This window comes from Dermacentor andersoni, chromosome 11, assembly GCF_023375885.2.
Source record: "Dermacentor andersoni chromosome 11, qqDerAnde1_hic_scaffold, whole genome shotgun sequence".
Taxonomy (NCBI): Eukaryota; Metazoa; Arthropoda; class Arachnida; order Ixodida; family Ixodidae; genus Dermacentor; species Dermacentor andersoni.
Window position 1 is genome coordinate 23,228,051 of NC_092824.1, and position 144,179 is coordinate 23,372,229.

At 46.7% G+C, this 144,179-nt stretch overlaps 1 protein-coding gene, 6 long non-coding RNA genes and 1 other non-coding gene across 9 annotated transcripts; all 8 read right to left on the bottom strand.

The window, feature by feature from the left end:
• Positions 1-1,698: 1,698 nt before the first annotated feature.
• LOC129381706 (uncharacterized) lies at positions 1,699-6,914 on the bottom strand. The gene is made up of 2 exons (XR_011890883.1): positions 6,696-6,914; positions 1,699-2,317 (listed from the first exon to the last, which is right to left on the bottom strand). It is a non-coding gene; the product is annotated as an uncharacterized lncRNA (long non-coding RNA).
• Positions 6,915-17,102: 10,188 nt separating this feature from the next.
• Positions 17,103-20,884, bottom strand: LOC140212803 (uncharacterized). Its single transcript, XR_011890923.1, has 2 exons — positions 20,652-20,884; positions 17,103-17,739 (listed from the first exon to the last, which is right to left on the bottom strand). It is a non-coding gene; the product is annotated as an uncharacterized lncRNA (long non-coding RNA).
• A 14,499-nt stretch (positions 20,885-35,383) lies between these two features.
• On the bottom strand, positions 35,384-40,785 carry LOC129381393 (uncharacterized). Its single transcript, XR_011890924.1, has 2 exons — positions 40,511-40,785; positions 35,384-36,020 (listed from the first exon to the last, which is right to left on the bottom strand). It is a non-coding gene; the product is annotated as an uncharacterized lncRNA (long non-coding RNA).
• A 2,482-nt stretch (positions 40,786-43,267) lies between these two features.
• On the bottom strand, positions 43,268-46,853 carry LOC129381392 (uncharacterized). Its single transcript, XR_008609581.2, has 2 exons — positions 46,593-46,853; positions 43,268-44,361 (listed from the first exon to the last, which is right to left on the bottom strand). It is a non-coding gene; the product is annotated as an uncharacterized lncRNA (long non-coding RNA).
• A 2,788-nt stretch (positions 46,854-49,641) lies between these two features.
• TRNAS-GGA (transfer RNA serine (anticodon GGA)) lies at positions 49,642-49,716 on the bottom strand. The gene has a single exon. It is a non-coding gene; the product is annotated as a tRNA-Ser (tRNA).
• A 7,239-nt stretch (positions 49,717-56,955) lies between these two features.
• On the bottom strand, positions 56,956-61,374 carry LOC126517457 (uncharacterized). The gene is made up of 2 exons (XR_011890952.1): positions 61,146-61,374; positions 56,956-57,590 (listed from the first exon to the last, which is right to left on the bottom strand). It is a non-coding gene; the product is annotated as an uncharacterized lncRNA (long non-coding RNA).
• A 25,066-nt stretch (positions 61,375-86,440) lies between these two features.
• Positions 86,441-92,363, bottom strand: LOC126517748 (uncharacterized). Its single transcript, XR_011890902.1, has 2 exons — positions 92,089-92,363; positions 86,441-87,543 (listed from the first exon to the last, which is right to left on the bottom strand). It is a non-coding gene; the product is annotated as an uncharacterized lncRNA (long non-coding RNA).
• Positions 92,364-97,790: 5,427 nt separating this feature from the next.
• Positions 97,791-114,568, bottom strand: LOC126517456 (uncharacterized). 2 transcript variants are annotated; one of them, XM_055064792.2, is made up of 3 exons: positions 114,355-114,568; positions 110,956-111,122; positions 97,791-98,423 (listed from the first exon to the last, which is right to left on the bottom strand). In XM_055064792.2, the coding sequence occupies exons 1-3, from the start codon at positions 114,456-114,458 to the stop codon at positions 98,329-98,331; spliced, it is 366 nt and encodes a 121-aa protein (XP_054920767.1). In that variant the 5' UTR covers positions 114,459-114,568; the 3' UTR covers positions 97,791-98,328. The 2 variants fall into 2 exon arrangements, 1 of the variants encoding a protein (XP_054920767.1); XR_011890901.1 differs by lacking the exon at positions 97,791-98,423 and adding an exon at positions 110,486-110,851 and having other exon boundaries at positions 114,355-114,564.
• Between the last annotated feature and the right edge of the window lie 29,611 nt (positions 114,569-144,179).

Below are 144,179 nucleotides of genomic sequence, written 5' to 3' on the forward strand. Positions count from 1 at the left end.
GACGTTAATGGGCAGGCGCTTCTACAAGCGGTTGTGAGAGAGATTGTGGGAGGTCTTTTGCTCCTTGACTATCAGACTTGCCCTTGGTACTACAGAGGAGAGATATCTTTGATCCTTTTGTATGCGTTTGTCCATTAGGCGTGCTGGCATTTCGGTGTGAGGTTGTGCGTGCGTGTGTGTGCGTCGTCGACACGTTTTACCCGTGCTCCTTGGGTGTTGATGGTAAGTTTTTTGCGTTTCTTATCGCTAGCAGAACATAGAAATGGCGTGATAGTCGCGAGGGGATCACTGAACCCTTGATTTGATCAAATCAATGAACCGACTAAATCGATGGCACTATATCATTTTTAGGTCGATAAGCGGCCGTTATGTGTGCAGGTCTTATAGGCAAATGTAGATTATATATATATTTACGTGGAACCGACATGTGATCTCCTGAAGTACTTTTTCAGTCAGCATAGAAAGTTTATGAAAGCTCACTCCTTTATTTGTTTCTTTATTTTTCTTGAAATACTGCAATTCAATGATTTGGCTCAGTAGGAGGGCGTCGTGTAATATAGACAGGTATCCAATCAAACATCGCAAGAGTCGGCATGTGTTAGACAATGGTCGTAAGCTAAGCAATGTTTACCGTTCGTGCTAATTTTATAAGTTTTATTGAGCGCTGATATTACCTTCGTATATCAATTCACAAATATACTCGCCGAGATAGTCACTGACCGAGCGCACAGCAGAGGACCAACTAAGCAAAATCCGGGTGTGTACGCAAAGGAAGCTTCTCTTCAATCATGCGCGCCACCTATACCATCGTCAAATTGATTATGACCTTTAAGTAAGGTATGCCAAATATTCAACTATTTTCAGTTAATTTGTAAAAATTCATTTCATGTTATTTTTTTTCAGGAAGATCGATATAGCGCCATACTAAAGCTTTACGCTAATGCGGAGCTTATGATGAAAATGACGGCAAAAGGTAAAAATTGCTTCGTTTGTGACCCATGTGCACAAAATGAATTTGCCGAAAAATAATACAAATCAACCAAAAAGTTAGGATGGCAGAAACGAAAGGAACGAGAACACCGCTATCACCAAAATGTATCTGAATGCAAACAGGACGCGAAGAATGCTATTAGTGATGGGGAGGATGTTTCTTAACATCTCCTCTGCAACGGGCTGCCGACAAATTCTCACCTAGTCTGCTTTATTTGTACGGGTTTTATTACATTCATCAGCATCTACCCTTCCGGCTCCTTGATCTCGACCTTCCTTTCGTATTTAAAGCCTCTATCGCCATATGATATCGATATATAACTACTTTCAATGATTTCGATCCCCTCAATTTCTTCGCTTCTTTTTATTTCTACAATACATATTTACTTAACGAGCTGCTATTAAACGGTGTCGACGAAGTTGCCAATGCCTGCCATTCACGGTCATATTTTACAAGCCATCCGGGTTGTTTTAGAATTCTTTATTAACAGCCTAGATTCGAGACTGAAAGAGCCCTATGGACACAAACCACTATAAATACACGATTCATCGCACCTTACTGTACATATTCTCATCATCAATACTTATACCATTCTTCTTTTCTTTTCTCCGGTTCACTCGCTTGTGAGCAGAGTAGAAGGCCAAAGAACATCACCTCAGCTCAATCTCTGTTTGTAGAGAATCACTCTGTTGTAGAGAATCTCTCTGTTTGCAGAGATAACCACTGTAAGAACTTTATTCGCAGGCATTCTTCAGCCGTAGTCAGAAGGAATAAGATTAGCCCAGTTTTGTTTGTCAAAAAGTTAGCGCACAGCTAAAACATTCGAGGCCCAGACAGCAAGTTCTACCAAGGCACACGACACGTCTTGGCGCCAGGGTGACATCAAGAAAGGTCACTCCTCCCGGGCGAACTTCCGGCCGCACCGATGCCGAATCCACCGCCAGCTGCAACGGTGCTTCCCGACGGACACGACCAATTTCGTGTTAAGGAGACCCTTCGACGGCTTCTCGGTCCTGTGCCCCTATGCGGCATGAACGCATGTGCCTCCTGCAGGTACCTTTGGTATGATACTTTTTGCCGCACACGTCACACTCAAAGGACGGTTCGCCGTGCGTACCTGAATGCCTCGTGAGCTGGTAATTCTGCATAAACAGTTTACCACACTTGGAGCAGTGGTGGTTTTTCCCAAGCGAGTGGTCAGCGGCGTGCTTTTGAAAGGCCTCCGCGTCGGTGAAACCGAACAGACACACGTGGCACTTATGGATTCTGTTGGCAGCCTGGTTCTCTCGCTGCTGCCACGCTGCTTCTCTGGTTTCTTCGGGGACTCTGCGAGAGAACAGGTCGGGAGGGCACTTCATTAGTGAAACGTTTCTGTAAGGAGCCCAAATTTGAGATCGTACAGTTGGTTCCAGGAAAAACGTGCTCCTCTCGACTGCTACCGCCTCTGCAACGGACACTTTTATTCGACAGTCCCTGCGCTTTCTGATGGTGGATTTGGCGCCAAGGCACAATCGTTTTGTTCACCGAAACATAAGAATCGTGAAAGTTTCAAAACCGCTATCTATCATTGCTAAGAAGCAATGAGGCGAGAGAAACCCGGTGATATGCGTGTAAACAGTTGAGACGTGCGTGCTGCACGATACCAGAAATTGCAAAGCCTCGCAATTCACCTTATTTTGTGTTGGATAGACGGTGATGGAAGAGGCCGGTGCGCACATCAGCCAGCCACAAAACTTACTCTTCATGATTTGAATCGGAAAAGTGAAAGAAAGGAATCGAAATTGAAGGAATCGCGAAAGTTTTATAACCGTGTTCTAGCTTGGAGCCATCGAGCCGTGTTGAAGGATGCTGAAAAGCACAGAGGCGAAAGAAACCCAATGGTAAGGCTGCAAGACGTTGTCTGCGCTGCACGATACCAGAAATTGAAAAGCCCCGTAATTTACCTTATTGTCATCTGTTTCCTTGGCGGTGATATCCCGTACCTGTACCCACAATAAAAGTTAGGGACGTGAACACGCATAGATCGTCGAAATGCGGTGTCTTGGTCAAGCGCGTCGGCTATTTATGCAGGGGCATGATTCATGAAAGGGTGCACTGAAATCGTTGGTGCTCGCGCACCTTCAAGAATTCGTGTCAGCATGCAGCCAGAACACACATTAAAAATATTTTATTATATATATATATATATATATATATATATATATATATATATATATATATATATATATATATATATATATATAGGTTGATCCATCATTTACACAGACCCAACGATCACATTCGAAAAGCCCCCATGCATATGCAGGGGCTCCTCGCGGGATGATCGACACCCTTAGGTGGTTAGTGGGACGGATAGCATCGCATAAGGCATAAACTGGCGATAAAGAGCGCGTGCGTTTCGATGCAGTGCTATGTCATCTTTTTGTACCGGCGATCTGAGACTATACGTTGAGCGAGTTCTACAACTTTCCTTTGCCATCAATACCTCAGCCTCGCGCTCTTCCGGCAAAAGAGGTGCCACTGAAGCCTAGGCGGAGTAAATAGATACACGGTGTTTTTTTTTGGAAGTCTGGCCAGGATTTCTGGAAATATAGCGTGCTCAAGATCAGTACGCTTTTTTAGGAAACAGGTGTACTGGCAACGGCACACGTCGGGAAACAGCTTACGTGTTTTTTTTTTTTTCTTTGACTAATTCAGTAAAACAAAAAAATATTGCTTTCATCAGAACAGTTATGCTGCTACTGACAGTGACATTTCTAGGTACTGGCGGCGTGATCTCTTCTCAGCCTAAAATTGCAAGAAACATCCTTCTAGATCATGCCGCACGAGATACTGTCATGTTTTTGCTAGGAACGACGTGCGCATAAAACGTCAGCTGTTTCCGTCTTCTCGCATCTGCGCTTATTATATTCTGTGGTGATTTGGCGCTAAAACGATGGTATGATTATGGGCCACGCCCGTAGTTGGGAACTCCGGATTAATTTTGACAGCTTGGAGTTCTTGGCCCTGTAAACAGCGCACGGGCGTTTTTCTATTACGCCTTCGTCGAAGTGTGGCCGCCACCACCGGTATTCGAACCCGAGTCCTCGCGTGTATCGGCGCAACGCCAAAGCCAGCCGCAGAAGACATATGCGTTTCCTAAATTTGCACACACCTGTACATATGAGGCTCAAGAAAAAGTTGTTTTGAAGCAAAGCGGCTGGAACACACGCGCCGCACACGTCTAGACCTTTAACGAGATACTGACAAGATCTTTTCGACAATTCATTTTCTTGCTTTGAAGGTCCTAGAACTCGAAACATTTGAAAACAGTCTTGTCAGAGCTCTACGAAATAGCCTTGTCACCATTTGTACTAGGATTTGGACGTCTAGCATTTACATTCAGCGCAATAAATACAAACTCAAAATGTCATGTCAGAACCCCTTTAGCAAATATCCACAGGCATCATACATTCGTCATCAAATCATAAATTTTGCCTTTGTTGCTTTCATGAACGTAGCTAAACCAGAAACGTAACATGGGGCTGCAGATGTGCGGATGCTGCCCTTGTAAGCATTCTGCAGCAATCGAACAAGCCTCAGCCTATAACTTTACCTTTGACTTCGGTGCTCATTAAAACTGCACAGGCATTCTGTTTACAAAGCTCAAAGAGACAAACTTGGTTTGTATTCATATACAGGCGAAAATCTTTCGCCCGCTGCGTTGTCATTGGCAGACCAAGCTATGCTAGAAATTATCCGGAAGAATTTAGCCGCATGCTCAGATGAAGACCGATAAAAAGTGCGACAATCACAAGCTGCTGTTCTAAAGATTTCTAAGCCTACCATGTACCACCTGTCTTTTTTAAATCGCATATTTTTTTAAAGAATCACTTATCTCAAATAGCATAGCTTTATTCATTAAGCTCGGTTACTCCTATAGGCAAACATTACTTGAATGAGAAATAAAAATGTACGTATGACTTGTTAAGAAAAAAGTTGTAATTAACTTCTTAATTGTTTGACGACACATATTGCAATACACGAATTCTATCCGGTGAGCTGTCAAGATCTGTCAACTTCGAGCGAATTTTCAGACTCTCACAAGATCCGAGATAATAATTTGCGAAATTGCCGATCAAATACGTTTTCGTCCCAGGTACGTGTGTGCTTCTCTGACTAACAACAACCTTCCTTAGAAAGTTAAACGGAACAGCAGTGCCTTCTTACAGCATGTTTGCCGCCGTATACCGCAATTGCAGTGCTATGTGTGGTGTGTCATCACATATTAGAACGGCCATCTTGCCGCTTTATGTATTCAAATAAGCTGAACTGAGAGCCATATTTGCAATTCAGAAACAATTCCATGTAGTTTCGCCCCCAGAATATTTTGTCCGCCCGCGTGGATGCGCATGTATGAGGTGTAAAATAAGGACTGGGCATTTTTCTATTTAAGAAAAAAATGAATAGAGCACCAGGGAGCTTTTCCAAGCATATATGAAGCTAAGCTTTCACGACGCGGCAATAAAACTTCATCTTCTGAAGAGCTCACTGCAGCATAACATTTGTGCACCTGCTTGACAAAATCAGCCAGCACGACACGGACACCCAAACCACAAGACACGTACACCCGTGAGCAAAAGTATACGGACCACGGGAGCGCGTGGCAAACTGCATCGACGCGCCGTCTACTGACGCTGTGCCTGCTGTCGAGAGGGCCGCTAGTGCAGCGGTGCGCATGCGCGTCCCATCATATCTGCTGGCCTGACGTGTAGCCTTGCCTGACGTGGTTATCGTGTTCGTAGACTAAACGCCCACTGGGCGTCGTTTTCTCTGCGCCGTCGCGTCTGGGCCATTGTTAACGCAGCGGCTGCGGCTGTGCTGGCACGCGCGTCCGCCGCGCTTGGCTTTCATTCTTTCTTTGGGGGGATTATCGCGCGCCGCATTGCCTTCTCTGCCGCCTTCAGATGACTCGCGCAAAATGGCTTTCTGCGGCGTCGCATTATCTCGAACTGTTCCAACGTTTGCTGCCGCAGGTAGAAGCATGGTTTTGCAGTCGGTGTCCGCCGTCGCGGTAAGACGTAGAACTGAGTTGCCGACGCTACTATGCTCCGCAAGCAGCAGGATGCTAAAAAGAGAAATTAGCGGCACCGTACTGCCTTTATTTCTTCAAACCCTTCAACAAGTCTTGAACAAGAAATGCACCCGAGGGTGTCACTACAGACAGCTGCGGCCACGCTAACACATGCGCGAGAATATAAAATCAGGTGCAGCTGTGTGGTGCCCGCTGCCGTGAAGTTTAGGTTTAGTATAGCCCTACCTGCAGGACTGGCCCACCATACTTTGCAATATATTGACCGGGTGAGCGCATCAAACCCTGAGGCGTAGAAAGCTTCGCTTTATTAAAGGAATAAGACACTGTGGAGCCTACACTTTATTCGTATAGAATATTAGGTAGGGCGCGTTCGTTGACAGTAATTTCGTAGGCGCTAAACCCGGTATAAAGGCCAGTGTGCTGGGGCTACGTGCAAGCCAATTGAACATTGCAAATGTCTCTTTTTTGAGCCGTATTCACCAAGACAACAGCAGCATCCACGGCGAACAAAGCACATAAGAGCTCGCCTAGAAAGGTTTACCGTGAAATAAGCTAAATGTTTGGCAGTCTCCATGTAACATATTCTCTAGGTTTGACATTATTCGAAGTAAACGTTCAATGGAAGCTCACCTGCCAAAGTCCAGATCAGTGGCTGCACTGCTTGCCCCCTGGTCCACGTCACAGCTGCCGCCGGACATCGTCAAGTAGGGTCGAACTGTTTCTTTCCCAGCCATAGTCGCCCGTCCCGTACGGACCGTGGAGGGGGTGACTTCCTAGGAAAGGATAGTGCAGGCGCGGTCAATTTTGACGCAATCTACGAGGGCGTTCCAAGGCAAATTCCTGCGCCCTCTGCACAAACTTGCGCCTGGTGTCCAGACATGTACTGCGCATGCGCGTCCTTTCTATGTGGCGCGCCTAACAAGACAAGCGTCTCGCTTTATCAGAAGGTGATAAAAACGGAGTTTGGCCCGTGTTCGCATATCCCACAAAATTTCCATCACGACCTGTATACCCATAATTCATAGTGCTCGAGCGTAGCATGCAGTGGTGTCTGAAGAGACCTCGTGTACAAGCTGCACCTTTTTGTCACATCATGAATACTCAAATCCAACGCACATGCTCGAATTAAAGTGAAACGAAGCATATTGAAAGCGGTTAATAAATACTCTACACCTAACCGCGATGCCTACGCTTTTGCTTTCTTTCGTGCTCTGCAACGTGTTATATATGCAGTACTTATGCTTCTCCGCCACAAAAGGTTACCGCATCATTGTCTAGCAATTTCTTTGTGTGTGCACCACACCGCCCGCAAGCTCTGCCTAAATACAAACTCCGAATAAGGCCGATGCCGAGTGCGAGACGTCGCAGTGATGCCACGATGACGAAGGCAATGTATAATACTTGTCGAGAAGAGAATGGTTAGGACACGTGTATGCACCGAAAATACTACGCGTATTACTACGTTGCCACAAGGTTTGGTGTGCCAGTTGTTTTCTCGGCACCACGCAAGTTGGCTGGACTGTGTCCGCGCATAAGCCGCGTTGACAAAACGTCAGGATGCCAGAAAATGCACACTAGACAGCACGTGAAATGTGCGACGGGCGTTATATACGAAATGTCGCTAAAATGTGCGAAATCCTACGTTGGACAAACGGGGAGATGTGTTAATGACCGGGCCCGGGAGCATGAACGTTCTCTAATCAACAAAGGTAACGCGCATTTACCTGCGCACTGCACGGTTTGCCTAAAAGGAACATGCCAGCCACTACTGCGTGAGATAAAGATACTTGGCAGGAGTGCTGATACGTTGGCAAGAGAACTTTTGGAGGCATATCACATAAAAGTAAGAGGCCCGAGTTGTATTAGTGACATGTCTGTTTTTCTGTTTGAAAGCGAGTTGCAAATGTTGAAAAACGTCACTATAATCGCTCTAGACAACACTGATGTACGCATGCGTATTTGTTCATTCTGCCTGCCCTGCTGTAAAAATAAAATCAGTTTAGGTTCAGCGCTCATTCTGTCGTTTCGTACTCTTCCTTTCCAAGTCTTTATTTTCCTTTTTTTGGCGCAACAATGTATTCGTTAGTATCATTCAACGTTTAACTAATCTGCACCTCTTGTGTTTCGACAGCTGGTGGGCGCTGAGGGTATTTTCCATAAACAGGCATTCACCCAGTGGCTAAAATTACGAAATTATAGTATATCAATGATTCTATTCACTCTAATACACTTCTATATTAACAGGTCCGTGTCCTATATACATGCTTGTGAGGCGACATATACAGGGTGTTCCACATAAGTTGAGCCAGGAATTTAAAAATGAGAGGCCCGTCGTAAGTGAATTGAACCGAACGCATACTATTAGCAATAGCCTATAGCAACTCAGACAATTTTTCCGTATAACTTGTTAATTAGGTTAAATAACCCAACTTTTTAAATTATTTGCTCAGGACCCCTAGTATGATACGTAGATTTGTAGAGAACCTTAAAAAGCCACCGATCGAGCTGTTTCGTTTATTACGCGTCTCACGTAGTCCTTTTTTCCGGGTTGCAATGAAAGCCCACGAACTATGCAAAAAGCCACGTGACGGAGCGCTTAAGGAGTGGTATCGTGCCCCTCTCAAGCCAACGTTTGGTGAATATTTCGGGGGTAAGGCAGAAGGCCCGCCGCAAGGCATAAAAAATCCCCCAACACTCGCTGCAGAACGCCGTGAAGCCGATAAACACCAACGCCGAATAAATTGTGAGCGATGACATTGATGTTTTCGTGGACGGGCAGCCGGCGACAGCGTTAGTCGACACTGGTGCCGACTTCTCTGTAATGATTGAGGAACTCGTCCTCCTCATGAAAAAGTAAAAACTCCATGGACTCGCATAAGGACTGCAGGCGGATAATTGCTTATGCTTACTCGAAGATCTACTGCTAGAATTAACAACGGGAATTCTTCTTCCACGGCCGCTCTCATCGTTCTTCCGGCGTCCTACGAAAATTTGATTATTGGAATTGATTTCCTAAAAGAATATGACACCGTAATTATCATATCGGAGCGCATGGGGACGTTTTACAAAAGCCCTGGTAGTCCTTTGCTTGTCGCCGCAACACAACTCCTTTCGTCTAACAGAAAACGACGTCGTCATCCCAGCTCGATCATGTACCCTTGTTTCGGCAGCATGTCACGTACCATTTCATTAGGAAGGAGTTGCCGACCAAGTAACCACGTTGTTGTTTACTCACGGTATCCCAGTCGCACGAGGGATCCTCAATGTCGCCAACAGGCACATAAACCTGTTGCTAAAAAACGTTAGCACAGAGTGACGGCACCGTGCACAGGGCACGGTTGTGGCTTATTTTCATGGTGTTGGGGATGTTTATACATTCATGGCTGCGGCCGCGAATGTCTAATATGTGTATATGCATGTTATACGTATTATGTATAATTCATAATATATGAATATACATTCATATATTTTCACGGCTTCTGTTCACTACTCGAAGAAGCACCTACGCAAGACTGAGACCCTGCACTTGACGTCAGTTCTGCTTTGTCGCAGCATGAAAGAGGACGGATTCTTGCTCTACTGGCCTAGTTCAATGACTGCTTTGCATCGACGTCCAGCGTCGGTCGGACGCCTTCAACAAAGCACCGAATACTCAAGGAGCATACGACTAGACCAATTCACCAAAATTCTCATCGTGTGGCTCTCAGAGAACATGAACCCATACAACAGCAAGTGACAACAATGTTTCACGACGAACTGATCCAACTATCAACGAGTCCCTGGACATTTCATGTAGTTCTCGTCAAGAAAAAAGACGGCAGCTTGCGTTTCTAAGGGGACTATCGAAAACAAAATCACGTGACAAAGAAAGTCGTGTACCTGCTTCCCCGTATAGACGATTCGCTCGACAGGCTTCGAGACGCACGTTACATCTCTTCAATGGACTTGAACAGCGGATATTGGCGAATGGAAGTAGACCCAAGGTACCTCGAATACCTGTTTCGTAATGCCAGATGGCCTATACAAACTTAAGGTCTTCCCTAACGGCTTGTGCTCTGCCCCTGCTACGTTCCAACGCCTCATGACTGTGCTTCCGGGTCTCAAGTGGGAAAGCTGATTAGCGCACCCCGATGACGTCATCGTGTTCTCCCCTACGTTTGAGGGACACCTCAAACGGCTCGAAGCGGTCCTGCACTCTATACGCTCCGTCGGCCTCCCCATGAAGCCGGAGGAGTGCCGCTTTGGCTTCGTGGAACTACAGCGTGTTGGTCACGTCGTCAGCCACGCAGGTGTCCGCCAGGATCCTGAAAAAATTGTCGCAGTCGCACATTTTCCCGTACCATCCGATAAAAAGGGTGTCAGGCGCTTCCTCGGTATCTGTGCATATTACCGCGGTTTATAGCTGACTTTGCTCGCATCGCGTCGCCGTTAAGTGGCCTCACGAGAGACGAGGTTGCTTGTGTACGGGGTGACGAAGAGCAAGGTGCAATCAGCGAATTGCGGCAATGTCTCCACACACTGATGTCGGCAATGTTTGCTTGGGAGCGGCACTTGTGCAGCGGCAGAAGGACATATAAAGGGTGCTTGCCTATGCAAGTAGAATACTCTCACGCAGAGAGGCTAATTACTCCACAACTGAGAAAGAATGCCTCGCCGTGGTATCGGCGGTTATGAAATTTCGCCCACATTTGTATGGCCGCCAATTCGGAGATATTAGCGACCACCATTCTGTCTGTTGGTTGACAAACCTTAAAGATCCTTGTGGACGATTAGCGCGTTAGAGGCTACAAGAGTTTGACCTGACGGTCATGTAAGAGTCGAGGAAATGACATACGCATGCTGGCTGACTGTCCCGATTGCCGATAGTGTCGCCTGCTCCACCCGAACAAGACTCAGCATTTCTTTGCGTTTTGGACATCTCCGCCCTCGCGCAACAACAACGGGACGACCCTAATTTGATTGACCGAACCAATTACTTGGAGGGAATATATGCGAAGCCGCCTAAGGTTATCGCAAGGGTACTGTCGTAGTTTTGTTTACAGGTGGAAGTTCATTAAAAGAGAAATTTTTCTTCGGCTTGGTTCCCCTATATGCCCGTCATTCCTGCAGCTCTTCGTACGGAAGTACTTCAAGCCTGTCACAATGAAGTGACTTCTGGTTATTTAGGCTAGACACGAACATTGGCCAGAGTGCAGTAAAGGTACTACCGGCCATCAGTAACACCACCGTGAAACATCACGTTCGCACTTGTCTCCGCTGCCGCAGGCATAAGTCACCTACGAGGAAACCAGCCAGCATTCTACAGCCGTCCAGGTTCCTCGAAGACCATTTCATGAAACCGGAATGGACATTTTCGGCCCACTTCCCACTTCTCCTGCAGGGAATCGCTGATCACTGAATAACTGAATCACGCTGAAACAAAGGCAATCAGAGAAGCACAGCAGCCGAGGTGGCGCGCTTTTTCATTGAGCACGTTCTGTTGCGACACGAAGCACCAACCGTCGTAATAACAGACCAAGTAACCGCATTCACGGCTGCACTTTTAGATCACGTCTTGCTGCTAAGCAGAACTACTAATCAGAAGTCAGACGCCTACCATCCACAAACCAACCAATTAACAGAGTGCCTGAACAAAATTGAAGGCATGCTCTCCGTGTACTTGGATATTAAACATAAAAATTGGGACAACGACATCCTACTTGTCATCTCTACGCATAACACGGCCAAACAAGAAACAAAAACAAGAGAGGACGCGCAGGACTGCGTCCGCCCTTGTTCACGGACGGGATGTACGAAAGATGTGAGATGCGATATGTCCACCGGAATTTGACGGCACTGACACGGGCGTAGATGTGTTCACGCAACGGGCAGAAGAGGCTCGGCACCTCACGCGCTTGATGATCTGCCAGCAGCAGGACTACGACGCAGGCCGCTATGATCTTCACCTTAGAATATTCACCTATAAAGTCGGCTACAGAAAGTGGGTCTGGACACGCATACAGAAACGAGGCCTCTCCGAGAAGCTGTTAAGGCGATACTTCGGACCATATCGAGTATTGCGGCGACTCAAGGATGTCACGCACGAGCTCATTGCCGATTGCCCAAATGCGGCACCGCACGCACCATCCTCAACTTGGGCACGTTGTCCGCATGAAGCCGAATGTGAGCAAATGCAAGAGTTCCTTTCTTGCTCAGGTAAGATTTCTGGCCTCTTATCGGGGCGATGCTCTTTTAGGGACGGATAAATGACGCGTGTATTCTACGCAAACGACAATGACGACGGGGATATTTAAGGACTCCGTCTAGGGTGTCAGTAAGGTTGGGCGAGGATGAACAGGACGTTTCCCTGTTCTGTTTGTTTATGAAAAGGCTGTCCTCCTGTTCTTGAAGAACGTCTCCCTGTCGTCTGTCCGCGTTGTACCGCGACAATGAATTACAATAATATATACACATTGACACGTGTTTATTGGGCGACCACGTTTCGCCGCCTAACAAATATTATCGCACAGCGCGGGACGCACCTGCATGTATCCGAAGTTTCTGGAAAGTTATCGATGCTTCTATCCGCTCTCTGTTGTCGCCGAACCTTGTGTTATCTGATTTCATCGGGTGACGCGAATGGCGTAGAACTTTGTGGAAGGCACGCGGGTCCCAACGATCAGTCTGGAACATTCGAAGACTACTGTATAAAAGCCGACGCGCTGGACCCGCTGATCAGATTTTCGACGATCGCCGACCGTGTTCGCCACTATCGTTGGGCTAAAAGTGCAGCCTCTTTTTGTGGTCACAGATTCGCCCAATAAAAGTTAGTTTAGTCCTTCACAGTATTGCTGCTGTGTTCTTCAATGTCACCACCACGTGACATCTGGTGGAGGTGCCTTTTGTTCATGTACTGGACGCCCCCGACAAGCCGTGATCCAAGTCCGGACCGCAAAGAGACAGCCAACGTAGTCCCGGACCATCTAGCAAGCCGCCGTCTTCAACAGCTGCCCCCGGAGCATGGACTTCTACCGGAGAAGACGAAGACGACTGTCACCAAGGCTACCCCAATGGCAGCCCCAGTGTCCCCCATCGTGCTGCAGCAGTCCAGGAAACCAGCGATGCGTTTGTCCTCTCGGATTCTGTCGCATCTACCCGACGACCGAAGTTCCCGAGCCAGACTTCGACATAAATCCAAGTCTCCCCGTGATTAAGCAGCAACAGCTCAGAAGTCTGCTTCGACGATACAAAGACTGCTTTTCGACGTCATCGAGGATTCGACAAATACCAGTCGCAAACCACTGCATAATAACCGAAGAGTGCGCTCGACCACTCCGCCAGAGCCCTTACAGAGTTTCGACGCGAGAACGTGAAGCTATTAGGCAACAAGTCGACGAAATGCTGCGCGACGACGTCACCCAGCCATCGAAAAGCCCGTGGGCGTCTCCAGTTGTTTTAGTGAAGAAAAAGACGGAACCTTACGCTTCTAACACATCTAACGAAATGTGATGTCGAGTTCAAGTGGGAAACGCCGCAGGCCAAGGCATTTCAAGAACTCAAACGACGCATAAAGTCGCCGCCGGTACTTGCACACGTCGACGAGGACGCCGATACTGAAATTCACACTCACGCCAGTAGCCTAGGCCTCGGTGCCATCCTAGTCCAGAGGAAAGACGGACTTGAACGGGTGATATCTTATGCTGGCCGGTCGCTGTCAAAAGCGTAAGGCAATTATTCTACGACTGAAAAAGAATGCCTCGCCATCATTTGGGCTACAGCAAAATTCCGCCCTTACTTCTATGGCAGGCCATTCAAAGTCGTCAGCGACCATAACGCGTTGTGTTGGCTAGCTAACTTAAAAGGCCCTTCAGGACGGCTGGTGCGGTGGAGCCTCAGACTGCAAGATTATGACGTCACCGTAATATACAAGTCCGGAAGAAAACACTCTGACGCCGACTACTTATCACGCGCCCCCATCAATCCCCCGCCGCAAGACGACGAGGACGACGACGCCTTCCTTGGGATAATAAGCGCGGGAGACTTCACTAAACAGCAGCGAGCAGACTCGGAGCTAAAAGGCCTCGTCGAGTACTTGGAAGGGAACGCTGACGTTGTCCCTCGGGCATTTAAGCGCAGGTTGTCCTCGTTCGCGCTACAAAACAACCTGCTCGTGAAGAAGAACTTCTCACCAGTCCGCGCCAGCTACCTTGTTGTACCGCCAGCGCTGCGTCCAGAAGTCCTGCGCGCCCTACACGACGATCCCACCACTGGGCACCTCGGATTCTCCCGTACGCTGTCGAGGATACAGGAAAGGTATTACTGGCCGCGTCTGACCGCCGACGTCGCCCGTTACGTCAAGACATGCCGAGACTGTCAGCGACGCAAGACACCACCGACAAGGCCAGCAGGATTACTACAGCCGATCGAACCTCCTCGTGGACCATTCCAGCAGATCGGGATGGATTTGTTGGGGCCGTTTCCGACGTCAACATCCGGGAATAAGTGGATCGTCGTGGTGACGGACTACCTCACCCGCTTCGCTGAAACTAAAGCTCTACCAAAAGGCAGCGCAGACGAATTGGCGAAATTTTTCGAGAGCACATTCTGTTCAGACATGGTGCCCCAGAAATCCTCATCACCGGCAGAGGAACAGCTTTTACAGCAGAACTCACCCAAGCCATTCTGCAATACAGCCAGACAAGCCACAGGAGGACAACTGCCTACCACCCGCAGACAAATGGTCTCACGGAGCGCCTGAACAAGACCCCCGCCGACATGATAGCAATGTACGTCGACGTCGAACACAAGACCTGGGATGCCGTCCTGCCGTACGTAACATTCGTTTACAACACGGCGGTGCAAGAAACAACACAGATCACGCCGTTTGAGCTGGTTTACGGCAGGAACCCGACGACGACGCTCGACGCCATGCTGCCGCACGTCACTGACGAAGGGGATCTTGACGTCGCTACCTATCTCCAGCGCGCCGAAGAAGCCCGACAGCTCGTCCGCCTGCGAATAAAGAACCAGCAGGGGACCGACAGCCGGCACCAGAGCCTCCGACGACGCTTCGTCGAGTACCAGCCCGGCGACCGTGTTTGGGTATGGACCCCGATGCGCCGACGAGGACTCAATGAGAAACTACTGCGACGCTATTTCGGACCCTACAAGGTCATCCGACGTATTGGCGCACTGGACTATGAGGTCGTGCCAGACGGCATTTCGCATTCACAGCGCCGCCGCGCACCATCTGAAGTGGTCCACGTGGTGCGTTTTACGGACGCTGACAAACTTCCTTATTTTGTTTTCTTTGCTACGAGTGCTTTTCTTTATTACTTTCGTTTGTTTGCAGCATCGGGTCGATGCTTGTGCAAAAGGAGGGTATTGACACGTGTACTTTATCAGGCGAGCACGCTTCGCCGCCCAACAAATGTTATCGCACAGCGCGGGACGGGCCTGCATGTATCCGAAGTTTCCGGAAAGTTAGCGATGCTCCTATCCGCTGTTTGTTGTCGCTGAACGTTGTGTTACCTGATTTCATCCCGTGACGCGAATGGTGTAGAACTTTGTGGAAAGCACGCGAGTCCCAACGATTAATCTGGAACATTCGATGACTACTGTATAAAAGCCGACGCGCTTGACCCGCTGATCAGATTTGCGACGATCGCCGACCGTGTTCGCCGCTATCGTTGTGCTATAACTGTAGCCTGTTTTTGTGGGCACAGGTTCGCCCAATAAAAGGTAGTTTTGTACTTCACAATATTGCTACTATGTTCAACGTCACCACCACGTGACTGTATATATATATATATATATATATATATATATATATATATACACACACACCAACGAGGATAGGTTATCGGAACTACTTTATCATTCAGCATAGAACTATATAGGCCGCATCATTTATTTTTTGTATTTATTTATCTTGCAATACTGCACATCAATGATTTGGCTTGAGCTGGAGGGGCTACGGGTAATATAGACAAGTATAGAACGCAACAGTGCGAGATTCGACACCTGGCAAACAGTGGTCGCAAACTAAGCAATGTCAACTTTTCGTGGTCGTTTTAACCCTTGGCAGTTTTATTGGGCGCTCATATAACCTTCGTATATCTGTTCACAAGTATACTCGCCTACATAGTCGCCGACCGAGTAGACGACAAAGAAGCAAGTAAGCCTAACCCGGGTTTGCACGCAAAGGAAGCTTCACTTCAATCAAAGATGCCAATGCGCTCCATTGATGGTCACATTTTACAAGCCATCAGGGCTCTTTTATAATTGTTTGTTAACACAGCCTACATTCTAAACTCTGAAAGGGCCCTATGGGCAAGAACTTGCATACATCCATAATCGCATCTTACTGTACCTATTCTCATAATCATTACTTATACCCTTCTTGGTCTTTTCTCCGGTTCAATCGCTTTGGAGCAGAGTAGAAGGCTAAAGAATATTACCTCAGGTCAAACTCTTCCTGCTTATTGAAAATATTTTCCACACTCGCCCGGTATTTCTTTCTTTTCAGAAATACTCGGACGTGCCTGTGCACGTTCAGTATGGTTGTATCGATGGATGGATGGATGGATGCTATGAGCGTGCGTTCGAAATGGAGGGCGGGGGGGGGGGGGGGTAATGCATCGTCATTATTGTCCATTAATTAGCAACTGCAATGTTTTATTTGATCATTAGTTACATGCCTGAGCTAAGCCAACTATTGTAGCTGTTCTTCAGCTGTGAGTATCACCTTTCACCGGGCAGAGCCTTGAATTTCCACCATTGAACGAATATGGATCAGTTGTAGCAATTTTGTTTGTACAATGCAGGGCACTAAAACTATTGATAACGTTACCAGCAAGGAGCAAAAATTTTAGGGTGGCACTTTACTCAACTACACTATTAAGAACTCTACTATAAATATCCTTACTACTATATTTTCTAAGAAAAATATCTCCCTATTTTGTTCAATCCAGGAGACAAACTTATTTTAACCATGGCTAGACGACTTGGAAGAACGGGTGCATTCCTCCAAGAAAACCACAGAGCTGGCGGACAGTATTTCTCGAGATAACCACTGTAAAAAGTTTATTCGCAGGCCTTCTTCAGCCCTAATCAGAAGGAATAAGATTAGCCCATTTTTGTTTGTCAAGAAGTTAGCGCACAGCTAGAACAGTTGAAGCTCAGACGACAAGCTCTTCGGCAAAGGCACACGACACGTCTTGGCGCCAGGGTGACATCCAGAGAAGTCGCTCCTCCCGGGTGAATATCCGGCTACACCGATGCCGATGCCACCATCAGGTGAGACGGTGCTTCCCGACGTGCTCGTCAAATCTCGTAGCGCGTGGTGCCGTGTTAAAGGGACCCGTCGAAGGCTTCTCAGTCCTGTGCGCCTACGCGGCATGCAACCATGTGGTTCTTGCAGCTATCTTTGCTATAAAATTTCTGGCCGCACACACTGCACTCAAAGGATCGTTCGGCGTGCGTGCGTAAATGCCTCGTGAGGTTCCCTGAGGTCATATACAGTTTACCAAACTCGGAGCAGTTGTGGGTTTTCCCGAGCATGTGGTCAGCGGTGTGCTTTTCGAAGGCCTCCGCGTCGGTGAAAGCGAACCGGCAAACGCGGCACTCTTGGATTCTCTCGGCTGCCTGGTTCTCTCGCTGGTGCCACGCTGCTTCTCTGGTTTCTTCGGGAACTCTGCGATAGAACAGATCGGGAGGGCACTTAATTAGTAAAAGTTTGCCGTAAGGAACGCAAATTTTGGATCGTGCATTTGGTTCTAAGAAAAGCTGCTGCTCCCGCGTGCTAAAGCCTTTGCAACGGACACTTTTATTTTAGTGCCGGCGCTTTCCGATGATGGATTTGGCGCCAAGGAACAATCGCCTTGTTCGCCGAAACTTAAGAATCGATAAAGTTTCAAAACAGCGTTCTCGCTTTGATCAGTATGTGTTCCTTTCGTTTCGCTTATTACGGTAAAACAATAAATGATCCGTTTAAGCAAAGCAGTTAGGCTGCTACTGCCAGTGAAATTTCTAGGTACTGTTCGGCGTGATCTCTTCTCAGTCTAAAATTACAAGAAATACCCTTCTCCTATATCATGCCGCACGATGTAGTGTCATGTTTTTGCTAGGAAGCTGAAACTTTGCTCCTGATGAGCAAGAAACGACGTGCGCATCAAACGTCAGCTGTTTCAGTCGTCTCGCGTCTAGCGTTCAATAAATTCTTTGTTCTTTAACCTGGAGTTTTTTACCGTATACCCGATGCACGGGCGTTTTCCTATTACGCCTCCGTCGAAGTGTTGCCGCCACGGCCGGTATTCGAACCCGAGTCCTCGCGCTTAGCGGCGCAACGCCAAAGACAGCAGGACAAGACATCTGTGTTTCCGATATTTCCACTCACCTGTACATACGAGGTTCAAGAAAGAAGTTGTTTTGAATCAAAGCGTCTAGAACATCAGCGCGTTACACGTCTAGACCTTTAACGAGGTAGTCACAAGATCTTTGCGACAATTCATTTTCTTGCTTTGAAGGCCCTAGATCTTGAGACCTTTGAAAACCGTCTCCTCAGAGATCTAGAAAATAGCCTTCTCACCATATTTACTAGCATTAAAAAGCCTAGCATTTTCATTCAGGGCAACAAATACACACTCAAAAATGTCGTGTCGGTACCCCTTTAACACAAATGTCATCGACGGCTATTAAATATTCGTCATCAAATCATAAAGTTAGCCTTTGTTTCCTTCACGGATGCAGCTAAACCAGAAACGTAACATGGGGCACTAGATGTGTCGATGGTGCCCTTTTAAGCATTCTGCAGCAATCCAACAAGCCACAGCTATCACTTTACGTTTCGCTTCGGTGCTCATTAAAACTGCACAGGCATTCTGCTTGCAAAGCTTAAAGAGACAAACTTGGTTTGTGTTTATATACAGGCGGAAACGTTTCGCCCGTTGCGTAGTCATTGAAAGACTAATCTATGCTAGAAATTATCCGAAACAATTCTGCTGCATGCTCAGGTGAAGACCCGTAAAAAGTGAAACGCTCGCCAGCTGCTGTTCTAAAGATTTCTAAGCCTGCCATGTACCGCCGGTCTTCTTCTATATCACCTAATTTAAAAAAAAATCACCTATGTCGTGAAGCATAGGTTTATTCACTAGGCTGGGCTACGTCCAGAAGCAAACGTCACCTCCACGAGGAATCAAAATGTAGATGTGACTTATTAGAAGAAAGTTGTAATTACCTTCCTAATTATTTGACGCCACATATTGCAATGCACGAATTCTATCCGGTGAGTTCTCAAGGCGCATCAACTTCGAGCGAATTTTCAGACTGCCACCAGGTCCGAGATAATGATTTGCCAAATTGGCGATCAAATACATCATCGTCCCAGTTACGTATGTGCTTCATTGACTAACAATCTTCCTCAGAAAAGTAAACGGAACAAACGTGCATTTTTACCGCAAGTTTGACGCTGCATACCTGGAATACTGTGCTATATGTGATGTCTGATGAAATATTAGAACGACCGTCTTCGCGCTTTATGTAATCAAATAACCTGGAACTGAGAGCCATTCTTCCAATCCAGACAAACTTCTGTTGAACGTCGCACTCAGAAGAGCGTAAGCAAATTGACGCCTATGAGTGCGAACATCTTGTCGGCCCGTGTGGGCGCACCCGTATTGGGTGGCAAATAACGACTAGGCCTTTCTTCTAATAAAAAAAAATGCACAGAGAACCAGCGAGCTTGTTGAATCCTTTATGAGGCTAAGCTTTCACGACGCGGCAATAAAAGGTCTTCTGCAAAGCTTCTAGCAGCACAACAATTATGCCACTCCATGACAATATCAGCAAGACACGGACAGCACGACCACACGACTACAGATTACATTGTAACAGAGATTGGCGAAGTTTACGACACGCCTTTCCCGCTATCTGACAAAGTTAATATTGCTCGTCGTTGCGGCGTCGTGAATTTGATGATGCGCTGCTAAGTCAGAAGTTGCGTGATAAAATACCGGCTGTTGCAGCCGCATTTCGGTGGGGACCTGATTAAGACCCCCTGTTCCACGGGTTGCACGTTAAGAAGTCCCGGTGATCCAAAGTGATCCGGAGTCCGCCACAACGACATGCCTGATAAAGAAACCGTGGTTTTGGCGCGTAAACGCCCAGAATTTAACGTAACTTTAGGTTTAGTATTGACCTACTCGCACGACTAACCCACCATAATTTGCAACAAATTGACCGGGTAGGCGCATAGAACGCTAAGGTGTAGAAAGCTTCCTTCTAATTAAAGAATGAGACACTGTTGAGCTTGCGCTTGATCCCTGGCGGATATTAGGGAGTGCGTGTTCGTTGACTGAGTAATTTCGTTGGTGCTAGAGCCGGTATAAGGGCCGATGCGCTGGGGCTACGTGCAAGCTAATTCCATATTACAAACGTCTCTTGCGTGAGCCCCGTTCACCAAGACAGCAGCAGCAGCTACGGTGAGCAAATCCATCAAAACTCAACTAGAAAGGTTCACCGTAAGAGAACCTAAATATTCGGCAGTCTGCATGTGACGGAATGTCTAGGTTTGACATAATTAGAACTAAATGTTCAACTCAAGCTCACCTGCTATTGTCCCGATCAGAGGCTTCACTGCTTGCAGCCTGGTCCACCTTGCAACTGCCACCCGACATCGTAAAGTAGGGTCGTGCTGGTTCTTTCCCGGCCATAGTCACCCGTTCTGTACGGACCGTGCAGCCGGTTATTTCCCAGGGCAGGATACTGCAGGGGTGGTCATACTTCACGCATTCTACAAGGGCGTTCCATGGCAAATTCCTGCACCCTCGGCCCAAACTGGTGTCGAGATACGGCACTGCGCATGCGCGTCCTTTGCAGCTAGCGCGCATAACAATACAAGTCTCTTGCTTTATCAGAAGGTGATAAAGCGCAGTATGGCACGTGCTCGCAGATCCCGGGAAATTTTCATCGCGACCTCTATGCGTATATTTCATAGTGCTCGAGCGTAGCAGGCTGTGGTGGCTGATAAAAGGCTAAGAGACCTCGTGTACACGCTGTACCTTTCTTCACATAATAATTGTGCAAATCTAACACACATGATCAAATTAAAGTGAAGCGAAGCATCTTGAAAGCGGTTAATGAATAGTTTATAACTAACCGCGATGCGTGCACTTTTGCTTTCTTTCGTCCTCTGCAATGTGTTATTTATGCAGTATTTACGCTTCTCCGCCCCAGGGGTTACCGCTTCATTCTCCAGCAATTTCTCTATTTATGCATCACACCGCTCCAAGCTATCCCGAAATGAAAACTCCGAATAAGGCCGATGCCAACTGCGAGACGTCTGCGAGAAGCCCGCGTTTTACCAGCGAGTTCTCGCGGTCATCGAGCGAGATGTGTTCATGTTTGCACGTGGATGCGTGACACCAAATTCGTAGTTTAGTTAGTGTGCCTATGTGTACAAGTTCAAACTAAAATCCTTACTTCGTATAGCCGTCCACTTATTTGCTATCCCAATGGATGCTTGACTATCGCTCAGAACTGCTGGTAATTTTTCATTCATTTGAACGATTGGTTTGAGCTAGATGTGTCCAGCCATGTGTTTTCCCGAAAATACGGTTTTCGGTCGAACCATGGATTTCATTCCACTACTGCCCTGATAGCGCCCCGGGGGTATATAAACCCGTTCACTGGTACTGCTGTGCGGTGCAAATATAAGCGTGAACTTATATATATATATATATATATATATATATATATAAAGGAATGAAGAAACTAACGAAGAAACGTCACAACGGCTAAGGTCAATAGATCATTTAAAATATGCCTGGCTGTCGAAGCTAATCGAGGCGAAGAATGTCAGCGATATTCGAAATTGTCCCGTGGGAAAAAAATTAGGAAGCTTTAAAAGGTTTGCTGCAATACCATATCACTGAGAAGAGAACTTGGCAAGAACAGGGCAAGATGCATGCAGTGAAAGACGACCAGGGTTCTCCATCGAACAATTTTGATGACATAGTAAGAGCAACAGAAAAACTATAGTAACCTTCCCAGTTCCCAGAGCAGCACACAACTTTAATTGAAGGAAATGGTGAAAACCTTATAGAGCCTCCTTCAACAACTGTCGATGAAGTTATAAAAGCCTGGCAGGACTTGCCTCGAAATGGAAGGTGAACATTGGATACCCATCAATTTATTCAAAAACAGAGGAAATCAAGCAGTTGAAAAGCTTACGGCTGTTTATACGCAATGTCTAACAGCTGCTAGCGTATATACCAAAGACCTCCAAAAATGCTGATATTATACTGAAGCGCAAGACTTTAAATAATTGAAGAATAATACGCCCGTTACCTAGCTTTCAATAATGCGTCAAATATTCGCCAAAGTAACATCTAACAGGATCGTGGCAACACTTTACTTAAGTCAACCAAGAGAGCAGGCTTGCTTCCGGAAGGTGCATCCTGCCATGGATCACATCTCTGTCATTAATCAGATCATTGAAAAATCTGCGGAGTAGAAGTAGGCTCTCTATATGGCTGTCATAGAATAAGAGATAAGACAATAAAATAAGATAGCAGTGATAGATAGTAGAGAATAAGATAGCAGAGATACCAGCACCAATGGAGGCATTTCGTTTTGTTGAAGCATATTAACGCATCTTCACTGCGTACACGTAGCTTCGACCTGGTGAGTTTCTGTCGTTTTGTGACGTCCTGCGACAGGCAGGATAACTAGGCGTGATCGAAAAAGCTAGCGTTTCTGCTTGAGTTCCTTGGCCATATCTGGCCATTGCTACATTAAGCCCCACACATCGTCATCATCACCAGAAGATGTTTTCCAGTGACCTAACGTAAGCCTCACACAAACCGGTCCGAATGAAACCAACTATACTCTTCAATCTACATACGCAGGGTATTTCTCTTCAGCCTCGTTTCCTGCTTGGTTGAGGTGTGATCTCTGCAACCATGGTGGCGGGGCACTTCAGCAGGCCAGCGTGCAGTGCAATATAATTTACACATACTAAAAAGAGAATACACTATTAATTGTGAATAAAGGCGCACTGGCATTCCTTACACCCAGAAAAGGTGCGATTTAGGCTGACTGGAATATCTTACTCAATTATAAGGGGGTAACTTATTTTAGATTGGATACCAAGCTGCACTGTCGAGGCCCCTTAGGCAAGCGTAGTGGGATGGCTAATAGCTGCCAGGGTGGTGTTTATTGGACTCAGATGCATTTTCACGTGTCTAGTCGTGCCACAATGATGCCCCCGTATATTTATTGAATACTCTGTGAGGAATGTCATGGCACCGCCAAAATCATTCATACACGTCCTATCTTTCACCTTTCGGAATAAACTGCCCAAAGTATTCGGACAACTGTGTCGTCTAGCGCAGCTCCAGCTTAATGTTTCTTGTTAAAAACAGTTCCAATTATCTCAAAATATAAGACTGAATTTTCTTTTAATGGAATGGATAAAATTTGTGCCTTGGTTGTTAAGGGCGCCTGCGCGAACTCCCCAATATGCCCCCGGTGCGCGGAGTCACACACGGTAGACGTCTGCCGTGCCACAAACTTTAGGTGTGGCAACTGTGAAGGCACCCATGAAGCGACGTCTAAAGAATGCCCAAGAATCAAAAAAGAGTTCGAAGTTCTCAAGCAAACTCAACCCATAGAAAAGCCTCAGAAAAGATCCGGCGTCGACGTCGTCATCGACGGAAACGCTCAAGACAGGGTGGAGCTCGTGCGCCGCTTGCGCCAACGCCATCATCTTCATATAGAACGCCCGAGAGCACAAGGAGGCCTCAGACGGGAAATGCTGCCCCCGTGGAAGAGCGGCCGGCGCTTGCAAGCTCTCAGTCTTCTAAGGAGCCTCCACGCTTGATGCTCCCATCGAAGCCCGCTTCTGTCGGTGAGGCTTCAACAGTCGACTGCCAAATGATCCCGGTGCTGCGATCCATTGTGAATGTCATCAGGGCCATGCTGACAAGCCTTGACACTCCATCTGCTCGTAGTGGACTACAAGTGCTCGACGCGCTGAGCCCCGTCCTAGCAAGCCTTGAGTGAAGCCATGACTGACAATCACAAGTCATTTCGTAAGGAGGTCAGAGAAGCGTCGATCCTTCAGTGGAACGCGAGAGGTCTAAGATCTCGCATCGCCGATTTTCGTCAATTTGTTCTCACTAACCGCTTTCCAATCATTGTCATCTGTGAACCAAGATTATCCCATCCAATGAGACTATCCGGCTACGAGACAATATTCTCATCAAGCGACATCAAAAGTAGCAAGGTGGTCGTGTTTATTCGCCGTGAACTCACTTACGTCGTCCAACCGGTGCAACCTCATGACGACAATCAGTATGTGTGCATGACTGTTAAAAATAGGAAAGTCACCTTTGCACTCTTGGGGGTGTATCTGTCGCCATCAATTTTTTTTGACACCGAAAGACTAGAAGACATCTTGAAAACAAAACCTGGTCCATGGATTATCACCGGGGATTTCAACGCTCACCATACCATTTGGGGAAGCTGAAAGGTTAACGCAACGGGAAGACGACTAGCTTCATTAGCTTCCAACAATGGTCTCTACCTGCTGAATGACGCGAGTCCAACATTTCTGCGGGGAATAACGTACAGCAGCTGCCTCGATTTGACTTTCGTCTCCCACCGCCTCGCCACACATGTTAAGTGGTTTTTGGACATTGAAACGCACGGAAGTGACCACATCCCCACTTACCTCAAGATCAAGGGAATGTCCAACACGTATACGTTCACCACGATACGAAGAATAGATTGGTCTGTCTTTAAATCCCAGATTGAGGACGCTTGTCACAAAGGCCTCTCTTGTGGACTTCAACAAGCTATTAAGAAAACGGCACAGACGGCCACGCGCACACTTACGTGTTCTCCAAGGCATTCTGAATTCGACCTGGAATTGGAGCGGCTTCGTGCGATTCGCCGTCATGCCGAAAGGAGATATCGACACACTAAGTCAATTCAGGATCTCAGAACAGCCAGGCGAATGCAAAAGAAGATACAACGCCGCATGGATAAACTTGAGGCTCAGCGTTGGTCGAAATTTTGTGCGTCGCTAGATCCACGCAAACCGCTATCTCAAATATGGAGAACTGTGCGAGGTCTACGTTCTGTTCCGGAACAGCGTTTCCCGTTTAAGGCCCTAGCACTATTCCAGCGCCGACAAGACATTGACGTGGCAGAAGACTTCTGTGCTATGATTGCGGGCCAGCCAACTCGTACAGGTTTGCTTACATTGAACCGTATTCCAGATTCACGCGATTCACGCATGGATCTGCCTTTCACGACGCAAGAGCTTGACGCGGCGCTCGCCCTATGTAATCGGTCGTCGTCGACTTGTCCGGATGACATATCTTACCGCATGCTATGTCACCTTGGTGAACGGGCACGAAGTGCACTCCTTCATATCTATAACGAGTCCTGGCAAGAGGGCAAAGTTGCTCAAGATTGGAAGCTCAGCCGCCTGGTACCGCTTCTTAAGCCTGGCAAGTCTCCCTTAGAGATTACTTCATACCGACCAATTGCGCTGGCAAGTTGCGTTGGGAAGGTAATGGAGCGAATGATCCTCGCCAGACTTGAGTGGTATCTTGAACATTACGAAATCTACCCGGACGCCATGGCTGGTTTTCGACGTCACCGATGTTCTATCGACAACGTTATCGATCTGGTAACCTATGTTCAACACCAAAAGACGTGTAAGAGGTTATCTGTCGCAATGTTCTTAGATATAAAGGGAGCCTACGACAACGTTCTTCATGACGCCATACTTGAAGCATTGGAATCAGTGGGCCTAGGCGGTCCATTATATCGTTGGACTCGCAGTTATTTACATAGGCGGTCTCTATTTCTTAACACTGAAGCTTGCCCAACCTCGCAATATTATACGCACCATGGAGTTCCACAAGGTGGTGTCTTGAGTCCCACGCTTTTCAACCTTGTACTCATTGGTCTCGTGGAACGACTTCCGAACACAGTTAAAATTTCAATGTATGCCGATGACATCTGCGTGTGGGCATCTGGTGTGACACGGCCGCAAGTACGCGCCAGGCTTCAAAAAGCTGCCATGTCAACATCGGCCTACTTAAATGAACAAGGCCTCAAGATCTCGCCAGAAAAATGCGCATTGGTCGCGTTTAGCCGAAAGCCAATGCGATCATACGATGTCTCTTTCGACGGTCAAAACATTCCTTATGTCAGGACGCACCGATTCTTAGGAGTAATCATTGATCGCGACCTCTGCTGGAGTCCTCATGTGGCCTACCTAAAGAAGCGCCTGACGGATATCTCTAATGTGTTTAAGTTTCTTGGAGGAAATGTCTGGGGTGCTTCAGTTCATGCAATGATGCAACTGTACAGGACGCTCTTTCTTGGGTATTTGCGATACAGCTTGCCTGTGCTGACCAACACCTGCAGAAGTAATATCCGTACACTCGAAAGCGTCCAGGCCCAGGCGCTTAGAGTGTGTCTTGGATTGCCGCGGTGTTCGTCAACGGCTGCAACCATTGCGATTGCACACGATTTCCCAGCCAAGACCCATATAGTCATGGAAGCACTCAGAGCACACATAAGACACCTTCCTCGAGCCCCTGCCCATCATCTAGCAACACTACCAGAGGATCGACCACGTGCTTCCTTTTGTGAAACTGTCCTGCCCTACCGTGCATACATTCCATAAGGTTATACAGCTCCAGCGAAAGTTCCGTTTCCACCATGGTGCTTGGCTCAAGCAAAGGTTCTACTTATCGTACCAGGCATACGAACAAAAGCCCAACTCTCGTCTCCAGCACTCAAGCAGCTTTCACTGCTCTTGCTGTACGAGACGTACAACGATCATCATCATCTGTATACTGACGCTTCAACCACGGTGAATGGGTCTGCAGGATCGGTGATCTTTCCTGCAAAACCTTCCACCATAAAGATTCGACTCTCTCACCAGACTACATCGACTGCCGCGGAGCTTGCTGCTATTCGTTGTGCACTTCGTGTAATTTCTGAAGAAATACCCAAGAAATGGAGCGTGTTCACTGACTCCAAGGCTGCACTTCATTGTTTGGTTTCTGCCTTACGCCGAGGACCCCACGAACAACTAGTTCTAGAAATCAGACTGCTGCTTCACCACCTCGTCGAGCAAGGACACGACATCACGTTGCGGTGGATTCCAAGCCTCTGTGGCATAATGGGCAATGAACTTGCCGACGCAGCAGCACGATCTGCACATGAGGAGGGCTTGCAAGACTCCATTCCATTCTCAAGAACAGACGCTGCAACGAAAATTCTTGTGCTTGCAAATGAAGCCATCAAAACTTTATGGAACACACCAAGCTTAAGGCATACACGTCTACACAGACTGGACCCATCCCTTCGACTTCGACCCCCATCTGGACTCTCTCGACTAGAAACAGCAGTACTTTGCCGCCTGTGGCTTGGTGTCGCCTAAACAAGATCCTTCGCCTTCCGAGTCGGTATGGAACACAGCGCGGCTTGCAGACACTGCGGCGGCGAGGAGACCATCGAACACGCGCTCTGCCACTGTCCTCAATACAGCGCGCACCGGCTGTCACTAGCGACCACATTGGCCCGCCTTGACGACAGGCCACTTTCAGAACAGTCAGTTTTGGAATGCCGACGTGAACTGTCGTCGCAGCAAAAGTCGGTCAAGGCTTTGTTGACTTTTCTACGTGACAGTGGCCTATTAGAAAGACTATAATGACCCCATTTCATCCCTTTTCATATTTTTTTTTCTCACGCTTTTATTTTTGTCACGCTCTTCTTTCCGTCTTTACTTCCCCTTTCCCTCCCCCTAGTGCAGGGTAGCAAACCGGAGGTTTTAAGTCTGGTTAACCTCCCTGCCTTTCTCTCATTTGCATCTCTCTCCTCTCTCTCTCTGACCATCTGATGAGACTGCCTACCAAAATTGAAAATTGCTTGTATTGCTGATATCGTGCAAGCGCCGATTTGCTGGTTAAAAAAAATGCTTGAATCTGTGCACAAAGGCTGAATTTTTTGCTGTATAGCTCGAGGCAAGGCATTCCCCAATTCGAGGGCTTTACATGCCAGAACAATCATTTGATTATCTGCCACTGCATACTTCCACCATCATTTTCACCCCCAAGGCTTTTTACCGCGCAGCTCACTCTACGTAGTACACAAGCCTTGTTTGCATTCCGCATTCCTCTCAATGCCATCGCCTTGGTCGAGATAGCACCCACGTAATCGAGGTCCGCAACACCACAGTTGCTGATCTGCGTAAGTGCATGAAGAGGCTGCGGTAATAACAGTTGGGTACGACATGTTGTAGTGACGCTGCACATGAGACAGCTGCTGCTGCAGTGCAGAAGGATTGCTTTAACCGCTTGGGTTCTTTAACGCACACCCGATGCAAGGGACAAGGGCATTTTTACATCGAAGCTGCATACCTCTGCACTCCAAAGAAATGTTCGATTCGTAAGCAAAAAACTCGCCATACGTGGGCCGATTACGGATATAGTGCAATACTGGCCCGACTCGTGGTGGAGGTGAAGCAGGCGTCAACCACTCCCCATATGTGGGCCGATCCCGAACATAGTGCAATGCCGGGCCCACCCACTGCGGAAGAGAACCAGGTGCTAAGCACTCCCACACGTAGGCTGATCCCGAAGATACTGCAATACCGGCCCGACCCGTGGCCGAGGTGAAGCAGGCGTAAGCACTCCCCATACGTGGTCCGATCCCAAATATAGTGCAATACCGGCCCGACCCACGGCGGAAATGAAACAGGCATAAGCGCTTCCCACATGTAGTCCGATCCCGAAGATAGAGCAATACCGGTCCGACGCGCGGCTGAGGTAAAGCACGCGTAAGCACTTTCCATACGTCGGCCGATCCCAAATATAGTGCGATACAGGCCCGACCCGTGGCGGAGGTGAAGCAGTCGCTAAGCACTCCCCATACGTGGGCTGATCCCAAAGATAGCGAAATACCGGCCCGACCCGTGGCGGATGTGTAGTTTGTCATTAAGGGTCCCACATATACAGCTTCGCCGGTCATCTTTCTTTGCAGAGCGGAAGTGCACTAAGCTTTTTGCATTTCACCGGGGCAGGGATTTGATCCCGCGGCCTTGCGCTTAGCAGCACTACCTAGCAGTACTACCATAGCAGCACTAGCTACCAAGCAACCACACCGGGGGAAGGTTTCTGCTGAGCTGCTGTTTGTATGCACCGCACTGAGCAGAACGGAGAGTAAGTATGAAGCTAAAACATTTCAAACAAGAGAAACGTTCCCAGGAAGTTGGATGCACCAGGCGATGTAAAGTAGTCTCCCAAGTAGTGTGGCTTCTGGAAACCATTCGGCAAGTAGATTTGCTTTAGACCTGGCTGTAACTTACAATGAAAATCTCACTTGATGAAACGTTCGCTCCAGGTGCATACCTTGTTCGACTACACGACAATTCGACGTATCGTTATGCATTATTTACAGTCGCGCTTCGCAGATGCAAACGTTTCCCGTCGATCTCATCTCGTTCACCATCGAGGTTGTTACGGCTCAAGGCACCAGAGGAAATTTCTTTGGCCTTTGCCACGAGGCACCCACCACCCACCACCACACCCCTTTCATCAGCGTCCTTCCAGACGTCGTCGCAGCCTGACGCAGACCGTTGACGGGACAACAACAAAACTCTCCCCAAGAAGACAGCGACCACCGGATGTTGCAGAAGAGTTAAAAATCAGGAAGGGCAGTTGCAAGCTGATCGTCACTGAAAGCCTACAAACTGTTCAAGAGGCCCAACGTCGAGGACTACCATGGGAACTGCGTGGACTCGAGTTTCCCAGATTATGACGCGATCGCCTCCTATGCGGAGGCGATGTTGCAGCACAGGAGACGAGGTCTGGGGGAACGGTGCGACAACATGGGAGAGAGATTGCGTTCGATTCGACAATTGTGATTGGCCACCATGCAGCCATCGGATTCCCTAGTACAGTGTCCTAGGGAAGACGACTGTTTTAAAAGGGGGGAAGTCTGGTGCAGCGGATTGGCCTCACGTGTCCTGATGTGAGCTCAGACATTTATTGTGCTCCTACATTGACTACGTTGGCTTCCGCATCTGGAGCCAGAGTTGATAGTATAAAATAGACCTTTTCATTCACTCCTGCTCCCGGATGCACTCATCCCTGTGGCTCAAGGAGTCCTGGCCTATACCCTACTTCGAGCCGCCACAAGGTGCATCGCCTGCTGGAACACCACGCGAGACGGCCATTTCAGGAATTGCCTGACGCTTGTGCGCAAGCGTATTACAAGCGGATGCGAGAGAGATAGTGGGAGGGCATTTGCTCCTTCACTGACTTCCCCTTGGTACTACGGAGGATAGATTTCTTTGATCCTTTTCTATGCGTTTGTGCTTAGACGTGCTGGCATTTCGGTGCGTGAGAGTGCGTGTGTGCGTGCGCGTGTGCGTGTGCGCGTGTGCTCTTGCGCGCATGGTGCCTTGCGTCGCCGATGCGTTTTACTCGTGCTCCTTGGATGTTGATGATAAGTTTGTTGAGTTCGTTTATCGCAAGTAGAACATAGAAATCGCGTGATAGTCGCGAGGGGATCGTTGTACCCGTGCGATATGCGATAAATGGTATCAATATATGTGCGAACGATTCATCTAATCAGTGAACCCCCTAAATAAATTTCTCCATTTATTTAATAGATGGTTAAGCCGCCACTATGTGTACAGGTTTTAAGCAGGCAAAGATATATATATATATATATATATATATATATATATATATATACACGCACACGCGGAACAGAGATTTGCTTGCCTGAACTACTTTGTCAGTCAGCATAGGACGTTATTCATTTTTCTTGAAATAATGCAAGTCCCTGATGTGGCTCGTGTAGGAGGCGCGTCGTGTAAGATAGAGAAGTACAGAATCAAACACCGCAAGGGTCGCCAGTTGTTAGGCTGGTCGTAAGCTGAGCAATATTTAACTTTCGTGGTTATTTTATTCCTTGGCAGTTTCATTGGCGCGGATATTACCTTCGTATAACAATGCACAAATATGCTTACCGAGATAGTCACTGAACGACCGGACAACAGAGAAGCAACTAAGCCTAACCCTGGTGTGCACGCAAAGGAAGCTTCTCTTCAATCATGCGCGCCACCTATACCATCGTCAAACTGGCTATGTGCATTAAGTAAGGCATGCCAAATATTCAAATGTTTTCAATTATTCGTAGTTATTTATTTCTTCTTATTTTTTATTGAGAACGATTGATATATCGCCATACTAAACGTTACGCTAACGCTTAGCTTCTGATGAAAACGACCACGGAAAGAAAAATTGCTTCGTTTGTGACCACTGTGTACCAAGTGAATTCTTCGAAAAACTCAAACTTTCTGAGCGCTGTGCCATAGCTTTAGCGTAATATTAATGGCAAGAAATACAAACCAACCAAAAAATTTGGATCACAGAAGAGAAAGGAATGCATAAGCGCTGGTATTAACGGTTTCGGGAATGGTGCTGAAATTGTCCTATTAGGGGACATGAATGCCCACATACAGGATTTAGATGGCTATACCGACAATAACGGGAAGTCAATGCTAGACCTTTGTGAGCAACATAACCTCTTTATCGTGAATACAGGGCCTAAGTGTGAATGAGAAATCACGTGCGAAGTAGGAAACCGGCAATCGACCATTGATTACTGTCTGATGACAGAAAGAATTCATGATAAGTTGAGAGAAATGGTCATCGATGAGGAAAGGTTTACCTGCATAGGGAGTGACCATAAACGCATCATTTCGAAAATGGGATATGTAGTTGGGAAAGAGCACGGAGAGCAAAATGGCCAGTCCGAATTTGAATGCCGAACAAATAGCACATATAGTCACCAGAGTTGAGGAAGAACTTGGCAAATCGCTAAGTAAAGAGTGGGAATATCGTGAGCTTCTAAGTGTAATAACGACAGAAATACGGAAAGAGAAACATGTTCGTTGGAAAAGAAAAGAGAAACCGAAAAGCTGGTGGAACAAGGAGATACGAGAAACGATCGCCGAACGACAGAAAGCATCTCGAGAGCACAGGCCGACAAAGAAGGCGCAGTTGCCGCAGGATGAAGTAAGCAGAAAATGGGAAATATACCGGGAGAAAAAGTGGTGCAAGCAAAATTAAAAAGTGAAAGTTGGTTATCAGAAATACGTGAGGAAAATAAGGCCGCACCTAGAATATTTTGGAACCACATAAAATTATTAGGCAGGAAGTCAACAACAATACAACATCATATCCTAGACGAAGATGAAAACAGACTGGAAGGGGAAGCGGCAATAAAGTACATCCGAAATGTAACAGCCGAATCTTTGCAAGGCAATGACAAAGTTGTATTTGAAGACAAAAAGAGCATAAAAGAGACCTAAGTGGAAAAGGAGCTGCTGCTGACAAATTTAAACTGAAAAAAAGCGGAAGAGGAAATTCCTAAGCGCACAGCCATAGGGCTAGACGAGGTTCCCGTTAGGCTGATAAATGAACTAGGACCAAAAAGTAAGGAAGCTCTTGTGAAAGCAGTGGAAAAAAAACTTTAAAAGATAGACGAATCCCAGACAGTTGGCAACAAAGTAGAATGAATTTAATTTATAAAGGTAAGGGGGAGAAAGACAATTCACTCGTATAGACCATTGACCATTATATCGGCGATATACAGGCTAGCAATGCAGGCAATCAAATTAAAGCTTCAAGCATGGGCAGAGAATAATGGCATATTGGGAGAGCTTCAGAATGGCATCAGAATAGGTAGGCGTTTGGATGATAACTTGCTTGTCCTTACTCAGTGTATTTAAATTTCAAAAGCAGAAAGCAGACCATTGTATGTGGCCTTTTTAGACATTACAGGGGCCTACGACAACGTAGACAGCAACATCTTGCGGGATATTCTGGAAGGGGAAGGCTTAGGTGATGATTGTCTACCCCTTTTGAAAGAGATCTACCTAGAAAATACCATTTGCGTCGAATGGGAAGAGATGAGGAGGGAGGAGAAAGTTCATATCAACAAGGGAGTGAGTCAGGGGTGCCCTTTATCCCCGCTGCTGTTTATGATGTACATGGTGAGGATAGAGAAGGCGCTAGAAGGAAGTAATATCGGGTTTAATTTCTCATACAAACAGGCGGGTAAAGTAGTAGAGCAGCAGCTCCCAGGTTTATTGTATGCGGACGACGTTGTGTTGCTAGCTAACAAGCAAAGTGATTTGCAACGTCTGACTAATATCTGTGGACAGGAAGGCAACAATTTAGGCTTGAAATTTAGTGTTCGAAAATCAGGTGTTATGGTATTCAATGAAAACAGTGAACATACAGTAGAGATACAGGGCCAAGAAATACCTCGGGTAAAAGAATCTAAATACCTTGGTATATGGATAAACGAAGGCAATAGATGTATGGAAACACAGGAAAAAACCATAACAGTAAGGGGGAAGAGAAATGTAGCTATAATGAAGCACAGAGCGCTATGGCAATACAATAGGCACGAGGTCCTCCGAGGTATGTGGAAAGGTGTAATGGTTCCAGGACTTACTTTTGGAAATTCGATTGTTTGCTTTAAATCAGGGGTACAATCAGGACTCGACGGGAACCAAAGGTCAGGGGGTCGCCTCGCATTGGGCGCTCAAGGGAAGACTATAAATGAAGCTGTGCAGGGTGATATGGGCTGGACTAGTTTTGAAGTGACGGAAGTTCGCAGTAAAATTGAATATGACGAACGGCTAAGGAATATGGAAGAAAGTGAATTGGTTGGGAGAGTGTGCAGGTATGTGTACAGAAAAACATTGATTCACAGTGGAGGAAAAGGACAAGGAAGCTGACCAGCAAGTATGCGGCCTGTAGGGTGGACAACAAAGAACCAAAGAAGGTCAAGGAGAAAGTGAGAGAGGCTGAAATAATCTCATGGGTGGATCAATGGAAAAGAAACCTACCATGAGTAACTACTTAAGAGGAAAAAGCAAAATCAGGAAAGAAACCATTTAGGATAACTCAAAGGGAAGCTCATTACTTTTCGAAGCGAAATCTGGATGCCTTAGAACACGCACCTATAAAGCAAGATATAAGGAAGAAAATTAAATTATGGGGTTTTACGTGTCAAAACCACTTTCCGATTATGAGGCACGCCGTAGTGGAGGACTCCGGAAATTTTGACCACCTGGGGTTCTTTAACGTGCACCTAAATCTAAATACACGGCTGTTGTCGCATTTCGCCTCCATCAAAATACGGCCGCCGTGGCAGTGATTCGATCCTGCGACCAGACGCATAGCAGCTCAACACCATAGCCACTAAGCTACCACGGCGGCAAAAGAGAGAAACAGAGGCAGCGAATTGGCTGTAAAGAATGAAAACAAAAAGACCAGGGAGAATTACAGGAATGGTAACAATGAAATTTGGAAGAAAAACCTTTTGGATAACACAAGGGCTCGAGCTGTGTTTGAGGCTCAAGCTGGTTGCCTTGGGGCAAAAACATGCCGGAGCAAATATTCGTAACATGATGAGACATGTGAATGCTGCAGCATAATTTCAGAGACCACTCGGCACTTCCCAATGGCATCCGAAAGGCTTTAACCAATGAGACCTGGAGGTAACATAAACCTTCCAAAAGCGCTTCAACTTAGAATGGCTGGGAGCAATAACAGCTCAGGAATCCCGATAACCAAGAGACATTAAGAGTATTGGTGTAAGCAGAAAAGAAATTGATACGACCTGATTCATTGCATGTCTACGTTGCGATACAAGGCAGATGGAGAAGCTTTGACAAAAAGAATGATTATCGATATTTATACAAAAACACCTGAATGAAAGCATCTACAGTACACCTGATCAAATCAAGCACGCTTGGTGACTGTCTCCACGACGTTATTAAGGGGATGCGAGTAAAGAATCATCATTAATGTCCAATAATTAGCCACTGCAATGTTTTATTTGATCAGCAGTTACATGCTCGAGCTAAGCCAACTAGAGCAGTAGTTCTTCCGCTTTGAGCATCACGTTTTTCCAGGCAGAGTCTGGAGCTTCCGCCATTGAACAAATGTGTACCATTTTTTAGCTGCTTTGTTTGTACAATACAAGGTGATAAAAGTATTCATAACGTTACCAGCAAAGCTCGACAATATTAGGGTGGCACGTGTCACTCAACTTCACTATTAAAACTCTGCTATAAATATCCTTGCTACAATTTCTTCCAAGAAACACATCTCGCTATATTGTTCAATCCAGGAGACTTGCAAATTTATTTTAACCATGGCTAAAGGATGGCGAAGAACGGCTGCGCTCTTCTGAGAAAGCCTCAAAGCTGGCGCGCAGCATTCCTCGAGATAACCACTGTAAGAACTTTATTGGCAGGCATTTGTCAGCCGTAGTCAGAATTAATAAGATTAGCCCAGTTTTGTTTGTCAAAAAATTAGCTCACAGCTAGAACAGTTGAACCCCAGACCGCAAGTTCTTCTGCGAAAACACACGACGGATTTTGGCGCCAGGGTGACATCCCGAGAAGTCACTCCTCCAGGGCGAACTTCCGGCTCTAGCGATGCCGATGCCACCGTCACGTGCGACAGTGCTCCATGACGTTCTCGACCAATTTCGTGGCGCGTGCTGCTGTGCTAAGAAGACCCTTCGACGCCTTCTCAGTCCTGTGAACCGACGTGCCATGCAAGCATGTGGCTCTTGAGGCCATCTTTTCTATAAAAATTTGGGCTGCACAAGCCGCACTCAAAGGGTGGTTCGCCGTGCGAAAGTAAATGCCTGGTGAGGAGCCAAGACGTCATAAACGATTTGCCACGCTCGGGACAGTTTTTGCTTTTCCCAAGCGAGTGGTCAGCGGCGTGCTTTTCGAAGGCCTCCATGTTGGTGAAAAGGCACCGGCAAACGTGGCACTTATGAATTCTGTTGGCAGCCGGGTTCTCTCGCTGGTGCCACGCTGCTTCCCTGGTTTCTTCGGGGACTCTGCGAGAGAACAAATCGGGAAGGCACTTCATTAGTGAAACTTTGCCGTAAAGAGCCGATGTTTGGGACCGTGGAGTTGTTTCCAGAAAAACATACTGCTCTCGAGTGCTACCGCTTTTGCAACGGACACTTATTTGACAGTGCCGATGCTTGCCGATGATGGGTTTGGCGCCAAGGAACAATCACCTTGTTCACCGAATTTTAAGAATAGAGAACGTTTCAAAAGCGCGTTCTCGCATGGAGCCATTTTCAAGTATGCTAAAAAGCAACGAGGCGAAAGAAAGCCAATGGTATGGCTGTAAGCCATTCATTGTGCGTGCTACACGACAGTTGAAATTGCAAAGCCCCGTAATTTACCTTATCGTTGTTTTGCCTTGACAGTGAAGAAAGAGACCCGAGCGCACATCGACCAGCTCCAAAACTGAGTCTTTATGATGTGAACCTGTGCCCATAATATAGGGTTAGGGACGTGAACACGCATGGATCTTTGAAATCTGGTGTCGTGGTCAAGCGCGTCGGCTATATATGCATGTGCATGAGTCACGGAGGGGTCTACCGAAATCTTTGGTGCTCGCGTACTATCCAGAATTTGTGTCGCGCAAGAAATTAGAATACACACACCCATATTAAATATATATATATATATATATATATATATATATATATATATATATATATATATATATATATATATATATATACACACACACAGACAGAGTCAACGATAATATTCGAGAAAGTCCCCATGCATGCAGGCGCGCTTTACGCTGAGCGATACCCTTAAGTTTTAGGGGGGCGGAAAGCGTCGCCCGAAAAAGGCATAAAGAGGCAATAAAGTGTGTGCTTTTCAATACAGTGCTTTCCCATGTTTCTGTACCTGCGAAGGGGGAGTATGCGTAAAGCCAGTTCTACAACTTTCCTTTTCGCGCAAAACGGGAGCCACTAAGGTCCACACGGAGAAAATAGATACACGGGGTTTTTTGGAAGCCTGCCAAAAATTTCTGGAAAGATGACGTGCTCAAGATCCGTGCGAGTTTCAATAAAGAGATCCACCGGCAATGGTAGACGTTGTGAAGCAGGTAATGTGTTTCTTTTTGCTTCGCTAATTCGGTAAAACAATAAATAATCGGTTGAATCAAAGCAGTTACGCTGCTACTGACAATGAAATTTCTTGCCGCTTGCTCCGCCATCTCCTCTCAGTTGAAAATCGCAAGAAAAATCCATCCACTGCATCAAGCCGGAAGAGATGGTCTCGAGTTATTGCTAGGAAACTGAGACTTGGCTTCTGATGACTAAGAAAACACGCGCGTAAGAAACGCCAGCTGTTCAGTCTTCTCGCGTCTGCGTTTATTAAAACTCTGAGGGGTTTACGAGCCAAAACGACAATGTGATAATGGGCCACGCCGTAGTGGGGGGCTTAGGATTAATTTTGACAACCTGGAGTTCTTGAACGTGCACTCATTGCAGGAGCGTTTTTCCATTGGGCCTCCATCGAAACGTGGTCACCGCTGAAGGTATTCGATCCCTCGTCCTCTAGCTTAGTGACCGAAAGTCAAAGCCAACAGTAGTAGACGTCTGGGCTTCCGATATATTTAGTTCCCTGTATATATAAGGTTTAAAAAAAGATCGTTTTGAAGCAAAGCGTCTAAAACACAACCGCCCTACACATTTATACCTTTAACGGGGTACTGACAAGATCTTAGACGATTCATTTTCTTGCTTTTGAGGTCCTAGAGTGAAACGTTCAAAAACATTCTTGAAAATCTCAGAGAACAGGCTTGTAATCATTTTATTAGGATTTAGAGGAACAGCATTTTGATTTAGCGCACGAAATAAGCGCTCAAAAATATCATGTCAGTACTACTTTCAAGCAAGTATCATCGATGGCCGTCATACATTCGTCATCAAATCACACCTTTAGCCTTTTTTTCACGAGTGTAGCTGAACCATAAACAAACCGTGGCGTAGCAAATGTGCGGTGGCTGCCCTTTTAAGCAAACTTTAACAATCGAACAAGCCACAGCCTGTAAACTTTTGCTTCGGTGCCCAAAAAAGCTGCACAGGCATTGTTCTTGCAAAGCTTAATGTGCTAAAATTGATTTGTGCTTATATAGAAGAGGAAATCTTTCGCCCGCTGCGTACTTATACACAAACCAAGCTTTGCTAGACATTATCGGGAACACGTTTGCCGCACGCTCAGAGAAAGACAGGTAAGAAGGGCAATGATACCGAACTGCGCTTCCTAAGATTACTAAGCCCCCCCCCCCCCCCCCCATTTACCGTGTCTTTCTTTTAATGACTGAGTTCTAAAATTACTTATGTCACATAGCACAGCTTTATTCATTGAGCTGGTTTACTCCCAGACGCAAGCGTCAATTTCACGAGCCGACATCGAGAGCCGATGCAGCGAAAAAACGTTCCGCACTTGCGCGTGAATTGACATTAGCTCAATGTAATTCATTCGAATTTCCAAGTGCACGCCTTCATAATCTGGACCCTAATTTAGAGCTCCGTATTCCGCCTGAGCTTCCACGACGTATCTGCACCCTTCAAATCCGTCTATGGCTTGGAGTAGCATTTTGAAAGGCGTACTCCTTTCTTATGGCGATGGCCAACAGCCCACTTTGTGAATTCGGTGGGAGAAATGGCACAATCGCACACCTTCTTTGGAACTGCCCCCATTTCGACCCCCCAAGATCAGCCCCCTAAGCCACCATACACCAACTGGAGAAGCGCCCACTAATGGAAGACATGCTTGGAAATTGGCCTAAGGCAAGATCATTGCGATCTGCCATAAACGCGCTGCTTAGTTGCCTAAAATACGCGGGACTTTGCGACAAATTGTGACTGTACACTTTGTGACGTAGGATTGGACGGCGACACTGCGTAACAATAGGAACGCCTTCTCAAACTCCGTTACTGTGCCTAAAGAAACAATTCTGTGTCGTATGTATGTGGGTGTTTTTTTTAATTCTTTTTCTCGCTCTTACTTATGGCATCCTTATGCCGCTCCCCCGACACAGGGCAGCCTACCGAATATAATCTCTGATTAACCTCCCCGTCTTTCCTTGGCCTTTCTCAGTCTCTGCAGAAGCGATCAAAATGTATGTATGGCAATTTAACAAAAAGTTCCAATTATTATTAATTAATACTTGACGGCACATATTGCAATGCGAAAATTGCATCCGGTGCGTTATCAAGGCGAATCTACTTCGAACGAACATTCAGGATGTCACCAGATCCAATATATTGATCCGCGAGATTGTCGATGAAATACATTTTCCCCCCAGTTATGTTTGTGCTTCATCGACTAAGAATATTCCTAAGAAAAGTAAATAGAAAAGCAGTGCGTTTTTACCGCAACTTTGACGCTGCATACCTCGCATGCAGTGCAATTTGGGATGTGTCATCACATATTAGAACGGCAATCTTACCGCTTTATGTAATCAAATAACCTGGAACAGAGCCATTTTTCCAATCCATATAAATTTCTATCTAACGTCGCACCAAGATTAGCGTAGGCAAATTGACGCTCATGGGCACGAACATTTTGTCGCCTCGCGTGGATGCGCATATATGAGGTGGAAAATAACAGGGCCTTTATCTATGCAAGCAAATATGCACAGAGCATGAGCGACCTTTTTGAAGCCTATATGAAGGTAATCTTGCACGGCGGGGCTATAAGACATCTTCTGCAAAGCTCGTAGCAGCGCAAGAATTATGCTCGACAAAATCACAAAGACACGGAACCCCCAACCACACGACACGTAGATTACTTTGTAACCGACATTGGCCAAGTTCACTGCACGACTATTCCGCGATCAGACAAAGTTAATATTTCTCCTCTTGGCGGCTTCGGGAATTTGGCGCTGCGCGGCTAAGCCAGAGGTGGCGTGATCAAAAACGGGCTGCTGCGGCCGCATTTCGATTGGGGCCTGATAAAACCCGTGTTCCGTGGGGTTCACATTAAGAACACCGTGTTGTCGAAAGTGATCCCAAGCCGCCCACTACGACGAGCCTGATAATCACATCGTGCTTTCGGCGCATAAAGCCCCAAACTTTAACTGAAGTGTAGGTTTAGTATTGGCGTAAGTGCAGAAGTGGATAACCATACGTGTCAATAAATTAACCGGGTAAGCGCACGAAACCCTAAAGCGTAGAAATCTTCGTTTCGCCAAAAGAATAAGACAATCTACAGCCTGCGCTTTATTCGTAGAGGATATTAGGTAGGGCGTGTTCGTTGACTGAGTAATTTCTTAGGCGCTAGCTCCGCTATAACTGCCGATGTGCTAGGGCTACGTGCAAGCCAATTCCACATTGCAAATGTGAGCCGTATTCACCAAGACAGCAGCAGCAGCCACGTTCGGCAAAACCCATGAGAGCTCGGCTACAAATGCTTACCGTAAAAGAAGCTAGATGTTTGGCAATCTGCGTGTAACAACTTCTCTAGGTTTGACACTATTCGATGTAAATGTTCAATGGAAGCTCACCTGCCATGGTTTAGATCAGTGGCTGCAGTGCTTGTACCCTGGTCCGCGCTGCAACTGCCACTCGACATCGTAATGTGGGGTCCAGCTATTTCTTTCCCAGCCATGGTCGCCCGTCCAGTACGGTAAGTGCAACCGGTTATTTCCCAGGACAGGACAGCGCAGAGGCGGTCATACTTCACGCAATCTGCGAGGGCGTGCCATGGCGCATTACTAAACCCTCTTCCCAAACCATCACCTGGTGTCGAGACATGGCACTGCGCATGCGCATCCTTTGTAGCGTGCGTGCTTGACAACACGTAGCTCTGGCCTTATCAAAAGGCGATAAAGCGCAGTTCGGCGCGTGTTCGCAGATCCCACCAAATTTTCATCACGACCTGTATGCCCATATTTCGCATTGCTCGAACGTAGCACGCAGTGGTGGCTTATGAAAGGCGAAGAGACCTCGTGTACAAACTGCACCTTTTGTCACATAATGAATATGCAAATACAACACACATGATCGAATAAAAGTGAAAGGAAGCATTTTGAAAGCGGGTACTAAATACTTCTTAACTAACCGCGATGCGTAAACTTTTGTTTTCCTTCGTCTTCTGCAACATGCTATTTATGGAGTATTTATGCTTATCCGCCGCAGAGCTTACCGCATTATTCTCTAGCAATTTCTGTGTTTATGCACCGCAACGCTCCCAAGCAATGCCGAAATTCAAACAGCGAATAAGGCCGATCCAGAGAGCGAGACGTCGCAGTGATTTTGCGGTGACGAAGGTGATGTATAATGCGTGTCGAGAGGAGAATTGGTATGATGTTTAGGTAATCTGCGCCTCTTGGGTCCCGATTGCAGATAACCATTCTGCAGGATTCGTCATAAACAGGCATACGCCCAGTGGTTAAACCTATGAAATAATGTATATCATGGCATGTGTTCACCCTAATCCACTTCTATATTAACATATTGGCGCGCTATATAGACGTTTATGAGCCTAAATACATACTAATTTGATATATATATATATATATATGTATAATGTGACCGGGAACGGCAGGCATTGGCGACGCCCATGCCTACCGTTTACGGTCACATTTTACGAGCCATCAGGGCTGTTTTATAATTTTTTATTAACACAGCCTATATTCAAATATGAAAGGGCCCCACGGACATGACCTTATATACTCGCATAACCGCACATTTCTGTACGTATTGTCAACATCATTATTTATACCCTTTTTGTTATTTTTTGTGGTTCGCTCACCTTTGAGCAGAGTAGAAGGCTAAAGAATATTACCTCAGGTCAAACTCTCTCTTTTTGTTGAAAAAATTCTAAACTTTCACCCGGTATTTCTTTCTTTCAGAAATGCTCAGATGTGCCTCTGCACGTTTAGTATGACTAAATCGATGGATGGATGCTATGAGTGTGCGCTTTAAAACGGGTGGGGGGGGTGGGGGTAAATTGCGCCACTAAGTTCATTTTCTGATTTTTTCGAGTGTCTTACCTACCTATTTTTTTTAATGCAAAGCTCTCTTCTTTGCCTCCTCGCCTGGTTTCGTGACCCTCGGCTGCAGCCTGGCTATTCCCTTTCCCAACGGGCCGACCAATCACGACGCCTCCAGATGGCGCTCGCTTCTGAGCATCCGCGGAGTGCGCTGTAAAAGTATGCGCAACTATCTGTACCCGATATGCGTGGATACAGAATGGAGAAAGAGGTTGAGAAAGTTGGGAACGAAGTAACGGGTAATTTAAAGTGTAAACAAACGAGCGGGAGTCATGAGAAAGAAAGAAAAAAATCATTGAAAAATATAATAATGAGGATTTACGTGCCAAAACCACTATCTGATTATGAGACACTCCGTATTGAGAGACTCTGAAAAATGAGACCACCTGTATTTTCCTAACGTGCACCCAAATCTAAATACACGCGTGTTGTTGCATTTCGGCTCCATCAAAATACGGCAGCCATGGCCGGGATTCGATCCCGCAACCTGACGCCTAGCAGCTCAACACGATAGCCACTAATCAACCACGGCGGATAATGAGAGAAGCAGAGACACTGAATTGGCTTTAAAGAATGAAAAAAAAAACAGCAGGGACATTTACCAGAACCGGAAGAATAAAATTTGGAAGAAAGAGCGGTTGGACAACACAAAGGGGAGTGGCTTGCTATATTTGAGGCTAAAGCTGGTTGCCTCGGAACAAAAACATACCAGAGCAAATATTCGCAACAATGTAAGGCATATTAATGCTGCAGCATAATTTCAGAAACCACTCGGCACCTCCTAAAATTATGCGACAGGATTCAGTGAGACCCGGAGGTAACATAACCCTTCCAAAAGCTCTTGAATTTAAAGTGGCTGGAAGCATCAACCACTCAGCAACCGCGACGAGCAAGGGACGTAAAGAGCATCGGTGTAAGAAAAGCAGGAAAAAAAATAGATACGACGTGATTCGTCACATGTCTACGTAGCGATACAAGGCAGACAGAGAAGCTTTCAGAAAAAAAAAGTATTTTCGAGATTTATACAGAAACACTGGAATTAAAGCACGTGCAGTACACCTGATCAGATCACGCAGGCTACGTAGCTGTCTCCGCGCCGTATCATAGAGGGTGCCAATACCGCATCATCATTAAAGTCCGTTATAAACACGAAGCAAAGTTATAATCTATCATTAATAACACGTACCGGCCAAGCTCAGTGGTAAAGCTAATGTGGCTGGTAAAGCAAAGAATGAGTGCATTCATCAAAGAAACTAACCACAGAGCTCAAGATAACCGCTAAGAATTTTATTCGCAGGCATTTTTCAGGGGATTACAGCAAAGCATCATCATTAAAGTCCCTTATTTAGCGGCAGCAATGTTTTATGTGATAATTAGTTACAACAGTTAAGCCGACTCGTGCAGCTGTTATTCCACTATGACCATCACACTTTTCCGGGCACAGTCTTGAGCGGCCTCAATTGAACAAATGTGTAGGAAATTGAACAGTTTAGTTTGTGCAGTGAAGGGCACTAAAACTATTGCGAACCTCACCAGCAAGACTAGAGAATATTAGGGCGGCACTTCCTCGACTTCACAATTAAGAACTACTATAAATATCCTTACTACTATTTTTTTAAGGAAGGATATCTCGCTATCTTATTCAATCCAGGACGCAAGTAAATTTATTTTAACCATGGCTAGAGGATTGCGACAAACAGGTTTCGTTTTTCGAAGAAAACCACACAGTTGGCGGCAGCATTCCTTGAGATAACCCCTGTAAGAACTTTATTCGCAGGCATTTTTCAGCCGTAGTCAGAGGGAATAAGATTAGCCCAATTTCGTTTGTCAAGAAGTTAGTTCACAGATACAACAGTTGAGGCCCAGACGGCAAATTCTTCTACCAAGGCACACGACACATCTTGACGCCAGGGTGACTTCCAGGGAGTACTTCCGGCTACGCCGATGCAGATGCCCCCGTCAGGTGCGACGGCGCTTCACGACGTGCTCGTGCAACTTCGTGGCGCGTGCTGCCGTGTTAAGGAGACCCTTCGACGGCTTCTCACTGGTGTGAACTGACGTGCCATGCATACATGTGCTGCCTTCGGCTATCTTTGGTATGAAATTTTTCGCCGCACATGCTGCACGCAAAGGCCGGTTCGCCGTGCGTACCTAAATGCCTCGTGAGGTGCGAAGGCCACATAAACAGTTTACCACACTCCGAGCAGTTGTGGTTTTTCCCAAGCCAGTGGTCAGCGACGTGCTTTTGGAAGGCCTCCGCGTCGGTGAAACCGAACCGACACACGTGGCACTCTTGGATTGTGTTGGTAGAATGGTTCTCTCGCTGTTCCCCCATTGCTTCTCTGGTTTCTCCGGGAACTCTGCGAGAAAAGAGATTGGGAGAGCACTTCGTTAGTTAAACTTATCTGTAATGAGCCCTAATTTTGGATGGTGGAGCTGGTGGCAGGAAAAACCTACTCCTCTCGAATGCTACCACCTTTGTAACGGACACTTTTTTTGCAACGGCGATGTCCGCCGCCAAGGTCTGTCAAGGTCGCCAATGTCTTTTCGACAATTCATTTTCTTGCTTTGAAGGTCCTAGAGCTAGAAACCTTTGAAAACAGTCTTGTCAGAGCTCTATGAAATAGCCTTGTCACAATATTTACTAGGATTTACATGTTTAGCATTTTCATTCCGCCCAACAAACACACGCTGAGAAATGAAGTGTCATATACCCCTTTAGTGCAGATATCATCGATGGCAATCATACATCCTCATCAAATCATAAATTTAGCCTTCGGTTCTTTCATGAATGTAGCTCAACCAAAAACGTAACATGGGGCTGCAGATGTGCGGATGCTGCCCCTATAAGCATTCCGCAGCAATTGAACAAGCCACCGCCTATGACTTTACCTCTGACTTCGGTACTCATTAAAACTGCACAGGCATTCTGCTTGCAAAGCTTAAAGACAAAAACTTGGCTTGTATTCATATACAGGCGGCAATCTTTCGCCCGCTGCGTAGTCATTGACACACCCCCAAGCTTGCTAGCAATAATCTCAAACACTTTTGCCGCATGCTCAGAGGAAGACCGTTAAACACTGCAACAATCACAAACTGCTGTTCTGAAGATTTCTAAGCCTGCAATGTACCGTCTTTCTTTTTGAAATCACATAATTAAAGAATCACTTATGTCACATAGCATAGATTTATTCATGAAGCTCGGTTACTCCTAGAGGCAAACATTATTCGCACGAAAAATAATAATTATATGACTTATTAAGAAAAACTTCTAATTAACTTTAATTACTTGACGGCACTTATTGCAATCCACGAACTCTATCCGGTGAGTTATCAAGGCGTATCTACTTCAAGCGAATTTTCAGGCTTTCACCAGGTCTGAGATAGTGATTTGAGAAATTGGCGATGAAATACGTTTTCGTCCCAGTTACGTTTGTGATTCACTGACTAACAATCTTCGCTAGAAAAGTAAATGGAACAGCAGTGCGTTTCTGCCGCATGTTTGACGCTCCATACCTCGAATGCAGTGCAATGTGTGACGTGTCATCACACAATATAACGACCGCCTTGCCGCTTTATGTAAATAAATAACCTGGAACTGAGAGCGCTTTCTTAAGTACAGATAAATTTATGTTAACGTCGCTTCCAGAACAGCGTAAGCAAATTTTTATGAGCACGAACATTTTGTCGGCCCACGTGGGTGCCCATGTATGACGTGGAAAATAAGGACTGAGCAAAAAATGCGAAAATGCATAGACCACGAGGGAGTTTCTCTAAGGCTACAGGAAAGTAATCTTTCACGACGGTGCTATAAAACCTCTTCTGCAAAGCTTCTAGCAGAACAACCATTATGCACCTCCTTGACAAAATCAGCAGGACACGCACACACCAACGATACGACACGTAAATTACATTGAAACTGAAATTCACCAACTTTACAGCACTCCTTTCCCGCGATCAGACAAATGTAATATCGCTCGCCGTGGAGGCCTATTGAATTTCGTGCTGTGCTGCTGGGAGGGCCTGATTCAAACCTGTGTTCCGTGGGGTTCACGTTAAGAAACTCTTGTGGTCAAAGGTGATCCGGAATCCGCCATAACGACGTGCCTGGCAATCACGTCGTGGTTTTCTCAAGTAAACGAACAGAATTTAACTGAACTTTACATTTAGCATTGCCCTACCCGCAGGACTGACCTACCATAGTTTGCAATAGATTGACAGGCTAAAGGCATAAAGCCCTAAGGTGTAGATAGCTTCGTTTTATTAAAGGAACAAGACACTCTAGAGCCTGCGCTTTATCTGTAGAGGATATTAGGCAGGGCGTGCTGGTTGACCGAGTAATTTCGTAGGCGCTAGAGCTGGTGTACCGGCCCATGTGCTTCGTCTACGTGCAAGCCACTTCCCCATTGCAAATGTCTCTTGTGTGAGCCGTATTCGCCAAGACAGCAGCAGCAGCACCCACTATATGCAAAGTGCAAAAGAGCTCATCTAGAAATGTTCACCGGAAAAGAACGTAAATGTTTCTCAAGCTACATGTAACAGTGTGTCTCGGTTTGACAGTATTCAAAGTAAATGTTCAATGGAAGCTCACCCGCTTTTGTCCAGATCGGTGGCTGCACTACTTGTACCCTCGGCGATGTTGCAGCTGCCGCCCGACATCGTCAAGTAGGGTCGAGCTGTTTCTTTCCCAGCCATAGTCGCCCGTCCTGTACGGACAGTGGAGCGGGTGACTTCCTAGGACACGGTAATGCAGGTGCGGTCCTATTTCACGCTGTCTACGAGGGCATGCCAAAGCGAATTCCTGCACCTTCTGCCCAAACTAGCGCCTGGTGTCGAGACATGGCACTGCGCATGCGCATCCTTTCTAGCTCTCATTCCTAACTATACAAGTCTCTTGCTTTATCAGAAGGTGACAAAAGGCAGTTTGGCACGTGTTCGCAGATCCCGTCTTATCTATATGACGACTTGTACACCCACATTTCATAGCGCTCGAGCGTAGGACGCAGTGGAGTCTTGTCACTTTTACCAAACCACACGCAACTGATGAAGGAATAAGAGCCCTCCTGGGCCAGTTGTACTTTTTGTCGCATAATAAATATATAAATTCAAAGCACAGGTTCGAATGAAAGTGAAACGAAGCACTACGAAAGCGGTTAATATGACTATATAACTAACGGCAATCCAGCAAGCCGCAGTGGAGAACTCCGGAAATTTCGACCACCCGGGGTTCTTTTTGACGTCCACCTAAATCTAAGTAGATGGCTGATTTCGCCCCCAAAGAATTGCGACCGCCGTGGTCGGAATTCGATCCCGGGACCTCGTGCAGCAACCACGGCGGGTAACATTTATGCTTGTCCATCACAAAGGTTACAGCATTATTATTTAGCAAATTCTTTGTTTATTCACCACAGCAATCACAAGCTCTGCCAAAACATAAACTCCGAATCAGGCCGAGACCCAGTGCGAGACGTCCCAGTGACGTCACGATGACGAAGGTGCTGTATAATACTTATCGAGAGGCGAATGGTTGTTACACGTGTATGCACAGAATGGTACCACGCGTATCATTCAATGTTCAAGTTATCTGCACCTCTTGTGTCGCGAGAACAAAGGCCATTCTGGAGGATTTGCCATGAACCGGCAGACATCCAGTGGTTAAACCCATGAAAATAATGTATATCATAGCATCTGTTCACTGCAGTCTACTTGTATCTTAACAGACAGGCGCCCCTTATAGGTACTTGTGAGCCCAAATACATACTAATTTGATTTGATATACAGAGGTAGCTGCGTTCAATAGCATTGCGACTGCTACTTAAATTTGCACTGTTCAGTTGCCCTACACGCAAGCTAAGGCACGCAATGTTTAACGTGCAAAGACTAGCTCGCAAAAGAGAAGTTCCCGGGTGCGTTGTACAGGATTCCTTGCGCTGGTTTTGAACACGTGTACATAGGTGAAACGGGCAATTTAAAAAAAAATGTAGAACAACACAACTATGATGTCAGCATCAAGCATATAGCAACAAACGCGTTGGTGGAACACTCAGTGTGCATGGGCCGTGGCATCGACTGGGATAGCGCGACAATGATTTCAAAAGAACAGAACAAGGTGGCAAGGCTTTAGCTAAATCCATTCATATACGGCACAAACGCTCAATCGCAACTCAGGCGATCTGCCCCCGATATGCACCGGATGCTCTCGTCACATTATGAAGCTTACACAACCAAACTTGACATCAATCCCTTCATGGTGAAGGAGGCTCCCGTAGTGGGGCTGAAATGCCTCTATTGCGATAGCAAAAATCATGAATACTTCAAGCGCATTCTCTGTCCCGACGTGGGAGTGGCCCACTGCGTGGTAGTGCGTGCCCTAAATGACCCTAATAAAGTTTTTCATCCATCCATTCATCCATCCAAGCGCATTTCAGCCGTCGGTGTCGCCGTCGTCGTGAGGTCCTGTATAAAGTCCAAGGGAGATAATGCCGTCGCCGCGCCCCCTACGCTGTATGCGTGAGTGAAAGCGCACGAGGGGAGCAGACGATTACGGCTCAACATCGCCCGCGAAAGAACAGACGCAAGCGGGCAGCAGCAGTCGTGCGCGAGGCACCCAGTGTTGCGATGCCCTGGACGAAAGGGAGGGAGAGGGAGGCGGTCGCAACGTGGGCTGCGTTGTACTCCGGCTGCAACGGCGCATGTCGAGGCTGCACGCGGCCGCAGGCCATATCTAGAGGGGTAGTTACCTGGGGGCAGAGTCTACAGGTGCGTCGGTGGTTTGTAGCTTTGTGCGTGCTGTGTACTCGGAGCTCACTTTTCGTTGAAGCGACAGACAGCACAAATGTCAGTTTTCTCACCGCTGCTGCCGCGTTTCCTCAAGCCAGCGTTTTAACATCGAGTTACCGCGGTCATCGAGCGACATGTGTTCATGTTTGCTTGTGCGCGCGTAACACCATATTTGGTATGTTAGGTAGTGTGCCTATGTTTAGAAATCTTTACGGCCACTAAAACCATAAATCCTCACATTGTATAGCTGTCCACTAATTTGCTATCGCAGTCGTTGCTTGGCCTTTCGGTCAAAACTCCCACTTTTTTTTGTTTTTGATTTCTACGATTGGTCGGTGCTCGATATTTAAAGCCATGAGATTCCCCGACCAGACGGTTTTCCGTCGAACCATGCATTTCATTTCAGCACACCGGGGTTATACATACCCGCTCGCTGCATATATAAACATAACGTTCCCCTATATATATATATATATATATATATATATATATATATATATATATATGTGGTAACATACTGAGGCTCCTTCAATAACTGTCGGCGGGGTTGGAAAAGCCTTGCAAGACATGTCCCGTTGTGGAAGGTGAATACTGAGTAACAGTCGAGTCATTGAAAAATGCAGGAAATAAAGCGCTTCAAAAGCAAGCGGCCCTTTATACGCAACTCCTCCCAACTGCGACTGTATATCAGAGAGCTAGAAGAATACTGATAATATACTAAAGCGGGAGACGATAAATAATTGAAACAATATAAGCATATGAATAAAGGGAAATCAGACATCCACCCGTTCGTTGCGATTGCTACAAAGGGAACCCATACGGGTTCCTCGAAAGGAAAGCCTCATAGTTGAAGAAAAATTCGTCCTGGTCCGGGACTCGAACCCGGGACCACCGCCTTTCCGGGGCAGCCGCTCTACCATCTGAGCTAACCAGGCGGCTAGCAAATGGCAGGGCGAAGTCGAATTTGTCGACAACACGAAGCATAGGCAAGTGTTTGACGTAGTAGTTCTGCGGAAACCCGCAAGGTGGAGAGAAGTAATGAATAAAGGGAAATCAGACATCCACCCGTTCGTAGCGATTGCTAGAAAGGGAACCCATACGGGTTCCTCGAAAGGAAAGCCTCATAGTTGAAGAAAGATTCGTCCTGGTCCGGGACTCGAACCCGGGACCACCGCCTTTCCGTAGCAGCCGCTCTACCATCTGAGCTAGGTTACAGTATTGCGTAAACTATAGAACACGATAATTTCAAACAGAATCGTGGCGACACTTGGCTTCAATTAACCAAGAGAGCAGGATTGCTTCAGGAAGAGACATTCCATCACGGATCCTGTCATTGCTCAGGTAATTGAGAAACCTGCGGAGTCCAATTAGTCTCTCTGTGTCGCTGTCATAAATTACGGAAAGGCATTTCATATAGTAGAGATAGCAGCAGTAATGAAAGCAATGTGGTTTCCTTAGCATATTAACGCATTGTCACTGCGTACACATCGCTTCGACCTGGTGAGTTTTAATGCTTTTGTGACGTCGTGCGACTCACAGGATAACTAGGCGTGCTCCAAGAAACTGGCGTTTCTACTTGCCCCCTTTGACCGTATCTGGCCATTGCGACATTAAAGCCCGACACATCTTCATCATTACCAGAAGATCTTTGGAAAGATTGCTACATAAATAGGTCTGAGTGAAACGGAAAATACTCTTCAATCTACATACGCAGGAGGATTTCATTTCAGTCTCAAGCCCTGCTTGATTGAGGTGGGATGTCTGCAAACACGCTCCTCAGCAGGCCAGTGTGTAGAGGTAAATAATTTACAGATAATTAAAAGAGAATACACTCCTTATTGCGAATATAGGTGTTGCTGGCATCCTTACACACAGAAAAGGTACGAGTTAAACTGACTTGCACCCTTACTCAATTTAAAAGGTGTAATGTATTTTGCAATGGACACGAAGCTGCACTGTCGAGGCACCTTAGGCCAGCGTAGTGGGAGTGCTAATAGCTGCGAGGGTAGTGATTATTCGGCTCAGCTGCATTTTCACGTGTCTAGTCGTGCCATAACGATGCCCCCGTATATTTATTGAATACTCTGTGAGGAGCGTCATGGCACCGCTAGAATCATTCATACACGTCCTATCTTTCACCTTTCGGAATAAACTGCCCAAAGTGTTCGGACAACTGTGTCGTTTAATGTTTATAAGCTTAGTGTTTCTTGTCAAAAACAGTTTCCAATTATCTCAAAATATAAGAATGAATTTTCTTTTAGTGGAATGGATAGAATTTGTGCCTTGGTTAAGCTGACCATCTGATCAGACTGCCTACCAAAATTTCTTGGATTGCTGATATCAGGCAAGCGCCGATTTCCTGGTTTAAAAGAATGCTTGAAGCTGTGGACAAAGACTGAGTTTTGTGCTGTACAGCTCGCGGAAGGGCATTCCTCAGTTCGAGGGGTTTACGTGCCAGAACAATGATTTGATTATCTGCCACGGCATTCTTCCAGCATAATTTTCACCACCAAGGCTTTCTAGCATGCAGCTTAGTATTCGTACTACACAAGCCTTTATTGCATTCGGAATTCCGCTCAATGCGGTCGCCTTGGTCGAGATAGCACCCGCGTAATCGACGTCCGCAAAACCAAAGTTGTTGATCTGCGTCAGTGCCTGTAGACGATGTGGTAATAACAGGTGCGTATCACATGTTGTAGTTACGCTGCACGTGAGGCAGCTGCTGCTGCACAGCACAACGAGTGCGTTGACCGCCTGGGGCTCTTTAACGCCCACCCGATGCACGGGACAAGGGCATTTTTACATTGAAGCTGCATACCTCTACACTCCAAGGAAATGTTCGATTCGTAAGCAAAAGCAAAGGGGATTACGCGGGCCGATCCCGCATATACTGCAATACCGGCCCGACCCGCGGCGGAGGTGTAGCAGGCGTTAAGCACTCCCCATACGTGGCCCGATCCCGAATATAGTGCCCTGCTGGGCCGACCAGCGGCGGAGGTGAAGTAGGCGTTGAGCACTCCCCATACGTGGACTAGTCCCGAAGACAGTTCAATAACGGCCCGACCTGTGGCGGACGTGAAGCAGGCGTTAAGCCCTTCCCGTGCGTTGGCACATCCCAAATATAGTGCGATGCCGGTCCGACCCGCGGCGGAGGTGAAGCAGGCGTTAAGCACTCCCCATACGAGATCCGATCCCGAAGACATTGCAATTCTAGGCCGACACGTGGCGGAGAGAGAGAGAGAGGAAAAGGGAAAGGTAGAGAGGTTAATTAAAGAGGAAGATCCGGTTCGCTACCCTACGCTGGATAGAGAGGGTAGGGGGAGGCAAAGTGATAAAAAAGTAGAGATGAAGAAACAAAGGAGCATAGACATACAATCACAGTCGGTCACTGTCGCCGCATACTGTCAACGCACAGCACAGTAGCACTTGCAGCACTATAAACAGCTGTTTGGCTACAGCCGCTTGTCCAATTATGTTGCCTTTAAAAACTGCAACAGTGCCCTCGTCGCCCTCCGCTGCGATGGCTTGGCATGGTGGCATTTTAAAATAATTTCCTCATTTAGAGGTCTTCGTCGAAAGCGCGCTATCGCGATTGCGAGTGATCGTCTCTGTAAATAGTAGTGAGGACAGTCACGGAGAAGGTGTTGAAGAGTCTCCTCGTTACCACAGTCATCAAACGAGGCGTCGTCGGCCCATCCGATTCGGAAAGCGAAATACCTGCTGAAGGCCACCCCTAGCCATATTTGACAAAGCACGTAGCTTGGCGATGGCAGAGTCCAGCTGGAATTGCAAAGGCATAGAGAGAAGTCTGGGTTGTGCAACCCGTGGTTTTGAAAAATTCCTGCGATCCACCAGTAGAACGTGATATCATGGCTGAGCATTCGAAATTTTCTAGCGGCATCTGTCCTTGATAATAGTGTCGGCTCCTCTTCGTCGCCCTGAAGTGCCTACCGGGCAACGTTATCAGCGTGTTCGTTCCCTATGACGCCGCAGTGACTTGGAAACCACTGAAATGTCGCGTAGTGTCCTTCCTCAGTCAAGGTATGGATTACTTCTCTAATCTCGAATAGCAGCTGTTAGTGTGGTCCACGCCGCAGGGCTTACAGCAACGACAGCAGTGCGGCATTCGAGTCACTGAATATTGATCACCTTCGAGGTAGTTCGTTGCTGACGGGACGAAATGCAGAGCGAAGAGCTGCAACTACGGCAGCCATCGGTGTCGTTGGGTGACATGTCTTGAAACTGATGGTGGTGACTTTCGCTGGGAAAACTATGGCTCCAGAGGAACGCTGGAGAGCTGCCGATCCGTCAGTATAAATACGTGCGTGGTCGGCGTACCTCTTGTGTAAAAGGAGCAGAGTTAGTTGTTTAAGAGCAGGTGATGATAGCTCAGATTTTTTCCTGATTCCTTGTACGGTGAGGTGCACTGCAGGATGAGCCATACACCATGCAGGAATACATAGCTTAGTTGCGGAGGTGAAGCCTGATGGAAGCCAGGTGTAATAATCCGAAATCGAAGTACAAAATGATGCCTGTGGCCTTTCTGACGGTATTGTAGCCAGGTGGTGGGAACGGGCGCAATCAAAGTGCCTAATGTGCACTATCAACACTGCCACCGCAATGTGTGTTTGTATGGGTTGGTGCCGGGCGAACGCAATAGTCGCTACTGTCGATTTACATTTAGGCAAACCAAGACAACCCCTGAGAGCCCGAGTTTTAGTAGCCTGTAGAGCACGAAGATTTGTCTGGAAAGTGTTGGAAAGTACGGGCAAACTGTACCTCAAGAAGCCCAGATAAAAGGACCCTGTACAATTCCAACATTGCATGCACTGACATTTCCCAACTCTTTCCGCCCAGAAACTTGAAAAGCTGGGAGATTGCTGTAGGTCACAGCAGGTCAAGTAGGTCCCGTGCGGGCTCCATGCGGGATCTCTATCAATGATTATGCCAAGAACTCTGTGCGTCTTCTCATAAGAAATTATGTAGCCATTTATTGAGATGGCGTAGGGTGTCATTGGTTTGCGAGTGAAAGCCATCAGTGCACAGTTGTCTGACGAGATTTCAAGACCTTGGTTGCGGACGCACGCTGCATCATGCACGCTGCATGATACTCATGCAGCGTGCATGAGTATAAGCTTTTTGAAGTCTTGCACCTATCTGAGGACATGTGACACCTGAAGTCCATATACATATGTCGTTTGCATACATTGATATCTTGATTGCTGCTGGCAGATGATCAACGAGACCAATGAGTGTGAGGTTGAATGCGGTAAGGCTTAGTAATCCGCCTTGAGTAACACCTCGGTAGGTGTAAAAGGTAATGGGAAATCCATTGGAAAACTCGACCAGCTAGGCCAACCATCTCAAGAGCACCGAGGATAGCCTCGTGAGATATGTTATCATACGCCCCCTTGACAGGGATTGCCAATACCACATAATCCTTAAAGGGAAGTTGAAAGCTTTTCCAGAAAAAAATGAGTGAGGAGTAGACCCCTCTGAATTCGAATATCGCATCGAAATTGAGCGAAAGAAAGCGCAAAACTATTTTATTGTGACGAAACATGCAGCAGCAGACACGCCCAGCTCGAGCGCCTCGTTTACGCCTGTGATTGGTCGGGTGCCTCGTGACGTCAACAATGGTGTTCGTCCGGACCGACTGCTGCCGCTACACACGAAGCACGGTGAAAAATAGTTTGGTGGTGCTTTGCTGAGACGGTCATGGAAATTTTCGAGAGCTTGCGTTTCTCTGAGGAGCTTGGCGTTAAGTCCAAACTCTACGAGAGCGATTTTGCGCGCGACGGTGACGGGTTACAGCTTCCAGCTACAAAACGGGCCGTCGCTTGAGCAAATAGCTCGGTGTTGTCGCTCGATCGCTTGTTTCTAGAAATCTAGAACTCGTCGCTCGTCGCCCGGAAATGCTATGAGCGACGAGCCAATTGTGCGAAGCCGAAACTGGATGTACATAACTCAAATACGACTGTTTGTCGCACGGAACGAGCAAACTACTGAATTTTACACGTGCAAGAATAAGAACCTAGTGCCAGACTTCAGAAATACTTTGTGCTCCTTCTTCAGTAAAATACATCAACTTAAATTGATAAAGCATGCGTCACGCCAGTTTCGGCGCATACATTGCTATCCTCATACCGGGAAGTCGTCGCTCAAAGCCGTCGCTCGCGTGGCGTTCGGCTTGCTGACGACGAGTGAACGCGACAGCCATCGCCTCGCTTGTAGCGCTGTCGCTGTCGCGTGCGAGATCACTTGTAAGGGGTTTATACTTGTACATACTACACGTACGTACATACTTCTATATACTACATGCACGAGCCGATTGCGAAGAGCCGGCCTCTCCAAGAAGCAAAATATGCTGGTGCAAGCACTGTTTTCCACGCGAACGAAGGCGAAGTGTTAGCATCTCCTTGTGTTGGAAATGTTCTTTTGTGAGTATGATTTTTGCTAAGCTGCATTCAGCGTTCCAGTGAGTACGTTTCCGGGCAAACAACTGTAGTGTTATGTTCCTGCATGCCTCCTGGTAGAACGTAAGCGGTGATGCGATCTTCAGCATTTGTGCGCTGCTCCAAAGCTGTCGGCAATCTACACAGGCGGTTTAAACGCGGGAAAAGTTTACCGGCTGCTGTAGCACGTGTAGAATAGAACCTTCATCAACGCGCCATTCGCATGCTACTCGTAACCGTCGAATTTCGCCGGCTGCGTGAGATGGTCGGTTTCTTATGTGTGTAAGAGAAGGGGGGAGCGCAGCGTCTTGGCGTGAGCAGGCTTTCCAACCCATGCAAACTTTACGCTTGCACTGCGTTATGGTAGCTGCATGCAGGCTGTTTCACAACACACGTGCGAATAGAAAATTCGCGGCGCTTGGCGATGAAACCTGCGTCAAGGGTGGGCGATAAACATGCACCTTCCGTTCAGCGTGCTAACACGAAGGGGAACCCAAAGCACGTATTATTGATAAACTCCGGTAGTAATCGTCAAGGAAGTGGTTAGAGCGCAACACTGTTGTTCTTGAGCGCTTCAAGTTCTTTCGCTTCACAGCAGCCTCCCACTTAGCTGAAAGCTTCTTGTCTTGCAGGAACTAATGGAACATCGGAACATCGTCGCGGCCCCTGGTGTTCGTGCAAGCGTAGGCGGCACAGAACGCCGGCATGATTGCCCTACAAGTTCAATTGATGCTGCGCACGTCAACTACCACTCCTATATACACAGAAATAAACGAATGTAGGGTCGAGCAAAGCAGATTAGGACGGCACACACGCAGAAATAAGCCCGGTCAGGCACGGTCGCGGAGACTGAAGGAGCGGAACACCAGTGTTGACGTCACTAAGCCGCGGTTTCCGGTCTCCACTCGCGTCGTCAGCGTCAGCAGCAGCGCGCGGCGCTCGACGGGGGGCGGAGCTGCAGCGCAATTTTAACCGACGATTGCCTCGCTCCTAAGTGAAAAATCCCCCCCCAAATTTTACCTTCATGGTTTAAAAGGTTCCCGCATCCGTATATGAGCGTCTTATTGAATTCGACAGACTCTCCAGCTTGCCTTTAAAGTCCATTACATATACGAAGCACAATTGAAATTCATTAATACCATGCACCAGCCAAGCCGACTGGCAAAGCTGGTGCGACTGGTAAAGCGAAGAACGGGTGCGTTCTTCAAAGAAACCAACCACAGAGCTGCCATACAGTGTTCCTCGAGATAACCACTTTAAGAATTTTATTCGCAGGCATTCTCCACGGGATGCCAATTAGGCATCATCATCATTAAAGTCAATTAATTAGCCGAAGCAATGTTTTATTTGATCATTTGTTAGATTCACCAGCTAAGCCGACGTGTGTAGCTGGTGTTCCGCTATAACCATCACGTTTTTCCAGGCAGAGCCTTGAGCTTCCACCATTGAACAAATGTGTACCATTTTTAACAACTTTTTTTTTACAGTGGAGGGCCCTAAAACTATTGATAACGTCACAGGCAGGGCTCAAGAATATTAGGGCGGCACTTTACTCAACTTCACTATTAAGAACTGTACTATCAATATCGATACTACTATTTTTCGAAAAAGGTATCTCGCTACCTTGTTCAATCCAGGAGGCACATTAACCTATTTTAACCATGGCTACAATATTGCGAAGAATGGGTGCGTTCTTCGAAAAAAACAACAGAGCTTGCGTACAGTGTTCCTCGAGATAATCACTAAGAATTTTATTCGCAGGCATTCTTCAGCCGTAGTCAGAAAGAATAAGATTAGCCCCCTTTGGTTTGTCAAGTCAGCGCACAGCTAGAACAGTTGAGGCCCAGATCGCAAGTTTCTCTCCGAAGGCACACGACACGTCTTGGCGCCAGGGTGACATCCAGAGAAGTCGCTCCTCGCGGGTGAACATCCGGCTACACCGACGCAGATGCGAGACCTGCGACTGTGCTTCCCGACGTGCTGGACCAATTTCGTGGTGTGTGCTGCCGTGTTAAGCAGACCCTTCGACGGCTTCTCAATCCTGTGCGCCTACGTGGAATAGAAACATGTGAGTCTCGTGGCCATCTTTGGTATGAAATGTTTTGCCGCACACGCCGCACTCAAGGGATTGTTCGCGGTGCGTACGTGAATGCATCGCGAGGCCCCAAGGTGTCTTAAACAGTTTCCCACAATCGGAGCAGTTGTGGGTTTTCTCAAGGGAGTGGTCACAGGCGTGGTTTTTGAAGGCCTCCATGTCGGTGAAAGCGAAACGGCAACCATGGCACTGTAGGATTCTGTTGGCAGCCTGGTTCTCTCGCTGCTGCCACGCTGCTTCTCTGGTTTCTTCGGGAACTCTGCGAGAGAACAGATAGGGAGGGCACTTCATTAGTAAAACTTTGCTGTAAAGAGCCCAAATTCTGGATCGTGAAGTTGGTTGCAGGAAAAACCTACTCCTCTCGAGTGCTACCGCCTTTTCAACGGACACTTGTATTTGACAGTGCCGACGCTTTCCGATCATGGATTTGGCACCAAGGAACAATCGGCTTCTTTTCGAAAATTACGAATCGTGAATGTTTCAAAACCGTGTTCTAGCTTGGAGCCCAATGGTAAGGCTGTAAGCCGTTCATTGTCTGCGCTGCACGATACCAGAAATTGAAAAAAAAAGCCTCTTAATTTACCTTATTGTCGTCTGTTTCTTTCGCGGTGATGACCTGTACCTGTACCCACAATAAAAATTAGGGACATGAACACGCATAGATCGTCGAAAACTGGAGTCATGGTCAAGCGCGTCGGCTATTCATGCAGGTGCTTGACTCATGGAAGGGTGCACCGAAAACGAGAGCTCGCGAGCCTTCTACAATTCGTGTCACGCACGAAATTAGAATACACACACACATATTATATGTATATACCGGGTGAAACGTAGTCTACGGTGAGTCAACGATAAGGGCGCATCGAGGGATGAGCTACACCCTTAGGTGGTTAGTGGGGTGGAAAGCGTCGCCCGGAAAAGGCATAAACTAGCGATAAAGAGTGTGTGCGTTCGCGTACAGTGCTATCTCGTCTTTTCGTACCTGCGATTTGAGAGTATACGTTGTGCGAGTTCTACAACTTTCCTTTGCCACCAACAAGTCAGCCTCGCACCCTCCCCGTGAAAGAGCGGCCACTGAAGCCAACACGAAGGAAATTCATACGCAGTGCCTTTTGGAACTCTGGCCAAAATTGCTGGGCATGTAGCGTGCTCAAGATCAGTACAAATTTTGAGAAACAGATGTACTGGAAACGCGGATGTCGGAAAACAGGTTATATGTTCCTTTTGGTTCGCTAATTCGGTAAAACAATAAATAGCCGGTTTAATCAGATCACTTATGCTGCTACTGAGTGAAATTTCTAGCTACTGGTGGTGTCATCTCTCCTCAGCCATAAATCACAAGAAAAATCCTTCTCGTGCATCATGCCGCACGAGATACTGTCGCGTTTTTGCTAGGAAACTGAAACTTGGCTGATGAGCAAGAAACTACGTGCGCATGAAACGGTCAGTTGTTTCCGTCTTCTCGCATCTGCGTGTATTAAAATTCTGTGGTGTTTTTGTGATAAAACGGCGATATAATTATGGGCTACGCCGAAGAGGAAAAATTTGGGCAACCTGGCGTTCTTTACCGTACAGTCAGAGCACGGGAGTTTTTCCATTACGCCTCCGGCGAAGTGTGGCCGCGCACACCGATATTCGAACCCGAGTCCTCGCGCTTATCGGCGCATCGCCAAAGCCAGCAGTACAAGACATCTACGTTTCCGACATTTCCACACCCCTGTAGTTACAAGGTTCAAGAAAAAGTGGTTTTGAAGCAAAGTCTCCAGAACACCAGCGCGGTACGCGTCTAGACCTTTAAAGAGGTACTGACAACATCTTTTTGACAATTTATTTTCTTGCTCTCAAGGTCCGAGGGCTTGAAACCTTTGAAAACAGTCTTTTCAGAGCTCTAGAAAATAGCCTTGTCGCCGTTTTTATTAAGATTGAGAGGCCTAATATTTTCATTCAGCGCAACAAATACACTCAAAACTGTCGTGTCACTACGCCTTTAGCAAATATCATCGATAGGCATGATACATTCATCATGAAATCGTAAATTTAGCCTATGTTTCTTTGATGAATGTAGCGGATGCTGCCCACATAAGTATTCTGCAGCAATCGAACAAGCCACCGCCTATGATTTTACCTTGACTTCGGGGCTCATTAAAACTGTACAGGCATTCAGCTTGCAAAGCTTAAAGACAAAAACTTGGCTTGTATTTATATAGAGGCGGAAATCTTTCCCCCGTTGCGTAGTAATTGAAAGACTAATCTATGCTAGAAATTATCCGGAACAAATTTGCCGCACGCTCAGAGGAAGACCAGTAAAAAGTGCAACAATCACAAACTGCTGTTCTAAAGATTTCTAAGCCTGCAATGTACCGCCTGTCTTTTCGTAATCACATAATTAAAATATCACTTATGTCACATAGCATAGCTTCATTCATTAAGCTCGGTTACTCCTAGAGGTAAACATCACTTGCACGAGACATCAATAGGTATATATGACTTATTAAGAAAAAGTTCTAATTAACTTCTTAATTATGTGACGGCACATATTGCAATGCACGAAATCTAGCCGGTGAGTTGTCAAGGGGTACCAACTTTGACCGAATTTTCAGGCTGTCACCAGATCCGAGATAATCATTTGCGAAATTGGCGAATAAATACGTTTTTGTCCCAGTTATGTTTGTGTTTCATTGACTAACAATCTTCCGAAGAAAAGTAAATGGAACAGCAGGGCATTTTTACCGCAACTTTGACGCTGCATACCTCGAATGCAGTGCAATGTTTGATGTGTCATCACATATTAGAGCAGCCATCTTGCCACTTTATGTAATCAAATAACCTGGAACTGAGAGCCATTTTTCCAATTGTGATAAATTACCATCTAACGTCGCATCGAGAACAGCGGAAGCAAATCGACGCTTATGAGCGCGAACATTTTGTCAGCCCGCGTGGATGCGCATGTATGAGGTGAAAAATAACCACTGGGCAAAAATGCAAAAATGCATAGAGCACCATGCGAGTTTTTCCAAGCTTATATGAAGGTAAGCTTTCACGGCGGGCTATAAGACATCTACTGCAAAGCTTCAAGCAGCACAACAATTATGCACCTTCTTGACAAAATCAGTAGGACACGAACACCCCAACCACAAGACACTTCGATTACATTGTAACCGAAAGTGGCCAACTTTACGGCACACCTTTCCCGCGATCAGACAAATGTGATATCGCTCGCCGTGAAGGCCTAGTGACTTTGGTGCTGCGTTGCTAAGCCAGAGGTGGCGTGATCAAATAACGGCTGCTAACGCGTGTTCATGGGGTTCACCCGTTCATCCAATAACCCTTGTTCCATGGGGTTCACATTAATAACCCCTTGTTGTCAAAAGTGATCCTGAATCTCCCACTACAACGTGCCTGATAATAACTTCGTGGTTTTGGCACGTAAATAACCAGAGTTTAACTCAAGTGTAGGTTTAGTATTGTCCTACCTGCTGGACTGGCCCATCATACTTGTCAATAAATTGACCGGAAGCGCATGAAACCATAACGCGTAGAAAGCTTTGTTTCATTAAAAGAATTGGGTACGGCGCGTTCGTTGCCTGAGTAATTTCGTAGGCGCTAAACCCGGTATAAAGACCAGTGTGCTGGGGCTACGTGCAAGCCAATTGTACATTGCAAATCTCTATATTGTGAGCCGTATTCAATAAGACTCCAGCAGCATCCACGGCCAGTAAAGCACATAAGAGCTCGCCTAGGAAGGTTTACCGTAACAGCATGTAACAGATTCTCTAGGTTTGACATTATTCGAAGTAAATGTTCAATGGACGCCCACCTGCCAAAGTCCAGATCAGGCGCTGCACTGCTTGCACCCTGGTCCACGGTGCAGCTGCCGCCCGACATCGTCAAGTAGGGTCGAGCCGTTTCTTTGCCGGCCATAGTCGCCCGTCGCGTGCGGACCCTGCAGCGGATGAGTTCCTAGGGCACGGATGGGCAGGCGTGGTCAAATTTGACGCAATCTACGAGGGGCGTTGCAAGACAAATTCCTGCACCCTCTGCCCAAACTTCCGCCTGGTGTTGAGACATGTACTGCGCATGCGCGTCCTTTCCGTCTTTTGCGCCTAACAAGACAAGTGTCTTGTCGTATCAGAAGGTGATAAAACGCAGCTTGGCACGTGTTCGCAGATTTCACCAAGTTTTCATCACGACCTGTGTAGCCATGTTTCATAGTGCTCGAGCGAAGCATGCAGGGGTGGCTGATGAAAGGCTAAGAGACCTCGTGTACAAGCTGCGCCTATTTGTGACATAATAAATATTCAAATCCAAAGCACATGTTCGAGTTAAAGGGAAACGAAGCATTTTCAAAGCGGTTAGTGAATACTCTATAACTCACCGTGATAACTACACATTTGCTTTCTTTCGGGCTCTGCAACGTGTTATTTACGCAGTATGTATGCTTGTCCGCCACAATGGTTACCACTTTATTCTATAGCAATTTCTTTGTTTATGCACTACACCTCTCCCAAGCTATGCCGAAATACAAACTCCGAATCAAGCCGATGCCGAGTGCGTGACGTCGCAGTGATGTCACGATGACGAAAGTAACGTATAATACTTGTCGAGAGGAGAATGGTTATGACACGGGTGTGCACCGAATAGTACGACGCATATCATTCAACGTTTGAGTAATCTGCACCTCTTTTGTCCCGATTGCAGATAGCCGTTCTGGAAGATTTGCCATAAACAGGCGTAAACAGCCAGTGGCTAAACCTACGAAATTAACGTGTATCAAACAATCTGTTTACTCTAATCTACTTCTACATTAACAGAAGGCTACCCCATATATATGCTTGTGTGTTGACACATACAGGGTGTCCCACATAAGTTGAGACAGGAATATAAAAATGAAAGGCGCGTCGTAACCGAATTGAACCGAACGCATACTATTAGCAATAGCCTATAGTAACTCAGATAATTTTTCCCCATAGCTCATTAATTAGGTTGTATCACCCAACTTTTAATTGCACGCTGAAGACACCAATTATCATAAGGAGATATATAGAGCATCTTCAGAAACCACTGATGGAATTGGTTCCTGTGTGATGCGTCTCACGTAGTCCTTTTGATCGGGTTGCAAAGAAAGCCCATGAAATATGAGAAAAGCCGCGGGACGGAGAGTTGAGAGGCTTTAGAATATAATTTATTGATAGGAAAGGCCGAGAGGTCGACATGAGCTAGTGCACTCTAGTTTGCTACTTTGCACTGGGGAAGAGGGAAGGGGAGTGAAAGTACTGCGATGGATGATGATGATAAGAGAAGTGGTGAATGCTTATGTACAAGAGACAGTTGCCTTGCTAGAGCCGCTCATCGAGCTCGTTGTCCTGCAGAAACTTCAACACTTTAGTAGCACGCATTGAAGTTGCAGCGTCAGGCCAGTGGCCGAGCATAGCTTCCTCCGACAGTGCTTGCCTGCCAACGCTGGCTAGAATACTTCCTAACGTCCTTCGCTCCAGCATATATGCTGGGCAATCGCAAAGTACGTGTTCCAGTGTTTCAGGCATCTGGCATTGTTGACTAGCAGGGCTGTTCGATTGGCCAATGGCATGTGCGTAGCGATGGGTGAAAGCAACGCCGAGCCGAATCCCGTGTAGCAATGACGTTTTGCTTCTTCGAAGCTTCGGGGGCAAACAGAATTTACCGTCTTGGTCGCTCATATGTAGGCGTCTGTGAATGTTGTCATCGTGGGCTTTGTATGCCTTTGTGAGGTCCTGCATGAGGGCCTTCATCATGGAGTTGGTGTCAGGTCGCGAGTAGGCAATCCGTACTTCTTCAGAGGAAGAGAAGGCCAATCTTTCCTCACTGTCTGCGAGTTTATTGCCAATCACACCCCAATGAGTAGGCACCCATTGAAAGGTGATATCGTGGCCGCCTCACTCGGCACTGTGAGGAAGTTCAGCGATTTCCAGCACAATCAGGTAGTATGGTCATTTGTTTATAAAGCATCTTAGCATCTGTAGCGCTAATTTAGCGTAGCACAATATCGTCCATTTATGAGGTGTCTGCGTTATCAAAAAACGGACAACCTCCCGTATTCCCGCAAGTTCCGGAGCCATAGCTGTAAATTTGTGGTCTCATCGAAATCGTCGAGCAATTCCAAGTTGTGGAATGACAAATGCGGCCGTTGTGGCAGACGGCGTGACCAAACAATAGGTATACACTTGTACAGTCCCACTATATCATGTAAATATATGGGACAGGGTGAGCTGTTTCAACCCAATGGAGGAAACTTGGGATTTCTTCATAATTCCGGGTATCTGAAGCCTCACTAGTGGCCTTGGCAATGTCCATGGTGGTGTCTCAGGTATGTTGGTGGCCTGGAAACTTGCAGGTGTAATGCTTGCGCGACATGCAATTGCTTTAGAAAAACCACAGTCAAGGTTGGTGCTTGGCAGTGTTCACGGGACAGAGCGCTTGCGCAGTGACATCGTGCTGCTCTAAAGCGTGCTTTCGGTGAACAATTCGGGGGTAAGGTTGAAGGCCCGCCGCAAGGCAGTAAAATGCCCCCAACACTCACGCTGCAGAACGCCGCGAAGCCGATAAACACCGACACCCAAGCAATTGTGGGGGCCGACATTAATGTTTTCGTGGATGGGCAGCCGATGAAAGCGTTAGTCGACACTGGTGTCGACTTCTGTATAATGATTGAGGAACTCGACCTCCGCCTCAAACAAGGAAAGACTCCATGGACTCACATAAGGACGGCAAGCGGCCAATTACATACGCCTACTGGAATATCTACTTCAAGAATTAACATCGGGCCTTCTTCTTTCACGGCGCCTTTCATCGTTCTTCCTGTGTCCTGTAAAGATTTGATTATTGGAATTGATTTCCTAAAAGTATATGCCACCGTAATTATCATCCCGGACCACATGGTGACGTTTTACACGAGCCCTGGTAGTCCATTGGTTATCGCCGAAACAAAACTCCTTTCGTCTAACAGAAGACGACGTCGTCATCCCAGCTCGATTATGCACATCTTTCGGCAGCATGTAAAACACCGTTTTATTGCGAAGGAGTTGCCGACCAATACCCACGTCATTTGCTCGCGGTATCCCAGTCGTTATCCCAGTCGCATGAGGAATCGTGAATGTCACCAACAGGCGCATGAACCTGTTGCTAAGAAACTTTAGCACAGATTAACGGCACTGCGCATAGGGCACGGCTGTGGCTTGTATTGAGGGTGTTGGGGATGTTTATACATTCAAGGCAGCTGCAGCGAATGTACAACGGCTGCTATTCACTACTCAACAAGCGCCTACGCAAGGCCCAGCTCCTGTACTTGACGTCAGCACTGCATTATGGTGACTGCCTGTCACCATGAACGATAACGGATTCTTACGGTATCGGCCAAGTCCAACGACTTCTTTGCGCCGACGTCTAGCGTCGGTCGGACGCCTCCAACAAAGCACCGAATACTAACATAGCATACGGCTAGACCAATTCGCCAAATCCTTATCGTGTGGCTCGCAGAGAACGTCAAGCCATACAACAAGTAACAACAATGTTTCAAGACGAAGTGATCCAACCATCAACGAGTTTCAGGGCATCTCCTGTAGTTCTAGTCAAGAAAAAAGACGGGAGCCTGCGTTTCTGTGTGGACTACCGAAAACAAAATCAAGTGACCAAAGAAGGACGTGCACCTGCTTCCATGTATAGATGATTCACAAGACAGGCTTCGGCACGCATGTTACTTCTCTTCAATGGACTTGAAAAGCGGATATTCGAAAATGGAAGTAGATCGGAGAGACCTTGAAAAAACTTTTTTCTGATGCCAGACGGCCTACACAAGTTTAAGGTCTTGCCTTTCGGCTTGTGTTCTGTCCTTGATACGTTCCAACGCCTCATTACTGTGCTTTCAGGTCTGAAATGAAAAAACTGCTTACCCCTGAATGCAGAGATCTAACTTGGATCGGGCTTGGACTTGACTTGACGAAGTGGGCCCGAAGCAAGAGGCGGAATTCAAAACGCCCAAGTCAGCTTTCGCGTTTCATAGACGCTCAAGCTGACTTGCTTCGTCAAGTCAAGACTGTGCTTCAATGCCAAAGCAGGTTGCTCGTCTGTGTTCGAGGTTAACAATAAATTTATTAGCGTAAGGCACGTTGTACAGCAAAAAAGTATGTATCTTTCCAAATTTCCACCTGGGCATAAGTGCTGAAGTATAGTTAGCGTAAACTTATTCCATCTTGCTACGTCCGCTGCTGCGATGGGCAGTGTTGCTTGCGGAAAGCGCGCGTTCCCGGCGGATTTAAGTGGTCTTCAAGCGTCGGTGTTTTGGCGCGCTTCTTGAGTTGCAGGTTTCACCATCTTTTCAAGTCGCCGCTACACTTTTAGGCGACAGTGTATTTGAGTGCAAATCAATTTTATCGTCACATTTATTTTGGTTTTAGCTTATCTTAAACTCAGAGGTCTTGTTGCATGTTTGTATAACTGGCCGTAGAGAAGCGAACGAAATGGTTGGTTCGTATGGTAGTCTTTAAACGGCTTTTGTTCTCGATTGCCGTAAGGCGTTCATGCGCCGTCTGGGCCGGCAACCGGATACAAGAGGCCGAGACGAGGCATACGGTCGGTTTCTGAGGGAGCTCGCGCGTCCCTTTTCGCCTATAGGCACTCCAGGAGGAAGGCGACGGCCCGTGTTCTGCTCGGGCTACGTGACCCTTTGAAGAAAAGATTCGAACGTACTAGGCCGGAGTCACAAACAAGAAAAAAATTGCAACATGTGCTGCGAACGAAGAGTACCGAGCGCCGTAGAGTCCCCTGCCCGGGCCCATATGGTTGACAACACCCGAAAAAAACAAAATAAATAAATAAAATGACACGTGCAAACGATTTGTCTACTTCGCATGGAGGGTTTGTCGAGAACAACGAGAGGGAGAGTGTGGCACAGTCGTAGACATCGCAAATTGGCAGTGCGTGACGTCTGCTAGGAAAGTGTCGTCTGTTAGGAAAACAAGTTGTGGGGCTCGCGCGACGGCCGCGCGCCGCATTTGGTACGAAATTGCTGTTCTGTCAACTGGCTTTGACGCTGAAATGTCGCACTGACGTACGGTCTCCTCCCAAGAGAATGCACCGCAACGCAAGACGGCACCCCGTTTTACAGAAGACGAAAAGAGCCTGCTGACGACACTCGTGAACGACTACAAGCATATTGTGGAATGCAAGAAAACTGATGTCGCGTCGTTGACCAAGAAGAATCAGACATGGAAAGAAATAGCAAAACATTAGAATGCCAACCACGGGATTACGCGGCGCGATCACCTGCAACTGAAAAAATGCTGGACCAACCTGAAGCAAAAGCGGAAAGAGGAAGCTGCGGAAAAAAAGGGAAAGCGCCACAAAACTGGTAAGCGCGCATGTTCTCCATGACTGACTTATTTGGGCTACTTTTTATTATGTGTAGTCACAGGAGATGAGAAAATACGCTCGCAATCAATCTTTCCGCGACTGCGGGAAGCGCACCAGCATTGGGCGCGGGTGCTTCGCGATGAGCAGAGTCACCTTTCCAACTGCGCGGCACACTGTTGACTGAGGAATGCGGACCGGACCTCCGGTGACTGTTTGAAACGTGCCAGCGCCGTAAAACATCACAGCCATCAGCAACTGCAGCATGGGAGGCACACAGGCGGTCCTCTGTTGTCCCCGCTTACCCGGATAGGCAACATAGCGAGAAGTCGCACGGCGTTCTTCGTGAATCTGTAGCGACCGAGGAATTGTTCGTCGTCGTACAGCTCCATCGGATTCCCTCGGTCACGTAGAATGGATCGCGGAATTTTCGGCAAGGGCTGCGCCTCTGAAAATGCTGTATCCATGGCGTAGCAAGCAAACTCGAAAGCAGCTAACCTCCGCGCGACGTCCGTTCGGGAGGCTGCCATGTTGGAATAACTCACGAAGTCAGTTTCAAGCTAGCCCGGGAGCAGACTTGAAACTTGAGCGGATTTCGACGCAGCCAAGTCGTTCGCAAGTCGTCCGCAAGATCAAGCACGATTTACGACGCGCGGCGAAGCTGTCTTGAGACTGCCAGAAGTCAAGTTCGAGCCAAGTTAGATCTCTGCATTCGGGGGTTAGTGTACATCGAAGTAGTCATCGTGTTCTCCGCTACGTTTGAAGAACACCACGAACTGCTTGAAGTGGTTCTGCAGTCCATGCGGACCACCGGCCTCACCACGAAGCCGGAGAAGTGCCGCTTTGGCTTCGTGGAACTACAGCGTGTTGGTCGCGTCGTCAGCCACGCAGGTGTCCGCCAGGATCCTGGGAAAATTGCCGCCATCGCAGAGTTTCCCACACCATCCGATAAAAAGGCTGTGAGGCGCTGCGTCGGCCTCTGTGCCTATTACCGTGGTTTAGTGCAGACTTTCCTTGCATTGCGTCGCCGTTACCTCGCCTCACGAAAGACGAGATTACTTTTGTATGGGGAGACGAAGAGCAAGGTGCAATCAACGAATTGCGGCAATGTCTCCAGACACCTCGAGTGCTTGCTCCATTTGATGAGGCCACTCTTACATTGATCCACACTGATGTCAGCAATGTTTGCTTGGGAGCGGCACTTGTGCAGCGGCAGGAGCACAAATAAAGTGTGCTTCTCTATGCAAGTAGAACACTCTCACGCACAGAGGCTAATTACTACACAACTGAGAAAGAATGCCTCGTCGTGGTGTCGGTGGTTATGAAATTTCGCCCATAACTGCATGACCGCCACTTCAGAGTTATTAGCGACCGCCATTGAGTCTGTTGGTTGACAACCCTAAAGATCCTTCTGGACAATTAGCGGGTTCCAGCCTACAAGAGTTTGTCCTGACTGTCATCTAAGAGTCGGGGAAACGACATACGTACGCTGACTGCCTGTCTCGATCGCCGATAGAGTCGCCTGCTCCACCCGAAGAAGACTCAGCATTTCTTGGGGTTCTGGACACATCCACCCTCGAGCTACAACAACGGGCGACCCTGAGTTGATTGAACTAATCAATCACTTGGAGAGATCTGCGAAACCACGTAGAGTTTTCGCAAGAGGACTGGTAGAGTTGTTTACGGGCTGAAGTCCTCTCTAAAAGAAACTTTTCTTCGGCTGGGTCCCCCTACCTCCTCGTCATTCCTGCAGCTCTTCGGACGGAAGTACTTCAATCCTGTCACAATGAACTGACTTATGCTCACTTAAGCTACACGCCAACATTGGCCAGAGTGCAGTGAAGGTACTACCGGCCGAGACTTACCACAGCCACGAAACACCACGTCCGCACTTGTTTCGACTGCCGCAGGGGCAAGTCGCCTCCGTCGAAACCAGCCGGCATTCTACATCCCTTCCAGGTTCCTCGAACACAATTTGATGAAACCGGAATGGACATTTTGGGCCCACTTCCTACATTTACTGCAAGGAATCACTTTGTTGTCGTCCCTACCGACTATCTCACACGTTACGTGGAAACAAAGGCAATCCAGAGAAGTCCAGCAGCCGAGGTGGCGCGCTTTTTCATTGAGCACGTTGTGTTGTGACACGGCGCACCAACCATCGTAATAACAGACCGAGGAACCGCATTCGCGGCTGCACTGTTAGATCACGTCTTGCTGCTAATTGGAACGTCTCATCGGAAGTGAACCGCCTACCATCCACAAACGAACGGATTAACAGAACGCCTAAACAAAACAATTGAAGACATGCTCTCCATGTAAGTGGATGTTGAACAGAAAAATTGAAACAACATCCTACCCTACATCACCTTTGCATATAACGCGGTGAAACACGAGACAACGCGCATGACTCCGTTCACCCTTGTTCACGGACGGGATGTACGAACGATGTTGGATGCAATGCTTCCACACGACTTCGACTACACTGATACGGACGCCGTTGTGTTTAAGCAAAGCGCAGAAGAGGCTCGGCAGCTCGCACGCTTGCGGATCTGCCAGCAGCAACACTACGACTCAGGGCGCTATGATCTTAACCGTCGAATGGTCATCTATGACGTCGGCGACAGAGTGTGGGTTTGGACACCCATACGGAAACGGGGCCTCTCCGAGAAGCGGTTAAGACGATACTTCGGACAATATCGAGTATTGCGCCGACTCAGTGATGTCACGTACGAGGTCGTCCCCGATAGTGCCAGTTGTACGCGGCGCCGCACGCAAAAGTCCTGAACTTGTGCATGTTGTCCGCATGAAGCCGTATGTGAGCGAATAACTAGGTGAGAGACTCTTACTTCCGCGAGTGACATTTCTGGTTTAGCATCGGGGGCGATGCTCTTTTAGGGAGGGACAATTGACGCGCGTATTCCACGCAGGCGACAACGACGATGGGGGTATTAAAGGAGTCCGTCTAGTGCGTCAGTGAGATTGGGCGAGGACGAACAAGACGTGTCTCTGTTCTGTTTGTTTATGAACAGGTTGTCTTCCTGTTCTTGAAGAACGTCGCCCTGTCGTCTGTCCGCGTTGTACCGCGACAATCAATTGCAATAATATATATATATATATATATATATATATATATATATATATATATATATATATATATTTCCGCGCACACAAGAGAATAGGTTATAGAACGACTATACAGGCCGCATCATTTATTTATTTATCTTGAATTATGGCAAGTCAATGATTTGCCTTGAGCTGGAGGTGCGAGATTCCACACTTGGTAAGCAGTGGTCGCAAACAATGCAATGTCAACTTTTAGCGGTCATTTTAACCCTTGGCAGTTTTATTGGGCGCTCATGTAAGCTTACCCGCCAAACTTACGACTTACACGACTGCAACGACTAAACCCCTCCCTGCCACACCGACCTGCACTCGGACTCCCTCGACGTGAAGCTACGCTTCTCTCTCGCCTTGGTTAGGAGTTGCCTTCACAAATGCATACTCTACATCAATTGGAGTGACTGACAGTGCAGCATTCGAGGTCTGTGGCACCGAAGAAAACATCGACCACCTGCTGTGCCACTATGCGCGATACACCCCTGAGAGACAAGAACTTGCCAAGGCTTTCCAAAAACTGGGCAATCGGCCGCTTTCTGTGCAGGTGCTGCTGGAACACCGCCCCCATCGCCCGTAGGCCCATAAAGCGGTGAAGGCGCTCTTGTGCTTCTTAAGCACGACGGGCTTGTGAGACCATCTGTGACTCTTAATGCAATTCCTGTAAGACCACACACGTCAGCGAACGCACAGCAATATCCTTCTGTCCTTCCCTCCTCTATCATCCTGTTATCTTTGTTTTCCCCTATCCCATTACCCCGGTGTAGGGTAGCCAACCGGACGTCATTTCGGGTAACCACCCTGCCTTCTGCTTATCTCTTTCCCTTCTCCATGTATGCTTCGTGTATCTCTTCACAAATATACTCGCCCAAATAGTCGCCGACCGCGCAGACAATAGAGAAGCAACTAAGCCTAACTAGGGTGCGCACGCAAGGGACGCGTCACTTCAATCATGCGCGCCACCTATATCATCGTCAAACTGACGATGATCTCTACGTGAGGCATGCCAAGCATTCAGCAGTTTTCAAATAATGTGTAGTTAGTTCATTCATCTTTTTGTTAGTGAGGACGATGGATAAATCGTGACACCAAAGCGTTACGCTAAACCTTAGGATGAAAATGACCGCGAAAGCTAAAGATTGCTGCGTTTGTCACCACCGTGTATCCAAATGAATTTATCGAAAACTCTAATTTCTTGAGCGCCCTACCGCAGTTTTAGCGTAATTTCAAAGAAAAAAGATCAACAAGAAAGGTAAGACAACAGAAATTAAAAGGACGGAAACAGCGATAACTATCACCATAATTTCACTGAATGCAAACAGGACGCGAATGTAAAACCCCATAATAAAGAAAAAACAATGACAATAAGGAAGATGAGGATATTTATTAAAATCCCCTGTACAACCGGCTGGCGCCAAATTGTCACCTATTCTGCTTTATTTTTTCGTGTTTTATTACATTCATCGGCATCAACCCTTTCGTCTGTTTGATCTCGGCCCTCCTTTCGTATTGAAAACCTCTATCCCACTATGATACCAATATTAATACGCGTCCAATGACTGCTATCCCCTCAATTCCTTCCCTGCTTTTTTATTTCTGCAATACATATCTACACAATGACCTGCTATTAAACCGTGCCAAGGAAGACGCCAATGCGCTCTATTCACGGTCACATTTTAGGAGCCATCAGGGCTCTCTTATATTTTTATTAGCCCAGCCTAGAATCGAAACTCTGAAAGGGCCATATGGACAAGAACTTGCATACTCCCATAATCGCACCTTCCTGTACATGTTCTCATAATCCTTACTTATACCCTTCTTCGTCTTTTCTCCGGTTCAATTGATTTGGAGCAGAGTAGAAGGCTAAAGAATATTACCTCAGGTCAAGCTCTCTGCTTAATGAAAATATTTTCCGGTACTTCCCGGTACTATTGACCCGGTACTTCTTTCCTTCAGAAATACTCGGACATGCCTTTGCACGTTTAGTATGGTTGTATCAATGGATGGATGGTTGGATGGATGGATGCCATGACCGTGCGTTCGAAACGGAGGGAGTGGGGGTGGAGCAAATTACACCACCAAGTTCGTTTTCTGATTTCACCGAGTCTATTACCTACTTAATTTTTTTTTTATGCGGACCTTTTTTCTTTACCAACCTCAACCTGTTTTGTGACCGCGGTTGCAGAGTGAGTGTTCCCTTTGCCAATAGGCCGACCAATCGCACCACCTCGAAATGGCGCTGGCCACTGCGCATTCGCGGAGTGCACTGTAAAAGAATGCGCAACTATCAGTACTGACAAATGCGGGGAGAGAAAATGGAGAAAGAGGTTGAGAAACTTGGCACCAAAGTAACGTGTAATTTAAAGAGCAAATCGACAAGCGGTAGTCATGTGAAAGAGAGAGAGCGGCAATAAAAAAAACTATGTGTTTTAACGTGCCATAGCCACTATCTGATTATGAGGCACGCCGTAATGAGGGACTATGGAAATGCAGACCACCTGAGTTTCCTTAACGTGGAGCTAAACCTAAGTACACGGGTGTTTTCGCATTTCGCCTCCGTCGAAATACGGCCGCCGTAACCGGGATTCGATCCCGCGACCTGACGCTTAGCAGCTGAACACCGAAGCCACTAAGCAAGCACGGTGGCTGAAGAGAGAAGCAGAGGCACCAAATTGACTGCAAAAATGAAAAAAGAAGACCGGGGATATCTACAGGAATGGGAGGAAAGAAATTTGGAAGAAAAACCTGTTGAATAAGAGAAAGGGTACTGGCTTGCTATCGTTGAGGCTTGAGCTGGTTGCCAACGAACATAGACATAAGGAGCAAATATTCGCAACAAGACATGTAAATGCTGCGGCATATATTCAGAGACCACTCGACAGCTCGTAATGGCATGCGAAAGGATTTATCCGACGAGACCCGGAGGTAACATAAGCTTTCCCAAATCGCTTCAAATTACCATGGCTCGAAGCACCAACTACTCAGCAATCGGAAGAAGCAAGTGGCGTTAAGAGTATTGGCGTGAGAAGAGCAGAAAAGAAATTGGTACGACCTGATTCGTTCCAAGTCTACGTCGCGATACAACGCAGATAGAGAAGCTTAGAGAAAAAAAAGATTAGAGATTTATCCAAAAACACTAATAAAAGCATGTACAGTACACCTGATCAATAAAGCAGGCTAGTTGACTGTCTCCACGCCGTTACAAAAGGGATGCCAGTAAAGCATCATCATTAATGCCCATTAATTAGCCACTGCATTTTTTTATTTGATCATTAGTTACATGTCCGAGCTAAGCCAACTCGTGTAGCTGTTCTTCCGCTTTGAGCATCACCTTTCACCGGGCAGAGTCTTGAGCTTCCACCATTAAAGAAATCTGCACCATTTTTTACAATTTGTTTGTACAATGGAGGGCTGTAAAACTATTGATAACCTTACCAGCATGGTTCGAGAATATTAGGGCGGCACGTTACTGAACTTCATTATTAAGAACTCCATTACTCTCAATATCCTTACTACTATATTTTCCAAAAAAATATCTCGCCATGTTGCTCAGTTCAGGAGGCATATAAATTTATTTTAACCATGGCTAGAGGATTGCGAAGAACAGGTGCATTCTTCAAAGAAAACCACAGAACTGGCGGACAGTATTCCTCGAGATAACCACCGTAAAAAGTTTATTCGCAGGCCTTCTTCAGCCCTAGTCAGAAGGAATAGGATTAGCCCATTTTTGTTTGTCAAGAAGTTAGCGCACAGCTAGAACAGTTGAAGTCCAGACGGCAAGTTCTTCTGCAAAGGCACACGACACGTCTTGGCGCCATGGTGACATCCAGAGAAGTCACTCCTCCAGGGCGAATTTCCGGTTGTAGCGATGCCGATGCCACCGTCACGTGCGACGGTGCTTCCCGACGTGCTCGTCAAATTTCGTAGCGTGTGCTGCCGTGTTAAAGAGAGTTGTAGAAGGCTTCTCAGTCCTGTGCGCCTATGTGACATGCAAGCATATGCTTCTTGCGGACATCTTTGTTATAAAATGTCTTGCCGCACACGCTGCACTCAAAGGATCGTTCGGCGTGCGTACGTAATTGCTTCGTGAGGTTCCCTGCGCTCACAAACAGTTTACTACACTCAGAGCAGTTGTGGCTTTTCCCGAGCAAGTGGTCAGCTGTGTGCTTTTCGAAGGCCTCCGCATCGGTGAAAGCAAACCGGCAAGCGCGGCACTCTGATTCGCTCGGCAGCCTGGTTGTCTCGCTGGTTCCACGCTGCTTCTCTGGTTTCATCGGGAACTCTGCGAGAGAACAGATCGGGAGGGCACTTCATTAGTGAAACGTTGGCGTCAAGAATCCAAAATTGATATGGTGGAGTTGGTTGCGAGAAAGCCTAATCCACTCGTGTGCTACCGGCTTTGCAACGGACGCTTTTATTTTACAGTAACTACGCTTTCCGATGATGGATTTGGCGCCAAGGAACAATCGCTTTGTTCACCGAAACTTAAGAATCGAGAAAGTTTCAAAACCGCCTTCTAGCTTGGAGCCATGGAGCCCTGTTGAAGGATGCTAAAAAGGAACGAGGCGAAAGAAACCCAGTCGTATGGCTGTAAGCCGTCCATTGTGTGTGCTGCACGACAGCAGAAAATGCAAAGCCCCGCTATTTACCTTCTTGTCGTATGTTGCTTTGATTGTGATGAAAGAGGCCCGTGCGCACATCGGCCAGCCAGAAAGCTCACTCTTTATGAATTGTCATCTTTATGAATTGTCATCTTACCGTCCAATAGCACTGGCCAGCTGTGTCGGCAAGGTAATGGAAAGAATGATACTTGCACGGCTAGAATGGTACTTGGAATTCTACAACGTCTATCCAGAGGTAATGGCTGGTTTTCGACGTGGCCGCTCGTCAATAGATAGCGTTATCGACCTGGTAACATACGTACAACACCAGAAACATCTGAAACGAATCACTGCGGCCCTATTCCTTGATGTTAAAGGTGCGTACGACAATGTAGATCATCAGGCAATTCTGGACGCCTTAGAAGCTGTAGGGATTGGTGGACGCACTTTTCGCTGGATATGCAACTATTTGCATGGTAGATCTTTCTTTATTTTGACTGAAGACGGACCAACGCCATCTAGCTATACCAATCGTGGTGTACCGCAAGGCGGAGTACTCAGCCCTACCCTTTTCAACCTGGTGCTCGTTGGTCTCGCTAATTCGTTACCGCAAACTGTACAGCTCTCCGTATATGCAGACGACATTTGCATATGGGCTTCAGGCGTGACACGTGTACAAGTCCGCGCACGACTTCAGAAAGCCTCAACGGCTGTGTCAAGATACCTAAGAAAACAAGGCCTGGAGCTTTCTGCTGAAAAATGTGCAGTCGTTGCTTTTACTCGTAAATCGATGTCCCCGTATGCTTTGCGGATTAATGACCAAATGATACGATATAGACGAACGCACCTCTTTCTTGGCGTCATCATTGATAGAGATTTGTCTTGGAGCCCTCACATCTCGTACATGACAAAGCGTTTGGCCGCCATTGTGGACCTTCTTGCGTTTCTCGGCGGGAAGTCCTGGGGCGCAACAGTACCGTCAATGTTGCAACTATATCAAGCACTGTTTTTGGGCTTCCTGCGGTACAGCTTACCTGTAATAGGTAATACTTGTACTACGAATATTCGCAAACTCCAGAGCGTGCAAGCCCAAGCACTCAGGACTTGTCTCGGTCTTCCCAAAACAACGTCATCGATTGCGACAGTGGCCATAGCCAGAGACGCGCCTTTGACAGTCTACATTGATACAGATGTCCTGAGAGCGCACATCCGACACCTGACTCGGATTCCCTCACACCATCTTGCTTGCTTGCCAGCAAAAAGGCCACTTTCAACTTTTGCTAAAACAATTGTAAGACATCAGTCGTACTTGCCCTCAGAATTTACGCCCGCTTCACGATTGTCAGATCCATTGTGGTGTCTGCACCGGCCGCAAGTGCAACTGACAATTCCAGGTGTCAGAAAGAAAGCTGGAGCGCCATTGCAAGCTTTGAAGCAAGCAACTTTGGAGCACATTCACAACGTGCACAGATTCCGGAAACATGTATACACAGATGGCTCAGTAAAACTCAACAGCGCTGCTGCTGCAGTCATCATCCCGGCACAATCTGAGGAAATCAAATTAAGAACTTCATGTGTGACCACATCGACGGGTGCAGAACTCGCGGCGCTCCGTGCTGCACTTGATTTCATTAAGCAGAAACCACCGCAACAATGGACAGTCTTCAGTGACTCCAAGGCAGCCCTTCAGTGCATACGAAGCCCAATGCGCCACGGACCCAATGAACAACTGGCCTCAGAAATTCGGCACATATATCATCAAAGCTATGATAAGGGACACAACATAATCTTTCAGTGGCTTCCAGGACATTGTAACATCAGCGGGAATGACCAAGCCGACGAAGCCGCCCGATCGGCACATGAAAGTGGTCAACGAGTCTTCATTCCGCTTTCGCGAACAGACGCTGCGGCTGGGCTGCGATTGATGTCCCGTGAGTGTACTTTGCCCCTGTGGGACTCAAATGTTTTCACCATGTGTCGGTTGCGTTCGTTGTCTCCGGACATACGGATGCACCTCCCGCCTGGATTACCACGACGTGAACAGACCATGCTTTACCGTCTGTGGCTAGGCGTTGCCTTTACAAACGCCTATGCTTTCCTCATAGGAATGGCCAACAGCCCCACGTGCGACACATGTAACATCGACGAGACGCTCGCACACATTATCTGTGTCTGCCCGCGATACAGTGCTGAGAGACAAGTGATGTGCAGGGTACTGGACCAGCTGGACAATCGTCCACTTTCAGAACTAAAAGCTTTAGGCCAATGCTCCGAAAGAACATCCGCGTTGAAGGCCTTACTCGCGCTATTAACGTTCTTGCGGTCTACGGGGCTTCACGATAGACTCTAAGAATGCCGCCCCCTACCGTTCTGTAGTGTAGCGCTTTGTTCGTGCTTGTCTTCCTTTCTTTCTATCTCCCCCTTCCACTCTGTTTCTCTTTTTATCCCTCTTAACCCTTCCCCCTGCGCAGGGTAGCCAACCGGAACTACCTCTGGTTAACCTCCCTGCCTTTCTCTGCATTATTTTCTCTCTCTCTCTATGATGTGAAGCTGTGCGCACAGTAATAAGTTAAGGACGCGAACACGCATAAATCGCCGAAATCTGGTGTCATGGTCAAGCGCGTCGGCTTTTTATCCACGTGCATGACTCATGGAAGGCTGCACCTAAATCGTTGGTGCTCGCGTGCCTTCCAGAATTCATGTCACGCATGCAATCAGAATACACAAGGTGTGTGTGTATATATATATATATATATATATATATATATATATATATATATATATATATATATATATATATATATATATATATATATATATATACATATATATATATAGAACTTGAGTGGTGCTACAAGGTAAACAGAACAAGTATTTAATTTCGACAGTTTCGATCGGTGGACCGATCTTCATCAGGGTTTACAAAAATTTTTTTCTTGTAAACCCTGATGAAGATCGGTCCACCGATCGAAACTGTCGAAATTAAATACTTGTTCTGTTTACCTTGTAGCACCACTCAAGTTCTTTACGTTTGAAAGGTAGCCTGAAGAATCCCTCTTTGCCTACTATATATATATATATATATATATATATATATAGAGAGAGAGAGAGAGAGACAAACAATCTACAGAGAGTAAACGATAATATTGGAGAAAGTCACCAAGCATGCCGGCGCGCTTTCCGGTGAGCGACAGCCTTGAGTGGTTGTGGGGTGGATAGCGTCGCCCGGCAAGGGAATAAACTAGCGATAAACAGGGCGTGCGTTTCATTACTGTGCTACATCATCTTTCTGTACCTGCGATTTGAGACTATACGTTGAGCGAGTTCTACAGCTTTCCTTTCCCATCAATATCTCAGTTTTGCCCTCTCCCCGCAAAAGAACGGCCACTAAAGCCAACACGGAGGAAATGCATACGCTGTGTTTATTGGAAGTCTGGCGAAAACTGCTGGGCATATAACGTGCTCAAGATGAGCACAATTTTTGAGAAACCGATGTACCGGCAACACAGATGTCGGGAAGCAGGGTATACGTTCCACATTAAATAAGAGGTTTAAATAATAAGGTAAATAATAAATAGGTTTAATCCGGGTGGTTATAGAGCTACTGACAGTGAAATTTTCAGCAACTGGCGGTGTGATCTCTTCTCAGCGTAAACTCACAAGACAAATCCGTCGCCTACATCATGCCGCACGAGATACTGCCACGTTTCTTCAAGGAAACCAAAACTTTGCTCCTGATGAACAAGAAAGTACATGCGCATGAAATGTCAGCTGTTTCCGTCTTCTCGCGTCTGCGTTTAATAAATTCTGTCGTGTTTCCGTGCTAAATGGAGATATGATTATGGGCCACGCCTTTTTGGGGAACTCCGGATTAATTTTGACAACCTGGAGTTCTTGACCCTCTACACAGTGCACGGGCCTTTTTCCGTTACGCCTCCGTCAAAAAGTGGCCGTCGCTGAAAGTATTCGATCCCCCGTCCTCGATATAAGCGGCGGAACGCATCAGAAAAGAGTAGGAGACATCTGTGTTTCCGACATTTCCACATCCCTGTACATATGAGGTTGAAGAAAAAGTTGTTTTGAAGCAAAACGTCTGGAACACCAGCGCCGTGCATGTCTAGACCTTTAACGAGATACTGACAAGGTGTTTTCGACAATCCGTTTTCTTGCTTTGAAAGTCCTAGAGCTTGAAACCTTTGAAGACAGTCTTGTCTTAGCTCTCGAAAATAGCCTTGTCACCAATTAATTTAGGATTTAGAGGTCTAGCATTTTCATTCAGCGCAATAAATACACACTAAAAATGTCATGTCACTACACCTTTAGCAAATATTAACGACGGGCATCATACATTCTTCACCAAATCATAAAGTTAGCCTTTGTTTCCTTCGCGGATGCAGCTAAACCAGAAACGCAACATGGGGCACTAGATGTGTCGATGGTGCCCTTTTTAAGCAGACTGTAACAATCCAACAAGCCACAGCTTTGACATTACCTTTCACTTCGGTGATCATTCAAACTGCACAGGCGTTCTGCTTGCAAAGCTTAAACAGACAAACTTGGCTTGTATTTATATGCAGGCGGAAATGTTTCGCCCGTTGCGTAGTCATTGAAAGACTAATCTATGCTAGAAATTATCCGGAACAATTTTGCCGCACGCTCAGATGAAGACCGGTAAAAGTGCAACGATCGCAAACTGCTGTTCTAAAGATTTCTAAGCCTGCCATGTGCCGCCTGTCTTCTTCTAAATCACCTAATTTTAAAAAAGAATCACTTATGTCACAAAGCATTGGTTTATTCATTAAGCTGGGTTACATCCAGAAGCAAACGTCACTTGCACTAGGAATCAAAATATAGATGTGATTTATTAGAAGAAAGTTCTAATTACCTTCTTAAATACTTGACGCCACATATTGCAATGCACGAATTCTATCCAGCGAGTCGTCAAGGCGTATCAACTTCGAGCAAATTCTCAGACTGCCACCAGGTCCGAGATAATGATTTGCGAAATTGGCGATGAAATGCATTTTCGTACCAGTTACGTGTGTGTTTTATTGAATAACAACAATCTTCCTCGGAAAGGTAAACGGGACAGCAGTGCGTTCTTACCACATCTTTGATACCGTATACCTCAATTGCAGTGTACTGTGTGATGTGTCATCAAATATTAGAACGGCCGTCTTCGTGCTTTATGTAATCAAAAAACCTGGAACTGAGAGCCATTCTTCCAATCCAGATAAACTTCTAGCGAACGTCGCACCCAGAAGAGCGTAAGCAAATTGACGCTTATGAGCGCAAACATCTTGTCGGCCCACGTGCAAGTGCATGTATCAGGTGGAAAATAATGACTGGGCCTTTTTCTATTGAAACAAAAATGCATAGAGCACCCGCAAGCTTTTTCAAGCCTCTACGAAGGTTAGATTTCATGGCGGGGCTATAAGACATCTGCAAAGCTTCTAGCAACGCAACAATTATGCACCTGCTTCACAAAATCAGAAAGACACGGACACCCCAACCACACAACACGTAGATTACGTTGTAACTGAGATTGGCCAAGTTTACGACACGCCTTTCCCGCTATCTGACAAGGTTAATATTGCTCGTCGTGGCGGCGTCGTGAATTCGTTGATGCCCTGCTAAGCCAGAAGTTGCGTGGTCAAATACCGGAGGCTATACAGCCATAAGCAGGCATTCACCCAGTAGCTAAACCTGCGCAATTTATATATATCAATGATTCTGTTCACTCTAATGCACTTCTTTATTAACAAATGTGTGCCTTATATAGAAGCATGTGAGCCTAAATATCAACTAATTTGATTTGAAATACAGAAGCAGGTGCGTTAAGTCGCACTACGCCTGCTACTTAAATTTGCACTGTGCAGTTGCGCTACACGCAAGCTAAGACACGCAATGGTTGAGGGTCAAAGACAAGCTCGCGTAAGAGAGGTTCCCGGCTGTGTTGTTCACAAACAGCGCAAGGAATCCTGCACATGTGTACAAAAGTGAAACGGGCAATTTCGAAAAAAAATGGAACAGCAGAACTATGATGTCAGCATCAAGCATATGGCAAGAAATGTGTTGGTTGAAAACTCAGTATCCACGGGCCGTGGCACCCACTGGGATAGCACGAAAATAATTTCAAAAGAAAAGAACAAGACCGCAAGGCTTTGTCTGGAATTTGTTTCATGTCCAGACGACGGCAGACACACTCAATCGCCACTCAGGCAATCTGTCCCCGATATGCACCCAATGCTTACGACACATTATGAAGCGTACATAACCAAACTACGCATCATTCCCTTCATTGTGAACGAGGCTCCCGTCGGGAGACCAAAACATCCTTTATCGCGATGGCGATTATATGGACACTCCAAGCGCATTTCCGCCGTCGGCGTCGCCGTCCCCGTGAGGTTCCGTAGAAACTCCCAGGGAGATAATACCGTCGCCACGCGCCCTACGCTGTAGCTCCGAGTTAAAGCCTACGAGAGGAGGAGACGGTCACGTGTGAACCTCGCCCGCGAATGAACAGACGAAAGCGGGCAGCTGCCGTCGTGCGCGAGGCACCCATAGTTGCGAGGCACTGGAGGAAAGGGAGGGAGAGAGAAGTGGGCGCAACGTGGGAGGCGTTCTATTCCGGCTGCAACTGCGCATGTGGCGGCTTCACGCGGTCGCAGGTCGTATGTAGAGTGGTATCTCCCTAGGGGGACACCACTCTAGGGGGCAGAGTCTAGGTGCGTCTGTGGCTCGTAGCTTTGTGGGTGCTGTGTGTTTTCGGAGCTCACTTTTCGTTGAAGCCATAGACAGCACAAATGTCACTTCACTCATGGCTGCTGCCGGGTTTCCTGAAGCCAGCGTTTTACCAGCGAGTTTTCGCGGTCATCGAGTGAGATGTGTTCATGTTTGCACGCGGGTGCGTGAAACATTTGGTAATGTAGTTAGTGTCAGGCACGTACCAAGGGCGGGGGGCCGTGCCCCCCCCCCCCCCCGTAATGAAGCGGCATAGCCCCCTACCCCTTTATCCGCCCCACGTCACCACTCCTCAAACATATTCCTAAAGCGCCGACAAATCAATCTACGCGGCGGTCAACAACATTTTGCTGCCCTTTACAAAAAAAGCAGTGTGTGACTAACTTCCGCAGTTTTTTTTCGGCGTCCGTTAACAGAAAAAACCATCATGTGGGCCAATCCTGGTGATAGTCCATAAAGGGTCCAAAATCAATGGCACATACCCCTGTGGACTCGGGAACCTACAACGCGCCTTTCAGAATCTTCGGGATGGGACCACGTATGGGGAGTGCTCAGCGCCTGCTTCACTTCCACCGCGTATCGACCGCGCATTTCCCTACCTTTTGGATGCATCCACGTATGGGGAGCGCTTAACGCCTGCTTCACCTCCACCGCTGGTGGGCCCGCAGTTGCACTATCTTCGGGATCGGCCTTGTATGAGGAATGATTGACGCCTGCTTCACCTTTGCCGCGGGTCGGCACGGCATTGCACTACTTTCGGGATTGGCTCACGTATGCGGGGTGCTTAACGCAGGATCGGCCCAGTGTTCCACTAACTTCTGGAGCGGCCACGTATGAGGGGTGCTTAACGCCTGCTTCGCCTCCGTGGCGGGTCGGCTCTATATTGCACTATCTTCAGGCCGACCCGTAGCGGAGGTAAAACACTTTGCTTTTCGTTTGAGAGCTTTGATTGTCGGCAGCTTTCGCAGCCATTCCATCTTCACCTAGTGGAACGCTTGTCAAGCTTCTCACTGTTTTTGGAGGGCGGTAGTTATCGGCATCTCCTGGGGTGTAGAGGCCAGTTTTCTGATCGATTCGGTGCCCGCGCGACTATCTCAAGACGAGTTCAGTTGCCACCATCCATTGCAGCAAGCAGGGCGTAGTTTCATGTTCTAATTATAATATTTTATTTTATTTACAGCGCCCAACACAATTTTTATGTCAGCATCGATTCAACGATTACGCGCATCGCTGTAGTCTCTTTAGTTCCACCTTCTTTGTTTAGGCTGATCTAGGGGACAGGAAAGGGACTCTGTTCATAGTCAGCTGGTCCGTATGCTAGTAGAACGAGTTGTGGCCGGAGAAAACGCCAGTTGCGTTTAAGTTTTCCTTTTGCTTCATTATTTCGTCGGGTGACGGCTCACCGTGACGCTTGCAGATCCTGGGAACAATATATCCGCGACAGGGTTTAGATAAGGTGGAAAATAAGATATTGCGAAAGATCGTCCATCATCCGACCCTGCAATAACCGTTCAACTCATAGGCAATATGACTGTCTTCCCTTACTTTGTCTGGTTTTTCCTTAATTGTACAGCACTTTTCGTGCAAAATTGGCAACTGGAGACAAAGAGTCGCAAGGAGATGAGAAATTAAGCGATCTACTAAGGGAGAAAGCCAAGGCAACAGCCAAACAGGGAGGCAAAACGAAGATTGCTTGCGAAAATATTTATAGATGAAGAAGTTTTTATTTGAAAAGGAAGCAAATAAAACACCGCCGGAAGTGGAGAATAATTCCGTGTGTTTTGAATGACCCTTCTCCAGTTATCAATTGAGCCGCCTGACGTAGCCACTTCGCTGCTGTGAAAAACGGGGGGGGGGGGGGGGGGGGTTCTAACCTTCCGCGGTGGGCGCAGTACGTCTAGAACCGCAGCGTTCAGCGCTCTACGCAGTTGCACGGGATTGCTGACCACGCATCGTGACGCAACTTCCCAAATAACAACACGAGTTGGTTTTGCTACTAGGTAGAGCAGTAAACGAAGGATGCAAAAGAACTGTGATTGCTCCGCAAATATGCAAATCTCTATAATTCTTCCAGAGCTCATTCAAAAAACGCTACTAGAAATCTTTATTTTGTATTTTCGCTGGTTAACTTGTTTTCGTCAAGGTTCTTACTACGCATCTTTCTTGAGGGTGTCCATCTGATGTGGTTCTTTGTTTGCCAAGTAATGAAGAGGTGTATCTCACAGGCGTACCTGTGGGATACACGTTATTTCAATTCCCTTTTGCGGGTTTACGCGTATTTATGGCGAATGCCGGGCATTATTAACATTTGTACTAGTAAAAGCACCCTCCCCCACATAAGCATAGAGAAGTTACCTTGGGTTGCCCCCACCTAGGAAAAAAAAATCCTACGTGCCAGGTTAGTGTGCCTATGCGTACAAGTTCTTACGGCCGTTGAAACTAAGATCCTTACTTCGTATAGCCGTCCACTTATTTGCTCTCGCAATGGATGCTTGACCTTTCCGTCACAACTGCTGATTTTTTTTATTATTATTTCAACGATTGCTTAGCACGAGATATTACCAGCCATGAGTTTTCCCGACCAGACAGTTTTCGGTCGCACCATGGATTTCAATCCTCTAATTTCTGGATAGCGCACTTGGGTTAAATAAACCCATTCACTGGTGCTGCTGTTTGTTGGAAATATAAACATGACCTTCCCATATATATATACATACATATATATATATATATATATATATATATATATATATATATATATATATATATATATATATTAAGGAACTAACGACGGAGCTTGACAGGGGCTGAGGTCCATAGATCATCTAAAATGTACCTGACTGTCGAAGCTGATCAATGATGAGAAAGTCAGCGGTATTCGAAATTCTGCAGTGGGAAAGAATTCGCAAGCTTTATAAAATTAGCTGCAATACGATATAATTGAGAATAAAACACGTCATAGGACAGGGCAAGATGCATGCAGTGAAAGACGACAAGGGTTTTCTCATCAACAATTTCGATGACATAGTAAGAGCAGCAGAAAAATTGTATACTAACCTTTACAGTACCCAGAGCAACACGAATCTTTAATTGAAGGTAATGATAAAAACCATAGAGAGGCTCCTGCAACAACTGTCGATGAAGCTAGAAAAGCTTTGCAAGACATGTCCCGCAGTGGAAGGTGAACATTGAATAACAGTCGATTTATCCAAAACTGTAGGAAATAAAGCGCTTGAAAAGATATACGGCTCTTTATACGCAATGTCTCAAACCTTCTGGTGTATACACCACAGAGCTCCAAAAATGCTGATATTATACTAAAGGGCAAGAGTTAAAATAATTGAAGAATTATATGCCCATTACCTAGCTTTCAGTATTGCGGAAAATATTCACCAATGTAATGTCTAACAGAATCGTTGCAGCACTTTACTTCAATCAACCAAGAGAACCGGCTTGCTTCCCGAAGGGACATTCTACAATGCATCATATCTCTCTCATTAATCAGGTCATCGAGAAATCTGCGGAGTACAAGTAGGCGCTCTATATGGCTGTCATAGATTAAGAAAATGCATTTTATATAGTAGAGGTACCAGCAGCAATGGAGGCATTTCGTTTTGTTGCAGCATATAAATGCACCTTCACTGCATACACGTCGCTTCGACGTGGTGAGTTTCTATCATTTTGTGACGCAGGATAACTAGGCGTGCTCCAAAAAACTAGCATTTCTGCTTGCGTTCTTTGGCCACATCTGGCTATTGCGACATTAATGCCCTACACATGGTCACCATCACCAGAAGATGTTTCCAATGACCTAATGTAAGCCTCAAATAAACCGGTCCGAGTGAAACGCAAAATACTCTTTAATCTACATACGCAGGAGATTTTGCTTGAGCTTCCTTTTATGCTTGATTGAGATGTGATGTCTGCAACCATGGTTGCGGCGCTCCTCAGCAGAGCAGTGTGCAGTAGAAAATAATTTATACATATTAAAAATAGAATGCACTCTTAATTGTGAATAAAGGTGTAGCTCGCACACTTACACTCAGAAAAGGATTATTCAGAATTTCAGTTTTGTTATGCGAAGCTTTTTTCTTTGCCAAGCTCGCCCGCTTTCGTGACCGCGGCTGCAGACTGGCTGCTCTCTTTCCCAATAGGCGCATCAATCACAAAACCTCGGGATGGCGCTCGAATCAGCGCAACCACGGAGTGCACTGTAAAAGTATGCACAACTATCTGTACTCAAAAACACATGGACACTGAATGCAGATAGAGGTTAAGATAGTTGGCAACCAAGTAACGGGCGATTAAAACTAAGACAAGCGGGAGTCATGAGAAAGGAAAGAAACATAAAGAAAGATTTTGGGGTTTTACGTGCCATAACAACTATCTGATTATGAGGCACGCCGTAATGAGGGACCCTGGAAATTGAGACCACCTGGGTTTCCTTGACGTGAACCTAAATCTAAGTACACGGGTGTTGTCGCGTTTCGCCTCCATCAAAATACGGCCGCCATGGCCGGGATTCGATCACGCGACCTGGCGCCTAGCAGCTCAACACCGTAGCCACTCAAGAGAGAAAGAGACACCGAACTGGCTGTAAAGAATGAAAACAAAGACCATGGACATTTATAGGAACGGAAAGAATGAAATTTGGAAGAAAAAATTGTTGGATAACAGAAAGGGTAACGGCTTGCCATGTTTCAGGCTCGTGCTGGTTGCCTATTCGCAACAAGGTGAGGCATGTGAATGCTGCAGCATAATTTCAGAGACCACTCGGCACTTCCTAATGGCATCCGAAAGGCTTTACACAGCGAGACCAGGCGGTAACATAAACCTTCCAAAAGTGCTTCAATTTAAAATGGCTGGAATCATCAACCGCTCAACAGTCGCGATAAGCAAGAGACGTTAGGAGTATTTGTGCATGAAAAGCAGGAAAAAAACTTGATACGACCGATTCATTGCAAGTCTACGTAACAATACAAGGCAGATAGAGAACGTCCGATAAAAAAAGGATTAGGGAGATTTATATAGAAACACTGGAATTAAAGCACGTACAATACACCTGATCAGATCAAGCAGGCTAGGCGACTGTCTCCACGCAGTTTTATAGGGGATGCCAACACCGCATCATCATTAAAGTCCATTATATAGACGAAGCAAAGTTATAAGTCATCATTAATAACACGCCCCAGCCAAGCCGACTGGTAAAGCTGGTGCGACTGCTAAATCGAAGAACGGGTTCATTCTTCAAAGAAACCAACCGCAGAGCTCAACATAACCAGTGTAACAAATTTATTCGCAGGCATTTTTCAGAGAATAGCAGAAAAGCATCATCATTAAAGTCCAATCATTAGCCGCAGCAATGTTTCCATGCACCAGCTAAGCCGACTGGTGCAGCTTTATTTCCGCTATCACCATCGCGTTTTTCCGGGCACAGTCTTGAGCTTCCACCATTGAACAAATGCGTACCAATTTTAAGAGTTTTGATTGCACCCAATGCAGGGCACTAGAACTATTGATAACGTTACCAGCAAGGCTCGACTATATTAGGACGGCACTTTACTCAACTTCCCTATTAAGAACGCTACTGTAAATATCCTTACTACTATTTTTTTCCAAGAAAGTTAGCTCCTTGTTTTGTTCAATCCAAGAGACAAAAATTATTTAACCACGGCTAGAGGAGTGCGAAGAACGGGTGCGTTCTTCGAAGAAAACCTCAGAGCTGACGCACACTATTTCTCGAGATAACCAATGTAAGAACTTTATTCGCAGGCATTGTTCAGCCCTAGTCAGAAGGAATAAGATTAGCCCAGTTTTGTTTGTCAGGAAGTTACCGCAGAACTAGAACAGCTGAGGCCCAGACCGCAAGTTCTTCTGCGAAAGCACACGATGTATCTTGGCGCCAGGGTGACATCCAGGGAAGTCACTCTTCCAGGGCGAACATCTGGCTGTAGCGATGCCGATGCCACCGTCACGTGCGACGGTGCTTCACTACCTGCTCGACCAATTTCGTGGCGCGTGCTGCCGTGCTAAGAAGACCCTTCGACGCCTTCTCAGTCCTGTGAACCGACGTGCCATACAAGCATGTGGTTCTTGAGGCCATCTTTTCTATAAAATTTTTGGCCGCACAAGCCGCACTCAAAGGTTGGTTCGCCGTGCGAAAGTAAATGCCTCGTGAGGAGCCACGACGCCATAAACAATTTACCGCACTCGGGACAGTTCTTGTTTTTCCCAAGCAAGTGGTCAGCGGCGTGCTTTTGGAAGGCTTCCCTGTCGGTGAAAGCGAAGCGGCAAACACGGCACACTTGGATTCTGTCGGCAGCCTGGTTCTCTCGCTGGTGCCACGCTGCTTCCCTGGTTTCTTCGGGAACTCTGCGTGAGAACAGGTCGGGAGGGCACCTTATTTGTAAAACTTTACAGTAAAGAGCCGAAGTTTGAGATCGTGGAGTTGTTTGTAGGAAACCCTACTGTTCTCGAGTGCTACCGCTTTTGCAACGGACACTTTTATTTGAGAGTGCCGATGCTTTTCGATGATGGGTTTGGCGCCAAGGAACCATCGCCTTGTTCACCGAAATTTAAGAATAGAGAATGCTTCATAAGCGCGTTCTCGCTAGGAGCCATCGAGCCGTTTTGAACGATGCTAAAAAGCAACCAGGCGAAAGGAAGCCAGGGATATGGCTGTAAGCCTTTCATTGCGTGTGCTACACGACAGCAGAAATTGCAAGGCTCCGTAATTTAGCTTATCGTTGTTTTCCTTGACGGTGATTGAAGAGGCCCGAGCGCACATCGACCAAGCCTCACGACTGAGTCTTTATGATGTGATCCTGCGCCCACAATAAGTTAGAGGCGCGAACACGCACATATCGTCGAAATCTGATGTCATGGTCAAGCGCGTCGGCTATTTATGCAGGTGCATGACTCATGGAAGAGTGCACTAAAATCGTTGGTGCTGGCGTGCCTTCCAGAATTCGTGGCACGGATGTAATCAAATTACACAAGGCGTGTGTATATATACATACAAATACACACACACACACACACACATATATACATATATATATATATATATATATATATATATATATACACACACAAACACAAGGTGAAACAATCTACGCAGAGTCAATGATAACACTGCAGAAAGTCCCCATGCATACCGGCGCGCCTTCCGGTGAGCGATACCCTTAAGTTCTTAGTGGGGCGGAAAACATCGCCCGAAAAAGGCATAAAGTAGCAATAAATAGTGTGTGCTTTTCAATGCAGTGCTTTCCCATGTTTCTGTACCTGCGAAGGGGGAGTATACGTAAAGCACTTTCTACCATTTTCCTTTTCCCGGAATATATCAGCATTGTGCTCTCCCGGCAAAAGAGGAGCCACTAAAGTCAACGCGGAGAAAATGTATATACGGTGTTTTTCGGAAGCCGTGCAAAAATTCTGGAAATATATCGTGCTCAAGATCAGTGCGATTTTCAAGAAAAATGTACCGGCAATGGCAGACGTCGGGAGACAGGTAATGTGTTTTTTTTTTTTTTTTTTTTGCTTCGCTAATTCGTTAAAGCAATAAATAATCGGTTCAATCAAAGCATTTGCGCTGCTAGTGACAATGACATTTCTTGCCGCTGGCTCCATGATCACGAGAATCACGAGAAAAATCCATCCACTGCATTAAGCCGGAAGACATGGTCTCGAGTTATTGCTAAGAAATTGAGACTTTGCTTCTGATGACCAAGAAACCACGCGCGTAAGAAACGACAGCTGTTGCAGTCTTCTCGCGTCTGCATTTATTAAATGTCTGAGGGGTTTACGAGCCAAAACGACGATGCGATTATGGGCCACGCCGTAGTGGGGGGCTTCGGATTAATTTTGACAACCTGGAGTTTTTGAACGTGTACTGATTACAGGAGTGTTTTTCCATTGGGCCTCCGTCGAAAAGAAGTCACCGCTGAAGGTATTGGATCCCTCATCCTCGAGCTTAGTGACCGAACGCAAAAGCGAACCGTAGTGTACATCTGTGCTTCCAATATTTTTAGTCCCCTGTATATATAAGGTTAAAAAAAGATCGTTCTGAAGCAAAGCGTATAAAACAGAAGCGCCGTACACACTTAGACCTCTAACGAGACAGTGACAAGATATTTTAGACGATTCATTTTGTTGCTTTTCAGGTCCTAGAGATGGAAACGTTCAGAAACATTCTCGGAAATCTTAGAGAACAGGCTTGTAATCATTTTTATTGGGACTTAGAGATACAGAATTTTGATTTAGTGCAAGAAATAAATACTCAGAAATGTCATATCAGTACCACTTACAAGCAAATATTATCGATGGGCGTCATACATTAGACATCAAATCTTACCTTTAGCGTTTGTTTCACGAGTGTAGCTGAACCATAAACATCATGTGGCGTAGTAAATGTGTGGATGCTGCCCTTTTAAGGAAACTTTAGCAATCGAACAAGCCACACCCTGTCACCTTTTACTTCCGTGCCCAAGAAAACTGCACAGACATTGTTCTTGCAGAGCTTAAATAGTTATAATTGATTTGTGCTTATATAGAAGAAGAAATCTTTCGCCCACTGCCTACTCGTACACAAACCAAGCTATGCTTGAAATTATCGGGAACATGTTTGCCGCACGCTCAGAAAAAGACAGGTAAGAAGTGCAACGATCACGAACTGCGCTTCTTAATATTGCTAAGCCCCCCCCCCATTTACCGTGTCTTTCTTTTAATGAATGAGTTTTAAAACAATCACTTATATCACATAGCATAGCTTTATCATTGAGCTGGTTTACTCCAAGACGCAAGCGTCAATTTCACGAGCCGACATCGAGAGCCGATGCAGCGAAGAAACGTTCCGCACTTGCGCGTGAATTAACAATAGCTCAATGCAATTCATTGGAATTCTCAAGGGCACGCCTTCATACCTGTACCCTAATTTTCGGCTCCGTATTGCGCACGACCTTCCACCACGTAACTGCACCCTTCAAATCCGCCTATGGCTTGGAGTAGCATATTGAAAGGCGTACTCCTTCCTTAAGGCGATGGCCAACAGCCCACTTTGTGACTTCAGTGGGAGCAATGGCACAATCGCACACCTTTGGAACTGCCCCCGTTTCGACCCCCCAAAGTCAGCCCCCTAAGCCAACCTACACCAACGCGACAAGAGGCCACTAATAGAAGACATCTTTGGAAATTGGCCTAAGGCAAGATCATTGCGATCCGCCATAAAGGCGCTGCTGAGTTGCTTAAAATACGCGGGACTTTGCGACAAATTGTGACTGTACACTGTGTGACGTAGGATTGGACGGTGACACGGCGTAACATTAGAAACGCCTTCTCAAACAGTGTTACTGTGGTTAAAGAAACAATCCTCTGTCGTATGTGTGTGTGTCTTTCTTTTTCTCGCTCTCACTTTGGCATCCATATGCCGCTCCCCCGACACAGGGTAGCCGACCGAATATAATCTGATTAACCTCCCCGTCTTTCCTTGGCCTTTCTTAGTCTCTGCAGAAGCAATCAAAATGTATGTATGACAATTTAACAAAAAGTTATAAGTATTAATTAATATTTGACGGCACATATTGCAATGCAAAAATTGCATCCGGTGCGTTATCAAGGCGAATCCACTTCGAACGAACTTTTAGGTTGTCACCAGATCAATATATTGATCCGCGAGATTGCCGATGAAATACATTTTCGTCCCAGTTATGTTTGTGCTTCATCGACTAAGAATCTTCCTAAGAAAAGTAAATGGAACAGCAGTGCGTTTTTACCGCAAATTTGACGCTGCATACGTCGAATGCAGTGCAACTTGTGATGTGTCATCACATATTAGAACGGCCATCTTGCCGCTTTATGTAATCAAATAACCTTGAACTGAGAACATTTCTCCAATTCAGATAAATTTCTATCTAACGTCGCACCCAGATCAGCGTAGGCAAATTGACGCTTATGGGCGCGAACATTTTGTCAGCTCGCGTGGGTGCGCATGTATGAGGTGGGAAATAACAACTGGGCCTCTTTTCTACTTAGACAAACATGCATGGAGAACGAGCGCCCTTTTTGAAGCCTATATGAAGGTAAGCTTTCACGGCGGGGCTATAAGACATTTTCTGCAAAGCTTGTAGCAGCGCTACAATTATGCACCTGCTCGACAAAATCAGAAAAACACGGCACCCCCAACCACACAACACGTTGATTACATTGTAACCGAGATTGGCCAAGTTCACTGCACGACTATTCCGCGATCAGACAAAGTTAATATTTCTCCTCTTGGCGGCTTCGTGAATTTGGTGCTGCGCTGCTAAGCCAGAGGGTGCGTGATCAAAAACCGGCTGCTCCGGCCGCATTTCGATTGGGGCCTGATAAAACCCGCGGTCCGTAGGGTTCACGTTCAGAACCCCTTGTTGTCGAAAGTGATCCCAAGCCGCCCACTACGACGAGCCTAATAATCACATCGTGCTTTCGGCGCGTAAACTCGCAAACCTTAAATTAAGTGTAGGTTTACTTTTGGCGTAAGTGCAGGAGTGGTTAACCATACCTGTCAAATTCACCGGCTAAGTACACGAAACCCTAAAACCTAGAAAGCTTCGTTTCATCATAAGAATAAGAATCAAGAGCCTGCGCTTGATCCGTAGAGGATATTAGGTAGGGCGTGTTCGTTGACTAAGTAATTTCTTAGGCGCTAGCTCCGGTATAACTGCCGATGTGCTAGGGCAACGTGCAAGCCAATTCCACGTTGCAAATGTCTCTTTTGTGAGCCGTATTCACCAAGACAGCAGCAGCAGCCACGTTCAGCAAAACCCATGAGAGCTCGGCTACAAATGTTTACCGTAAAAGAAGCTAGATGTTTGGCAATCTGCGTGTAACAACTTCTCTAGGTTTGACACTATTCGATGTAAATGTTCAATGGAAGCTCACCTGCCATGGTTTAGTTCAGTGGCTGCACTGCTTGTACCCTGGTCCGTGCTGCAACTGCCACTCGACATCGTAATGTGGGGTCCAGCTATTTCTTTCCCAGCCATGGTCGCCCGTCCCGTACGGTAAGTGCAACCGGTTATTTCCCAGGACAGGACAGCGCAGGGGCGGTCATACTTCATGCAATCTGCGAGGGCGTGCCATGGCGCATTACTAAACCCTCTTCCCAAACCATCACCTGGTGTCGAGACATGGCACTGCGCATGCGCATCCTTTATAGCGTGCGTGCTTGACAACACGTAGCTCTGGCCTTATCAAAAGGCGATAAAGCGCAGTTTGGCGCGTGTTCGCAGATCCCACCAAATTTTCATCACGACCTGTATGCCCATATTTCGCATTGCTCGAACGTAGCACGCAGTGGTGGCTTATGAAAGGCGAAGAGACCTCGTGTACAAACTGCACCTTTTGTCACATAATGAATATGCAAGTACAACACACATGATCGAATAAAAGTGAAAGGAAGCATTTTGAAAGCGGGTACTAAATACTTCTTAACTAACCGCGATGCGTAAACTTTTGTTTTCCTTCGTCTTCTGCAACATGTTTTTTTATGCAGTATTTATGCTTATCCGCCGCAGAGGTTACCGCATTATTCTCTAGCAATTTCTGTGTTTATGCACCACACCGCTCCCAAGCAATGCCGAAATTCAAACAGCGAATAAGGCCGATGCAGAGAGCGAGACGTCGCAGTGATTTTGCGATGACGAAGGTGATGTATAATGCGTGTCGAGAGGAGAATTGTTATGATGTTTAAGTAATCTGCACCTCTTGTATCCCGATTGCAGATAACCATTGTGCAGGATTCGTCATAAACAGGCATACGCCCAGTGGTTAAACCTATGAAAATATTGTATATCATGGCATGTGTTCACCCTAATCCACTTCTATATTAACAGATTGGCGCGCTATATTGATTTTTATAAGCCTAAATATATACCAACTTGATTTGAAATACAGAGGAAGGTGCGTTAAGTCGCACTACGTTTGCTACTTACATTTACACTGTTCAGTTGCACTACACGCAAGCTCAGACCCGCAATGGTTAACTGTCAGACACAAGCTCGCGGAAGAGAAGCTCCCGGGTGTGTTGTACAGGATTCCTTGCGCGCGCTGGTTGTGAACACGTGGCCATATGTGAAACGGGCGCTTTCGAGAAAGATTAATAACAGCACAACTATGATTTCAGCATCAAGCATATGGCAACAAATGCGTTAGTTGAACACGCAGTGTCCACGCACCATGGCATCGACAGGGATAGCGGGAAAATAATTTCCAAAGAAAAGAATGAGACGGCAAGGCTTTACCTGGAATTCCTTCATTTCCAGAGGAGGCCATAGATGCTCAATCGCCACTCAGGCAATCTGATCCCGACATAGACCCGATGCTCACGTCACATTGTGAAGCATATATAATTAAACTTCACTTCATTCCCTTCATTGTAAACGAGGCTCCCACAGTGGCGCTGAAACGTCTTTTATTGCGCTGGAATCATACGAACACTCCAAACGCATTTCAGCCGTCGGCGTCACCGTGAGGTTCCGTAGCAAGTCCAAGGAGATAATACCGTCGCACCTCGCCCTACGCTGTATGTTCGAGTGAAAACGTGCGAGAGGTGCAGACGATCGCGGGTCAATCTCGCTCGCGAAACAACCGACGAAAGCGGGCAGCTGCCGTTGTGCGCGAGGCACCCAATGTTGCGATTAACCCATAGTTGCGATGCACTGGAGGAAAGTGAGGGAGAAGGAGGTGGGCGCAACGTAGGAAGCGTTCTACTCCGGGTGCAACCGCGCATGTGGCGGCTTCACGCGGTCGCAGGCCGTATCTAGAGCGGCATCTCCCTAGGGGAACACCACTCTAGGAGGCAGAGTCTAGGTCCATCGGTGGCTCGTAGCTTTGTGGGTCACTTGTCACTTCTCTCGCCGCAGCTGCCGCGTTTCCTCAAGCGAGCGCTTTAACAACGAGTTTCCGTGGTCATCGAGTGAGATGTGTCCATGTCTGCTCGCGCGTGCGTGTCACCTTCTTTGGTATTTCAGGTAGTGTGCCTATGTTTACAAGTTTTTACGGCCGCTAAAGCGAAAATTTTTACTTCATATAGCTGTCCAATAATTTGCTATCGCAGTCGATGCTTGTCCTTCCGGTCAAAACTGCGGCTTTTTTTCTTTTGATTGCAACGATTGCTTTGCGCTAGATATTTGCGGCCATGAGTTTTCCCGACCAGACAGTTTTCGGTCGAACCATGGATTTAATTCCTCTACTTTCCTGATAGCGCACTAGGGTTAGATAAACCCGTTCAATTTTACTGCTATTCGGTGCAAATATATACATTGCCTTCCCATATATATATATATATATAATGTGACCGGGAACGGCAGGCATTGGCGACGCCAATGCCTACCGTTTACGGTCACGTTTTACGAGCCATCAGGGCTGTTTTATAATTTTTTATTAACACAGCATATATTGGAATCTCAAAGGGCCCTATGGACACGAACTTATATACTCGCATGATCGCACCTTACTGTACGTATTGTCATCATCATTACTTATACCCTTTTTGTTCTTTTCTCTGGTTCCCTCGCCTTTGAGCAGAGCAGAAGGCTAAAGAATATTGACTCAGGTCAAACTCTCTCTTTTTGTTGAAAAAATTCTAAACTCTCTCGCGGTATTTCTTTCTTTCAGAAATACTCGGACGTGCCTCTGCACGTTTAATATGGTTAGATGGATGGATGGATGGATGGATGGATGGATGGATGGATGGATGGATGGATGGATGGATGGATGGATGGGTGGATGGATGGATGGATGGATGGATGGATGGATGGATGGATGGATGGATGGATGGATGGATGGATGGATGGATGGATGGATGGATGGATGGGTGGGTGGGTGGGTGGGTGGGTGGTTGGGTGGATGGATGGATGGATGGATGGATGGATGGATGGATGGATGGATGGATGGATGGATGGATGGATGGATGGATGCTATGAGCGTGCGCTTTAAAACGGGGCGGGGGAAGGTAAATTGCGTCACTAAGGTCATTTTCGGATTCTTACCTACTTATCTTTTTTAATGCAAAGCTTTTTTATTTGCCCACCTCGGCCAGTTCCCTGACCGCGGCTGCAGCCTGGCTGTTCCCTTTCCCAATAGGCGGACCAATCACAACGCCTCCAGATCGCGCTCGCTTCTGCGCGTCCGCGGAGTTCACTGTAAAAGTATGCGCCACTATCTGTGCCCAAAAATGCGTGGAGACAGAATGGAGAAACAGGTTGAGAAAGTTGGCGACGAAGTAATGGGTAATTTAAAGTGTAAACAGACGAGCGGGAGTCATAAGAAAGAAAGACAAACACTTAAAAATATAACAATGAAGATTTACGTGCCAAAACCACTATCTGATTATGAGACACTCCGTAATGAGGGACTCTGGAAATTGAGACCACCTGTATTTCCTTAACGTGCACCTGAATCTAAATACACGGGTGTTGTTGCATTTCGGCTCCATCAAAATACGGCAGCCGTGGCCGGGATTCAATCCCGCGACCAGACACCTAGTAGCTCAACACCGTAGCCACTCAAGAGAGAAAGAGAAACCGAATTGGCTGTAAAGAATGAAAAGAAAGACCAGGGACATTTACAGGAACGGGAAGAATGAAATTTGGAAGAAAAACCTGTTGGATAACAGAAAGGGTAACGGCTTGCTATATTTGAGGCTCGAGCTGGTTGCCTATTCGCAACAAGATGAGGCATATGAATGCTGCAGCATAATTTCGGAGACCGCCTGGCACCTCCAAATGGCATCCGAAAGGCTTTACCCAGTGAGACCAGGCGGTAACATAAACTTTCCAAAAGCGCTTCAATTTATTATGGCTGAAAGCATCAACCGCTCAATAGTCGGGACAAGCTAGAGGCGTTAAGAGTATTTGTGCATGAAAAGCAGAAAAAAAACTTGCTCCGATCCGATTCATTGCAAGTCTACGTAGTGATACAAGGCAGATAGAGAACCTTCGATAAAAAAAGGATTATCGAGATTTATATAGAAACACTGCAATTATAGCACGTACAGTACACCTGTACCCGCGACCTGACGCCTAGCAGCTCAACACCGTGGCCACTAATCAACCACGGCAGCTAAAGAGAGAAGCAGAGACACCGAACTGGCTGTAAAGAATGAAAAAAAAAACGCCAGGGACATTTACCAGAACTGGAAGAATTAAATTTGGAAGAAAGAGCGGTTGAAAAACACAAAGGGGAGTGGCTTCCTATATATTAGGCTCGAGCTGGTTGCCTAGGAACAAAAACATACCGGAGCAAATATTCGCAACAATATAAGGCATGTTAATGCTGCAGCATAATGTCAGAAACCACTTGGCACCTCCTAATAATATGCGAACGAATTCAGTGAGACCCGCAGATAACAAACCTTCCAAAACGCTTGAATTTAAAGTGGCTTGAACGATCAACCACTCAGCAATCGCGACGAGCAAGCGACGTAAAGAGTATTGGTGTAAGAAAAGCAGGAAAAAAAATAGATACGACCTGATTCGTTACAAGTCTACGCAGCGATGCAACGCAGATACAGAAGTTTTCAGAGAGAGGGAGTGAACTTCAATGAGAACCAGCAGCTTAGTCGGCAGGGCCTTGGCCTCCCACGATGGGACGTCGAGGTCCTGCCTCTTCGCCGCTTCGTAGGCCTGCTGGGTAGCCCAGAGTTGGCGGTGGAAATGGGAGCTGAGCAGGGCGGCTTACAACCTCGACGATAGGGTCACGGGGATTAAGGTCTGGGTATTGACGTTTGCACTCCCATAGCATGTGGGGGAGCGTTGCTGAATGAGTTTTACAGACCTATAAAACTCCGACATCTTCACAAGCCACTACTGCGAGAAGCTTTCAGAAAAAAAACAAAGTATTTTCGAGATTTATACAGAAACACTGGAATTAAAGCACGTACAGTACACCTGATCAGGTCAAGCAGGCTAGGTGGCTGTCTCCACGCCGTATCATAGAGGATGCCAATACCGCATCATCATTAAAGTCTGTTATATAGACGACGCAAAGTTATAATACATCATTAATAACATGTACCGGCCAAGCTGACAGGTAAAGCTAGGGTGACTGGTACAGTGAAGAATGGGTGCATTCTTTAACGAAACCAACCACAGAGCTCAAGATAACCACTGTAAGAATTTTATTCGCAGGCATTTTTCAGGGGATTGCAGCAAAGCATCATCATTAAAGTCCGTTAATTAGCGGCAGCAATGTTTTATTTGATCATTAGTTACATGTAACAGCTAAGCCGACTCGTGCTGCTGTTATTCCACTATGACCATCACGTTTTTCGGGGCACAGTCTTGAGCGGCCTCAACTGAGCCAATGTGTACTAATTTTAACACTTTAGTTTGTGCAGTGAAGGGCACTAAAACTATTGCGAACGTTACCAGCAAGACTAAAGAATATTAGGGTGGCACTTCCCTCAACTTCACTATTAAGAACTGCTATAAATATCCTTACTACTATTTCTTCAACGAAGGATATCTCGCTATCTTATTCAATGCAGAACGCATGCAAATTTATTTAAATCATGGCTAGAGGATAGCGAAGAATGGGTTTCGTTCTTCGAAGAAAACCACACAGCTGGCGCGCAGCCTTCCTCGAGATAACCACTGTAAGAACTTTAATCGCAGGCATTTTTCAACCGTAGTCAGAAGGAATAAGATTAGCCCAATTTTGTTTGTCAAGAAGTTCGCGCACAGCTAGAGCAGCTGAGGCCCAGACCACACGTTATTCTGCGAAGGCACACGACACGTCTTGGCGCCAGAGTGACATCCAGAGAGGTCGCTCCTCCCGGGCGAACATCCGGCTACACCGATGCCGATGCCACCGTCACGTGTGACGGTGCTTCATGACGTGCTCGACCAATTTCGTGGCGGGTGCTGCCGTGGTAAGGAGACCCTTCGACGGCTTCTCAGGGCTGTGAACCGACGTGGTATGCATACATGTGCTGCCTTCGGCTATCTTTGGTACGAAATTTTTCGCCGCACACGCTGCACTCAACGGACGGTTCGCGGTGGATACCTAAATGCCTCGTGAGCTTCGAAGCCGACACAAACAGTTTACCACACTCCGAGCAGTTGTGGTTTTTCCCGAGCGAGTGGTTAGCGGCGTGCTTTTGAAAGGCCTCCGTGTCGGTCAAACCAAACCGACACACGTGGCACTCTTGGATTGTGTTGGTTGCCTGGTTCTCTCGCTGCTGCCCCGATGCTTCTCTGGTTTCTCCGGGAACTCTGCGAGAGAAGAGATTGGGAGAGCACTTCGTTAGTTAAACTTTTCTGTAAAGAGCCCTAATTTGTTATGGTGGAGTTGGTTGCAGGAAAAACCTACTCCTCTCGAGGGCTACCACCTTTGCAACGCACATTTTCATTTTACAATGCCGACGCTTTCCGATGATGGATTTGGCGCCTAGAACAATCGCACTGTTCGCCGAAACTGAAGAATCCAGAATGTTTCCAAATCGCGTTCTTGCTTGGAGCCAACGAGCCGTGTTAAACGATGCTAAAAATCAACGAGGTGAAAGAAACCCTGTAAGCTGTTCACTGTGTGTGCTGCACGACAGCAGAAATTTCAAAGCCCCGTAATTTACCGTCTGTCGTCTGTCGCTTGGGCGGTGATGAACGAGGCTCGTGCGCACATCGGCCAGCCACAAAACTGACTCTATGATGGGAACGGTTGCGCACAATAATAAGTTAGGGACGCGAAAACGGATAGATCGTCCAAATCTGGAGTTATTGTTAAGCGCGTTGGCTATTTATGCAGGTGCATGACATGGAAGGGTGCACTGAAGTCGTGGGTGCTGGCGTGCCTTATCAGAATTCGTGTCGCGCTTGCAATCAGACTACACACACCCACACAATCTATAGAGAGCCAACGATAATATTCGAGAAAGCCCACATGAATGCAGGGGCGTCTCGCGGGATGAGCTACACCCTTCTGTGGTTAGTGGGGTGGAAAACGTAGCCCGGAAAAGGCATAAACTAGCGATAAACAGTGTGTGCGCTTCAATACAGTGCTATCTTGTCTTTTTGTACCTGCGATTTGAGAGCATACGTTGAGCGAGTTCTGCAACTTTCCTTTGCCATCAATAACTCGGCCTCGCGCTCTCCCCGCAAAAGAGCGGCCACTGAAGCCAACACGGAGGAAATGCATACGCTGTGTTTTTTGGAAGTCTGGCGAAAACTGCCGGGCACGTAGCGTGCTCAACGTCAGCAAAAATGTTTGAGAAACGGATGTAGCGGCAACCGCAGACGTCGGGAAAGCGGTTATGTGGTCCTTTCGTTTCGCTAATTCGGTAAAACAATATTTGATCGGTTTAATGACAGCAGTTCTGCTGCTACTGACAGTGAAAGTTCTAGCTTTTGGCGTCACGATCTCTATGCAGCTTAAAATCACAAGAAAAATCCTCCTAAATCATGCCGCACGAGATACCGTCACGTTTTTGGTAGGAAACAAACTTTGCTCCTTATGAGCAAGAAACGTCGTCCGCATGAAATGTCAGCGGTTTCCGTCTTCTCGCGTCTGCGTTTAATAATTACTGTGGTGTTTACGCGCCAAAACGGTGATATGATTATGGGCCACGCCGTAGTAGGGGACTCCAGATTAATTTTAACAACCTGGAATTCCTGGCCCTGTACACAGCGCACGGGCGTTTTTCTATTACGCCTCCCTCTAAGTGTGGCCGCCCACACCGGTAGTCGAACCCGAGACCTCGCGCTTAGCAGCGGAAAGCCAAAGCCGGCAGTAGAAGACATCTGCGTTACCGAAATTTCCGAAAACGACCGCCTGTCTTTGTTAAATCACAATTAAAACAATCACTTACGTCACATAGCATAGATTTATTAAGCTCGGTTACCCCTAAAGGCAAACGTCTTTTGCACGATAAATCAAAATGTATATAAGACTGATTAGGGAAAATCTTCTAATTATCTTCATAATTATTTGACGGCTCTTATTGCAATCCACGAACTCTATCCGGTGAGTTATCAAGGCGTGTCTACTTCAAGCGAATTTTCAGACTGTCACCAGATCCGAGATAATGATTTGCGAAATTAGCGATGAAATATGTTTTCGTCCCGGTTACGTTTGTGCCTCATTGACTAACAATCTTCCTTAGAAAAGTAAACGGAACAGCAGCGTGTTTTTACCGCGTTTGACGCTCCATACCTTGAATGCAGTGCTATATGTTATGTGTCATCACGTATTATAACGACCATCTTGCCGTTTTATGTAAAAAAATAACCTGGAACTGAGAGCCCTTTCTTAAATACAGATAAATTTCTATCTATTATCGCACCCAGAACAGCGTAGGCAAATTGGCGCTTATGAGCGCGAACATCTTGTCGTCCCGCGTAGATGCGCGTGTGTGACGTGGAAAAGAAAGTCTGGGCGTTTTCCTATGTAGGCAAATATGTATAAAACACAAGCGAACTTTTCTAAACCTATATGAAAGTAAGCTTTCACGATGGTGCTATGAGAAATCTTCTGCAAAGCTTCTAGCAGCACAACAATTACGCAACTGCTTGAAAAAATCAGCAGGACACGAACACCCCGACCACACGACACGCAGATGACATTGTAACCGAAATTGGCCCCTTTTACTACACGCCTTTCCCGCGATCAGACAAATGTAATATCGCTCGCCGTGGAGGCCTAGCTTATTTGGGGCTGCGTTGCTAAGCCAGAGGTAGCGTGACCAAATACCGGCTCCTGTGGCCACATGTTCATGGGGGCCTGATTAAAACGCGTGTTCCGTGGAGTTCACGTTAAGGACCTCTGCTGGTCAAAGGTGATCCGGAATTTGCCATAACGACGTGCCTGATAATCACACCGTGCTTTTGGAAAGTAAACGCGCCGAATTTACCTGAAGTTTACGTTTAGCATTGCCCTACCCGCAGGACTGACCCACCATAGTTTGCTATAGATTGACCGGGTAAAGGCATAAAAACCTAAGGTGCAGAATGCTTCGTTTTACTAAAGGAACACATTCTAGAGCCTGTGCTTCATTTGTAGAGGATATTCGGTAGGGCGTGTTCGTTGACCGAGTAATTTAGTAGGCGCTAGAGCATGTATACCGGCCCATGTGCTTCGGCTACGTGCAAGCCAATTCCCCATTGCAAACGTCTCTTGTGTGAGCCGTATTCGCCAAGACAGCAGCAGCAGCCACTATAAGCAAAGTGCAAAAGAGCTCGTCTAGAAAAGTTCACCGGAAAAGAACGTAAATGTTTGTCAATCTGCATGTAAGAGCGTGTCTGGGTTTGACATTTTTCAAAGCAAATGTCTAATGGGAGCTAACCTGCTTTTGTGCAGATCAGTGGCTGCACTACTTGTACCCTCGGCGATGTTGCAGCTGCCGCCCGACATCGTCAAGTAGGGTCGAGCTGTTTCTTTCCCGGCCATAGTCGCCCGTCCTGTACGGACAGTGGAGCGGGTGACTTCCTAGGACACGGTGATGCAGGTGCGGTCCAATTTCACGCTATCTACGACGGCGTGCCAAGGCGAATTCCTCCACTTTCTGCCCAGATTAGCACCTGATGTCGAGACATGGCATTGCGCATGCGCGTCCTTTCTAACTCTCGCTCCTAACTACACAAGTCTCTTGCTTTATCAGAAGGTGATAAAAGGCAGTTTGGCACATGTTCGCAGATCCCGTCATATCTATATCACGACTTCTACACCCACATTCCATAGTGCTCGAGCGTAGCATGCAGTGGAGGCTTGTCACTTTTACCAAAACCACACGCAACTGATGAAAGAATAGGAGTCCTCCTGGCCCAGTTGTACTTTTTGTCACATAATAAATGTATAAATTCAAAGCACAGGTTCGAATGAAAGTGAAACGAAGCACTACGAAAGCGGTTAATATGACTATATAACTAACGGCAATCCAGCAAGCCGCAGTGGAGAACTCCGGAAATTTCGACCACCCGGGGTTCTTTTTGACGTCCACCTAAATCTAAGTAGATGGGTGATTTCGCCCCCAACGAATTGCGACCGCCGTGGTCGGATTTCGATCCCGCGACCTCCAGCAGCAACCACGGCGGGTAACATTTATGCTTGTCCACCACAAAGGTTACAGCATTATTCTTTAGCAAATTCTTTGTTTATTCACCACACCACTCAGAATTTATGCCGAAACACAAACTCCGAATCAGGCCGAGACCGAGTGCGAGACGTCGCAGTGACGTCACGATGACGAAGGTGCTGTATAATACTCATCGAGAGGAGAATGGTTGTTACACGTGTATGCACAGAACGGTACCACGCTTATCATTCAATGTTTGAGTTATCTGCACCTCTTGTGTCCCGAGAACAGAAGGACATTCTGGAGGATTTGCCATGAACAGGCAGACACCCAGTGGTTAAACCCATGAAAATAATGTATATCATGTCATCTGTTGACTACAATCTACTTCGATATTAACAGATCGGCGCTCCCTAGAGGTACTTGTAAGCCTAAATATATACTAATTTGATTTGATATACAGAGGTAGCTGCGTTCAGACGCATTGCGACTGCTACCTAAATTTGCACTGTTCAGTTGCCCTACACGCAAGCTAAGGCACGCAATGGTTAAAGTTCAAAGGCCAGCTCGCAAAAGAGAAGTTCCCGGGTGCGTTGTACAGGATTCCTTGCGCTGGTTTTGAACAAGTGTACATAGGTGAAACGGGCAGTATGAAAAAAAACATAGAACAGCACAACTATGGTGCCAGCATCAAGCATATGGCAACAAACGCGTTGGTTGAACACTCAGTGTGCACGGGTCGTGGCATCAACTGGATAGCACGACTATAATTTCAAAAGAAAATAACAAGGCGGCAAGGCTTTAGCTGAATCCATTCATATACGGACTACGGCACAAACGCTCAATCACAACTCAGGCAATCTGCCCCCGATATGCACCGGGTGCTCACGTCACATTATGAAGCGTGCATAAACAAACTTCACATCAATCTCTTCATGGTGAACGAGGCTTCCGTACTAGGGATGAAATGCCTTTTATTGCGAGAGCAAATACATGGATACTCCAAGCGCATTTCGGCCGTCGGTGTCGCCGTCGCCGTGAGGTCCCATACAAAGTCCGAGGGAGATAATACCGTCGCCGCGCCCCCTACGCTGTATGCGTGAGTGAAAGCGTACGAGGGGAGCAGACGGTCACGGCTCAACATCGCCCGCGAAAGAACAGACGAAAGCGGGCAGCCGCCTTCGTGCGCGAGGCACCCAGTGTTGCGACGCACTGGAGGAAGGGGAGGGAGAGGGAGGTGGGCCCAACGTGGGCTGCGTTATACTCCGGCTGCGATGGCGCCTCTGGGGGCTGCACGTGATCACAGGCCGTATCTACAGCCTTATCTCCCATCGCGGCAGCGTCTAGGTGCGTCTGTGGCTCGTAGCCTTGTCGGCCTTGTGCTTGCTCTGTGTTCTCGGAGCTCACTTTTCGTCACTTTGCCCACCGCTGCTGCCGCGTTTCGTGAAGCCAGAGTTTTAACAGTGAGTTTCCGCGGGCCATAAAGATGCCACCATCTATTTATTGAACACTCCCTGAGGAGCTTCGAGGCACCGCTATAATATCGCTCACATCCTTTCTGTGCTTCATTTTTCGGAATAAACTTCCCAAAGTATTTTGGGAACTGTGTCGTCTCGCAGAATTTAGCTTAATCTTTATGTCAATGAACAGTTTCCAATTTTCTCAAGAATATCAGACTCAATTTTCTTTTAATGGAATGGATAGAATTTGTGTCTTGGTTCAGCTAACCATCTGATGATACTGTCCTCCGAAATTGAAAATTAGTTGGATTGCTGAAATCGTGCAAGCGCCCATTTGCTGGATAAAAAAAAAATATGGAAGCGGCGCCAGAAGGGTGAGCTGTCTTATTTAAAGCCCCTCAAAAGGCTTTCCCAAATTTGATGGGTTTACGTGCCAGAACCACGATCTTATAATCAGCCACGGCATACTTCCAGCACATTTTTTAGCACTAAAGATTTTTAGCGTGTAGTTTAGTCTACGTACTGCAACAACCTTTTTGCATTCCCCCTTCTTCTCAAAGCTGTAGCCTTGGTCGAGATAGCACCAGCGTAATCCAGCTCCGCAACGCTGCAGTTGCTGAACTGGTGCAGTGCCTGAAGACGGCGTGGTAATAACAGGTGGGTATGACATGTTGTAGTGACGCTGCACGTGAGGCAGCTGCTGCAGCACAGCAGAACGAATGCGCTGAACGCCTGGGATTGATTAATGTAAACCTGATGCACGGGACAAGGGCGTTTTTACAGTGAAGCGGTATACCTCTAGCGCCAATCCTGGAGATAGACAATACTGGTCCAACCCGCGGCGGAGGTGAAGCAGGTGTTAAGCCCTCCCCATACGTGGGCCTATCCCAAATATTGTGCAATATCAGCCCGACCCACGGCGGAGGTGAAGCAGGCGTTAAGCACTCCGCATACGTGGGCCTATCCCGAAGACAGTACAATACCGGCCTTACCCACGGCGGAGGTGAAGCAGGTGTTCAGCCCTCCCCGTACGTAGGTAAATCCAAGATATAGTGCAATACCGGCCCAACCTGTAGCAGAGATGAAGCAGGCTTTAAGCACTACCCATACCTGGGACGATGTCGAAGATTGTGCCATGCCGAGCCGACCATCGGCGGAGGTGAAGCAGGCGTAAGCACTCCCCATACGAGGGCCGATCCCAAACATAGGGAAATGCTGAACCAACCCACGGCGGAGGTGCAGTTCGTCATTAAGGGGCCCACATGCAGAGCTTTGCTGGTCATCCTTCGTTACGAAGTGGAGGGCACGGAGTTTTCTTTTTTTTTGCATATTTCCGGGGCAGGAATTTATCCAACGACAGCATGCTTAGCAGCACCACGACTTAGCCCCTAAGCAACCACGCCGGGGGACGTTTTTTGCTGAGCTGCTATGTGTATGCTTGGAACTGAGCAGAATGGAGAGTAAGTATCAAGCTAAAACATTTCAAACAAGAGAAACTTTCCCAGGAGGTTAGACGCACGAGGCGGTGTAAAGTAGTCGACCAAGTAGTGTGGCTTGAAGAAACCTTTCGGCAAGCATATTTGCTTTAGACCTCGCAGTAACTTACAAAGACAATCCCTCTTGTTGAAACGTTCGCTCCGGTGGCATTCCTTGTTCAACTACTCGTCCCTTGGACGTATCGTTATGCACTATTTACAGTGGCGCTTACCAGATACAAACTTTCCCGTCGAATCGCTGTCGAGATTTTTTTTTGTCTTGCCCACGAGGCACCTCCAACCGACCACCACACCCCTTTCATCAGCGCCCGTCCAGAAATTGGACGCAGCCTGACGGCGACCGTTGACGGGACAACAACGAAGCTCTTCCCAGGTGACAACAACCACCGGATCCTGTAGAAGAGTTAACAACCGGGAAGGGTAGATGTAACCTGACCGTCGCTGAAAGTTCGCTAAATGATGAAAAGACCCAACGTCGATGCGGAGAAACCAATGTACATGCGGAGGCGGTGTTGCACCATTGGAGTCGAGGTCTGGCAGAAGGGTGCGAAAAGATGGGAGAGATTCGACGATTGTGATTGGCCGCCATAAAGTAATTGGTCGACATAAAGTCAGTACAGTGTCCTAGGGAAGGCGACTATTTTATTAGGGGAATAGTTTGGTGCAGTGACTTGGCCTGACGTGTCCTGATGTGAGCACAGACATTTAATGTGCTCCTACATGAAGTACGTTGGCTTCTACACCTGGAGCAGGTGTAATAATGCAAAATAAGGTAAAATAGACCTTTTCGTTCCCTCCTACTCCCGACTGTACTCATCCCTGTGGCTGTCTGGAGCGGCTACAAGGTCCAACGCCTGCTGCAACGAGACACGAGACGGCCATTTCTGGAATCACCAGACGTTAATGGGCAGGCGCTTCTACAAGCGGTTGTGAGAGAGATTGTGGGAGGCCTTTTGCTCACAAACTATCAGACTTCCCCTTGGTACTACCGAGGGGAGATATCTTTGATCCTTTTGTATGCGTTTATCCATTAGCGTGCTGGCATTTCGGTGTGAGGTTGTGCGTGCGTGTGTGTGTGCGTGTGCGTCGTCGACACGTTTTACCCGTGCTCCTTGGATGTTGATGGTAAGTTTGTTGCGTTTTCTATTGCTAGCAGAACATAGAAATGGCGTGATAGTGGCAAGGGGAATCACTGAACCCGTGATATTTACGACGAATCAGATCGATATGAGTGAACGATTGATGAAATCAATGAACCGACTAAATCAATTGCACTATATAATTTTTAGGCCGATAAGCCACCATTAAGTGTACAGGTCTTATAGGCAAATATATATATATATATATATATATATATATCTATATATATATATATATATTTATATAGTCCGTGGTCCCAGAACTGCATTTTTTCTGGTATATATATATATATATATATATATATATATATATATATATATATATATATATATATATATATATATATATATATATATATATATATATAAGTTTATGAAAGCCCGCTCCTTTATTTGTTTCTTTATTTTTCTTGAAATACTGCAATTGAATAATTTGGCTCAGTAGGAGGGCGTCGTGTCATATAGAAAGGTATACAATCAAACATCGCAAGAGTCGGCAGTTGTTAGACAATGGTCGTAAACTAAGCAATGTTTACCGTTCGTGCTAATTTTATAAGTTTTATTGGGGGCTGATATTACCTTCGTATATCAATTCACAAATATACTCGCCGAGATAGTCACTGAGCGAGCGGACAGCAGAGGACCAACTAAGCGAAATCCGGGTGTGTACGCAAAGGAAGCTTCTCTTCAATCGTGCGCGCCACCTATACAATCGTCAAATTGACTGTAATCTTTATGTAAGGCATGCCAAATATTCAACTATTTTCAGTTAATTTGTAAAAATTTATTTCATCTTATTTTTATTAAGGAAGATCGAAATAGCGCCATACTAAAGCTTTACGCTAATGCGGAGCTTATGATGAAAATGACGGCAAAAGGTAAAAATTGCTTCGCTTGTGACCCATGTGCACCAAATGAATTCGTCGAAAAAAAATACAAATCAACAAAAAAGTTAGGATGACATACACGAAAGAAAGGAGAACACCGCTATCACCAAAATGCATCTGAACGCAAACAGGACGCGAAGAATGCTGTTAATGATGGTGCGGATGTTTCTTAACATCTCCTCTGCAACGGGCTGCCGACAAATTCTCACCTAGTCTGCTTTATTTATACGGGTTTTATTACATTCATCGGCATCTACCCTTCCGGCTCTTTGATCTCGATCTTCCTTTCGTATTTAAAGCGTCTATCCCCATATTATATCGATATATATCTAGCTGACAAGGCTGCCCGGTGTGCCCACGAAGACACCAAGACGCGTCCAACACCTTTGGCGAGGTCGGACGCTGCCAGAGAACTTCGCCTACTTGCGCGCAAGAAGTTCTAAGATCTCTGGATTTCAGGTGGCTTCAATTGCAGATAACGTAAACTGTACCCCACGCTACGGCTACAACTGCCATCTAGCCTTTCCCGCGGCGAAACAACCTTGTGTCGCTTGTGGCTGGGAGTGGCGTTCACGGACGCATACTCCTACCGTATGGGAATGGCCGAGAGCCAGATGTGCGAATCCTGTGGGTGCGAGGAGACCATCGAGCACCTATTGTGTACCTGCCCTCGCTACGATGTCCAACGCCTCTCTCTGCGGGCAACGTTACGCTCACTCGACTCGAGACCGTTCACCGAGTCAAATATACTCGGACCGTGACCACACCCGTCACTGGCTCGAAAAGCGATTCGTGCACTAGTGGAGTACTTGAAGTGCACGGGCTTAACAGACCGTTTATAGTGTCCTTGTGTATGCTGTCCCTCCCACACGTACTCAGTGCTTACTCTCTCCCTTTCTTCCTCTTTATATTCCCCTTTCCCCCACCCCCAGTGTAGGGTAGCATACCGGATGCTGTTCTGGTTGACCTCCCTGCCTTTCCTACCCTTGTTTTCTCTCTCTCTCTCTCTATGTTTCAATGATTTCGATCCCCTCAATTTCTTCCCTTCTTTTTATTTCTGCCATACATATTTACTTAACCACCTGCTATTAAACGGTGTCGACGAAGTTGCCAATGCCTGCCATTCACGGTCATATTTTACAAGCCATCCGGGTTGTTTTAGAATTTTTTATTAACAGCCTAGATTCGAGATTGTGAAAGGGCCATATGGACACAAACGACTATAAATACACAATTAATCGCACCTTACTGTACATATTCTCAACATCATAACTTATGCCATTCTTCTTTTCTTTTCTCCGGTTCACTCGCTTTTGAGAAGAGTAGATGGCCGAAGAACATCACCTCAGCTCAAACTCAGTTTCTAGAGAATATTCTCCGCTCTTAGCCAGCATTTATTTCTTTCAGAAATACTCAGACGTGCCTCTGCAAGCATAGTATGGTTGTATCGATGGATGGATTCTATGAGCCTGCATTTGAAACGGGGGGAATGGTTAAATTGCGCCACCGAGTTCCTTTTGTGATTTTTGCTAGTGTCTTACCTACTTAATTTTTTTTAACGCAAACGGTTTTCTTTGCCAACCTCGCCCGGTTTCGTGACCCAAGGCTGCAGCCTGGCTGTTCCCTTTCCCAATAGGGGGACCAATCACAACGCCTCAAGATGGCGTTCGCCACTACGCATCCGCGGAGTGCACCGTAAAAGAATGCGCAACTAAATGTACGCAAGAGCGCGTCGAGACAGAATGGAGAAAGGCGTTGAGAAAGTTGGCAACCAAGTAACGGGTAATATAAAGTCTAAATAGAGAAGTGGGAGTCTTGAGAAAGAAAGAGAAACAATAAAAAAATAATGGAGTTTTACGTGCCAAAACCACTATGTGATCATGAGGCACGCCGTTATGAGCGACTATGGAAACAGACCACCTGGGTTTCCTTTACGTGCACCTAAATCTAAGTACACGGGCGTTGTCGCACTTCGCCTCCATCGATATACGGCAGCATTGGCAGGGATTCGATCAAGCCACGTTACGCTGAGCAGCTCAACACCATAGCCACTAAGCAACAACGGCGGCTGAAGAGAGAAATAGACGCACTCAATTGGCTGTAAAGAATGAAAAGAAAAATGAAATACGGGGTCATTTACAGGAACGGGAGGAACGAAATTTGGAAGAAAAAACCTGTTGGATAACAGAAAGGGCAGTGCTTTGCTATATTTGAGGCTTGAGGTTGCCTAGGAACAAACCATATCGGAGCAAATACTCGCAACAAAATGAGGCATATGAATGCTACAGCATAATTTCAGAGACCGCTCGGCACCTCCTAATGGCCTTCGAAGGGATTTATCCAGTGAGACACGGAGGCAACAAACCCTCCTAAAACGCTTCAATTTAATTGGCTGGCAGATTCAACCGCTCAGCAATCGCGATAAGCAAGAGACGTTAAGAGTATTGGTGTAAGAAAAGCAGGAAATACATTGATACGACCTTATTCGTTGCAAGTCTACGTAGCGATACAAAGTTGAGAGAAGCTATGAGAAAAAAAAAAGAATTATGGAGGTTTATACAACACTGGAATGAAAGCATGTACAGTACACCTGATCAAATCAAGGAGGCTAGGCAACTGTCTCCACGCCGTTTTATAGGGGTTGCAAATACCACATAATCATTAAAGTCCATTACATATATGAAGCACAGTTATATATCATCATCAATACCATACACCAGCCAGGCCGACTAGCAAAGCTGGTACGACTGGTAAAGCGAAGAATGGGTGCGTTCTTCAAAGAAACCAACCACAGAGCTGCCGTACAGTGTTTCTCGAGATAACCACTGTAATGTTTTTATTCGCAAGCATTCTTCAGGAGATGCCAATTAGGCATCATCATTAAAGTCCATTAATCAGCCGAAGCAATGTTTTATTTGATCATTAGTTAAATTCACCAGCTAAGCCGACGTGTGTAGCTGGTATTCCGCTATCGCCATCACGTTTTTCCAGGCAGGGTCTCGGGCTTCCGCCATTGAACAAATGTGCACCATTTTTAACAACCTTTTTGTACAATGGAGGGCGCTAAAACTATTAATAACGTTAGCTGCAAGGCTCAAGAATATTAGGGCGGACGTTACTCAACCTCACTATTAAGAACTATACTAAAAATATCCTTACTACCATTTTTTCGAAAACAGATCTCGCTACTTTGTTCAATCCAGGAGGCACATAAACCTTTAACCATGGCTACAGGACTGCGAAGAACGGGTGCATTCTTCGAAGAAAACCACAGAGCTGACGCACAGTATTTCTCGAGATAACCACTGTAAGAAGTTTATTGGCAGGCCTTCTTCGGCCCTAGTCAGAAGGAATAAGATTATCCCAGTTTTGTTCGTCAAGAAGTTAGCATACAGCTAGAATAGTTGAGGCCCAGACGGCAAGTTCTTCTGCGAAGGCACACGACGGACTTTGGCGCCAGGGTGACATCCAGAGGTGTCACTCCTCCCGGGTGAATATCCAGCTGTAGCGATGCCGAATCCACCGTCAGGTGCGACGGTGCTTCCCGACGAGCTCGACCACTTTCGTGGCGGGTGTTGCCCTATTCAGAAGACCCTTCGACGGCTTCTCGGTCCTGTGCGCCTACCCGGCATGCAAGCATGTGGTTCTTGTGGCCCTGTTTGGTATAAAATTTTTTGCCGCACATGCCGCATTCAAAGGATGGCTCGTTGTGCGTTCGTAAATGCCTCGTGACTTTCGAAGGCGACATAAAGAGTTTACCACACTCAGGACAGCTGTGGTTTTTCCCAAGCAAGTGGTCATCGGCATGCATTCGGAAGGCCTCCATGTCGGTGAAAGCTAACCGGCACCCACGGCACTCTAGGAGTCTGTTGGCAGCCTTGTTCTCTCGGTGGTTCCACGCTGCTTCTCTGCTTTCTTGAGGAACTCTGTGAGAGAACACATCAATAGGGCACTTCATTAGTAAGACTTTGCTGTAAAGAGCGCAAATTTGGGATCGTGGGGTCAGTTGCAGCAAGACCTGCTCCTCTGGAGCGCTGCCGCCTTTGCAACGGACACATTTGACAGTGCCGGTTCTTTCCGATGATGGACTTGGCGCCAAGGAACTCGCCTTGTTGACCGAAGTTTAAAAATCGAGAAAGTTCCAAAACAGTTCTCGCTTGGATCCATCTAGCCGCGTTGAACGCTGCTAAAAAGCAACGAGGCGAAAGAAACACAGTCGCATGGCTGTAAGCCGTTCATTCTGTGTGCTGCACGACAGCAGCAACCGCAAAGCCCCGCAAGTTACCCTATTGTCGTCTGTCACTTTGACGGTGATGAAAGAGGCCCGTGCGCGCATCGGCCAACCACAAAACTGACTCTTTATGCTGTGAACCTTTACCCACAATAGCTTCGGGACGTGAACATGCAGACATCGTCGAAATCTGGAGTTATGGTCAAGCGCGTCGGCTATTTATGCAGGTGCATGAGTCATGGAAGGGTCCACCAAAACCGAAATTGCTCGCGTGCCTTCCAGAATTCGCGACACGCATGCAATCAGAATACACACACACACACACACACACACACACCATATATATATATATATATATATGAGTCAACGATAATGGCGCATTGAGGGATCAGCTACACCCTTAGGTGGTTAGTGGGGTGCAAAGCGTCACCCGGAAAAAGCATAAACTAGCGATATAGAGTGTGTGTGTTTGAATACAGTGCTATCTCATCTTTTCGCACCTGCGATGTGGCAGTATGCGTCAAGCCAGCTTTACAACTTTCCTTTTCCATCGATTTCCCAGCCTTGCGCTGTCCCCGCAAAAGAGCGGCCACTAAAGCAAACACGGAGGTAATCCATACGCTGTGCTTTCTCGAAGTCTGGCGAAAATTGTTGGGCATATAGCGTGCTCAAGATCAGTGCAATTTTTGAGAAACTGATGTACCGGCAACTCGGATGTCGGGAAACAGGTTATGTGTTCCTTTCGTTTCGCTAATTCGGTAAAACAATAACTGATCCGTTTAATCAAAGCAGTTATGCTGCTACTGATTGACATTTCTAACTAATGGCGGCGTAATCTCTTCTCAGCCTAAAATCACATGAAAAATCCTCCTGGATCATGCCGCACGAGATACTGTCACGTTTTTCCTAGGAAACCGAAACTTGGCTCCAGATGAGCAAGACACTACATGCGCATGAAACGTCAGCTGTTTGTCTTCTCGCGTTTGCGTGTATTAAAATTCTGCGGTGTTTTGGTGCTTAAACGGTCTAGCATTTTCATTCAGCGCAACAAATACGCTCAAAAATGTCGTGTCAGTACCCCTTTGGCAAATGTCATCCACACATGATACATTCGTCAGCAAATCGTAAATTTAGCCTATGTTTCTTTGATGAATGTAGCGGATGCTGCCCATATAAGTATTCTGAAGCAATCGAACAAGCCACAGCCTATGATTTTAACTTTGACTTCGGGGCTCATTAAAACTGCACAGGCATTCTGCTTGCAAAGCTTAAAGACAAAAACTTGGCTTGTATTTATATAGAGGCGGAAATCTTTCGCCAGTTGCGTAGTCATTGAAAGACTAATCTATGCTCGAAATTATCCGGAACACGTTTGCCGCACGCTCAGATGAAGACCGATAAAAAGTGTAACAATCAGAAAGTGCTGTTCTAAAGATTTCTAAGCCTGCAATGTACCGCCTGTCTTTTTGTAATCACATAATTAAAGTATCACCTATGTCACATAGCATAGCTTCATTCATTAAGCTCGGTTACTCCTAGAGGTAAACATCACTTGCACGAGAAATCAATATGTATATATGACTTATTAAGAAAAAGTTCTAATTAACTTCTTAATTATGTGACGGCACATATTGCAATGCACGAAAAATATCCGGTGAGTTGTCAAGGCGGACCAACTTTGAGCGAATTTTCACACTATCACCAGATCCGAGACAATCATTTGCTAAATTGGCGATTAAATACGTTTTCGTCCCAGTTATGTTTGTGTTTCATTTACTAACAATCTTGCGAAGAAAAGTAAATGGAACAGCAGGGCATTTTTACCGCAACTTTGACGCTGCATACCTCGAATGCAGTGCAATGTTTGATGTGTCATGACATATTAGAACAGGCATTTTGCCACTTTATGTAATCAAATAACCTGGAACTGAGAGCCATTTTTCCAATCGTGATAAATTACTATCTAACGTCGCATCGAGAACAGCGGAAGCAAATCGACGCTTATGAGCGCGAACATTTTGTCAGCCCGCGTGGATGCGCATGTATGAGGTGAAAAATAACCACTGGGCAAAAATGCAAAAATGCATACAGCACTATGCGAGTTTTTCCAAGCTTATATGAAGGAAAGCTTTCACGGCGGGCTATAAGACATCTTCTGCAAAGCTTCTAGCAGCACAACAATTATGCACCTTCTTGACAAAATCATTAGGACACGAACACCCCAACCACACGACACTTCGATTACATTGTAACCGAAAGTGGCCAACTTTACGGCACACCTTTCCCGCGATCAGACAAATGTGATATCGCTTGCCGTGGAGGCCTAGTGACTTTAGTGCTGCGCTGCTAAGCCAGAGGTGGCGTGATTAAATAACGGCTGCTACGGCCACATTTCGATAGGGACCTGATAAAAACCCGTGTTCCATGTGGTTCACATTAATAACCCCTTGTGGTCAAAAGCGATCCTGAGTCTCCCACTACGACGTGCCTGATAACAACTTCGTGGTTTTGGCACGTAAACTCCCAGAGTTTAACTCAAGTGTAGGTTTAGTATTGCCCTACCTGCTGGACTAGCCCATCATACTTGTCAATAGATTGACCGGAAGCGCATGAAACCACAACGCGTAGAAAGCTTTGTTTCATTAAAAGAATTGGGTACGGCGCGCTCGTTTAGTGATTAATTTCGTAGGCGCTAAAGCCGGTATAACGGCTGGTGTGCTGGGGCTACGTGCTAGCCGATTCCACATTGCAAATGTCACTTTTGTGAGCCGTATTCACCAACACAGCAGCAGCATCCACGGCGAGCAAAGCACTAAGAGCTCGCGTAGAAAGGTTAACCGTAAAAGAAGCTAAGTCTTTGGCAGTCAGCATGCAACAGATTCTCTAGGTTTGACATTATTCGCAGTAAATGTTCAATGGACGCTCACCTGCCAAAGTCCAGATCAGGCGCTGCACTGCTTGCACCCTGGTCCACGTAGCAGCTGCCGCCCGACATCGTCAAGTAGGGTCGAGCCGTTTCTTTTCCGGTCATAGTCGCCCGTCTCGTGCGGACCCTGCAGCGGATGACTTCCTAGGGCACGGATGGGCAGGCGCGGTCAAATTTGACGCAATCTACGAGGGGCGTTGCAAGACAAGTTCCTGCACCCTCTGCCCAAACTTCCGCCTGGTGTTGAGACATGTACGGCGCATGCGCGTCATTTCCGTCTTTTGCGCCTAACAAGACAAGTGTCTTGCCGTATCAGAAGGTGATAAAACGCAGCTTGGCACGTGTTCGCAGATTTCACCAAGTTTTCATCACGACCTGTGTAGCCATGTTTCATAGTGCTCGAGCGAAGCATGCAGGGGTGGCTGATAAAAGGCTAAGAGACCTCGTGTACAAGCTGCACCTATTTGTGACATAATAAATATTCAAATCCAAAGCACATGTTCGAGTTAAAGTGAAACGAAGCATCTTCAAAGCGGTTAATGAATACTCTATAACTCACCCTGATAACTACACATTTGCTTTCTTTCGGGCTCTGCAGCGTGGTATTTATGCAATATTTATGCTTGTCTTCTACAGAGGTTATCACTTTTTCTCTGGCGATTTCTTTGTCTAGGCACTGCACCGATCCCAAGCTATGCCGAAATACAAACTCCGAATCAAGCCGATGCCGAGTGCGTGACATCGCAGTGATGTCACGATGATGAAAGTAATGTATAATACTTGTCGAGAGGCGAATGGTTATGACATGTGCGTGCACCGAATAGTACGACGCGCATCATACAACGTTTAAGTAATCTGCACCTCTTTTGTCCCGATTGCAGATAACCGTTCTGGAATATTCGCCATAAACAGGCATGAACAGCTTGTGGTGTTAAGAATGGCGAGCTGCAAGGCGAAATTGCCACCCAATTACGACTGGGGGACAAGACGAATCCCCCACTCTCCGTCGCTGCAGCTAGGAGGCGTTCGAAGAAGCGGGCTTTGTGCTGAAAACCGCCTCCATCCACCAGCCCCATCGCCGTTGTGACGGAACGAGTTCGGTGGGCGAACAATGGTGCCAGAGCTCTCCAGCGCGGACCTGATCTGCTACGCATGAGCAAGCTGCCGTGGGAAAGCCGTTTTATGTTGCTTCCCAGGCCTCGACCAGACGCAAGACAACGAGCTACCCACCATTGGCGCCGATACTTCCCGGAACAGCACCCCTCCAACGCCGGCGTCGGGCATCGGAATGTGTGTGCCTTTGTGTACGCAAACTGTTCTGCGGGGCGGCGGCAAGCTGACGACGAGTAAACGAACATTCGCCGCCTTGTATCGCCGGCGGACCGAGTGTATAAAAACTGCTGTTGTGCGGATGCTCGACACACTTCTCTTGAGCAGTCATGTTAGACTGATACACTTCTCTTGAGCAGTCATGTTAGACTGATACACTTCTCTCGTGCAGTCATGTTGGACTGACACTCTTTTTCTCAAGCAGTCATGTTAGACTGATTTAAATACTGTAAATAAACCCATATTCCGCGTTCTCGATGAGAAGCAGTTCTTCCCTTCATCAACGTCCTCAGCGTGGATAAGTTGGACGACGGCATGGGCCAGCTACCTTCGAATTCATGCCGGACTCCAATCTTGGCAACGGATCTCGAGCGATGGGATTGAGCCCCCAATCCTGACAGTGGCTAAACCTACGAAATTAACGTGTATCAAAGAATCTGTTTACTCTAATCTACTTCTATATTAACAGAAGGCGGCCCCATATAGATGCTTGTGTGTTGACATATACAGGGTGTCCCACATAAGTTGAGCCAGGAATATAAAAATGAAAGGCGCGTCGTAAGCGAATTGAACCGAACGCATACTATTAGCAATAGCCTATAGTAACTCAGATAATTTTTCCCCATAACTCATTAATTAGGTTGTATCACCCAACTTTTATTCGTTCGCTGAGCACACAAATTATCATAAGGAGATATGTAGAGCATATTCAGAAACCGCGAAAATATCAGAATCATCACCAAATCCGGCAACGTGATCCGCATGACGGATTACAATGAAATCACGAAGGCCTACCGCTTGGCTCGCAGGACTCTTCCACCCCCGCACCCGAGACTGAGTCGAGCGGAGGCGGTAGTGCTGAGACAGCTCCAGACCAGATCGCTACCGAGCCCGAAACTGATGAATCGCATGTACCCCGAGACATACCTCACAGATATGTGCAGAGTCTGCCGGAGGGAGACCGCAGACTACACGCACATCTTTTGGGACTGCATTAAATATCCAGAAGACGCTAAATCAAGAACACTCCCACCGCTGCTCGAGGCAGCCGCGAGGAGCTACGACCGAGAAGATCAGCTCTGGGCTGTCCAGCAGGTCCTCGAGGCGCTCGAAAGGCACGGACCCAGCGAGCCGGCAACGGCGAACGGAGACCCGCGCCGAGTAACGGCGACTTCGAGGATGACGTAGGCCCTCGTCGGGGCACGCGAGCACCCAACTGCAGGCATAAATAAAGTTTCTCTAATCCAATCCAATCCAATCAGAAACCACCGGTGAAGTTGGTTCCAGTGCGATGCGTCTCACATAGTCCTTTTATTCGGCTTGCAAAGAAAGCCCATGAAATATGAAAAAGCCACGGGACGGAGAGTTGAGAGAATTGAGAGTAGAATTTATTGATAGGAAAGGCCGAGAAGTCGACATGAGTTAGTGCGCTCTAGTTTACTACTTTGCGCTGGGGAAGAGGGAAGGGTAGTGAAAGTACTGTGATGGATGCTGATGATAAGAGAAGTGGGGAGTGCTTATGTACAAGAGACAGTTGCCTTGCTAGAGCCGCTCGTCGAGCTTGGCGTCCTGCGGAAACTTCAACACTTTAGTTGCACGCATTGAAGTTGCAGTGTCAGGCCAGTGGCCGAGCATAGCTTCCTCCGACAGTGGTTGCCTGCCAACGCTGGCTAGGATACTTCCTAACGTCCTTCGCTCTAGCATATATGCTGGGCAATCGCAAAGTACGTGTTCCAGTGTTTCAGGCACCTGGCATGGTTCACAAGCAGGGCTGTTCGATTGGCCGATGAGGTGCGCGTAGCGTCGGGTGAAAGCAACGCCGAGCCGAATCCTGTGTAGCAATGACGTTTTGCTTCTTGGAAGCTTCCGGGGCAAACATAATTTACCGTCTGGGTCGCTCATATGTAGGCGTCTGTGAATTTTGTCATCGTGGGCTCTGTATGCCTTTGTAAGATCCTGCATGAGGGCCTTGATCATGGAGTTGGTGTCAGGTCGCGAGTAGGCAATCCGTACTTCTTCAGAGGAAGAGAAGGCCAATCTTGCCTCACTGTCTGTGAGTTCATTGCCAATCACACCACAATGAGTAGGCACCCATTGAAAGGTGATATCGTGGCGGCTTCACTCGTCACTGCGATGAAGTTCGGCGATTTCCAGCACAATCAGGTAGTATCGTCATTTGTTTAAAAATCATTTTAGCGTCTGTAGCGATAATTTAGCATCGCACAATATCGTCCATTTATGAGGTGTCTGCGCTATCATAAAACGGACAGCCTCCCCTATTCCCGCAAGTTCCTAAACCGTAGCCGTAAATCTGTGGTCTCATCGAAGTCGTCGAGCAATTCCAAGTTTCGGAATGACAAATTCGGCCGTTGTGGCAGACGGCGTGCCCGAACAGTAGGTATACACTGGTACAGTCCCACTATAATATGTAAATATATCGGACAGGGTGAGCTGTTTCAACCCAATAGAGGAAACTTGGGATTTCTTCATAATTCTGGGTATCTGAAGCATCACTAGTGGCCTTGGCAATGTCCATGGTGGTGTCTCGGGGATGTTGATGATGATGATGTGTGTGGTTTAGTGGATCTCGGGGATGTTGCTTGCAGGTGTAACTTGCAGGTGTAATGCTTGCGTGACATGCAATTGCTTTAGAAAAACCACAGTCAAGGTTGGTGCTTGGAAGTGTTAACGGGACGGAGCGCTTGCGCAGTGATATCGTGCTGCTCTAAAGCCTGCTTTCGATGAACAATTAGGGGGTAAGGTAGAAGGCCCGCCGCAAGAGAGTAAAATGCCCCCAACACTAACGCTGCACAACGCCGTGAAGCCGATAAACACCGACACCCAAGAAATCGTGAGCTCCGACATTGCAGCCGATGGCAGCGTTAGTCGACACAGGTGCCGACTTCTGTATAATCAGTGAGGAACTCGACCTCCGTCTCAAACAAGGAAAGACTCCATGGACTCACATAAGGACGGCAGGCGGCCAATTACTTATGCCTACTGGAATATCTTCTGCAAGAAATAACATCGGGCATTGTTCTTCCCGTGTCCTGTAAAGATTTGATTATTGGAATTGATTTCCTAAAAGTATATGACACCGTAATTATCATCCCAGACTGCATGGTGACGTCTTACAAGAGCGCTGGTACTCCATTGGTTGTCGCGGAAACAAAACTCCTTTCGTCTACACTCTAAAAACTAGGAAGGGTATCGCAGGAGTGAAGCTGCCGGTTCACTCTTCAAAGCGTCGTTTTACTCTCGCAAAATGTCGAGCTGAGTGAAATGCATTGTTCACTCTGTCACCAAGGAGAGAGTGAAATGTGCTTTTCACTCTCCCCTTCAGAGAGAGAGAGTGAAAAGACTCTTGCGACAATAGAAAAGAGAGAGACTTGCGGCAATAGAAAACAAAACGTAGCGTAATCTTCTGCTTCAACTGTAGGTGGCTGGCCCCGAACATGGCAATGTATCATTCATGCACGCTGAGCAAAGTACACATCGTTTTGCTTCTAAGAGAACAGGCCGCCGCAGTTCAAAGGAACGCGTAGCGAGCGCTCTACTTTTTCACTCGGAGTAGCTCCACCGCGCGCGTGCGCGCTCAAGATCGCGGAACAACACAGCACCGGAGAAAGGTGATCCTTCAGCGAGCAAAGGCCAGCCGAGGGAGGTCGTGTCAGCCATCTCGCGTAGCCACGAAAACACGACAGTCGTTCGTCATGCCTTGGATATAACAACAAATCCTCCACGGTAAGTGAATTCTAACTTAGGTGCACATTGTCCGTATATGTCATGCTATCGCCAGGAAGTCGTCGCTGCGCTTAGCCGACGCGATTGACAAAGGACTAGGCGTACGCGCTGTCTCTCGATGTTAATCGAAAAAGCCAGTCGTCGCGATAACTGCATGTGATTTTATCACTTTTCCGTTGTCCGTAAGAGCTTTAAAAATCGCAAACGCTGCCAGAACTATGGTATGTTCAATAAGACGCCAGGCGAGAGGACGCTTAAAATGGTTAGTTCACGAGCCCGTGATTCCGAGCCTATGCGGAGCGTGAATAGCGTGCGTTTTGTGTGTTTGAATTTATTCAGTTTGGCAGTCTACTGTGTACGGAATGCTGTTGAACTAAGGAATCACATAACAGAAGGCGTCATTTTGCTGGCAGCATGCTTTTTTTTTATAAATAAACCGCGCGCTTGACGGTGTCTCGCGCAGGGGGAATCTGCGACCACTGAAGTTACGTGCAGCACCAGTGCTAGTTAGAAACTTTGCCGCAGGCATTCAGCTGCATGCTGCAAGAGGTCAATTGGGCGCGTTATCTTGAACTTACTGAAAACGCATGAGGAATCCATGTTTTATGCTGAAAAAAGTATAAACCCCATATAAGCGATCTTGCGCGCGGCAGCTACAAGCGACGCGGCAGCTACAAGCGACGCGACAGATGGCTGTCGCGTTCGCTCGTCGCCTACAAGTCGTACTCCGTGCGAGCGACGATTTTGAGCGACGCCTCCCCGGTGTTGCCGGCATGAGGGCTGCAGTCACGCGTGACGCGTGCTTTAGTAATTTACGTTGATGTATTTTACTATAAAAAGTAGCATAAAATATTTCCGGAGGTCTTGCAGTACGTTCTTATCCTTGCACGTATAAAAATTGAATCATTTGCTCGTTCCACGCGACAATCGGTAGTATTTGAGCGATGTATGTACATCCAGTTCCGGCTTCGCGCTATTGGCTAGTCGCTCATAGCCTTCTGGGCGACGAGCGACGATTTCTAGATTGCCAGAACCGAGCCATCTGTTCAAGCGACGGCCCGTTTTGTCGCTCGAAGCCGTCGCTCGTCGCCGTCGCGCACTAAATCGCTCTCACAGTGTTTATCCCTAAGACTGAACTGTTTTTGCTCATGTTGAAATGGTGTGATTATAGGTCTGGTTTTGTCTCCTGTTGCGGTTTTCGTGCACGGTGCGAAACTGAAAGGATGCTTATGTCTACGAACTCGGTGAATTGTCGAGCAGCTAGTTACGCATCGGCATCGAATATAACGGCTGCTGTGTGGAATTACAATTGCAGGGGCGCTTTGCATACGCTTATTGTTTTGGACATGCCTGTGCATTTGCTAATATGAGTTGGGGTGTCAGAGTTATGTCATATGAACAGCTAAATCAGCCTTCCTCTGGGGGTAACAAGCGTAATGTGTGCATTTTGCTATAGCATGGCAGATCGAGATGTGTTTATCGCTTGAATATATTTAGTAGAGAAATAAAATATCAAAATAAAATGTTGCTTTAATTCCGTGTTACCAGTCTGTCGTACACAGAACAATAGGTTGGTGTAATAAACTAATAACTGCGGTTTAACTGCAACTTTTACATGCCTACAAGAATCTAAAATGCTAGATTTCAAACTGCAGCAGTAGTCGGGTCTGTCAAAACAGAACTCCACTGCGCACCTCATGCATGAAAATAAGTTCATGCCTTTTAGTAAGCTTAGATGCAGGCTGCAGTGAACTTGTTAGTATTGAAATGTGGGTAAGCTTGCCATAACAAGCCTTGTTGCCCTTTTTTATAGGCACATCCATATATCCATTGAGCTGAAGGACAATATTTTCATCCCTACTGAGCATCATGTTTGCAGCTATAATCCTCAAATCAGGGCTTCAGCAGTGGCACAACCAGGGATGGTGCGGGGGGGGGGGGGGGGGGGGCACACTGGGCACGCGCTTAGGATGTGTCACAAGTGGTGTTTGCGATACACCAGACTCATGACAGACCTATGACGTCTGAAAATGACCAATATTCTATTCATTTGCAGGAGTATTCTAACATTCATGAAACAAGGATGAACTGTGGTTTATTTGTTTTTTTGCTTAAATCTAAAAATTGAAGTTAGTTTAGCAGTTGACTGTTGCAGTCATTTGGATGTTTTGCATGCATTTCACTAGGAAGACTAAGAGCTAAGACTTCTTATTGCCATGGCCTTGACTATCTTGATGTTGTTTTGCACCATGCCCTTGTGTTGACTTTTGCATACGATATTTTTGAGGCACCCGCTTTATATAACGCAAGAAGGCAGCTGCAAGGACACGAGGACGTGAAAGAGCCAGTGCAGCGCGACTTCACGTAGTGCAGAGGAGCCAATGCCAAAAAATCAAAATACATTGGCATGTTATTTGGACAAGAAAACTAGTATGTGGGTATATTGGGTGTACCATTTGACCAAATGTCAACAAAATCAAGATACAGTATGTTACACGAAGATGAAAATTCTCACGTGCTCCAGGCAGTCATCTTAACATGGTATATTTGTGTAATGTCTCTGATTGGAAAGTCAAATCAAGCATGCTCTCTGGAGACAAACACATAGCAGCAAGTGTCATTGAAAAGTTAAAAATGTGTTTTAAGAAAGCTGATTAGTTCTGAGAAGTGACTGCTTTTTGTCTTGCCTCTCAACAGATATATCCATGTGATAAAAAAATAGTGGTAAAATGAAATTGCATATTTGCTTAGCGACATGATACATACTTGCAATGAGCACGGTGCCTGTGTTTACTATGAAAAGCAACAGCCCATGCTTGGTTAGGTTAGGCCCACTACAACATGCAGGCATGGGTGGTTGGCGCTTTTTTTATTTCTGTGTCGTGAGTTTTATTGACGTGCGTATAGGTGCAGTGGCACGCAGTATGGCTAGTACAAAAAAAGGGGGGGGGGGGGCAGATATATGTAGCTCACTGTACACGACACAGGGCAAAGGAAATCCGTGTTCAGCAACTATGTTAAATGCCATGTACATAAATTTTACAACGCTACTCGTTCGAAGCGCGCACAGGTGCATATTGAAGAAAAGTTTCCAGGGTAGATAATTTAGTTCGTAATTTACACTAATTTTGCTCTAACCACGAGTCATAATAATTTGAATATACTGCACGGAAAAACCTAGAGCGAATTAAATTGTGTGTCAGCTTCGTGTGTATACATATAGTCTTTCCTATGCATTAGGTTTTTTGCGTAATGCATTAACAGTTGACAGCCTATCTTATGATGTGTACTCTGTTTACATTACAGTTGTTTATTAGTTTACTCGTTTGTTTTGCGACTGATGAAATGCCGACATATATATATTTTCAACATTTGACATAACCCTGTATGTTTTGCAGGGACAACCCAGGACGTGCATTTCTCAGCACCCAGTCAACTGCCAAAAGTGACTCAAACACAGGCCACCAGTAAGTGGACATCAGTTGCAATTTCACATTATGCAGTTGGCGGCTGCCTTGTACGGAGGCTTTTTTTTTAATGAGATGGTGATGTCGTTCCAATGTACATTTTGACCACAAAGGTGCGATCATGTCTCACAGAGGCATATATGGTTGCTATTCTCTGCGAGGGACGTGTTCTCGTGTTCGTGAAGCATTTGTGTTTGGCAGTATTGTCGCCCAATGAGTCGGATATAAACACTAACTCACCACTGCCGGCAAGTAGTTGCAAGCAACACAATATATTATTACGCTGTAAAGTTATTTCATTAATTCGAAGGAAAGTTTTGCAGCAGGAAAAAAGGTTGCTATTTCAGGTAAACATGTCTTTTTCTCACAGGTTATTTAGCCAAACTGTGGATGAATGAAATTCGTGACTTATGAATAGATTTTAATTTAATCTTTAGTAATGCTTCTAAAAGAGACTAGAAATAGCATGTGACTACCTCTGCAATCAGCAGACCATACATTTACAGTCATAAGTGGCAGTTCCATGCAGTCTCGCACTTTATATAACCTTTCCTTTCAGCAACATTGGAACTGGTGGCTGCGTTTTCAGAAGGAGAAGTGCACTTGACACTGTATATGTATGTGTGAATTCGGTTTTCTTTGTATGTGTCGGCTCACTGACAAACAGTGCAAAAATCTGTTGTACCATGAGCCTGACGACGCCTTCTGCTGCTAGAAATGCGGCACTTCGTATTTTATAGTACTGCATGACATTTAAATCAAAGCTACCACATATAATGATCAAGAAAACTAACCGCTGTTATAGCTGTTTTCCTCAAAGAACGCTTGTCCTTTATGGGCTGTGTTAATCTGAGCTCTCCACCGATGTTTCAGTAGTATTATCCCTTAGTGAGTGAGAGATTGGGGGCAATTAATCGTGTTAGTGTTTAAGTGGTGTCCTAATTATGTGCATTTGTTCCAACAAAGTTGTCTAGATTACTTTATTGTGTAGTGTAAAGCTTATGAAACCATCAGCAACTACTGAGTTGCTAACACGCATATGGATTTGTCACTATACAGGTGGAACTCGGCTGTACCACTGCAGTGCTGCGGAAATTGCCTTCACCAGCGTCTTTGCAACAGCTGTTTCGCAGCATGTCGGTATGTGTTAATTTATAATTATGTTGGGATGGGCTAGTATTATGGGCCACTGCTACTCTGCATTGTGACAGATCCATATGATAAGGGATGTAATGGGCACAGTGAAAACCTTTGAATTTTTTACTATGGTACATAAACAGGCTCTCCTTTTAGTCACTGGAGCAGGAGAGAAGGGCATGCAGGCACTCCTGAATGTACATATATTTCAAAACATGAGAGAGACATATACACACACACACACACACACACACACAAACACACAATTACACTGTATACAAGAGACACCTTTGTTACTAAGGATGACTTTTTAAGTATTCACTACTTCGAAGGGACACAACCCAGACACATTCACTTTGTGCACCTTGTGTGCTCCGAAGGGCGTAAAGATCACGCAATCCTTACACAAGTCAATCGCGCATGTCTCTTTTAGCATGAACCAGAAAAGGAGGGCAACGAGGACAGTGCAGGGCAGAAAGTGTCGGCAGTTGAAGCTGACGAGCGTCTAAGAGCACCTCAAAGGTACTGCGAGCAACAAGGCTTGCAAAGTGAAGTGTTTAAATTCCAGAAGTTGGGAAGGAAGCTAACATAATCTACAGTCACTAAAAAGCTGTGAATGTCTTCTTTAAAGGGCCCCTAAACCACCGAGGTTGAACTTTAGTTGCGGTGTTGCAGTTCTACTCAATAAGGCAATGAACAGGTAGCCACGAGAATTTTTCGAAACGGTGCAGTAATAGTGGAGCTACGTGTGTTTGATTATCGAAAAGTAGTCCCCACTCATTTTACTCTTTCATCTGGTACACGCCATATGGACAGTATCGTCTTTTCCTTGCCTAGTACACCTCGAAATGTTACGGGACAGGCCTACACCAACGAGCTCTGTTGCTGCCGCGCTGGCCCGTCGTCCTGCGAGGGGTGGCGCTAAAACAACGGAACTGTATGGTGACTCGTGTTGAAGAGCCTCATAGGGAGACCCTTCTGTTGGCGTTTCTGTTCTTTGCCCCCATTGGCTGCCCACAATGGCATCGCGCGCAACGCGACGAGGAAGGAGTGTGTGTATTTGCTTGCAGGCCTTGCCGGCAGTCGTACACTTTCGTTCGACCAATCGACAGCACCGGAAACTGCTGACATCATCAGAGACAGCCTGGCGACGTCAGGACAAACTGGGGGGTGCAGGATAGGTCCAGAGAGGCGCACGGGGTCATTTTCTTCATATTGTGGTGCTCCGGCAGTGCTACGCACTCTGGCATTTGGCTGCGTCGATCGTGACGGCATTCTGATTTCGATACGCGTGTTTACTTGAAATGTTCAAAAAATGTCGAGAAGTGGTTTAGGGGCCCTTTAAGCCACCCTGAGCATTTATTCCTTCAGATATATCAAAACATACTTTAGTGATGATGCATAATAAAGTGATCTAGTCTGGCTCCTCAGTGTCTCAAAATTTTTGGTTTCGAGAGACATGTTTCCCGTGCCTCTTGAATATCTTCTGATGAGGCTTTACTGTAATATACACAAACAATTGTGTAACTCCTCCTGCAAGTATTATTCATTAAGCCCGGTCACTTATGTGCGAAGCTTGTGGTTAAGTCTTGATGTCCGTACTTTTTAGAGCTATGTTTATTATTCATGCTGTTCTTATTGGTTCTTCGATGCAGGAGACAATGCCTACGAAATTATTGGCCCTGATCATGAGCAGCAGCAGCGCGTCAGCATCAGCAGCAGTGTCAGAAGGAACCACACCAGGCCTGGTAGAGCAACATGTGGGCTATCACTGACTTTTTTTGTAGTGGATACAACTCATTTGCTCAACATACAAAAGCTTTTCACCACGACTGTGAGCCAGTGTTATTGTGCAGCAAGTGCAAGACTAAGTTAGGTGTTATAACACAGTACAAGCATCACTTTAATATATGCAAATGCAAACATATTACAGTTGTTGCCTCCCCAGCCAGCCCACATAGTGACAACAATGTGGAACACATGGTGGGACACACCTCTCCCCCATTACAAGATAGTAGAGACTGTCAGTGTTGTTGCTAGATTGACTGGTCTTTGTAGGCAACTAGAAGGACAACACAGGTGTCTCACGCAGCCAAGTATCTTTTTATAACTACCATCTTAACAACATCCCACTTGAATCAGTATCTTGTTATAAATATCTTGGAGTGCACATTACAAATAATCTCTCATGGAAACGACATATCGAACACATTACATCAAAAGCTAACCGCATGCTGGGCTATCTTAAACGAAATTTTTCACTCGCACCTTCTTCCCTGAAAAAACAGCTATATGTCACCTACATTCGGCCTAATCTAGAGTATGCATCCTCAATATGGGACCCTCATCAATTAACCTTAATTAACAGCTTAGAAGCTGTGCAGAATCGGTCCGTTCGTTTTATTCTCAACAATTACCAGCGCACAGCAAGCGTAACTAGCATCAGACTTGCCCTCAACATACCTCTCCTTTCCAAACGCAGAAAAATCGCTCGCCTTTGTCTGTTTCATAAAATATACCACTTAATTCCTACACTCAAATCACGCTTTATCGAACCAGCCCATTTTACTTCCGCACGCTTGGACCATCGTCATAAGGTGAACATCCCATTCCACAAAACGTCTACCTATGGTAATTCATTTCTTCCAAAAACATGCCAGGAATGGAATCACCTACCGGATCCACTAGTCTGTATAACTAACACAGATAACTTCCGTAAGGCACTTACTAATATTATCTAGTATGCCTGATGTGAATGCATAAAGCAATTCCGCTTTCTCCTGAATATTATTGTTGATAAACTCTCTGTTTTATTATCTACCTAATCTGCAAACATTGTGTACTGTATTATGCTTTATTTTCTATCATTCTGTGCTTATTGTCTCACTCTAACCTGTCCTATATACCATGTATTTATATTTAATCTGTATTACTGAAGTTTTCCGTTTTTCTTTGTATAATTATATTTTTACCGCATTATGCTTTTTTGTTTTTTGTGTCGCTCTCGAGTTATTTTTACGTTGTACCATGCATTGTCATCTAATTAGTATTCGTGTTTTCTTTCTCCTTTCTTGCATACTTATCTGTATTTATTAGCCCCTCCCCTCTATAATGCTTCATTGTAAGCCCTGAGGGTACTATAAATAAATAAATAAATAAATAAATAAGATTGTTGTTGATGTTGTTGTTGAAGAGGTAAAAAAGAAGTTTGATGCAGCTGAAGTGCCAACTGATATTGAGCAAATCAAAAGCAACCACCTGAGAAAGCAACACTATCGAAATTTGGGTATCTATGTGCCGCCAACTCTGGTAAGAATGGCATAGGACAGAAGTGTGATGAAAATCACACAGACACTGCTGTTGCATCACTGGCCACAGTGAGCAGCGACTTGTAGGGCACGAGAGTCAACTGAAACTAACATTATGATATAGTGTCATGCTCCCATGTGACCACTTTTCAAGTTATTTTGCAAGATGCAGCTCAACCTCCAGAAACGAGACTGCAACTTGTCTGTAAAAAAGCTTTCACAAAAAATTATTCATAACACTATTAACATAGCACTATCTTTTTTTTTTGTGTCGGTTCGAGGTTCCCGGCTGTCCATTATTGCAAAAATTGAGGAAAAAAAGAACATGTGTCGTACTTACACCTTTTTAACAAGTACGAGGGGGACAGAACTTTTCTAGTCATGCATCTTCATCATACTATCAAGTTTTTAAATGCCTTTTATAATTATTATTACCAGTTATATCTGAGTGCATTGTATGCATGTAGCAGGTGTAAAATCAGGTCAGTTGGATCAGATGCCTTATCTGCAAGCGAGCCCTATATTCAAGAAATTTGAATTAAAATAGTTACGTTAGAGACGCAGTCTTTCAGCACTTTATTGCCTGTGGTTTAAGCATTGCTCAATACTTTTGTGGGTGGAAATTTCAACCGCCACAGCACTGCGCTTTGCCACAGTCACATTTGTCTTCAAAGCGGTGTTTACCATTTGTGTTGATCTGTTTGTGTATGCATAGAGCAAGTTTTTAATTTATATTTTTCTGCATTCTTGTGCTTGCACTAAGCTTGTATAAGGCAGTTACAAAATGTGCGTCACTATAACGAACTGTTCTGTTGAGCTTACACTTGCAAATAATCGTGTTCAGATGGCCGCACTTCTATGCTGGTGCACCGCTAGCTTTGTGTATGTTCTCATGTTTGTACAAAGCTTATATAAGCTAGTTAGAAAATGTATGTCACTAAGCATTGCGATATTCTTTAAAGAACTGCTTGGTTGGTTTTACACTTGTGAATTAGTATTGAGGCGGTGGTATTCCCATGTATGCCCACTGCTAGCTTTCTGTGTCCTCACGTGTTTGTATTAAGTTTCTACAAGGGAGTTACAGCATGTACGTCACTAAGCGCTGTGATATTTTTTAAAGAACTGCTTTGTTGGTTTTATACCAGTGAGTAATAGTACTCGAGTGGCACTAGTCATGTGTAGGTACACAGGGACCATTTGTATACATTATGCTCATGTAAAGCAGTTACAAAGTGTATGTCACTAATTACTGTCATATTTGTTGAATTGCTGTGATGGTTTTACACATGTGAATAATAGTGGTCAGGACACAGTACTTGCGGTGTATAGTTGAATTTATACACTGCCAAGACATGGGCTGTATACGTACCAAAAGAAATGTATGTCATTATATTGTTGTGATTATTACTGTTTGGATTTTATTAAACTGTAATAAAATTGTTTCTTGTATCTGTTGAGGTATGGCAATTTGTCATGCAACCAAACTGAGGACCTGCACTTGTGCATACAAATAAACAGCTAATTTAAGAGTATACTGCTCATATTCTGCTAAACCAGTTTAACAAATCTTGTACTACAATGCTGGAAAAATGACAGAGCTGACTCGGATGTACAGAAAGAGTTCTACACTGGCTGAAGGACTGCCCCACACTGGAGTTCGTAATGTTGCATTTATTGGAGTAGAACAGAAAGTGCACTTCTATTAAAAATGCGACAGTCGGTGCAGAAACATAAGGCAGACGAGCGGATGTGGCACATTTTTTTTCAGGGCCCTCCATGCCTACTACTGCTTTTCTAGTCTTCCTGTGCTCTGCGTATAAGCCCCTGTTCAGCCAAGGTTTTTACTCCATGACAGTTGTTCTACTGGGTTCGTAGCAATATTGAAGAAAAAAATTCAATGGTTTTCAAGGACTTTCGAGGCCCCGACACAGTAACTTCAAGGACCTCGTGCAATGTGTGTAGTAGTTTGGACAGGCAATAACTTGTTCAAGAACACCGTTAACTTTAATGCAAACAAAAGAAAACAAAACAAATCGCATTTCAGTGATTTCAAACATTTGAAAGACTGCTAATTTGCCTTTCACCGCCCACCACTAAATGCACACAAGGAAGCATTTCAAGAAAGCGCTCAAAGTTTTTCTGCAATAGCACAATTAACTACTTGGACCTGCAACATTTGCAGTTTTTGAATACTGTTTGGTTTGGCAGTGTATGTGATGTCATCTGTTGCCTCAGCTTTTTTCACCATCAAATAAGCAAAAGTCATTTCTAAATTCTTTTTATTGTGTCTGTCGCTCTCAATTTACTCTTCACGGCTTCTCTTCGAATGCCTCAACTGTTGAGCTTCCTGCTTCTGCTCCTCCAAGCACATTTGTCGCCGGTTCCATGTGCATAAAACTGGTATCTGCAGCTCCTTTGTAATTTCAACTTTAAGGATGTCGCTTTCCTTCTATTACCTCCAGAGACAATTTTCTGTGACACGCGAAAGAGTGTCACAGAAGGGAAGAAAAGCGCTTGGCAATGTCTGCTAAGTCTAGCCAAGTGTACAAGTTTAAGGACTTTCCAGTACTTCTAAAAATTCAAGGGTTTTCAATGCCTTGAAAATGGCATTTTAGAAATAAAGGATTTTCAAGGATCGCTACAAATCCTGGATTCTAGCACCTAAATAATTTTACAAGCTTATTTTGGCATGGGGTTAGGAAATTCATGCTTTCTAGCTAACGCTGCACTATCTCTGTACAGTGAAGCCACGAGAGCGCAACTATTTTGGAGTAAAGAAAAATACTGAAAGCTTTTAATACCACTCTTCTTTTTTTCTATGGAGCTTCGTATTGCCTAGTTAAGTTTACGAATGTGCCTGGTTTTGGCGGGCGTTTCTTCGACATTTTCTGGAAGAAGCAGATGTCTAGCCCCCGTATTCAGAAATGTATCTTAATACAAAGCTCATGCTTGACTTGATATAAACGACGCCTGGTGCGAACGTCCCCCAAGACGCTCACTGCCTTTCTTTTGGTGCGTTCACTACTTGCGTCGTTTAGATCAAGTCAAGCATGGGCTTCAAGTTATGATGCATTTCTGCATATGGGGGTAAGCGTGCACGATTCCGGGCAACGCACTGTGCCATTGACACTGAGAGAAAACGGGGAAAACAGAGTTAACCACTTATGCTCCTAAACTTTCGCGTACCTGTGGTGTGCGTGTATCGTGGAAGAAGAAACAGTGCAAACACAAGGACGAAAAAAAGCATCAACCACACCAGCGCTTCGTGGTGTGGCATGTTTTTGCGTCGTCCTTGCGTTGCGCTGTTTCTTCTAAATGCTCAACCAACTAGCCGGCAAGTCCATCCTGTGCATATATAAATTGAACACACGCATGAGTGTAGATGGTCTTCGAAGCTTTTAGAACGAGCACTGCCACAGGATACGAGCAGTGCACGCGTAACAAGTGGACACATTAGTCATTTAAACATGCGTGCCAATGCATTTGACGCGGCTATCGGCATAAGCAGTCTCAAAATGCTGGAATGCATGCGCTTCAAAACGCTAACGATCCGCTGCTAATGCAGGACAACAGCTCACAGCGGATTGAACCAAACTCTAAACTAATGCACTTGAAAAGAACGCCTACACGGCAGCGTGAGGCACGTCGAAATGCCTGGTACTGGCGTCGCAGTTGCTCACCAGTATACGCGCGAATTAAATTCACATACGTGGATGGTTGGCGCCATACTTTGTATCCGCGTATTTTGGAGAACATGGACTGGAGAAGCACTCGATCATGAGCTGAACGGCACATTTGTTATTTTCCTGCGGTGACGACAAGCCGTGAATAGTTCTCACATTGTCGTCTACGTTGTCTTCCTTCGTTAGTCGTAGCAAGGAATGGAAATGATGCAAACGCACACGTATTCCAGTACACAACAGCACAGCACACTGCAGAGAAACCCCACCCACCACAGCCGATTCATCAAATACGTTTGGTATATATATAACCTCTAAAAGAACACGACTGGGCGTGGCGGCGCTGTGGTGTAATGGTTATGATGTGTGTTTTGAATTGTACAAATGCGAGTGTACGCGGGTTCGAATTCACATGATGTATAGAGCATTGTGATTCTTGATAAGTATGCGATTGCCTTGACAATTGTATTCTAATTAGATTGTGTGACTCCTGATTGTGAAATTTGCGAAGATATTTGCAGATTAGGTGTTAATCAGCTTTTTTTTCTCCTCAGTGGCGTTCGTGACGCATACGCATAGGCCGCTTCAGAGCAGTCACGCCTCACGGTAGGCAGCAAATAGCCAGGAAAAAATGACTTTAAAATCCTGCATAACTTTGCTCACGCCTATTCTGAAGGCCGCTTGAAATCGGGCCAGTGTCTCTGAGGAGCTGCCTAGGGAACAGTGTATGAGCGGCCCTAATTTGATCTGATTTCCTGCCTGCATGCGTGACCAGGACTTGGCTAAGAGGGTATTGGGAAGAGTACTAGCACTCTGTTCTGAAGGAGTACAAGCACTCTGTTTGGGGGAGTAGAAGTACTCGGTCTGGCGGTGTACTATTAACCCTGCGGGGACAGTATTAGCACTCTGCGGAAGAGTACTAGCACTCCCTGTGGGAAGAGTGTTATCACTCTGCGGAAGAGTACTAGCAATCCCTTGCGGTGGAGTAACAAAACTCTGTCAGGAGGAGTTGACCTACTCTCTCTCAAAGAGGGTCGATCTACTCTCGAAAAGAGAGTGAAATATGGGACAAGCAGCTACTCCCTCAAAGAGAGTGCCCGGCACTCCCTTAGTTTTTAGAGTGTAACAGAAGAGGACGTAGTCATCCTAGCTCGAATATGCACACCTTTCGGGAGCGTGTAACGCACCGTTTTATTACGAAGGAGTTGCCGACCAATACCCGCGTTATTTACTCACGGTATCCCAGTCGCATGAGGAATCGTGAATGTCACCAATGGGTGCATGAACCTGTCGCTAAGGAACTTTAGAACAGTGTAACGGCACTGCGTATAGGGCATGGCTGTGGCTTATTTTGATGGTGTTGGGGATGCTTTTGCATTCAAGACTGCGGCCCTGAATGTACAACGGCTGCTGTTCGCTACTCAAGAAACGCCTACGCAAGGCCAAGCCCCCGTACTTGTCGTCAGCACTGCTTTGTCGCAGCATGAACGAGAACGGATTCTTACGGTATCGGCCAAGTTCAACGACTTCTTTGCGCCGACGTCCAGCGTTGGTCGGACGCCTCCAACAAAGCACCAAATACTAACAGAGCGTACGGCTAGACCAATTCGCCAAATCTTTATCGTGTGGCTCCCAGAGAACGTGACGCCTTACAACAAGTGACAACAATGCTTCAAGACGAAGTGATCCAACCATCAACGCGTTTCTGGGCATCTCTTGTAGTTTTGTCAAGAAAAAAGACGGCAGCCTGCGTTTCTGCGTGGACAACGGAAAACAAAATCAAGTTACAGAGAAGGACGTGCACCTGCTTCCCTGCATAGACGACAGGCTTCGACACGCACGTTACTTCTATTCAATGCACTTGAAAAGCGGATATCCGAAAATGGGAGTAGACCAGAGAGACCTTGAAAAAACTTCCTTGTGATGCCACACGGCCAACACAAATTTAAGGTCTTGCCTTTCGGCTTGTGCTCTGCCCCTGATACGTTCGAATGCCTCATTACTGTGCTTTCAGGTCTGAAATGGAAAAACTGCTTAGTGTACATCGAAGCAGTCACCGTGTTCTCCGCTACGTTTGAAGAACACTACGAACTGCTTGAAGTGGCTCTGCAGTCCATGCGGACCACCGGTCTCACCACGAAGCCGGAGAAGTGCGCCTTTGGCTTCGCGGAACTACAGCGTGTTGGTCACGTCGTCAGCCACGCAGGTGTCCGCCAGGATCGTCAAAAAATTGTCGCCGTCGCAGAGTTTCCCACACCATCCGATAAAAAGGCTGTCAGACACTGCGTCGGCCTCTGTGCCTATTACCGTGGTTAAGTGCAGAATTTCCTTGCATTGCGTCGCCGTTAACTCGCCTCACGAAAGACGAGGTTGCTCTTGTATGAAGTGACGAAGAGCAATGTGCAATCAACGAATTGCGGCAATGTCTCCAGACACCTGCAGTGCCTGCTCCATTAGAAGAGGCCGCTAATAAATTGATCCACACTGATGTCAGCAATGTTTGCTTGGGAGCGGTACTAGTGCAGCGGCAGGAGGACAAATAAAGGGTGCTTGCCTATACGAGTAGAACACTCTCACAACAGAGGCTAATTACTCCACAACTGAGAAAGAATGCCTCGCCGTGGTGTCAGCGGTTGTGAAATTTCGCCCATAACTGCATGGCCGCCACTTCAGAGTAATCAGCGACCGCCATTGAGTCTGTTGGTTGACAAACCTTAAAGATCCTTCTGGACGATTAGCGGGTTCCAGCCTACAAGAGTTTGTCCTGACTGTCATCTAAGAGTCAGGGAAACGACATACGTACGCTGACTGCCTGCCTCGATCGCCGATAGAGTTGCCTGCTCCACCCGAAGAAGACTCAGCATTTCTTCGGGTTCTGGACACATCCGCCATCGCGCAACAACAACGGGACAACCCTGAGTTGATAGACCTAATCCCTTACTTAGAGGGAAGATCTGCGAAGCCGCATAGTGTTTTCGCAAGAGGACTGTTGTAGTCTTCTTTACAGGCGGAAGACCATTACAATCAGTCAGTCAAGAACTTCAGTGAGGTCCTGAGGAGTTTTAAGCCGTTAGAGATCCCATGCGGGGAGCTCCTCGGGCCGAAACCGTAGGCGACGCCCAAGTCGGGACGGGAACGTGGTGATGCTCGGCCAGTTCTTGGGCCATCTGCACGGCCTTGAGCTGGAGTTTGAGGTCCGGGCATTTGAGGGCTTCTTCCCATTCGGGCTCACTGGAGAGAAGGCCCTTTGGTAACGCGGCACATCTCCATAGCATGTGCGAGAGTGAGCAATAGAGTTCTTGGCAGTCTGGGCAATTTGCCGGGATGTCTGAGTTATAGTGACTCAGTAGGCCTCGTGACTTATACGAGTCCGTTTGTAGCATTCGAAACGCGGCCGCCTGTGCGCGTTCGAGTTTGGAGTGCGGGAGCGGGTATTTCATTCTGCCTTTTCGATAGTATGAGGTGATTTTGTGATGAGTGAGTAGCGGGTCATTAAACTGAATGTCCAGCCCGTCGGAGGCCGTGGGACCGCCGCGGCGGGCAAGTTCTCGCGCACGGTCGTGGGCCGTTTCATTGAGGTTTGGTTTTCGCGGGTGAATGTCTTTCCCCATGTGAGCGCGGAACCAGGAGAGGCGTCGTTTGATCTCCTTTGAGCTCGCTAGTAGTATGTAAAGACCATTACAAAAGAAACTATTCTTAGAGTTGCTCCCCCTATATGCCCGTCATTCCTAAAGCTCTTCGTACGGAAGTACTTCAAGCCTGTCACAATGAAGTGACTTCTGGTTATTTAGGCTAGACACGAACATTGGCCAGAGTGCAGTAAAGGTACTACCGGCCATCTGTAACACTACCGTGAAACATCACGTTCGCACTTGTCTCCGCTGCCGCAGGCATAAGTCACCTACGAGGAAACCAGCCAGCATTCTACAGCCGTCCAGGTTCCTCGAAGACAATCTCATGAAACCGGAATGGACATTTTCGGCCCACTTCCCACTTCTCCTGCAGGGAATCACTGATCACTGAATCACTGAATCACGCTGAAACAAAGGCAATCCAGAGAAGCACAGCAGCCGAGGTGGCGCGCTTTTTCATTGAGCACGTTCTGTTGCGACACGAAGCACCAACCGTCGTAATAACAGACCAAGTAACTGCATTCACGGCTGCGCTATTAGATCACGTCTTGCTGCTAAGTAGAACGGCTCATCAGAACTCAGACGCCTACCATCCACAAACCAAGCAATTAACAGAGTGCCTAAACAAAACAATTGAAGGCATGCTCTCCGTGTACTTGGATATTAAACATAAAACTTGGGACAACCACATCCTACTTGTCATCTCTACGCATAACACGGCCAAACAAGAAACAAAAACAAGAGAGGACGCGCAGGACTGCGTCCGCCCTTGTTCACGGACGGGATGTACGAAAGATATGAGATGCGATGTGTCCACCCGACTTTGTCGACACTGACACGGACGTCGATGTGTTTACGCAACGGGCAGAAGAGCCTCGGCACCTCGTGTCACCTCCTGCCAGCAGTAAGACTACTACGCAAGCCGCTATGATCTTCACTGTTGAATAGTCACCCATAAAGTCGAATTCAGAGTGAGGGTTTGGACACCCGTACGGAAACGACGCCTCTCCGAGAAACTGTTAAGGCGATACTTCGGACCATATCGAGCATTGCGCCGGCTCAGTGATGTCGCGCACGAGATCGTTCCCGATAGTCCCGTTGCGGCGCCCTACGCACCGTCCTGAACATGTGCACGTTGTCTGCATGAAGCCGAATGTGAGCAAATTCCAGAGATCCTTTCTTGCGCAGGTAAGATTTCAGGTCTCTTATTAAAAATTAAATTATGGGGTTTTACGTGCCAAAACCACTTTCTGATTATGAGGCACGCCGTAGTGGAGGACTCCGGAAATTTCGACCACCTGGGGTTCTTTAACGCGCACCTAAATCTAAGCACATGGGTGTTTTCGCATTTCGCCCCCATCGAAATGCGGCAGCCGTGGCCGGGATTCGATCCCGCGACCTCGTGCTCAGCAGCCCAACACCATAGCCATTGAGCAACCACGGCGAGTGGTCTCTTATCGGGGCGATGATCTCTTAGAGAGGGACAATTGACGCATGATTTCCACGCAGACGACAACGACGATGGGGATATTTGACTCCGTCTATAGAGTGTCAGCGAGATTGGGTGAGGATGAACAAGACGTGTCTCTGTTCTATTTGTTTATGAACAGGTTGTCCTCCTGTCCTTGAAGAACGTCTCCCTGTCGTCTGTCAGCGTTATTCCGCGACAATTGACATATATATATATATATATATATATATATATATATATATATATATATATATATATATATATATATATATATATATATATTACACGCACCAAAGAGAATAGGTTATCGGAACTACTTTATCAATCAGCATAGAACGACTATATCTGCCGCATCGTTTATTTATTTATTTTTTTTATTTATTTATTTAACTTGGAGTACTGCATGTCAATGATTTCGCTTGAGCTGGAGGGGCGTCGTGTAATATAGACAAGTATAGAACGAAACAGTGCGACAGTCGACACTTGTTAAACATTGGCCGGAAACTAAGCAATGTCAACCTATCGTGGTCGTTCTAACCCTTGGCAGTTTTATTGGGCGCCCATATAACCTTCGTATGTCTACTCCCAAATATACTCGCCCACACAGTCGACTACCGAGCAGACGACAGAGAAGCAACTAAGCTTAACCCGGGTTTTCACGCAAGCGAAGCTTCACTTCAATCATGCGTGCCTCTATCTACGTAAGGCATGCCAATCTCTACGTAAGGCATGCCAAGTATTCAGCGGTTTTCAAATAATCTCCGATTAGTTGATTCACCTTTTTTTTTAATGAGGACGTTCGATAAATCGCGACACCAAAGCGTAACACTAAACCTTAGGATGAAAATGCCCGCAAAATCTTAAAATTCCTTAGTTTGTCACCACCGTGTATTCAAATGAATTTATGGAAAACTCAAATTTCTTGAGCGCCCTACCGCAGTTTTAGCATAATTTCACAGAAAAAGAATCAACAAAAAAGGTAAGACAAATGAAATGAAAACGACGGGAACAGCGATAACTATCACCGAAATGTCACTGAATGCTAACACCACGCGAACAATGAGAATAAGGAAGATGATGATGTTTACTAAAATCCCCTGTACAACTGGCTGGCGACAAATTGTCACCTATTCTGCTTTATTTGTTGTACTTCATTACATTAATTGGCATCAACCCTTCCGTCTATTTGATTTAGATCTTCCTTTCGTATTGAAAACCTCTATCCCACTATTATACCAGTATAACTACGCGTCCAATGACTGCTATCCCCTCAATTCCTTCCCTGCTTTTTTTATTTCTGCAATACATATTTACACAGTGACCTGGTATTAAACGGTACCAAGAAAAACCCCAATGCGCTCCATTCACGGTCACATTTTACGAGCCATCAGGGCTGTTTTATTTGTTAACACAGCCTACATTCGAAACTCTGAAAGGGACCTATGGGCAAGAACTTGCATACTGCCATAATCGCACGTTATTGTACCTATTCTCATAATCATTACTTATACCCTTCTTGGTCTTTTCTCCGGTTCACTCGCTTTGGAGCAGAGTAGAAGGCTAAAGAATATTACCTCAGGTCAAACTCTCTGCTTCTTGAAAATATTGTTACGCTGAAGGGAAGGAAGAAGTTGGATTGGACAAGAGGAAGACGAAGTCTGGCAGTTGCCTGAATGCCATTAACCTCGATTAGAATTAATTTAATATCACATTTTCAGTAAGAAAAAAAAAATCCCATTTAGGCATTTATTCTTTTTGAACCCACTGCCGCCCGATTCATGGCCAATCCCCCGTAGTGGGTTGTGCTATATCTACAGGCTCCAAACCAAACCAAACTAACCTCAGTTGTAAATATACGTTATTTTACACTCGTGGGCCTGCTTTCTTCCTGCAACATTTTGGTGGGAGGTGCGGGGTACAATCACAGAACTTCGCAGCGGACGTCATCTACCTGCCGCCACAATGGCAAATCAACCGACACAAGCGACAATGCCTCAGCAGCCAGTGCCAACGGTCATCCTCACTCACCCGCGGGACCCAGGGACATTTGGGGCACGGACAACGCCGACGTTGAGGACTGGCTTACGATGTACGAGCGAGTGTGCGACAACAGGTGGGATCCAACAATGATGCTGGCAAACGTAATATTGACACGTGTACTCGGCATGGACTTCCTGAATCAACATGGCGCAGTCATCGACCTGAAGTCGAAATCGATGACGCTGTCACAAGATGAAGCGATACCGCCGGAGAGCTGTCGTAGTCACCACGCCTTGAGTGTGCTCGAAGATCAAGTGAGCATCCCGCCGCGTTCCAGCATTATTATTTCCGTCGGCACTGAAACACCCGCTGACGTAGAAGGCGTCATCGAGGGCGACCAACATCTACTGCTCGACCGCGAAATTTGCGTCGCAACAGGGATCGCTCGACTACACGGAGGGCAAGTGGAAGTTATGCTAACCAACTTCAGCCAAGAGTTCAAGCACATCAACAAGGGCACGACAATCGCATACATCAAGGAAATTACGGAAACCAGCAATGCCTTTGTCCTCTCGAATTCAGCCGCATCTACCCCGATGAGCATTATCCCCGAACCAGACTTCGACGTGAATCCAAGTCTTCCTATGAGTAAGCAGCAACAGATCAGAAGTCTTCTCCGACGATACAAAGACTGCTTTTCGACGTCATCGAGGATTCGACAAACACCAGTTGCAAAGCATCGCACAATAACCGAAGAGAGCGCTCGACCACTCCGCCAGAGCCCTTACCGAGTTTCGACGCGAGAACGCGAAGCTATTAGGCAACAAGTCGACGAAATGCTGCGCGACGACATCATCCAGCCGTCGAAAAGCCCGTGGGCCTCTCCTGTAGTCCTGGTAAAGAAAAAGGACGGAACCCTACGCTTCTGCGTCGATTATCGTCGACTGAACACGATCACGAAGAAGGATGTGTACGCCCTTCCACGGATAGACGACGCATTGGATCGGCTCTGCAACGCTAAATACTTCTCGTCGATGGACCTCAAGTCTGGCTACTGGCAAATAGAAGTCGACGAGAGAGATCGCGAAAAGACTGCCTTCATCACGCCAGACGGCCTCTACGAGTTCAAGGTCATGCCATTCGGACTGCGCTCGGCGCCTGCAACGTTTCAGCGCGTCATGGACACGGTGTTAGCCGGACTGAAGTGGCAGACGTGCCTTGTTTACCTGGATGACGTCGTTGTCTTCGCCGGAAATTTCGACGATCACCTTAGGCGGCTTGCGACAGTGTTAGAAACCATCAAGTCATCGGGGCTCACTCTGAAGCCGGAAAAGGACCGTTTCGCTTACGATGAGCTTTTGTTCCTAGGCCACGTGATCAGCAAATCAGGAGTACGCCCCGAGCCACAGAAGACAGCTGCCATCGCAAAGTTCCCGCAGCCAACCGACAAGAAGGCAGTGCGCAGATTCCTTGGCATGTGTGCCTACTATAGGCGCTTTGTCAAGGACTTTTCACGCATCGCGGAGCCGCTAACACATCTAACCAAATGTGATGTCGCGTTCAAGTGGGAAACGCCTCAGGTCAAGGCATTTCAAGAACTCAAACGACGCATGCAGTCACCGCCGGTACTTGCACACTTCGACGAGGATGCCGATACCGAAATCCACACTAACGCCGCCTAGGCCTAGGCCGCCTAGGCCTCGCCTAGGCCTAGGCCTAGGACTAACGCCTAGGCCTCGGTGCCGTCCTAGTCCAGAGGAAAGAAAGACTTGAAAGGGTGATATCGTATGCTAGAAGGTCGCTGTCAAAAGCGCAAAGCAACTATTCTACGACTGAAAAGGAATGCCTCGCCATCATTTGGGCTACAGCTAAATTCCGCCCTTACCTCTATGGCATGCCATTCAAAGTCGTCAGTGACCATCACGCATTGTGTTGGCTAGCTAACTTAAAGGACCCTTCAGGACGGCTGGCGTGGTGGAACCTCAGACTACAAGAATATGACGTCACGGTAATATACAAGTCCGGAAGAAAACACTCCGACGCCGACTGCTTATCGCGCGCCCCCATCGATCCCCCGCCGCAAGACGACGAGGACGACGACGCCTTCCTTGGGATAATAAGCGCGGAAGACTTCACTAAACAGCAACGAGCCGACCCGGAGCTAAAAGACCTCGTCGAGTATTTGGAAGGGAACACCGACGTTGTTCCTAGGGCATTTAAGCGCACGTTGTCTTCGTTCACGCTACAAAACAACCTGCTCGTGAAGAAGTTCTCACCAGTCCGTGCCAGCTACCTTCTTGTTGTACCGTCAGCGCTGCGTCCAGAAATACTGCACGTCCAACACGACGATCCAACCGCTGGGCACCTCGGATTCTCCCGGACGCTGTCGAGAATACAGCAAAGGTATTACTGGCCGCGTCTGACCGCCGACGTCGCCCGTTACGTCAAGACATGCCGAGACTGTCAACGACGCAAGACACCACCGACAAGGCCAGCAGGATTACTACAGCCGATCGAACCTCCTCGCCGACCATTCCAGCAGATTGGGATGGATTTGTTGGGGCCATTTCCGATATCAACATCCGGGAATAAGTGGATCGTCGTGGCGACGGACTATCTCACCCGCTTTGCTGAAACTAAAGCTCTACCAAAAGGCAGCGCAGCCGAAGTGGCGAAATTTTTCGTCGAGAACATCCTGCTGCGACATGGTGCCCCAGAAGTCCTCATCACCGACAGAGGAACGGCTTTTACAGCAGAGCTCACCCAAGCCATTCTGCAATACAGCCAGACAAGCCACAGGAAGACAACTGCCTACCACCCGCAGACGAATGGTCTCACGGAGCGCCTGAACAAGACCCCCGCCGACATGATAGCAATGTACGCCGGCGTCGAACACAAGACCTGGGATGCCGTCCTGCCGTACGTAGCATTGGCTTACAACACGGCGGTGCAAGAAACAACACAGATCACGCCGTTTAAGCTGGTTTACGGCAGGAACCCGACGACGACGCTCGACGCCATGCTGCCGCACGTCACTGACGAAGAGGATCTTGACGTCGCTACCTATCTCCAGCGCGCCGAAGAATCCCGACAGCTCGCCCGCCTGCGAATCAAGAGCCAGCAGAGGACCGACAGCCGACACTACAACCTCCGCCGACGCTTCGTCGAGTACCAGCCTGGCGACCGTGTTTGGGTCTGGACCCCGATACGCCGACGAGGACTCAGTGAGAAACTACTCCGACGCTATTTCGGACCCTACAAGGTCATCCGACGTATCGGCGCACTGGACTATGAGGTCGTGCCAGACGGCATTTCGCATTCACAGCGGCGCCGCGCACGATCTGAAGTGGTCCACGTGGTGCGCCTTGAACCCTTTTACGGACGCTGACGAACTTCGTCATTTTTGTTCTTTTCTTTGCTACGAGTGCTTTTGTTTATTACCTTCGTTTGTTTGCAGCATCGGGTCGATGCTTTTTAAGAGGGGGGTATTGACACGTGTACTTATCTTTATCGGGCAACCACGTTTCGCAGCCTAACAAATGTAATCGCACAGCGTGGGACGCGCCTGCATGTATCCGAAGTTTCTGGAAAGTTATCGATGCTTCTATCCGCTGTCTGTTGTCGCCGAACGTTGTTATCTGATTTCATCACCTGACGCGAATGGTGTAGAACTTTGTGGAAGGCACGCGGGTCCGAACGATTAGTCTGGAACATTCGACGACTGGTCTATAAAAGCCGACGCGTTTGACCCGCTGATCAGATTTTCGACGATCGCCGACCGTGTTCGCCGCTATCGTTGTGCTATAAGTGTAGCCTGTTCTTGTGGGCACAGGTTCGCCCAATAAAGGTTTAGTCTTTCACAGTATTGCAACTGTGTTATTCAACGCCACCATAACGTGACATCGTGACAATATTTTATCTGAGAGGAACTGCGAAGCAATGGTACGACACCCACCAAGCTGACCTAATGAGCTGGGATGTCTGCAAAGAAAAAATGCTAGACCTGTTTGGCAGACCTGTCGGTCGTCAGCTGGCAGAAGAAAAAACTTGCGTGCCGCGCTCAGACGTCCACAGAATCCTATGTCATGTACATACAGGATGTGCTGGCCCTCTGTCGCAAGGCTGATGACAACATGACCGAGGCAGACAAGATTGGTCACATACTGAAAGGTATTGCAGACGATGCCTTCAATCTCCTAGTGTGTAAGGATTGTGCCACTGTGGGTGCATTTGTAAAGGAGTGCCGGCGCTTCGAACAAGCGAAGGGCCGCCGCGTCGCTCAAACTTTCGACTGGCTGCCCAATACCGCCGCGACATCTTGCGAAGACCCGCCGCGGTTCGTTCAGCCCGCAGGACCAGAAGATATCACGAGCATCGTTCGCCGTGAGCTTGAGGCCATGGCTCCGGCTCCAGTTCGTCCCGACTGTCGGGAAAGCGTGCCCGCTATCTCCCTAATACAAGCGGTCGTTCGGGAAGAAATAGCAAGTTTGGGCATTCCATCTCTCTGCTCGGTCCGCCATGCAAACACCTACCAGATTTCTCCGGCCGCTCGCTCCCAGACGCAAAGCTTTCCGCCACGCCGTCGCAACCCCGCTGTCGGGCGCACAGCGGATGATAAACCCATCTGTTTTAATTGTTCCGGTATTGGACACATCGCCCGTCATTGCCGCAACCACTGGTCGTCGCCCCCTCGGTGGTCGTCTCCGAGTCACTACCGCCAAGTACCAGACAATCGTACTTTCTCGCCCTATACGCCGACTAGGAACATCAACGCCGACAGTGTTCCACCAAGATCCAGCCGCTCCCCGTCTCCGCAAGGTCGTAGGTCCCGTTCGCCTCTCGTTCACCGCTCTTCGTCCCCTTCTGCAACCGGTCGCTTCGCTTCGGGAAACTAGGTGGTGCAGCTCGCGGAGGTGAAGCTGCAACTCCGACCCGGCCCACAAATCCTCTGTTGACCCTGCCTGCATGTGGAAACCTACTGCACATTGAAGTTGATGGCGTTCCTGTTAGATCTCTCGTCCAAGGAGCGCAGCTTTCAGTTATGAGACTGCTCTCCGCCGAAGGCTCAAAAAGGTTCTAACACCCGCCGTACCGTGCACTGTGCGAGTCGCGATGGGAGTACTTCACCTGTCCTTGGAATGTGCACAGCACGTGTGGCCATTGGGGGCCAATATACCGTTCTTCTATTTATCGTCCTTGAACACTGTCCGCACAACCTCATTCTCGGCCTCGACTTCCTTTCCAAACGCTCTGCCCAAATTGACTGCTCCGCAGGTGTTGTACAGTTGGATCTGCCGCTTCCTGCCGACGCAACAACTTGCGCTTCACACCGCTTATGTTCAGCTGAGTTTGCAAGGCTGTCTCCACATGTGGCTACAAATTTCCTCCTGACGCCCTGTCCTCCCGTACCTGATGGCGAGTACGTCGTGTCGCCGCTTACTGGTGTGGTTTTGTCGCGCAATATTGCCCTGCCGAGCACCTTAGTCTGGATCCGCGAAAATTGCACTCGTATGCCCATCCTCAATTTTCGATTTTCGTCGCATGTGCTGCCACACGGTATCGCCATTGCGCATATCACTCCTTTGGAAAAATTTGAGGTTTCTTCTTTGACCTCTGAATCCTTCCTTAGTACCAACGGACCCGCCGTGGTTGCTCAGTGGCTATGGTGTTGGGCTGCTGAGCACGAGGTCGCGGGATCGAATCCTGGCCACGGCGGCCGCATTTCGATGGGGGCGAAATGCGAAAACACCCGTGTACTTAGATTTAGGTGCACGTTAAAGAACCTCAGGTGGTCGAAATTTCCGGAGTCCCCCACTACGGCGTGCCTCATAATCAGAAAGTGGTTTTGGCACGTAAAACCCCACAATTTTTTTTTTTCAGTACCAACGGACCTTTGTCACCCACTCCTCCGTCCTCGACGCCTACTGGCGATGTTTCTCAGATGATCGCCCCAGACCTTCCTTCCGAGCAAACAGCAGCTCTTCTTCACCTCCTGTCATCTTATTGGGATATCTTTGATTTGGACGACCGTCCACTTGGCCAGACATCTGTTGTCACGCATCGCATCAACACCGGTGA

Excerpts from the sequence above, each read along its gene's own strand:
- LOC126517456 (XM_055064792.2), bottom strand. The coding sequence starts at position 114,458 with ATGACCGGAAAAGAAACGGCTCGACCCTACTTGACGATGTCGGGCGGC. Across the intron at positions 111,123-114,354 it reads CCTGATCTGGACTTTGGCAG|AGTTCCTCAAGAAAGCAGAG; the intron begins GTGAGCGTCCAT and ends GTTCTCTCACAG. Across the intron at positions 98,424-110,955 it reads CCACAGCTGTCCTGAGTGTG|AGTTCCCGGAGAAACCAGAG; the intron begins GTAAACTCTTTA and ends CTTCTCTCGCAG.